Source organism: Schistocerca gregaria, chromosome 2 (genome assembly GCF_023897955.1).
Source record: "Schistocerca gregaria isolate iqSchGreg1 chromosome 2, iqSchGreg1.2, whole genome shotgun sequence".
NCBI classification, from domain to species: Eukaryota; Metazoa; Arthropoda; class Insecta; order Orthoptera; family Acrididae; genus Schistocerca; species Schistocerca gregaria.
The window spans coordinates 996,175,301-996,319,479 of NC_064921.1; positions in this window are offsets into that span (position 1 = coordinate 996,175,301).

Genomic DNA, 144,179 nt, shown 5'->3' on the forward strand with positions numbered 1-144,179 from the left:
GCTCTGCGTAATAATAATCTGGCGTTCTTTAAAGTCGCTTATCCACAAAGGATTTATCTAGTTGATGCCTATATCTTTTTTAGGGTGATCCACCATACGTATCTGCTCCGCCTACGTACTTTTGTTGTGGTGTCACCGCCAGACACCACACTTGCTAGGTGGTAGCCTTCAAATCGGCCGCGGTCCGTTAGTATACGTCGGGCCCGCGTGTTGCCACTATCAGTGAATTGCAGACCGAGCGCCGCCACACCGCAGGTCTAGTCTAGAGAGATTCCCTAGCACTCGCCCAGTTGTACAGGCGACTTATCTAGCGATGGTTCACTGTGTACTTACGTTCTAATTTGCAGAGGCGACAGTTTAGCATAGCCTTCAGCTACGTCATTTGCTACGACCTAGCAAGGCGCCATATTCTTCAGGAATGTATTTTGAACAGATAATATTGTGACTCATGGACAGTTAAGAGCGACATTCATCATTAATGGATTAAAGTTAAGTATCAAACGAATTACGTCCCCTTTCTGAATTCTAAATCCTTGTCATGTTCCAGACCTCACGTCAGTATAGTCCTTCCCTCCTCATGCCAGCCTGTGTGAGCTAAAACGCGTGCATTTCGGCCTCCATTCATAACACTGTGTTGGCTCTTCTGCCAACACAACATTTGTTACCGCGTAACTTGCCTGAAACGTCACTATGTCGCATCCAACGTCGCGGTAGGCAGTGGTCATAAGGTTTTGGCTTATCAGTGTATACACTCCGTTAGCCACACTGTAACATGCAGTGGACTATACTTCGTACTACTGTTGTCGATTTTCTTGTGCTACTCAATTCAAGTATCGAAGAAGAAAATAGTTACTATTATTTGTCTCTGTACGCACACTGAACCTTCTAAACTTACGTACGTCAGGAGGGTTTTTTAGCCACTGTAATTTAAAACATTCTCGTTTCTTATGCCATGTAATTTTTTCAGCTAATCGGGGAAACCTGAAGATACTGAAGAAGGTCTGAGCAGAGGAGCGAAACGTCCATTGTGTGAGCAGATATTTGAAGAGGAACATGACGCGGAAAAGCAACCCTGATGGTTTTGCCTTCGACATCAACGGCTGAAAAAGCCCGCGGAGGCGTCAGATGTAAAATGCGTCATCAGATGTAAAAGAGAGGTTCAACCGTGTGAATAAGTCAATACATATAATTAAAGAATTAACACCTACATCGATTTGTCAATAAGCTTCAATTTTCTATCGAGTGATTAACGTTTGTGTAATTTTATAATATTTGGAATCTTTCTTAGACGAGAGACAACACTCAGCACGTAAGAATCTACTGAAAGTCGTGTAAAACTGTTTCACGGTCCTTAATAGCCTCTAGACAGTTATCGTAAACCAGTTGTACATGAAAAATGTGAAATTTTTTATTATTGTACCTTTAATTAAGAAATAAGGCAAATAAATATTTGAATCCCTATGTCCGTAACCAGTAACATTGAGTGTTATAAAAACAAAGTGTGCAGCTGAATGGAAACCATAAAGCGGTACTGGCTCACATCGCACGATGAATTATTACCAACGCTTTAAGTCCACAAAACCCTTTACGACCTTGTTAGCAGACCGCATTGCGGAGCTCTGCAGGGCACAGAAAGTAGGTGTGAATAAAATGTAAGGCAGCGGAAAGGGACGGTTACTGTTTTGCAGGTTTTGCTGCAGACATTATACGAAGATGGGCCAGTACCGCTGTTATATTGAAGATGAATAACAGTGATTAATAGTGATAAGTCTGGAAAAGCAACCAAATTTGATGTCCATATTTAGACAATGTCCAAAGGCTTATTCAGTTCCTTGCATAAAAGACGACTTCCTCTTTTGTTATACATGTGCATTATGCAGGTATCAGATACACTTTATCACCTTCACCTTCTTACAGCCAGTCGCTTCTTCAATGGAGCCATCCCTTCTTTGGTAGTCTTGAATTTCTTTGTTCTTGGTTTATAACTGATTACTTTTTCAATTAAAATATCTTCCCCTACTCTCTTGATGTACTGTTACCATTTTATGCTTTCTTTCAGTATTTGAATATTAGGTTCCGCATATTAGAACAAGATTAGTCATTACTTTGTACAACTTTTTCATCGTATTCTTCCTTGTCTTGTCCCTCAATGTTCTGTGTTCAAAATGGTTGAAATGGCTCTGAGCACTATGTGACTTAACTTCTGAGGTCATCAGACGCCTAGAACTTATAACTAATTAAACCTAACTAACCTAAGGACATCACACACATCCATGCCCGAGCCAGGATTCGAACCTGCGACCGTAGCGGTCACTCGGTTCCAGACTGCAGCTCCTAGAACCGCACGGCCACTCCGGACGGCAATGTTCTGTGTATTGTGCCACAAATCCCCGTTTAGAACAAACACCTAAGCAACTGCAAAAAGCGCAGACGTCTCTTACATATACGAAGTGTGAAAGGACGAATCCGTAAAATTACAAATATCCTTAACTTCTGTTTGCAGAATCCTTGAACATATCCTCGGTTCGAATATCAAAGTTTTCTTGAAACTGGAAAACTTATGTTCACGAATCAGCAAGGTTTTAGAAAGCAAAACTCAGTCTGCCCGTTTCTCAGAAGGTATACTGCGAACTATGGATGAAGGGCAACAGGCTGGTTCAATATTTCAAGATTTCCGGAAAGCATTTGACACGGTGACTAATGGAAGGCTACTGACGCAGTATGAGCATATGGAATAAGTTCACAGATATGTGACGGGCTCGAAGACTTCTTAAGCAATTGAACCAAGTATGTTGCACTCGCCAGCGAGTGTTCATCAGAGACTAGCGTGCGTCGGGAGTGTCCCAGAGAAGTATGACAGAACCGCTGTTCTTTTATTTATACATTAATTATTTACGCGGGGAGGGATGGTCAGCAATCTGCGGTTGTTTGCTGATGATGCTGTACGATAAGGTGCTGAAGTTGAGTGACTATAGGAAGATACACGATTTCTAGTTGGTGAGATGTATGGCAGCTAGTTCTAAAAGTGGAAAAATGTGATTTAAAACAAACCTATAATGTTCGGATACTGAGTTTTTAGTGTACTGCCTGACACAGTTACGTCGTTGAAATATCTGGACACAATGTTGCAAATCGATATGAAATGGAACGGGCATATGAAGACTGCGGTACGGAAGATGAATCTTCGACTTCGATTTATTGGGAGAATTTTATAAAAGTGTTGTTCATCTGTAAAGAAGATCTCATATAGGATGCTGGTGCGACCTATTCTTGAATATTGCTCGTGTGTTTGGGATTTGTATCAGGTGGGATTGAAGGAGGACATCGAAGCAATTCAGAGGCGGGCTGTTAGACTTGTTACTGGTGGGGTCAAACAACCCGTAAATGTTACGCAGATGCTTCGTGAATTCAAATGGGAGTCCTTGGAAGGAAGAATACCATCATTTCGAGGAACTCTATTGAGAAAATTTATAGAATGATTCTACTGCAGCCAACATACAGAACAACGAAGATGAGATACGATAAATTAAGAGTCATCGGAGGCGTACAGACGGCCGTTTACCGTTAGTTCCGTTTGTGAGCGGAAAAGGGAAGAAAATGACAATACTCCGTTCACCATATGAATAAATATGATGCAAACAAATATAAACGCGATGGTTGGTCAGAAGCCGTAGCACACGTTCACTGTAGCTGTTACCCTCTTGGAAGTTGGTGTTACTTATCTAATACATACCTTTTTTTTACTAAGTTATGTTCAATGAAACATTAAGATGTGCTAATGTATTAACAGCCATCAACATTTCCCTTAATCATACTTTACTATGTTGTTTTTATTTCAAAAATCGTTCACAGTGACAGTCTACGTACTATTGCGCTCTGATTGTCGCGCTATTAGTATGCCGCAGTATGAAAATGGCTGTGGCTGCTTCACACTCCGTAATGATACATGCGTGTGGATCACAGTTAAAAAGGGCCGAGAAATAGGTTGTTCTTAATATTTTTCATAGATTTGCGGAAAAAATCGGTTTTGAAGTTTCTCGATGGACTGTGTCTGATACAGGTGAGATACTAAAACACATTGGACGCGTAGCGGAATCGGTAGTGCGTATGATGTCCGCACTGATACCCTGGTCCAGTTCATGGATCCCTTGTTCACGTCTCCTTGGTCTTTTTTTTCGTTCAACTTGAAATAGCTACGTCTCGTAATTGTAAAATTCATCATCATTTGCTGTTAATAATGCACGTCTTCATATTCCCAATTACATATTGCAAACGAATTTCCTGTTTTAAATTCAAATATAAATTCATAGCTAGAGATGTTGCTTAAATTAAGAAAACGTAAGAATTTAAGTTTTAGGACAAAAATGAAAGACCAAATACTCTGTATGTGGAGCATTGTCCGTTGACTTATAGTACAGATGTATTCTCACACGAACCAAAGCGATAAATTCGTAAAAACATGAAAACCAATCCTTTCACAGCATTGAGCACACCGCACAAATGCAGTATTTTTACATTAGTCACTGTACTATTACACCATGAACCCAACAGAACAGATCTGGTGAGAAGTTAAAGGATTTGGCCCGAGAAATAACAAGACTGTTAAGCTGTCATTCGTACTGGAACTAACGCACGCAGCTTTTTCACATGTCACTACCGAACGCTGGCGGGATATAGAACGGGACGTCATAAAAGAAGAGGAGAAAATGCGGCGACTAGGTGGATTCGTGTATTCTGCTCTTGATCGACTCGTTATCAACGTAGCAGATGACAGTTCCAGAACTGAAAGGTATTTCTCGGATTACGAGAAGGAAGAATGTAAGAGATTGCCAGACGACTGACTTTAATTAATACCTTCAGTGGCCTCATAATTCAAAAATACAGCGGAATCCCTGACATATGATTCTGCATCACACATACCTCGTTCAGACAAATTACCCGGTGTTTAAGTTACTAATTTTCCTCACTGTTTGTTGATAGAATATTACGTTAGCTGAAAAGAGAGCAATTTATGCTTTCCGACTGGTCACCTAGAAAGCGTGCGGTAGTGCTGGAGTTTTGCTGAATATTATTTCATTCCCTTTAAAGATTAAATGACATTCGAAGCTATACTGTTTCTCAACTGGTCTCTTTTTGAGTCTGAACTGCAACTGCTCACATCGTTGCAGGTTAGTTGGACCAGCCGGCTGACCTGTGCTCTTCAAGTTAAACGCGCCGGTATAACTGTTGTCCCACGTTTTCGTCCTGTCTATGTGCCTGAAACACAGCATAGAATGTATCCTTATGATCGTACTTAATTGTACTGGAGACAGCTTTGCTTCCACACCACGTGAAACGCAATACAACGAGATTCAAGCAAACACGGATAAAAACATTGTGTAACGTTTCCATCATGTTTATTTAATCATCTTTGGCTTGAAGGCCTTTTTTTCGTGTTTGCTTTAACAATACGTATGTTTTTGGATAGGGTGGCAAAACACAATTTTGTTTTCTAGACCCAAACAGGTTTCACTGCAGTTGCAACGTCTTCTGTGGGCATTTATTTCTCATCTGTTGAAGATAAATAATGTCCATTACTGTTTGTATACATGGAACTATTAGTTTTTAAATAAAATTACAAATATTTGAAAAACAAATTAATTATTAATTCATACCTTTTTACCCATTCTCCCATGAACCATGGACCTTGCCGTTGGTGGAGAGGCTTGCGTGCCTCAGTGATACAGATGGCCGTACTGTAGGTGCCACAACAACGGATGGGTATCTGTTGAGAGGCCAGACAAACGTGTGGTTCCTGAAGAGGGGCAGCAGCCTTTTCAGTAGTTGCAGGGGCAACAGTCTGGGTGATTGACTGCTCTGACCTTGTAACACTAACCAAAACGGCCTTGCTGTACTGGTACTGCGAGCGGCTGAAAGCAAGGGGAAACTACGGCCGTAATTTTTCCCGAGGGCATGCAGCTTTACTGTATGATTAAATGATGATAGCGTCCTCCTGGATAAAATATTCCGGAGGTAAAATAGTCCCCCATTCGGATCTCCGGGCGGGGACTACTCAGGAGGACGTCGTTATCAGGAGAAAGAAAACTGGCGTTCTACGGATCGGAGCGTGGAATGTCAGATCCCTTAATCGGGCAGGTAGGTTAGAAAATTTAAAAAGGGAAATGTTTAGGTTAAAGTTAGATATAGTGGGAATTAGTGAAGTTCGGTGGCTGGAGGAACAAGACTTTTGGTCATGTGAATACATGGTTATAAATACAAAATCAGATAGGGGTAATGCAGGAGTAGGTGTAATAATGAATAAAAAATAGGAGTGCGGGTAAGCTACTACAAAAAGAAGAGTGAAAATGCATTTTCAACTTCTCACGGCGTAATGAATAATACATTAAACTTCGTGCATGCAGCCGCGCAAATAAAATTTCCTCTACTGATATTTCGGCCATCTTCAGAGCGAGTCACCGCCGCCGATAAGACATCGATAAGCAAATCGAATGTCTGTACGCCTTCGCCACAGGCGGCGCATGTGTAAGAGTATGTCTTTGCCGCCGACCAGCATCTGTGACCCGCAGACCCACATGCGCAGTACCGCCGCGGTGGAGCACGTAAAGCCGCGCTTGGCACCTTGTCGGCAGTCTTGTGACTCGCTCTGAAGATGGCCGGACGAGACGCGGCCGAAATATCAGTAGAGGAAATTTTATTTGCGTGGCTGCATGCCCGAAATTGAATGGATTAGAATAGTGAAAGCATTATTGTGGCCAAGATAGACACGAAGCCCACGCCTACCACAGTAGTACAAGTTTATATGCCAACTAGCTCTGAAGATGACGAAGAAATTGAAGAAATGTATGAGGATATAAAAGAAATTATTCAAATAGTAAAGGCAGACAAAAATTTAATAGTCATGGGTGACTGGAATTCGGTAGTAGGAAAAGGAAGAGAAGGAAACGTAGTAGGTGATTATTGATTGGAGGGAAGAAATGAAAGAGGAAACCACTTGATAGAATTTTGCACTTCGTTCAAGAATCACAAAAGAAGGTTGTATACATGGAAAAACCCTGGAGATACTGACAGGTTTTAGATAGATTATATAATGGTAAGACAGAGATTTTGGAACCAGGTTTTAAGTTGTAAGACATTTCCAGGGGCAGATGTGGACTCTGGCCACAATCTATTGGTTATGAACTGTAGACTAAAACTGAAGAAACTGCAAAGAGGTGGGTAAACTAACTAAACCAGAGGTTGTACAGTGTTTCAGGGAGAGTATAATGGAAAAATTTACAGAAATGTGGGAAAGCTCTACAGTAGAACAAGAATGGGTGGCTTTGAGGGATGAAGTAGTGAAGGCAGCAGAGGATCAAGTAAGTAAAAAGACGAGGGCAGGTAGCAATCCTTGAGTAATAGAAGAAACATTGAATTTAATTGATGAAAAGAGAAAATATAAAAATGCAATAAATGAAGCAGGCAAAAAGGAAAACAAACGTCTCAAAAATGAGATCGACAGGAAGTGTAAAACTTCTAAGCAGGAATGGCTAGAGGATGTAGAGGCTTATCTCACAAGCGGTAAGATACATACTGCCTACAGGAAAATTATAGAGACCTTTGGAGAAAAGAGTACCACTTGTATGAGTATCAAGAGCTCAGATGAAAACCCAATTCTAACCAAAGAAGGGAAAGCAGAAAGGTGGAAGGAGTATATAGAGGGTCTATACAAGGGCGATGTACTTGAGGACAATATTGTGGAAATGGAAGAGGATGTAGATGAAGATGAAATGGGTGATTTGATACTGCTTGAAGAGTTTGACAGAGCACTAAAAGGCTGAGTCGAAACAAGGCCCCGGGAGTAGACAACATTCCATTAGAGCTACTGACGGCCTTGGGAGAGCCAATCATGACAAAACTCTACCATCTGGTGAGCAAGATGTATGAGACAGGCCAAATATCCTCAGACTTCAAGAAGAATAAAATAATTCCAATCCCAAAGAAGGCGGGTGTTGACAGATGTGAAAATTACCGACGTATCAGTTTAATAAGTCACAGCTGCAAAATACTAACGCGAATTCTTTAATGGCGAATGGAAAAACTGGTAGAAGTCGACATGTCAAGGGACATGAAAGGGAAGCAGTGGTTGGGAAGGGAGTGAGATAGGATTGTAGCCTTTCCCGATGTTATTCAATCTGTATATTGAGCAAGCAGTAATGTAAACAAAGGAAAAATTCGGAGTAGGTATTAATATCCATGAAGAAGAAATAAAAACTTTGAGGTTCGCCGATGAAATTGTAATTCTGTCAGAGACAGCAAAGGAATTGGAAGAGCAGTTGAACGGAATGGACAGTGTCTTGAATAGAGGATATAAGATGTACATCAACAAAAGCAAAACGAGGGTAATGGAGTGTAGTCGAATTAACTCGGGTGAGTTTGCGGGAATTAGATTAGGAAATGAGACACTTAAAGTAGTAAAGGTGTTTTGCTATTTGGGGAGCAAAATAACTGATGATGGTCGAAGTAGACAGGATATGAAACGCAGACTGGCAATGGCAAGGAAAGCGTTTCTGAAGAAGAGGAATTTGTAAACATCGAGTATAGAGTGAAGTGCCAGGACGTCGTTTCTGAAAGTATTTGTATGGAGTGTAGCCATGTATGAAAGCGAAACATGGACGATAAATAGTTTAGACAATAAGAGAATAGAAGATTTCGAAATGTGGTGTTACAGAAGAATGCGGAAGATTAGGTGGGTATATCACGTAACTAATGAGGAGGTATGGAATAGAATGGGGGAGAAGAGGAGTTTGTGGCACAACTTGACAAGAAGAAGGGACGAGTTGGTAGGTCATATTCTGGGGCATCAAGGTATCACAAATTTAGCATTGCAGGGCAGCGTGGAGGCTAAAAATCGTAGAGGGAGATCAAGAGATGAATACACTAAGCAGATTCAGAAGTATGTGGGTTCCAGTAAGTATGGGAGATGAAGAAGTTTGCAGAGGATAGAGTAGCATGGAGAGCTGCATCAAACCAGTCTCATGACTGAAGTCACATTAACAATAACAACAACAATAATAACAGAGTGATAGTATTCGGTAGATGGGGATTTGTCCAAAGTGAAGTAACAAAAGAACACGAGATTTTTAGGTTGCATCTGAAAGAATCACTTGCATCCAACGTCATCAATTATTTGATGTACAAATCTGAAACTCTGTCACCCCCAACAGTTTTCACCGTCTCTGGCTGCGTCTAGAGCCATGGAAGCTACTTCTTGGTTCAAATGGCTCTGAGCGCTATTGGACTTAACATCTGAGGTCATCAGTCCCCTCCACTTAGATCTACTTAAACCAAACTAACCTAAGAACATCACAAATATCAATGCCTGAGGCAGGATTCGAGTGTGCGACCGCAGCAGCAGCGCATCTCCGGACTGATGCGCCTAGAACCACTCGGCCACAGCGGCTGGCATATTTCTTGCTGTCTCAAAATGTGCCCTATCATCCTGTCCCCTCATTTCTTGTCGAATGACGCACAATACATGGGAATTCGTCCAATATTCAGGGTCTTTCTTAGTTTTTAAACAATGTTTACCTTCTACCTTGAGTAAACAGCTCTGATCAAAAATAAACGATATGTGAACGACTACGACCGGTGTATAAATCTAATAACAACCCTGAGGACATATGGCATTCCGAGCCACATTTCCATATCACCGTAAAAATGCAGTAGTCACAACCATATTACTGCGTTATGAGTTTAACCAGAAGTGTAAGAGATGACTCACAACAGTCTCTGTGTATAAGTATACAGTAATTTGTTAATGTTACATGTACGAACTAAGCTTTTATAACATTATTTCGAACTGATGGTGAGATGGTGACCCGTGATCGACACTAGTCATAGACTGAAAAAATAAATATCATATGGCAGTTTCTGTCTCTTTAAAGGTGTCATTGCTGGATAATTTCGGACATCTGAAGCATGACTGACAGAAGTATTTTCACAAACTTATATGTCGTGAACAGAAAACGGTAGCCAGGAATAAAAAAAGAACCAGAACCGTAAGGCACATGTTGTTGTACATCATGCTGATGTATTTATTTGTGTCTTTAGCATCGCGCTCCTACAGCACCTCTGCTTTCAATTTTTTTTTATTTCTGGCTCATGTCAAATGTTGAAGTGTTAAGCACCTGCTTTGCCAGCTGAGTAATTGCTAGATTTATTTACTTAAATGTGTTTATGCAAGTGTAGGTCAGCCAACTGCATGGTTATTAATTTCACTCCTTGTAGGCATTGTTGGTTTTTAAACTGGCCAAACACTAGGAAGTTTTAAGATTTGGTAATTTAATGAAGGTTCTCTATTTGCACCATTCAGGACGCAATATTTAACATCAGTAAAAAAATGTAATGCCACGCTGTTCTCTCATATCTCACTATCAGCCACTGCACACACTATACTCACATTGTTTCATAACACTTCACTCACTACACACACAAACACACTTATCCTGGTGATTTCTGGACCATTTTCTGTACCACAACGTCCTATTTTCTATCCTGAAAAACTGAGTCAGCCTCCCTCTATAATGAGTGAGATGTTCAAGATGTTGAGCTCGCAAGAGGAAGAGGTGTTGGTATTGTGCAATGCATAGTTTGTATGTTTTTCTAGAAAAGAAATAAAGAAGGAAAAAAAACATAGTGTGAAAGTATTATGTGGAATGCTGGATGTTTTATAATCCATTTTATTATATCTTTGTATTACATTTTTTTACCAAACCCCTACTCTGTTTTACCTAAGTAATCCGTCAGTGTATAAAATGTATTGCATAACAGGTATCTTTTAGCTGACGTTTTAAATAATTGTATTTTTGCAGCTTCTTTGATCTCTTTTCTTAATTCATTGTACAGCTTTATTCCTTGGCAGAAAATCCTGTTTTGAGTTTTGTGATTATTTTCCTTGGCAAATGCAACTTGAATCTAGCTCTTGGTACATGGTCATGGACAGAACTGTTTGTGCAGTAATTACCAATGTTATTTTTGTGTGTACAACTGACTGGTAAATGTATTCACACTGAGCAGTTCAAATCCCCATTGCTTTGATCAGATCTTTACAGTGAGCTCGACTACCATTTTTGGTTATGATTCTTATGGCTCTTTTCTGGAGTTTGAAAATAGTGTTCATAATTAGTGCATTTGTTCCCCAAAAAAGAATTCCATAGCTAATGATTGAGTGTACATATGAATAGTATCTAAATAAAAAACACTGCATGCTACACACTGACGATAGGATTCTAAGGACATGACATGCTGATGACATTCTACTTGCAAGTACCTTTGTGTGTTCACACCACTTCAACTGAGACTCAATATTCTTTCCCAGACATTTTGCATTTGTTACACAGTCTATAGAGGTGCCATCTACATTTAATTTAACATTGTAATTTTCCCTCTTCAAAATGAAATTCATGTCATTAGTTTTCTTTATGTTCAATATCACTTTATTGCTTATTGACAAATCGTAAACTTCCTTCAGAGCTTCATTTGCTTTCTCTGCAAGGAGTTCTCTTGTTTTCACAGTGACTATAATATTGCTGTCATCAGTGAAGAATATTTTTTCACTGTGACACTGCTGGGAAAGTCATTGATGTAAATCAGGAATAGTATTGGTCCTAATATGCTACCTTGTGGAGCCCCTATATTAATGTATTTTGGTTCTGATAAGTGTTTTACTAAACGTTTAGGTCTATTTGTTATCTCTATTCTTTGTACCCTGTCCGCTAGATATGATCGAAATGAGTCATTAGCTAGTCCTCTTATTCCTATTGCTTCTAATTTATTTAATAGAATCTTGTGGTCAGCTGTATCAAAGGCCTCAGAAAGGTCCAAAAATATGCCTGTGACACACTCATCTTTGTCAAGAGCATCAAGTCCAACCTTTGTGAGTTCTGGGATTGCTGACTCCGTATTTTTGCCACTTTGGAAACCAAACTATGATTAGCTTAAAAGATTGTATTTGTTCAAGTAATTCATTAATCTGGCTTTCATATTTGGTTCTATTATTTTTCAGAAGGGAGACAGCAGAGAAATAGGTCAGTAATTTTCTGTGTCTTCTGCATTACCTTTCTTAAGCAAAGGTACATCCTTTGCCTGTTTTAACTACTCTGGAAATGTCTTTGATGTGAAGGTTTCATTTATTATCCTTGCTAAGAGGCCTTGTATAATCTCTATTCATTATTTCAGCACACACATTCGAGCCTAATGACATTTAATTTTGTAGTTTTTGAACATTTTCATTGACTTTATTGTCTGTTGTTGAAAGTAACATCATTGTATTTAGTGCAACATTATTTACTGGTGTTACATTATTTGTTTTGGGGAAATTTTTGCTGTAACTTCTCTGCAATACTTGAAAGACTCTCATTTACGTAGTTTGTTAAGTGTTGTGAATCATTTATTACCTAATCCCTCCCTCCCTTCCGCCTTTGCAGTATGTTATTCAGGTTTTGTTTGCTTCACCCTGTTTCCTTTCTCATAACATCCCAGACTGCTTTGCTTTTATTCTCTGTATTATATATTATTTTGTCATTAAATGACTTTCTTGCAGCAATCAGCACCTTCCTGTAGATATTTTTGTATGTATGAAATAAAATTGGGAATTCTGGATCATTGAAACTCTTTTTCATATAACTGAGATATTTAATGTGTTTGGGAGGACTTCTCACTACCTCCTGTTATCCATTTGTTTTTGTGAGATGTTGATACAGAAATGCATACTTTTCGAAATGCCTTTTAAATGTTCAATTTAAATAATGTGGACAATTTAGAGAATTTCATATTCACATTGGTCTCTTTATACACTAAATCCCAGCTTTGTTTTGTTAGCCGGGGACGTCTGAGGTATGGGACAAGCACGCCCCCCATCACACTGGTAGCAAGAGCGTGGTTTTCTTTGGGGTGAAGAACTGAAAACTGTAGAGTATCATTCCTGTTACTACCTTTGTTTATAGTTTAACATTCTATTATTTTATCTTTCCTGTTTGGAAACAACTTCTGTTGTCTGGAAATTTAGGTTCCAGGTGCCTTCCGTTGTAGAGTTGTGGTCACCGTGGGGTATTTGCGGAAGGAACAACTAAAGTATGAGTGTCGCATCCGTGCATTGACCGAACATGAAGACCTTCCCAAACTATTGGATCGGCTTCTGGTGTCTGTGGGGGTGCTGGTACAGGTGAAGACGGAGCGAATGGGAGAGTTGAGGTTCGCCCTCGAATACTGCGCTGGTTCCCTCTGAGTTTCAGCAAACTCTTAAATTCCTAAAAACCATATTTCCATCCAGTGCCCAAGTGTATCGAATGTAGGCAAAAAATCCGCACTGGCTGAGGCAGGTTGAAGATATAGCGATGGTGGCCATTGATCTTCACCTGAGACCTGAGACTGGCCGTATTTATAACAGGGTGGTCAAGTCTCAGATTGATTTGAGTTGCTTAGAGTGGGATAGCGTTCAAGGGTTAGTGAGTCAGAAGTGACCGAACATCAGGAACTCTCTCTGTCACCCAAAACTGATGATACAGAGAAACCTCCCACCGGATTTACTCGATTCCCCAGTCCTTTTCTGAGTGTGTTGTGTGGTATAGAACGCCTCGCTGTTGACACGCAGCGGGCGTTAGTTTCTTTGTGATACTCCTTTAAACTAGAGGAGCAAGACTAGGTTTTCAAGATATCATGGGAAACCGTTTTCCAGCTGATCTGTCCTTTGTGTCTGCGGTCCTTTGCCGAAATGATAGGCGAGGATTTAGATACATAGGGGTCCTTAAAAGAATTGCGTCCGCAGGTTCTGAGTGAGCATTTGTCCGTTAGGGTATGAATATTTCTTCTGGTTTCAGAAGGTGGATGAGGATCTAGATCACAACATTCTTGAAGTACGTATGGCAACCGTGGCTTTTGACCTACCGCAGTCTATGAGGTGGTTAACACTATCTTGCAAGGTATTAAACCCGAGGATCGTTCCAGGGTTCTGTTTGCTGAGAGACCTGTAACCTATCGCGACTTAGATAGTCTGATTCACTCTTGTGGAGGGGTTAAGCAAGCCAACCAAAGGACAGTCTGCTTTTGCCAACCCCACTCCAGGAGCAGGTTCCGTTAATAAGGTGTACGCTATTAAAGATCGTTGCTACCTTTCTGATCGGCAGGGACATTTTGCCCATCATCGTGAGTCCGGTGGCAAGGAACGTCCTAACAGCTGATCCGAGAACTCGGCCCTCTTTGCTCAAGTTCAGATTACCCAAGTCAGTGTAATAAATTTAAGGCTGGGACAAACAATTCTTTCCCATTTGTTTGCCCTGCTGTTAATCATGAGCCTTTATGTGCTGTGTTGGATTTCTGTAGTAGTTTTTCGCTGCCGACTCGTCGGTGGTGTTCCAGATATCGGCACACTTTTAATCTCCCAAATTTAAAGCTGATAGTCATACCTTGTAAAAGCGTTAATGGTCAGGCTCTTTCCCTCAATAGCCCTGTACGCATTACTTGTCGGATTGCCGAGTTTTCTTACCCTATGGAAGTTTTGGTTGCGAAGGATCTCAGTACCGATCTTCTACTGGGATGCAATTTTGTTGGTCAAGCTTGGCTCATATTAGATTACGCCTGCCGTCGATTTTATTTTGGATTTCGCCCCGAAGTGAAGTTCCGTTTAGGGCAACATTCTAAGGGGGTGACGCCGTATAATAACTATACTTGTAGTTTGGACTTCGATGTAGCGCACCTGCCTCCCAGTCAAGTTCAAACCTTGGTAGTTTCTTTGCACAGTTTCCCTGAGGTGCTGACTGACAGATCCGGTTTTACCAACAGTAGAGATTATCGTATTTTGTTGTCTGATCAGATTTCGGTCAGATAGTCACTGTATCGGTCGTCCACATCTAAAATAAGTGTGCTGCCCGAGTTCGTTAACAAAATGCTCGTGGAGGGGATTACGCGCCGTTCACCTCGCCGTATACCTCGCCAGTATTTTTGGTCGCGAAGTAAAATGGAGTGGGATTCCGACCGGCTGTGGACTATCGTGCTGTTAATCAGAGTGTCATCTTGTAGCCCGGGCCCCTTCCCAATTTGCACGACTCTTTTTCTTTGTTTTAGAGTACTCGTTACTTTTCGGTTTTTGATTTGAATCAGGCCTACTACCAAATTCCATGTGCCGATTAGTTCAAATCGGCCACAGGTTTTTGCACCGATTGGAACCTATAAGAGTGTAACCAGGTACCTTTTGGCGCGTCAACTGGGGCAGTGGTTCTTCAGAAGTTGCTGTATCCCATGTTTGGTTACCTGAAGTTCATTTGTGTCTCTAACTATCTGGATGCATTCATCATTTGTCGTGCCACCCTTGACAGTCATTTGGGCATCGACGTCTTGTTATTGGGCTTCTGAGAGCATCATACAATCAAACCACCTAAGGTTGCCTTAGCTCAGTGAAAGATAGCCATTCTTGGACTTTTAGCTTCAGCGGAAGGGGTTAGGATTAACCCGTCAAGGACCAAGGTATTTATGGTTTCCTCTCTCCCAAAACCAATAAGGGCCGGGGTTGCTTTTTATCGGGATGAGAATTTTTTTCAGAAATTCGTCACCAAATTGGCAGGACTGGCTGATACCTTTGCCCTCTTGCGGAAGAAGGATGAACCCTTCGTCTGGACTGCCAGATAACAAGCCACCTTTGATTCCCTGAAAATCACATTGAGTAATACTCTGGTTCTGGCTCCGATTATAGTTCAGACCAATGCCTCTAACACTGGTGTTGCCACCGTGCTTTTTCAGCAACAACAAGGGGAGCAGAGGCCCTTAACTTATGCCTCTAGGTGTCTGTCTCCCAGCGAAGAGAAATACGCCGCTAAAGGGGTAGAAGCGCTAGTGGTTTTCTTTGCGTTGGAGAAATTCAAATCTTACTACGAACAGGAGTTGACCTTGGAAGCAGACCATCAGGCACTTTGTTGAGTTTTAGCCCATGTCCGTAAACAGGTCGTATAGCGCTATGGACAGTTGGTACTTCGGCATATCGGTTCAATGTGCGCCAGATCAGGGTCTCTGATAAAGTTGTTGCCGATACCTTGAGCCGTAGGAGTATGAGGAGGAGGATCGTCTCGTAAGTGAGAATGACGCGGGAGAGGTTTCCGTGAATGCACTACTTACTGGCATTGCCTCGTACAGCAACAGCGGGGTGATCGCAAACCTGGCGCCATTAGGGATCAGCTGAATTCCGGGCAAGCTGTTATCAATTATGAGCTGCAGAAGTACGTACTGTGCTGCACGGGTACATGGGATGAAGAAGTTAGGATTTGCCTACCCACTGTTATTGTTCTGGCTATATTCAAATATTTTCAGAGCACTGTGCCCAGGAAGCATTTGGGAGCGTACAGGACCATCTATAAAATCACCCGGCCCTCCTTGTTTAGAAATGTTTGGAAGATGGTTAACCATTACCAGTAATGTCAGATGGTAAAGCCCAATTCTGACAGGCTAAGGGGCTAACTCCAACCTACCTGGGCATAGATACTCATGAAGCGTCTTTTTATCGATTATGTCGGTCCCCTTCCGAGAACTCAAGGTGGATCAACTTACATATTAGTCGCCATTAATGGTTTTACCCAGTTCAGCTGGCTGTTGTCCAGCAGTGGCACTACGGCAGGTCAGAGTATTGAGCTTTTAGGTAGGATTTTCTCTTCGTTCGAGCCTTCTAAAGTCATTGTTGGCAAAAACACACCTTCTTAATTTCTAGAGAATTTCGGAACATTTGGCCGGCCAGTGGAGCCGAGTGGTTCAAGGCGCTTCAACCTGGACCCGCGCGACCGCTACGGTCGGAAGTTCGAATTCTGCCTCGGGCATGTATGTGTGTGACATCCTCAGATTAGTTAGGTTTAAGTAGTTCTAAGTTCTAGGGGACTGATGACCTGAGATGTTAAGTCCCATAGTGCACAGAGCCATTTGAACAATTTTCGGAACGTTTGCTTCTGTTCTGGATCCATGCAAGTCACCATCACCCTGTATTACCTTGAGCCTTCATTTGTAGTCGTAAATCGGTGCTTCCTCAGATTGTTCTTTCGTTAGATGTAAATGTCTTGTGACTAGGGACTCCCGTCGGGTAGACCATTCGCAAGGTGCAAGTCTTTCGATTTGACGCCACTTCGTCGACTTGCGCGTCGAGGGGGATGAAATCATGATAAGGACAATACCGAGTTCCTGAGCGGAGAAAATCTCCGACCCAGCCGGGAAACTAACCCGGGCCCTTACTATTGACATACTGTCGCGCTGACCACTCAGCTACAGGGGGAGAAGTTTCATTAGATGCAGAAAATGAAATTGGACGCACTTTTCGTTTCGCAGACAACGTTAAAGATAGGGCAACAACATATCTGCGTAATCATCCTTAGTATTTGTAAACCACTTCAGCTGTATTTAGTCCTTTATTTTTAGATCATTACCGGTTTCATGGCACTAAAAGCCACATCGCCAGGTGGACATCTATGTAGCAACAAATCCAGAAATCAGCCCTGACGCAGCTAGCAAAACTTACTGGCATTACCAATGAAACTATGTGTCAACTGTTAGTGCTATAGTTGCGGATTGTTTTCCAAAAAAAGGCTTTTGTACTTCTTATCCCAATATTTCTTGTTCTCGTTCACCACTTGCGAGTCCCACAGAAGTCCGCCGATCATTTGGATAAGTTGAATAAGCCTGCACATCATCAGCCCATGCGGGAGCCGTCTATGGAATAGTTGTTTACATTTTTTGCCTTCAGTAAGATACGGCATGCGGCCGCGCCCCCTGTTCGCTATTCCGTATAGGCCGCAGAAGCGGTAAGTGTGGTTTTTCAGGCTCTGCGTTTCCATCAACAGGTGTGTACTTAACGGGTTTAGTCCAGGTGGAACATACCTCCATTTTGTTACAACCACTGCTTGGTTTTTCATGCTAGCCGCAGATTAGCTCTTAATAGATTTTCATTTTATTTTCACTTTACCAATGAATCACTACGCTTAGACAATAATTTTTTTAGGACCCATCCGCCATACTGGATCGGAATCTAGCTCTTTTATTGAGTGACGTGCCGTATTTCAGTGGTACCGACAACTAATGTTGGGTACAGTGTTCCGAGCTTCCTAGCTCTAATGTTTCAGTTGTGTGAGTACAAATATTCTGATTTTCTCATGTAAACGTTTTTAACGGTTTTTTTTAAGTTTTAAAAATCTTAACATAATTTTACAAAATTATTTAGTGACACGAAAGGGGTAGCGATAAAAGAATAAAGGACTAAATACAGCTGAAGCGGTTTATTAAAACCCAAGATCTTTCATAAGCCCCTGGCTTACTTATTTATAGGATATTTTCATTTCCTTGCAATCAAATTATGACTTTAATTACTACTGTCTCAATATAGATATTATTATTTTTTTACTAAACAGACATTTTTCGTATTCAGTGTCAATGCTCATCAAACTTTCTTTCTCAAGAGCCAATGCTGACAATGTGGAGCGACACCTCAAGCCGTCTCTATAACGATCGCCTTAGTAACTGGCAACTTAAGTAAATTACTATGAGACCACAATGGCCAGGCAATAGTAAAGCACGTCAATTGCAACCTGAAATCTTACACTCTGAGGCTCAAACCATTTGGTACCTTACCTTACCCTGCTCAGTCTGGCTCTTACCACCACCAGGCACGAAACAAGCAAACCGCTTCTGCATCTCTTACGTTGACTTATCCTCTCAGTTCTCCATTGGTACTCATTTGGTCCATTCACGACCTCCCACTCAATGAAATTACTATTTAGGTAATCAAATATCAGTGGCGCAGTGCCAAGGCCAACATCCAAAGCACCCATAGGAGGATAGCGGCGCAGTGTAACCAGCGCCAGCCTCTGGTGGATGTGCAGCTTCGAGATGTTGTCTTCGATAGGAACTCTAACGCTACGGGTCCTTAAGATAAAGCTTCTGGTAAGCTGGCAAGCCGTTTTTTTGGTCCCTTCAGGATGATATTCCCACTCCCTTTGCTTGTTTGATTGATTTGGGAGGGTGGGGGAGGAGACCAAACAGAGAGGTCATTGGACCCATTGGATTAGGGAAGGATGGGGAAGCAAGTCAGCCGTGCCCTTTCAGAGGAAGCGTTTCGGCGTTGGCCTGGAGTGATTTAGGGAAATTACAGAAAACCTAAATATGGATGGTCGAACGCGGGTTTGAACCGTCGTCCTCTGGAATGCGAGTACAAGGTGCTAACCACTGCGCCAACTCACTCGGTCTCACTCCCGTCACGCTCAGACTTAGGGATGAGGAAAATGAGAGGCAGTGTGGGTTAGGTTTCTGCGGTTCTTTCGTCCCTTCCAACGCGGTTTTTGTACGATAGATAGGCCGAGCCACGAGCGTTAGCAGCACATCTTTGCTTGGGAGGGCGTGGTTCATGTGGAAACCAAAGACGTGAATACAATGACAGTGAAACCAGGAAGGCGAAACACGTCTCCGAATCCGAGAATTCGAACCTGGGGGCGAGGCAAGTAGTGTACCGGAAGTCGATGGTTAGCACGAATTCGGCACCTAACAACCACCGGCTTTGAGCGTAGCAGGCGCGTTCCTGGTCTACAGACCATTGTTACCTCGGTTATGGACGGCTCCAAATCTTTGGCCGTGTCGGGTACGTACCGAGGGAAGGAGCGTGGTGCGTGCTTCTGTGAGCGAGTAGAACTGGTTGTGGGTGGCGGACCACCTCTGTGCTGCGTATAGGCTCCAATCTAGCCTTCCTAGAGGGTTAGACTGAAATGTCTGGTGAGCTTCTGATTTAATTTATCGGATGCGAGTGAGCCGAGCATCGGCAGCAACCATAGCTGTAATTGCGATTTCCGGTACCTTTACGGTGACCGTTTAGTTCAGTACTTTTCTGGTTGTTTATTCGAGTTTCACTTAGGGTTCCATCAGACATCTGGTTATGATTCCACTTATGTTTCTAGGCAGAAATTATTTTTTTAATGCTCCAGTCTGAGTGCTACTCGCTAAGTTCAGTCTCAATTTCATATTTGGCTGCTGTAAGGCATCGGATTTGTGGCCGTGCGATTTGTATATTAAGGGGATTCATTTCATGTCCCTGCATGTACTGTTTCTGGAGCGCTCGATTTCATCAATTGTCTAATTGAGTGTTTACACTACGAAGTCTGAGAGTGTCTTTTTGTTTTGTTTCGTAAGGGTGGGCCTCTGTACCATAATATTAAGACTCTATCAGCCAGGACTTGAAAACACTGCTGCCCGCCACCAATTCCTCTCCTGTGCCAACCACTTCATCTCAACATTGCACTTACAACTTATGTTCTCAATTATTTGCTGGACGTATTCCCATCTCTGTCATCCTCTACAGTTTTGGCCCTCTAGAGCTCCCTCTAGTACCATGGAAATCATTCACTGATGTCTTACCAGATGTCCTACCATCCTATCCCTTCTCCTTTCTTAGCGTTTTGCACATATTCCTTTCCTCTCCGATTCTGTGCACAACCTCCGCATTCTTCACCTAATTTTGAACATTCGTCTGTAGCATCACATTCCAAATGCTTCGATTCCCTGCTGTTCCGGCTTTCCCACATTCCATGTTTCACTACCATACAATGCTGTCCTCCAAACGTACATTCTCAGAACTGTCGTCCTCAGGTTAAGAGCTGTGTTTGATATTAGTAGACTTCTCTTGGCCAGAAATGCCCTTTTGGCCAGTGCTACACTGCTTTTGATGTTCTACTTACTCCGTCCGTCATTGAATATTTTGCTGCCTAGGTACCAAACTTCCTTAATTTCATCTACTTCGTGACCATCAACCATGATGATAACTTTGTCGCTGTTCTCATTTCTCCTACTTCTCATTTCTTTCGTCTTTCTTCGATTTACTCTAAATCCATATTCGGTACTCATTATACTGTTACTTCCATTCAACAGATCACGTAATTCTTCTTCACTTTCACTCAGGAGAGTAATGTCATCAGAGAATCGTATCACTGATATCCTTTCCCCCTGAATTTTAATTGCGCTCCTCAACCTTCTTTATTTTTATCAACCGAAACGTCAGAACCGCCTTTCTGGGGTCTTTAGCTTCCCTAAAGCATAAACGATCGCCATTTAACACATCATAAATTTTCTTTCCGAGTCTTCTGTATATTATTCTTGTCAGCAACTTGGTTGCAGTAGCTGTTAAGCTGATTGTGCAATAACTCACGCATTTGTGAGCTCTTGCAGCGCCCGGAATTGTGTGGATGATATTTTACCGAAGTTAGCTCTTGCAGTCTTCGGAATTGAGTGGATGATAATTTCCGAAGTCAGATGGTACGTCGTCAGACTCATACATTCTGCACACAAACGTGAATAGTCGTTTGTGTATACCCCCCTCCCCCCCCCCACCAACCTATTTAGAAATTCTGATGGAATGTTATCCATCACTTGTGCCTTATTTGTTCTTAAGTTATCCAAACGTTTTTCAAATTATGATTCTAATATTGGATCTCCATCTCCTTTAAATCGACTCTTTCTTCTTCTATCACATTAGAGAAATTTTCCCCCTCATAGAGCCCTTCAGTGTACTTATTCCATCTATATGTTCTCTCCTCTGCATTTAACAGTGGTATTCCCGTTGCACTATTAATGTTACCACCCTAGCTTTTCATTTCACCGAACGGTCGTTTGACTGTTGTATACTCTCAGTCACTCCTTCGGGCAGTCATTTCTTCTTCGATTTCTTCACATTTTTCATGAAGCTATTTCGTCTAAGCTTTCTGAATTTTCTATTTATTTCATTCCTCAACGACTTGTATTTCTGTATACCTGAATTTCCATGAACATTTTTGTACTTCCTTCTTACAACGATCAACTGAAGCATTTCTTCTGTTACCCACATTTTCTTAGGATTTATATTCTTTATACCTATGTTTTTCTTTCCATCTTCTGTGATCGCCATTTTTGTAGATGTCCGTTCCTATTCAGGTGCACTGCCTACTGCGCTATTCCTTACTGCTGTATCTAGAGCTTTAGATAACTTCAAGCGTATCTCGTAATTCCTTAGCACTTCCGTATCTCACTTCTTTGCGTTTTGATTCATCTTGAGTAATCTCTTAAACTTCAGCCCACTATTCATCATTACTACATTATAATCTTAATTATATCTGCTCTGGGGTACGCCTTAAAATCCAGTATCTGATTTCAGAATCTCTGTCTGACCATGATGTAATCTAAGTGGAATCTTCCCGAATCCCCCGACCTTTTCCAAGTATACCACCTCGCTTTGTGATTCTTGAACAGACTGTTCGCTATTACTAGCAAACATTTATCACATATATCAGTTTGTCTTTCTCCTCTCTCAGTCCTTGTCTGAAGCCCATGTTCTCCTGCAACCTTTCCCTCTACTCCTTCTGCAACAAATGCATTCCAGTGCTCCATGAATATTATATTTTCATCTGCCTTTACGTACTGTTTTACCCGACAAAAATCCTTATCTCCTTACTCTGTCTCTTCATCTTCAGCGTGCGACGTCGGCGTGTATACGTGGACTATCGTTGTCGGTGTCGGTTTGCTGTCGATTCTGATAAGCACAACCCTGTCACTGAACTGTTCATAGTGGTTCACTCTCTGCCCTACGTTACTATTGATAACGACTCTTACTCCGTTATACCATTTTCTGCTGCAGCTGATATTACCATGTACTCACCTCTTCTTTCGATTTCACTTCACTGTCCCCTATTATAAAGGGTTTTTCAAAATGAATACAACAGCTTTAAGGCTTTGTAGCACATATTATAATCACCTTACAATTATAAATAATACACTAAATGAAGGAGAAACACAAACAGTTTTTGTTTCATTATTCAGTGTGAACACCGATCACACGTCCATTCTATAAGCGAGTTGTTCCGAAACGTTGATCAATGTGCCAAGAGTAACTGTTGCAATAACAGTGTTTCTGAAGTCGGATAGATCAGCTGGTATCGGAGGCACATACACATAATCGAGTCAGATTGTGTGTGAACGTGGAGGTCATGCGTAAAATGCTGTGTCAACCTGCCCCTTGCTTCCAATCCACCGGTCGGATACAGCGTCGCTTAACCTGTCGCGTCCTGAGTTACGCAAGTGAGTCGGCGCACAATCTTGCTCCCAAATAAAGATGTGTCATTCAGCTTCTTCCCGTTGAGGCACGGGCCATAGCCGTGGCACATGAAGATAAGAAACATCAGTTACAGTTGATTCACCGAAAAAGAAAGGCCCATAAACTCTGCGCGGAGATATTTCTTGGGGCTTATCGTGAAAGACTCGCACCCGTCCAACACGTTTTTCAGTCACTCTTTGTCATTCCATACTCTTCCCATGTCGCATAGGTATACAAACAAAACTGCTTCAGTTGCTCTTTCATTCTACGTTGAACGTCATAAATGCTACAACGCCTTAAAACCGGTATGTTCATTCTGAAACACCTTGTATTTAGAATAAGCCTTTGCATTCCCCTTTTCAGATTTTCTAGCTTCCTTGCCACGTTCAAGCTCCTGACTGTCTCACATGTGACTGTAATGTTATACCAGAGGTTATTCTCTGTCTGCCAACCGAATTTGTTTGCTTGTGGTTTAGTGCTCCGCTCAGAGTGGCGATTACTTGTTTACCCTCGCCCGCATGGCGCGAGTTTGGTACAATTTGTGGTTGGTAGTCGAACGTTCTGCTCGGTAACTGTATTTGGAAGTGTGTTTTCATTTTTTCGGCCTTACAAACTTCATTAGTTTGACTCCTTCAACTCACTGAAAAATTTTTTACTTATTTTTCTTGTTCGTGCGGCGGCGTTCGGTCTATAACAGACGCCTGGTCCAGTCCTTATACTGAATTCTGTATTTATGTGTTACTAGGGCTACCACTTGTGTTTCGTTTCCTGGGACTTGAGTAAAATCTGCCAGCCATTACACCTTCCCAAGACAGGGCTGTACAGCAGGTCGATGTGTTTATTTGTGTCTTAATCACTGCGCGCCTAATGAAAGTCTACTAATGTCAATTCTCGAAGTGTTAATCGCCCAATTTTCCACCTGAGTAATTGCTAGATTTATTCACTTAAATGTGTTTATGCAAGCGTTGATCGACTAACTGAATGGTTATTAATGTTCCACCTTGTGTGCAGTGTTTGTTTTTTAACTGGCCAAACGCTATGAGAATTAAGATCTGCTAATTTCGTGGAAGTTCTCACTGACTATTTATATCATACAGGACGAAATATTTAAGAAGTTTTGTCTGGCTGTTTCTCTTGCGTCCCTTGTGCTCCGCCGCTATGCGGTGGTATAATAGTTTTATTATACGGTACTTAAGTGTGGAGTATATTTCTCTTTTGAACTGTGAATCTCAAAGTATCCTTTGAGAAAGAAATTTTAGCTCTGTTGTTGTTCTACTACAGTTTTCTTTATTGTATTTAATCTGTCTGCTATTAATAAATCTGGTACAGTTTTATGATTGTAAATTATTATGTTCCTTAGAGGTGCTTTTCCAACAGATGTTTAATAAATCTAGCTTAGTGAGTTCTGTTAAAATAAAGATAAAGTTCACAACCCGAATGTCTCCCTTTGGTCCTGTCCTTCCTTCCGCAGTCTGACGCGGGTATTGCATGGCATACATCATATCTATGGATCGTGTGCCCAATTCGGATAATTTTTTCGTGGTGCGTTTTTAACACATTAGACCTAACAGATCCGTAATCGGATGATTTATATATGAGAGTTGGATTTTTTAATGAATGGGGAGTAGGGGGCAGGCGGTTACTGGTCTACCACGACTCGTGGAAATCCACTGATTGCTCTTCCAGTGACACTATGAAAACCAGACACCTCCACGACCTCTATCATGGATTGGCCCATTAGTAAGGCAACCGCCATGTATCTGCGACGAAGTGCACTGAAAACACGCGTCCATTTTGCACTCGACTGTCACGCCACACCCAACGTTCCATGACACTCTGAACCTGGGCATCCACCGAGACGATAGAGAATGTGCAACCCCTAAACAGAAACTAAATCTTAATCTATTCCTCATGCTTGTATGAGTGTGCACTAAGTACGAGCTAGAGACAACAATTATTCACTGATGTATAATTCTGCACAGCAGTTACCTTCAGAAATCATACAGATTTATCTGCAAGTACGATACGACACTACAGTGCCTGCGTTATTCTGACTTATGACGCAAAATTCTTTCAGACATGCATGCATGTCCGAAAGAACCTTGCATCGTAACTCGGACTTACACAGGTAGTATAATATTGTATTTATCCGCCGACACCGGGCAAGTGGCTTTCAAGTAAAATTTCTCATCTGTATGGGAATACAGGAGCGCCTGGACCCCAGCACGAATGCGCCCGGCGGATTTGTGTCGAGGTCCGGTGAATCGACCAGTTTGTGGATGGTTTTTAGGCGGTTTTCCATCCGCCACGGCGAATGCTGGTTGCTTCCCCTTATTCCGCCTCATTTACACTATGTCAGCGATTGCTGCGCAAACAAGTTCTCCACGTACGCGTACACCACCATTACTCCACCACGCAAAATGGTTCAAATGGCTCTGAGCACTATGCGACTTAACTTCTTAGGTCATCAGTCCCGTAGAACTTAGAACTACTTAAACGTAACTAACCTAAGGACAACACACATGCATGCCCGAGGCAGGATTCGAACCTGCGACTGTAGTGGTCAGGCGGTTCCAGACTGTTATCGCCTAGAACCGCTGGGCCACCCCGGCGGGCAACAACACAAACATAGGGGTTATACTCGTCTGGTGTGAGACGTTCCCTGGGGGGTCCACCGTGGGCCGAACCGCACAATAACCCTGGCTTCGGTGTGGGGCGGCGGAGGGGTGAAGTGGACTGCGGTAGTCGTCGTGGGGTTGTGGATCACTGCGGCTGCGGCGGGGACGGAGCCTCTCCGTCGTTTCTAGGTCCCAGGTTAACATACAATACGATGCAATACTAGGTAGTAGATGCATGGTTCACAAAATATGGAAGTGTGGGCCTCGGTGTGAGTCGTACGCGGACCGACAAATAGTAAGCTGACCATTCGCGATACGTGGGAAATCCTGGTTAGACTCCTGATCCGGCACGCATTTTCACTACCGTCATCCCATTCTACAGCTGATGGTTGCACACGTTCTAAATTGAGAATACGTTTAATGTGTACCATTTATTTGGTCTAAGTCTGTTTAGCGTACAAATGTAAATGCGGAAATCTTATTCACAGAAAGCGATTTAGTGCCGCACGTGTCGCACTGCGAGAGCGGGTTTTCGCGCGCAAGAACCGCGCGATGTCGCGCTTGTGCTCTTTGCGGTTGTGGAGCGCTCCGGCGAGAGTGCCGCGTTGTATGATTAATAGCCGAGGCGCTGGTGCGGTGTGTACGGCGGGAAAGAGAACAAAGGGCCGCGTAGCAGCGCCGTGAGGCGCGCCAGCTGCGACCGTTAAACTGTTTCTGAAGAAACCATTATTCAGCAGCCAGAAAGCGTCCTACAGCCGCAGGACAAGAGCACGGGCGCCTCTACTGCAGCTGCTGGTGTCAGCTGCGGAGGCGACATTGCTTTAAAAACGAGACTTCTGAGAAACTGGAGAGTGTTTTTCATCTATGGGCGACAACAGAAGTTTTTGTCACTTGCATGTAAATGGTAAGTTACACAGTCTGAAAACTGTAGTACGTCGGAAGCGCGTATATACACTGTCTGATCAAGATATCCGGAAACACCTATGTAATGCGGAATTCACGAGAGGTGGACCCGCCTGTACGAGAGGAGCCGAGGACTTGTGTTGTCGGTACAGAACTAACAACTGTTCACTGGCCAGTGAGGACAGCTCAGTGGTACCGAACGTATACTAGTCAGTGGATGTCACCCGAGTGACAAAACCTTCATCCACATTTCAACCCTTCTACAGGTGCTCCAGTTGACAATTAGTGATGTGATCCTTACCAGGTGGGATTGACGGAGGACATCGAAAGGGTGCAAAAGAGGGCAGCTCGTTTTGTATTATCACGTAATAAGGGAGAGAGTGCGGCAGATATGATATGCGAGTTGGGATGGAAGTCATTAAAGCAAAGACGTTTTTCGTCGCGGCGAGATGTTTTTACGAAATTTCAGTCACCAACTTTCTCTTCCGAATGCGAAAATATTTTGTTGAGCCAAACCTTCATATGTAGGAATGATCATCAAAATGAAATAAGAGAAATCAGAGCTCGAACGTAAAGGTTTAGGTGTTCGTTTTTCCCGCGCACTGTTCGGGAATGGAATGGTAGGGAGACAGTATGATTGTGGCTCGATGAACCCTCTGCCAAGCACTTAAATGTGAACTGCAGAGTAGTCATCTAGATGCAGATGTAGATGTAGATCGTGAAGCGGGATCTTGAAAGGACAACCACAGCTGGACCTAGGCCAGGAGTACCTCATCTATTGATGGACAGGATTCGCCGACGATTGCGGAATGTGTGATTGTAAAAAATCGCATATAATCAGCGGGAGGTATCACTCGTGAGTTCCAAAGAGCCATCAGCGCTCCAGCTAACACTACGACTGTGTGCAGAGAGTTAAAAGGAATGGGGTATAATGGTCGTACATCTCCTCATAAATCGTGAAAATAGCATCGCACATTTACCATAACGTGTACTTCCATGGGAGCCGATTGTGGGGGGAGGGGGGCAGGAGGAGGGAGCAGGGCAATACTTTATGTCCAGGAAAAAAAATTATTTCGTTGATTGATTTTACGAGCAAGATGCTTTTTAAATAGGTGCTAGATGTGTAAGTAGAGTCCAGAATCTAAAAATATGTTATAGCACAACCTTAGAATTAGAAACGCATTTTTTGTAACACGCACTACCAAGGGCGGCATACTTTATGACCACCACGAAAGATTTAAGAAAAGTGATAAAAATTTCGTTAAATGTCTCTGACTTTTATTTACAAAATACTTTTTAAATATATACTGATATGAAAGAGGACCTGAAAATATGAATATGACATCAACTGTGAAACGTCACATCCACTGATAAGACTTACATTTTTGTGTTAAATTCCACTGAAAAAATTGAAAACAATTGAGGAATCGGTCACAAGAAATAAACAGAAAAAAAGGAAATTAAAATCCTAAATACAAGTACATGTTTACGTTGCACTATTTTCAAAATGTCGTTATAATGTATCCTCTTCCCCCCCCCCCCCCCCCCTCCCACGATATTTCTGTAGTCACTACCAAGCGACAATTGAGCTGGTGTAAACAGCTATGCCACTGGACAGTGGATGATTGGAAACTACTGACGTGTAGTGATGAATCACACTGTGACTTGTGGCACTTCAGTGGGATGGTTGGGGTTTGGTGAATCTCTAGAGCACCGACGTTGAAGTACAGTACAGAAAGGAAGGAAGAGCAGAATTTTGCGTCCATTGCACAGTGTGGTCATTGGGAACTGAGAACAAGGTCAGATTACGAAACGATGGAGAACAAAATCGGGCGTGACCTTTTCAAAGACACCATCTCGGAATTTGCCAGTAGCGATTTTGGCAAATCACGGAAAATCTAAATTTAGATGGTCGGACAGGGATTTGAACTGTCCTACAGAATGTTATTCCAGTGTATTAACTACTGCATTACCCTCTTTGGCAGATACAGACGTGTGTCAGTATGGGGATGTTTTTCGTGCTTACGGAACAGCACCCAGTTGAACCCTGCATATCAATGCTGTGGCGTCCGTGGAAAACGGGCTAGAGGTGTGCGTGGCGGTAGCCTCACTGTTAATAATGGGTTTGCAACAGTTCGTGCTTATATGTCTGGGCTCACAAGCCCTGTTATCTGTCTTGTGGTAGCCTTATGATGTGCCACTACTGTCCTTGGAATATGATGACCCAGGCTGGCGTCTGTGCTATGTGGGAAAGATATTCATGTATGGAGATACATAAGGGGAAAGAAGAATGGACGGGTAGATGAGGGAGGAGGAGATAGATAGAGTGTGGGATAAGACATTTACAGGGAGGAGGGGGAAGGTGATGGTGAGAGATACGGGGAGGAGGAGAGGACGATCAGAGGGAGGGCGGAGGAGGAAAGAGATAGACATAGAGACAGGGAGGAAGGAGATTATAACTATATCCAGTATGAAACATCCTGGCAAATTAAAACTGTATTCTGGACCGAGACTCGAACTCGGGACCTTTGCCTTTCTCGGGCAAGTGCTCTACCATCTGAGATACCAAAGCACGACTCACGCCCAGTCCTCAAAGCTTTACTTCTGTCAGTACCTCGTCTTTTATCAGTGTGCACTCTGCTGAAGAGTCAAAATCTCATTCTGGAAACATCCCCCAGGCTGTGGCTAAGCCATGTCTCAGCAGACCATATGTACTTGGCACGCCAATGTCCGAGGGCTTATCCTTGGTCATTTCTGGTGCCTTTCTCCTCTTGCTACCTGCGACGGCCGTTCGCTGCAGTACAGGAAGCCAGGATCCGTTTACGTTAAGGCTTTCCACTTTCTTGTTGAAACTTTTCACGTGTTTTTGTATTTCTACAGCTTCTCTGAACAAGCGCGTGTGATAGTGCTTCTCTACAGCCAGAACTTCCGTGTCGGTGAATTTTATTACATTGTTGGTCTCACTCAGCGCGTGCTCTGCCACGGCCGATTTCTCCACATGCCCCAACCTGCAATGTCGCTTATGTTCTTTGATCCTGGTGTCGACTGATCGTCCATTCATTCCGTCATAAACTTTTCGGCATGTGCACGGTAAGCGGTATATCCTCGACATTGCAAGTGGGTCTCTTTTCATCCTTTGCCGATCTAAGACATTCTTTCATCTTCCTTGTCGGTTTGAAAATTGTCTTTACGCCGTATTTGTGCAATATACGGCCGATTCTGTCCGTCACTCTGGGAATGTATGGCAGAAAGGCCGTACTCGACATTTCTTTTCCTGATTTCTTACTTCTTCGAGTGTTTGGCTCTGTTACAGTTCTAATATAATTTGTGGAGTACCCATTGCTCCTCAGAACACTTTCCAGGTGTTACATTTCTCGTTAGAAGTGCTGCGGCTTACATATTCGTCCTGCTCGCGTTACGAACGTATTAATCCTACCTCTTTTCTGGCTCGGTTGGTGGTTTGGTAGTTTGTGCAGGTATCGGTCCGCGTGTGTCGGTTTTCGGTACAGGCTATGTCCCAGCTTTTCGCCGTCGCTTGTGACCAGCACGTCTATAAATGGTAGTATTTTGTCCTTTTCCACTTCCATGGTAGATTTTATGTTGGTGTGGAGGCTGTTCAAGTGTCTTAGGAAGTATTGCCCCGTGGCGGTATCACCGGAAATGACCGCGGAGAAGCCCTCGGACGTTGGCGCGCCAGGTACAGGTAGTCTGCGACCGTGAGCTCAGCTCCAGTTCACCACTGGAGGGTGAAGCTTTGACAATGCCAGTCACTCGCGCTGACGAGAGGTCAGTAAAATCATTAGATGAACGTCGGCTGAAGAACCCGATACAGAAGCCAGTAGGCAGTTTGTCAAAAAACTGGCCACGAAAGCTTGAACAATTTTGAATTATAATTTTTTTTCGGAAACAACCCAAATGCGACCTAATCGTCGCTCATAGGTGCTTTATTTCTCCAACTCATCCAGGGGAATAGCGGAAGAATACCAAAACGGTTATGTAAGCATTCAGGTACATACTTATAACTATTAATTTTACGCTATACGTAAGTATATGCACCACTTAGTATGTAAATTTGCTCAGTTTTCCACTGATGATGTCTTTGGGTTTCCGTTAAGTTAATCAGATTGCTTTGGTTGTATAATTGCTACTTTATTTTATTCTTAACAGCTAAACACAAATAAAATTAAATACATCTATACATTCAAATCTAAAACTCTTCATAGCTCTTTAGCCTACAGCCGTTCGAGCTTTGCACATAGCAGCTGTCAAGAACACTGTCCTATGTTGTGGATCTCCTCTAGCTGACTGATCTGTTAGAGTGTGTTAGTAGTAACGAATAAATATATTAAAACTTCATGCATGATGCGTCAGTTTTGCACATACCTTACTGTTATATTTTGAACTATGTGTTGTGCAATGATATATTTGTGTAGGTACATTAAGCGGCATTCGTGGATACTGATTGGAAAATGCGTTGTGAGTAGAGTTAGTAGCAAATAAGTAATTAATTTAAACGTCATGCAGAAAGTGGCAGTACCTCACACTCCTCAGTGTTTGTGACATCATATCTCCCGATCTATGAGTGAGACCATGATATAATTTTGTAAATATCTTTAGTAGTAAATGTGGATATTATCCGCTAAATTTATTGTGAATGTAGTTAGTTGCACAGAAGTAAGAAATTGAAACGTCATACACGATGCGACATTTTTTCAAGCATCTCATTGTTTCTTTCGGCATATATCAAGAACTGTGATACGTATATGCTTCTTACCTCCATAATTGTTTAACGAGTTATGTAGTAGGATTTACTGTGGGAACATTTGAAGAAGTATCGATATGGACAAAGAGGTTTTTGTAGAACTGATTTGTAAAGTAAGTAAATGGTAGAGGGAAAGTTTACTCAGGTATAAATAACAATAGTAAATAACTTTATGCTTAAACAAAACTTCAGCATATTAGATACTTACGTCGGTAAAAAGTGTAGTCGTTAGGTTTACTATTTTGCGATTGGTTATTGATGAAAAGCGCAGATTGACGCGGGAGAATGTTGTTTTGCTATTGGTTGTTGACTAAACTGACAAATGGTAAAGCAATATTCTTCGCGCGCCTTTCTCTGCTGCTAGAGAAGACTTAGAATATTCTAGGGAGAAGTGGGAGCCTAGCCATGAAACAGTTCGGACGTGTGTAGTAGTAGTTACGATGGAAACGATAAGTTGCCGGATCTAGCAGTGTTTCATACATTAAAAGTGCTGGAAAGTGACGGCATTATTATTCCGATGTGTGTGTAGAAATTCGGAATTTGTAAGTGTATTTTGAGATGAGAAAAGACATAAATTCCGCGTGGCGTATTGAGCAGGTCTGAGGCTAAAAAATGTGACTGCATTTGGTACCGACAGACTTAACATTTGGCGAGCATTATCAATCAAAAACAATCAGTATTTTTGTTGCTATTACGTTTTCTGGAAATGCAACACCATAAACTTGCTAACGTGAGTGAAAGGGATTGTGGGTGACTGTGTTAAACTAACACGGGCTTGGCAGTTATACTTGTTCACATAAGTTTCAGAATATATTAATTGAGGACAAAATTTCCAACCTTTAATTTCGTGTAAAAACTTTCTCCCGAAATGTCGATTAGTGACTTTAATTACAGCCTGGTTCACGTCGAAGTACAGTAGGTTTCGATCGGCTTCCCTACTGATGATATGGTGAGACAATGTTCACAGGTAGCTGCAGGTTCGTTGTAAAGGGACGAAAAGAACCGCGCCGCCGCAGATGGTATGACAATTGTGCGATCTTCATCAGCATGTCGTGGTTAGCACACCTCCTTAGCTGTGTAAACACACACGCTTCTGCGTATCCTGCGTACGGGTTTGCTTCCCCTATCATACAGAACGTGCACGTGTGGCTGTGTCTGCTTTTCATAGATAAAAAATTCACAGAAAACAACTGATGATGGTGCAACTTCAGTGAAACTTGTGTGGGTGAAGGAAGAAAACAATACGGTTGTTCAAGGTGCATCCCATCGGTATATAGTGCATGGGGGCTTAATTAAATAGAATGCAAATAATTTTAATTTTAGTAGCTAAGCAGATGCAGACAGCAACAAGTGACATCATCTCAGTAGAATCAGTTCCATCAGTGGCACCCAGTAATGTTGAGCAGGTGCAGACAACAACAAGTAACATTACTTCAGTAGAGCAGTTCCATCAGTGGCACCCAGCAATGTTGAGCAGGTGCAGACACCAACAAGTGACATCATCAGTAGTAGCAGTTCCAACAGTGGCACCCAGTAATGTTGAACAGGTGCAGGTAACAGTCCATAATACTCACTATCACTAATCAGACAGTTCATCAGAGTTCATCAGCAGAAAACATTTCCAAGTGGCACCCATCATTGTTGAACAAGTGCAGGTAACAGTCCATAACACTCACTATCACTAATCAGACAGTTCATCAGAGTTCATTAACAGAAATTAAACATTTCCAAGTGGCACCCATCAATGCTGAACTAGTGCAGGTAACAGTCCATAATATTCACTACCACTAATCAGACATTTCATCAGAGTTCATTAGCAAAAACTAAACATTTCCAAGTGGCACCCATCAATGTTGAACAAGTGCAGGTAACAGTCCATAATATTCATTACCGCTAATCAGACACTTCATCAGAGTTCATTAGCAGAAATTAAACATTTCCAAGTAGCACCCACCAATGTTAATACGTGTAAGCACGATCAACAGTTTGAATGCACACACAATTGCTTTTACAAAATTCATGTCAATGCTCTTACACTAAACATACAAATTATAACAACAACACAAATGAAATCAGATAATTGTCATATTAACTATTACAATACACAAATAACAGTAAACCTATAATATATACAGGTGTCAGTGCAAGCCACAATAAACAAGTAAAATAATATTTAGGAAGTAGGTCGGTACCATTTATTTGGGATTAGGAAAGGAAAACACACAAAACACACTCACTCAACTCTCATCCACATATTAAGTACTACTGTGTAATTGAATAGTGTTAACTGTGTAAATGCAATTCTGTCAAAGATTTGATGTCTGACATGTGTATCAAGTAGTTGTGGTACAGTGTATAACAGTCAATAATAGTTAGTCAACGTCATATCCATCATGTGAAGACCAATGTTTGCCAAGCCAACTTTTTCTGAACAACTGTCAGTGTGCCATGATATGTAAATACTTCCTTTCTCAAAAAAAAAGTATATACTGCTTATTGAGTTAACAAAGTGTGTGTGTGAGTGTGTGTGTGTGTAGACAATCTTCTAGTGTTCTAGTCTGCCATCTTCATCCTCCTTGTTCCATATAAACCAACAAAAAAATATGCTCCTCACTTACTTTACCTCTTATCCACCAAAACTCCAATAATCATCAGCATCACATAATCTTAATACCTCAATAATACCTCTTACGTCGATACATATAAACCTTATTAACAATATCATTTATCTTATCTCTTGTCCACCAATACTCCAATAATCATCAACTTCACACAATCTCAATACCTCAATAATACCTCCTCAATATGTCGATACATATAAACTTTATCATCAATATCATTTCACTTCCATAACAGCTCTTTCCCCTAGTCAGTCTCCTCGAACAAGTACAGATAAAATCCTAGTGCAAACTTCAGTTCATCATCCCATACAATCCGAAGACACAATGTCCACACACAACCTCTGTGTAATCCATCTGACCCAAACCTTCTACTCATTATGAATTATAAAATACATTTTGGTTACCTTGTCCATCATTAAATAAAAGAAATGAATACATGACCTCTAACAGCCTTTAGTTTGAATAACTTTCAGTAAATAAGTACGAGTACGGAGTGTGAATGATCGTAATAATTCACAGTGTGTACACCACTTCAAGAATCATGGAAAAACAGAAGTAAACATGTGGAGTATTTCTTGTGTCAAGTGTCACTTGCTATTTCCATTGCTCATGAAGAATACAGTGTAATAACCGTAAATGATCTAAACCTAGTGTTGGTATGTCATGTCGTTAGCTTGCTTCCAATTACCACAAATTTATACAGCTTCCATAAAACCTCCATCTCATGTGACTTCAATGAAGTTTCTTGTACCAATGTCATTCGAAGAATTATAGCAATTCATTTCCTTACCTTAAAATAAAAGGCACTGAGCGTAAGCAAAACATGCAATAGCGAGTAAATGTACCAGCAGAGAACAGAATGTTAACAATGGATCTAGCACAATCCCTATAACGAGGCTCTGCCAGGCGAACAATTTATAATTAATACCACAGTGTGGCCTAAACCCCATGTTCGTACACCGTACATCAGCATTTCTATATACCAAATTAAAGAATAGTTATGACAACGAAGCAGAAATGTGTAAATATGCAATCCATACGCAATGCAGCAAATATATATCTCACATAATAAACAGGTCATTAGCATCATATCAGCATAAGCAAATACATTTTCATATGTAATCTTAATAAGTAAACATGAAGGCGCAATCAGATAAATCATAAAGTATGACTTACATACATAACCATATCAGAAAGACTAATCAGATGACAATTATAATTTAGATAAATAAGCGCAGCAGGCACATAATAAAAAAAAAAATGTGACATCAGTGAAAAAGCAGTGCAGCCAAGCGATGCATGATATGCATAATTAACAACCCTGTTCATTAATCAAACATTGTCAAAATCAGTTAACACAAAGTATAAATCAAGTAATTGCGAGCAGCAAATCACGTCTAAAGTACGTACCTAAGTGGAAATATGTTACCTGAAAAATAAACTCAATTAATAGGTACCTTTTTAGTGTATTACTTTCTTCTTCGAAATTACATTCTTCTTGAAATTTTCTCGATAGCAAGTCCTCTTAACGTCGGACACACACAGAATTTACCTGAAGTTCTTAAATATTTTATACAACCGTATCCTGAAAAATACTGAACATTAATAACATAATTTATCAAGTCACTATAGCTTTATACTGAATTTAATCAGAGAAATTAGACTGTGTGTTTGTTTACGGCTGTCAGTGCATTCGCACTCAGCGCTAGATCAGCTGTAGGTACGCGTGACGAAGGAAGTAATTGTTTGCGGCAGACTTGACTGTTGCTTTGAGTATGTGCCGCCGCCGGAACACGGCGCGGTATCTTGTACTCTCCGTGTGTTTACGTATAACTGTTAGTTTCTCAAAAGTATGTCATTTCACAAAAATTTTAACGTTCGATATATGATGTATTCCCTTACAGCGCCGTGATTTAAGAGTTTCTACTTCGACAGTGTAATCATGAATAATTTTGCGAACTCTATATGGACCGTTATAAAGCAGAAAAAATTTGTGACACAAGCCTTTTCCTTTGTGAGACAAACGATGAGACTTAATTAACACCTTTTGACCAACTGACAAGGTTTTTAAACGACCAGGACGTTTAGCTGATTTCTCTCTTCTAGCAGCCGCAGATGCAATATTTTGTAGAGTCAGTGTGACAACTTCAGAATGCCGCAGTTTTCGTGAAGGCGGAAAGGAACGATTTCAGAAATACTATTTGTCGGTGCTTTATTTTTTAATATCAATATAGGCGGTAAAGAAGTTGAATCATTAGGGAGTTCATTACGAATGTTTTGAAAAATATGACAATAAAGCCGACACAATTTATTGATTTCCTTCATCCATCACTCTGAAGCGTTAGATTTAGGGTGAAAAAGTGGAATGAAAATCGGTTTAATCTTACGACGCCGTAGAGTATGAAGCCAAATTTTGGAGCGAAACTGTGATCCAGTATCTGATATAACCTTATCAACATGACCCACTTCTTTAAGAAAATGTTTGATGAAAGCATTAGATACTGAACGAGCTGTTGCTTTTCGTAAAGGTGTAAAACACACATATTTTGATGTCAATTCCACTGCTACCAAAACGTACGCAAAACCGTTAGTAGAACGAACCACTGGACCAAACAAATCGACTGCAGCCATGTCCTTTAATTTCGCTGGAATGATAGGAAACAACGGTGCTCTGTGAGAAATAGTTGGCGGCTTAGACTTTTGACATAATTTGCATTTGGCAAGAACAGATCGAATACGTTTTTCGATATTACTGAAGTAGCAATTTTCTCGTAATTTATGAAAGCATTTTCTGAGACCAAAGTGTGCATAACTGAAATGTGTATACCAAATCATTTTATGAACCCACTCATCAGGAATGCAAACTAATCAAACAGAGTTGTCGACCGATTTTCGTTTAAAAAGAACATCATTGCGAACTAAATAATACTGTCTAATCGCTACGCTTTCCTTTCTCTTCCACCTATCCTTAATGTCCTTCCAGATTGGATCCTTATTTTGCTCCTTAGCGATGTCCTGGAGCGAAGACGAAATAAAATTTTCGAACGCAACACCTTGAATATACATCAAACAATAATTGTTTTCTTTGCAGTCCTCCTCAGCACGTTGTTTCAAACCCATAGGTGCACGTGATAAAGCATCAGCAATAATATTTGAAGAACCCTGTATGTAAACAATACTAAAAACAAATACCTGTTGATACAGCGCCCATCGTGACAATCTTCCATGTGTTAATTTTGTTGACATAAGAAATTCCAGAGCTTGATGATCGGTATAAACCTTAGTATGTCTGCCATACAAAAAGATGCGAAATTTTGTGAACGCCCAAACAACAGCCAAGGCTTCAAGTTCCGTAATCGAATAATTCTTTTCTGGTTTAGAGAGAACACGACTTCCAAATGCAACAGTTTTCTGTACTACAACGCCGTTTTCTTCTATCTCTTGAAATAAGAGTGCACCTAGGCCTTTGTATGATGAGTCCGTCGCCAAACAAAAATCTTTAGATAAATCCGGATCTGAAAGAAGTGGAGCAGCAACTAAAGCATCACGAAGTTGTTCAAATTCTGATTGAGCTTCCTCATCCCAACAGCAATTAGAATTCTTTCCAGATAGTTCACATAAACGAAGTGTGGCCAAATTATCCAATGTAACAAAGCGTCTAAGAAAATTACGGACACCTAAGAAACTACGAACATCACGTTTTGTAGAAGGAACAGCATAATTACGATTAGCGTCTAGTTTTTCTGGATCAGGAAGAATACCTTCTGTATAAATAATATGACCAAGAAATTTCACCTGAGAACGACCAAATGCAGATTTTTTTAAGTTCACTGTAATGCCAACTCTTGCAAAAATACGTAATAATGAATCCAAAACTTTGTTGTGCCCACTCCAAAAACGTTTAGCAATAAGAATATCGTCAACATATGAAGTAATATTGTCACGAAGATAAATTGGTAAAATTTCGTTTAAACTACGAAGTCCAAACGGTAATTTCTGAAATTGGTAACAGTTACCAAAGGCTAAAAAGGCAGTGTATTTTCCACAATCAGGATGGAGTTCTATTTGCCAAAAACTTGCGCGCATATCAATCGTGGATAAAACTTTAATTCCATGGAAATGTTGAAGAAGTTCATCTAAATTTTGTGGACGGTCAGTTTCAGGAATGATGATATTATTTATCTGTCTGGAATCCAGAACCAAACGAATTGACCCATCCTTTTTAAAAACGACGTGTAATGGGCTGGTATAAGGACTGACTGTTGGTTCAATAATGCCTTCATCTAACTTGTATTGAAATTCACTCTTAACCTTATCTCTGTAAGCCAAAGGAATAGCGTACGTTTTCCCCCGAAATGTTGTGTGTTCTTTTACTTTAAATAAATATTGTAAGCCTTGTTTAGTTCCTGTGTGATGACTAAATACTGTAGCATGTGTAGTCAAAATCTGGTGCAGTTCTCTTGCAACGTCATCTGGCACTTTAGCTTTCTTAACCTTTTATTAATTAATTCATCACTATTAATTATATCATCCATCGCGTCTCTGTATCTATTGTCGTTATCATGAATGAACACATTGTCGTCATAATGCCCAGCGAAAACATCAGAAGTAAGAAACCTTAAACATTTTGTGTCTGATTCAAATTTTGTCAAACACTCGAAAAATTTCAAACATTTCGGCATTCCGGCAACAGTCAAGTTCACACTTCCTTCCTTAAAGTTTAAAATTGCCTTATGTGTGTTAAGAAACTCCATAGCTAATATAATTTGTGTACTGAGTAATGGAACAATAATAAAATTAACAGAAAATTCGTATCCTTGACAAATTAAATTTAAGTTGGTCTGTTGTTTTACTTCCACACTTTTTACAGAAATAGCTCCTCGAATTGTAGTTTTAGAAACAGGTAACACAGAACAAGCAATAGTTCTTACACATATACGAAAAACTGATTCACTAATGACATTCAATGGGCTCCCAGAATCTAAAAGTGCAGTGAACTTATTCTTCCCCACACATATTTCAATAACAGGATGTAAAAATGCGTCTACATTATTTTCCTTTTCGTCTAGAAAAATGTGTCTCATGTCTTCCAGGCGTACGTAGTGTGAAGTCGTAGTGTCATTACTTTCTGAACCGTCTATATTGCTGCCAGAAGCCGAAGCTACAAGTCATTGTCGATTGCTCGCGTCACGTCTTTGATTATTCTCGTCATTTCGCGGATCAGTTTCTACGATTTGCACTTGTCTCTCTGAATTTCTGTCAAGCGGAGGATGCCAATTAGGTCCCTCCTGTCTGTTAGATATAAATTCTTGGTTGTGTCTGTTATTAAAATTTCCATTTTCCTGTCAATCTGCATGACTGCTTCGTGTGTAATTTTGACTGTCACTTCTGAAATTATTGTTATATCTACTACCCTGGTTATTTCTGTAGTAAGAATTTCTATTATTGTATGAATAATTTCTGTCTTGGTGATACCGATTACTGTTTCCGTATGATTGATCATTCCGGTATGAATTTCCATTATTATAATTGTCTGTGTAATTTCTGTTAGACCGTCTGTTATTGTCATAAGGCTGGTATCTATTGCCCTGTCTGTTACGTCCGTCATTTTCAAAATTACCACTATAACGTCTGTTCCGATCACTATCCCCTTTCTCTGAAAATCAATTGTAATTACTGTTACTGAAAAAATTACAAGAAGTCCCGTCGTCGTTGTCATACTCAAGTTCTTGTAGCAACGTCTTAAAAGTCTCAACGTCGTCTTTACATCTTCCGGCTAATGCAATTTGTCTTATCCATTGTGGCAGCTTAGTTAAACAAATGCGTATTAATTCAGTTGGGCTATAAGGGTTGGAAAGGAACTGATTCTTTCGAATCATGTCTTCAAAGTATTCTGCCGGCGTGCGGAACTCAGACTGTTTAAAATTACGCTGCATAATAAGACTATGTTTGACTCTGTCTTGCGTATTTTCGGACCAATATGCCGATAGAAATGCATGATAAAAATCATTTACATTATTACAATATCTAATAAGTGCGCACATCCGCTTCGCCGGTGCGTTTTCAAAATATCCACACATAAATTCCAGTTTGTGACTTAGTGGCCAATTTGGTGGAAGTGCATACATAAATTGATCTAACCATGAACATGGATGTATGTCATTCTTAGAATTGCGAAAGACTTTAAATTTCCTAACAGTTAAAAAGTGTTTATAATCAAAGTTTTCGCCTCGTGGTGACAAAGACCTACCGCGTCTGTCCCAGTCCCAATGTCGACTATTGTCAAGTTCGCACGCCTGGCGCTCTCTTGCTGCTTCTCGTAAATAAAATAAATTATTTTCTTCAAATCCCTCTGCTATCTGTGATTTTACATTTCTTCTGCTGTCTTTTCCTACGATTTTGCCTTCAAGTTGTTTGACCTGCTTTCGTAATGTCTCAAATTCCCTTTTAACGCGTTCATTAAATTTTCCCTGATTTTCAACATTTTCATTTATGTTCTGGTACTCTTCGGTTTCTGCAAATGGCAATGGAGCTGTATCGTCTGAATCTCTGTCCCCATTTAAACTAAGACTTGTCAATTTATCTGAAATCTCCTCAACTCTTTACGATAAGTCACCTATTTGTTCTTTCTGTTTATTTACGTCTTCCGTAAGTGCCGCGACTCGGGTTTCAGTATTGACACAAGTAGTAGTTAACTGTACACATTGTTGTGTTAGGTTATTTATTCTTTCATTTGGTACAGATTCCTCGATTCTTTAAAATATTTCCTCCTTATCCTGTATACCCTCTATCCTTTTCCTTTTGTCTGATTTCTATTGAAATTAATCTACTATTTTGAGCATTAAAAATCGGTTGTACTTTTTCTCTAATTTCTTTCTTTAATTGATCTTTCATGTTATTAAAACATGTCCCTATTCGTGAATCTAACCGTGTTTCCATTGTTTCCATCTCGGTTTTAATTGTTCCTATTTGTGATCCCAAATTTAATATTGCACTCATCAACTGCTCCATATTAACTGGTTCGAAATTCATTTCGCCCCTAACATTTCCCGTAAAACTAACTTCCTTCGTCATAGCAGTAAAGCTGTCTGTGTTCGACACTATTCCAGAATCCTCTGTCATTAATCTCGTATTCTGAAAATTTTTTAATTGTGAAAAATTTTCAACTGGTTCCGGACTATATTCCCGACTTAATAAATTGTTTTCTTCTTCATTATTCATCATACTGTTCTCCTGTGTTAGCGAGTTCGCCATGTTAACAATTTCGTCATTCTCACTACTGATCATTTTTGGCCTTTTTCATCGATCGCGTAATCATTTACAAAACATACAAAACTCGACACTATACGAAAATTACATACAATATGATACTTTATCAGCAACAATAACATTCACACAAAATGCTTCCCGACCAACACGATTAATGAACAATTGAAATCCTGATAATTGCACAAAATTGTCAAACCCGTATACAAGACATCAAAAATTAAATTCTGCAAAAATTCCATTAGAAGAATGACAAGATAACTACAAATGTTCAGCTACCAAATCTACACATGCAATATAGACTACAATTACTAAACTACAAATTACTACAACAATCCTACTGTCTGCTATTTTTACTATCAAAAGAATTCCAAAGGACGATCCTGGTAGGGTTGTCATGTGCATGGGGGCTTAATTAAATAGAATGCAAATAATTTTAATTTTAGTAGCTGTTTGTTCGGTTACCCAGTCTCGTAACCGGATGGCCCAGACTAATATTAGTACGCAATCTGACTGCAGAGAATAACAACAAAGAATGAAAGGAAATTTCCGTTAACACAATTAATTAATTAAGTCCCCAGCAACTATAAAAGCTACGAAACAACAAAGTACAAATGTAACTGTTCTTTGTGTGGAAGTGTGATTCACCGTACACATCTGGCACGGTTCTACCTCAATAAGACAAGGTATTTTAAACACGATTTACACAGAAGTAATTTAAAAAAACTAGAAATACTATAATAACATATAGAAACCAGAATTACGGTCTAACACAAGAACACGAGCCAGATGCTTTGTTGACTGAACCTGCGAGCAAGAGGCATTGTTATTTACGAAATTTAAAATACAAAAATGCTTTAATTACCTCATATATATTGACGAAAAATGCACTCTGATCATTACAACATCCCCAATCGAATAGCATCTGGTGTCTTGCCCAACAAAACAACTGCGCATGACATGGTCACAATTAGTACTCTAACTACAGCTACCTCTGAACTACAACTGCCCACAGCAACTTCTCAGCTGCAACTGCCAGTGGAGGCGGCTGAATAATACCCTTTGGCGCAATCTCTGGCGCTGTGACTCAGTGTAGCCACCTTTCAACAAACGAGTTTTATGTAACTACTTTCAGCACTTATTAGTATCGTATGTTTTCTGCTTAATCCCAATAACAGTAGACTGCAATTTTGATTCAGTTTTACGATCTATTATTAGTATTTCAGTGTCTTGTGATGTGTTTGTGGGGTTATAGTTGCCTCCAGTACACCTCAGTGCCTCGTCTTTCGCGGGTATTCTCGTATTCAAGCTGTTGTCGCTTAAGTTGCTCTATTCTGTACGGTGGCTCATAGATATAGATCGTCTTTTAACTGCCGTGACACACATCGTTCAACCATAGCTTTAAAACATATATCTCCAATGTGGTCTGTAAGATTAAGAAAGCTCGACTGAGCTACCTCATTGTTGCCTAGTGAGGGTATTACGTCAAAGTGTCAATGAAACGGGTATAGGCATGCGTATTCAGATACAGAGGTAAGTAAACAGGCAGAATACGACCTTGCGATAGGGAACGCCTATATAAGACAAGTGTCTGCCAGGTTATCAAAATTAAATTGAGTTTGAACGTGGTGTTATAATCGGTGCACGAGCAATGGGACACAACGTATCCGAGATAGTGATGAGATGGGGATTTTCCCGTACGACCACTTCACTAGTGTACTGTCAATATCAGGAATCTGATAAGACACCAAATCTCAGAGATCGTTGTGACAGGGAAAAGATCCTGCAAGAACGACTGAAGAGAATCGTTCAACGTTACAGACTGCACCCGTTCAGCAATTTGCTGCAGATTTCAATGCTGGACTATCAACAAGTGTCAGCATGCGAACCATTCAACGAAACATCATCGATACGGGATGCGGGAGCCGAGGGCCCACTCATGTACCCTTGATGACTGCACGACACAAAGATTGACGCCTCGCCTGGGCCCGTCAGCACCGCCATTCGACTGTTGATGACGGGAAACATGTTGCCCGGTCGGAAGAGTCTCATTTCAAATTGTATCGAGCAGATGGCTGTATCGGGTATGAAGAAAACCACTCAAATCTATGGAACCTGCATGTCAGCAAGGGACTTTTCAAGCTGATGGAGGCTCTGGGATGACTGGGGCATGTGCAGCTGGAGTGATATGGGACTCCTGTCACGTCTAGATACGACAATGACAGGTGACACGTACATATGCATCCTGTCTGGTCATCTGCATCCATTCATGTCCACTGCGCATTTCCATGGACTTGGGCAATTCCAGAAGGAAAAGGCGACACCCGACAAGTCCACAACTGCTGCATAGTGGCCTCAGGTACACTCTTCTGAATTTGAACACATCTGATGGTCATCAAACTCCCCAGATATGAACATTACTGTGCATATCTGGGAAGCCTTGCAACTTGATTTTCAGAAAAGATGTCCATCCGCTGGTACTCTTAAGGATTTATGGACAGCTCCTGAGGATTAATGGTGTTAACTGCCTCCAGTACTACATCAGACATTAGTCAAGTCCATGCCACGTCATGTTGCGGCCCTTGTACGTGCTCGCGGGGGCCCTACACGATATTCGGCAGGTGTACCATTTTATTTGGCCCTTTCACCACTGTCACCATTTAATACTTCCAGAAACAGATCGTTATGGTGGTGTCAGGAATTGAGTCAATGCCAGCATATCGTTCTAGTGGACACTGATTTGTATTTCCCCATCCATGAGGTATGTAAACCTTTATCTTCAGATCTAGACTTGGATAGTCAATGACTACTGTTGATTTACGTGTAGAGCTAGAGGCCAATTCCATAGCCATTTCTTTCAAGCTGTTTTGCGTTAAGCGGTCTTGATCTGTTCCAGATACTATTAATGTGATCCAGTTATTGTAATTAAGGCGAATATTCGGTATGAATTGTTTCTGGAAATGCTGAAAAGTAGCCAGGGTGCTTTACACTCAAACAGCAGTGCAAAGTGTGCGTAATACGTTTTTTTTAATAAGGTCATAATTAATTGGATACTTGTAGTCTTAGTTTAGGGTACAAATGATAAGTACAGTTTACAACAGGCATGAAATTTAGTTTACATACTTGTGTGTCTTATACATAAATCAGCTGTTATAGTATTGCTGATTAAATCTGCAGATATGGTTTTACTAAATCTTTTGTAAATAATTCACGTAATTTTACTAGCGCAGTGTACTCTGGATGTTCTTGCCAAGCATATCTGTCGTGTTTTCCACATTATTTAATTACTTTAATAACACAAAATTACACGTAAGGTTTTGCATATGACGAAGGCGTGAATGAGTTGAAGTTTGAGTAATAAAATTCTTACTTATCTCGAATAATCCTTTATCTTACAAGTTTCAACTGCAGTGTGAGCTTCGCCGGATTCTCCGTTGCCTAAATTCGAAAAAGGTAATTGGTTTTTGATTTATGAACTTTCGTAAATTTGCATCACTCGAAACTGAATGTTCAAAAATGGTTCGATTGGCTCTAAACACTACAGGACTCAACATCTGAGGTCATCAGTTTCCTACACTTAGAACTACTTAAAACTAACTAACCTAAGGACATCACACACTTCCATGCCCAAGGCAGGAGTTTAAGCTGCGACCGCATCAGCAGCGCGGTTCCGGACTGAAGAGCCTACAACCGCTCAGCCACAGCGAAATTAAATGTTCCTTCGTTGTTTTGTGTATAAAGGTTGTTTATGAGTTGTTCTACATCAGAGACTAGATTATCCATACGCTTTGCTATAAATTGGTATTGGTTTTAATCATGATCTGGATTTTGGCTTTATCATTAAATGTTGTTATATTAAAAGAATTACTCCTCTTTTTACGTCAGTAAACTCACGTTGTCATTTCAGATATTGTTTCAGATTAATATTCAAGTTTCTAGTACTAACGATCTGAAGACAACTTTGGATGGGAAGCCTACAGACTTGCAAGAATTTAGCCCAACCACGTCTCAAGCAATGAGATATTCCTTATCGTGTCCAGTGGGTTATAAAATAAGTGCGAATGGCCCACCAACTACGGAACCGCGTCGGCACTTGCTCATAACTGGTTTTCACAACCTAAACCTAGCCCTAACAGCGAGGAAAAAGTGGCACAGATATTGCTGGTTTCTTGGGGAGGGGGTGGGGAGAGGGGGAGCAATGTCAGATATCTCTATGATAAAGCAGGAAGTGCACCTGTTATAAACCGAAGATGTCAAGTGACTGATGTTTAAGCTGTGTCTCAAGCATGCAACTGTTAAGCTCCACACCAGTTTCAGATTAATGTTCTATCTACATACTGGCTTCTTTACTTTCCCATTATATTCGCTAGGCCTTACACTCTTAATCTGGAAAACACTGGCTGGTGACTATACTCGCAGCTATGTGTCATGGTAGTATTCTAATAGTGTGCTTAAGTGGCGACTACCCAATAAAACTCCTGTTCTCACTGTTCCATGTAAGTTGAGAGAGAACTAGTTACTCTCTCACCTATTTTTCTCATACTAATAATTATTAAAGATATTATTACAACCTGACACACCTTGAACGAGACTCTATAAAGTTAAGAGCCTGAACAGACATTGATGGAGCTTGGTAGGGCGTTAAAAGCCTGAGATATTTATATGATTCTTAGCTTGTAGAAACGTCATGTTGAGTGTTGAAAGCAATTGATGGCGAGCCCATCCCTTAGTAAATCTTGCCAGACATGCCCACAGATGTACAGGGCAGACAGGGGAGCCTCTCACCAAGACAGATCTCCAGCAGAACAATGCCGTGATACCTGCCGTGGATCCAGCAGAAGTTTGGGCTGGGACGACGGTCTGAAGGAACGAGTCTACATAGTGGAGTCATAAACTGGGCATTGTGTGCAGAGTCATGCATAACAAACATTCAACTGTTTTCATGTTCGCCAATAGTGAAAATATGCCACTGAACCACTTCCCATGGCAGCCTCAGTTGTATAAGAAAAATCCGACATCTGAGAAAAGTTTGTAGAATCTTTATTACACCTCATAGCTGAGATAACAAGCTTCAAGGCACAGGCAATTTAGATGAAGATCTTTCAGATTGTATCTGTTAGCTTGTTGCTATGGAATGAGACAGGACTTCAGAAAAAATCATCTTTCCCCTCTGCAAAAACTTAAAAAAAGAACCAGTAACTGGCAGTTCTTTCTTTTTTTCTGAGATGCAGGTTTCTTTAATCTTGCCCTGGTTCGACATGAGTTGTGGAAGGGGTGATATAGAAACCTGTGACTGGCTCAAGATAGGGTGAAGGCGGTGTTGTTTGTGCACTTTACTGGAAAACGAGTTTTTTTCTGGAGATATGTGAAGCACTTCGGTGTGGGACTGTGGTCTGGAAAGGACTTCTGGCTGAAGCTGTGGCATGTGTGGTTGGTACTTGGGGCCTGTCCTGAGACTGACTTCACTTGCAAACAGATTGGGATGGGAACCTGTGGTGAAGTTCTTACTGTACTGACAGTGTGACTTCAAACATCTCGGACTACTCGTTTGCCAAGGGCATACTTATAAATTTTTTGTTTACCAGTATTGATGTTTGGTATCCTCCTGCGCTCTGTTGTATGAGTGAATCAAATGTCCTTGGTACCACCAGCGAATGGGTGTGTCACACACTGAAATGTACTGTGATTTCAGGGCTTTGGTAGAGAGTAAATTGCGATCTGTCTGGCTGTTCGCAAGACCGTGAGATTTTTGCATTTCTTTCGTGACCGCGATTGATTCACAGGTGCCGCCCTCACGTCTTACCTCCACCGCACACATCTCACCCGCAGCAAGTTACAGCACCACACGAAGCAAACAGGGTAAGGTACTGCCGCTCCAACATTGTCAGGGCGCACAGATCTCAATCGCCACTTGCTATCAGCTGCACCTATGTTGAGAAACTTCAGTAGATTTGATGATCAAAGTCTGCTCAGAATCATATCAATGTAAATTGCATTATCCACATTTTGAGGCCAGACTACGTGACTCCCTCCACTAGTTAAACGGTCTCTGGCACCTAGGATAATTGTCCAGTGCAGTCTTAAATCACCTGTTAGTTGCTTACGGTATTCATTCAATAACTTGTTTAGTGTAATTTATGTCTCTTTTGGGAAAATAAATGTTGTTAGTACACTAAATTTTGCCTACATTCTCAATCATTTAAATAGTCCCACCAGTGTTACCTTTCAAAGTACGCTAGTAAAACACAAAAAATTATGAGGAAGTCTCTTGAAACCAGACGAGTTTGTTCTAAACCACGTATTTAATATACCCTGAGTTCGTAGGAAACGCTCCTTCTTTGCCTAAAATTCATTCACAAAACATTAATATTCACACGTTTCCAGTACTCCACTCGAGTTAACCACTGATTGTCTACTTTAATCCGGCCGCCATAAAATATTCTTTGCCGTCTCATTTTGTACAAAATTAACGTGAATCAGCAATTCTTAATGTTTGTGTCTACTTTCTGCATTCCGATGTGTACTTACACGCCTGCGCTCGCCTGTCACTCGTTCGGCAGACTCCTTCAGAACAATTGCAGCGCGCCAAAACGGCACGTGCAAACCAGTCCTCACTCAGATGATGTCACCCAGATTATTGGGCATCTCCAACCAATCCAGGTGCTCCGGCCCGGCAGGAGGAGTGAGGGCAATTTTCGACATGTCCAAACTGGATCAATGTCTGTAACCGGTCGCAAGACAACAAAGTTAGGTGGAGTTTGTCGTGGGTCGTTTTCTACTACATGGTTCTGTAAAGTGAAGTTTTGAGCACCCATTTAGTTATAGCCAGATCCACCATGTAAATACTAATAAGTCAAAACACATTTCTATATTACAACATTTACTATGCAAACCCCACTCAGGGTAGAATATAAAAGAAATAGCAAAGATCGGAAATGCTTTCTCACTGTTTCCAATCCATTTCTGGGAGACATTCACATAAATAAAACTATTGTTGGACCGGGTGACCTGACACAACGTCAATACCCTCTGAACCTCATTCTCGGATCCTTCTAAAATATATTTATTTTCATGATACTCTCACCAGTTCTAGGCATAGGAAGTCACAAAAAAGAAGTATAAATATATGTTTTGTACCACAGGTCGACGGGGGGAGTGAAAACTGGGGGTGATAAAATTCAGTATGGCTGCTTAACATTTATTAATTTAAAATATAAAAATGGCAAAAAGAAACAAATTTAAACAGCTGTCTAACACAGCAATTAAACATTAGACAAATTACAGTGAATAGCTTGTTTCACTCCTGTGGAAGAATGTTCCTTTACTGGCTACAGACAGTCAGCACTGTAGTTTCCAATCATTTCAAAATGTCATACGCAACGGACACTATGATCAGCTGCAAAATAAATCACATTTGGAATTGACTAAAACAAAATGTTACATTTCATCAACTAAGTCTTCATACCTGTGACAGTGTGTTCTTCTATGGATATAATTAAAATAATTCATATCTAAGTAACATACTCCATGCTAAAAGCTGTAAGGAAAGACAGCACGCTAGTAAAATACTGTATAATACTTCATAAAATGAGTAGCATGTGCAGGACAACATGCCTTTAAACAACAAGGTTCTAGTTCAGAACTGAAAGTTTAACAGACATAAAGAAGAAAAAAATAACACTTCTGACACTCCACTCCTTTTCACGTTCGTCAGACATCAGCAAAAACACCCTGTGAGTGCGACAGCGCCACTAGAATAACTTTTTTGGGTTAGGAATAGCCCCTTATTCTATGACAGAGCACAATGGTGTTCAGCTGTAAAATTGGCTTATTCCTATAGTGTGGTTAAAGAAGCACTCGAGTTTACACAGATTGTGAAATGACAGTTTCAGGGCAGCTGTTTAGCGGAAATACCACTAAACACAACAGTATCACATTTGAATAGAAATTTCTCTACAAGATTTTTCTTACTTCTAGACAATGAGGTAGGCCAATATTACAACAAACCATCCGCCTCAGTGTCCAAGTTCGGTACTATTTAGCATGACAATCAAGTCTATGGATGATGGTTAGATTTTGCGACAAGATTAGCAAAAGAATTACTGAAGGTTGCTCGAGTTCACAGTGAACGCAAGCAAGTGATCCAGCAACTCTACGCATCTCCCAGTGGCATTTACCTTCAGTGAAATATGCTGTCTTTGTTAGGTTCTTTACGTTCTCTTGCTCCAACAGTTTCAAATGAAGAAGATTAGCTTTAATTTTATTGTCTTTAACTGGCGGTGTGGCTGCTCTCGCCCTCTGAAAATCCCATAAAAAGCTCATCAAAATATTTACTGATTTTATCAGCTGAAACTATGTTTCTCATTAGGCAAGGAAACATGCACTCCTCCCTAGTCTGGAAAATATGGCAGTATATAAGTATATAGATGGAGCGCCGTGTGTACTCCAATGCCCTCTCAGTTCTTGCAAGAACGATTAACTATGTGGCTGTTTCGTTTCTCCACTATTATAACTCAAAGACTCTTCAGCTAATTACTAGCCAAAGTGAACACAGTGTTCACATAAAAATTCTTCCTTTGCGTCGTATAGAGAATAATGAGGCCCGTTCTATCCTTGACACTGGTTCAGAGGAGAGTCCCCCAAGTTTTCGGTATTGTTAGAATATTGCTGCGCGGTGTGGGATCCTTACCAGGTGGGATTGACGGAGGACATCGAAAGGGTGCAAAAAAGGGCAGCTCGTTTTGTATTATCGCGTTATATGGGAGAGAGTGTGGCAGATATGATACACGAGTTGGGATGGAAGTCATTACAGCATAGACGTTTTTCGTCGCGGCGAGACCTTTTTACGAAATTTCAGTCACCAACTTTCTCTTCCGAATGCGAAAATATTTTGTTGAGCCCAGCCTACACAGGTAGGAATGATCATCAAAATAAAATAAGAGAAATCAGAGCTCGAACAGAAAGGTTTAGGTGTTCGTTTTTCCCGCTCGCTGTTCGGGAGTGGAATTGTAGAGAGATAGTATGATTGTGGTTCGATGAACCCTCTGCCAAGCACTTAAATGTGAATTGCAGAGTAGTCATGTAGATTGTGTCTTTCATTGCAAACTGTCCCCCACCTGTGTCCTTTCGTGCTTCACGTTGTAAGTAAGCTCTTTAAGTTTTTTTATTGGTAACGCCATGTAGCGCTCTGTATGAAGATCACTGGCTGTGCTGTGGGCAGTCTGTGGCTGGTTGGCATTGTTGTAATACCATCCATTGTAGCGTTGGGCAGATGGATGTGAACAGTGTGTAGCGTTGGGCAGTTGGAGGTGAGCCGCCAGCAGTGGTGGATGTGGGGAGACAGATGGCGGAGTTTTGAAATTTGTAAGAATGGATGTCATGAACTGATATATATTATGACTATTATGGTAAATACATTGTTTGTTCTCTATTAAAATCTTTCATTTGCTAACTATACCGATCAGTACTTAAGGACTTCCGTAGTTTGAATCTTTTATTTAGCTGGCAGTAGTGGTGCTCGCTGTATTGCAGTAGTTCGACTAACCAAGATTTTTGTGAGTTAAGTGATATGTGAAACGTATAGGATAATGTTAGTCTGGGCCATTCTTTTGTAGAGGATTTTGAAAGTCAGATTGCGTTGCGTTAAAAATATTGTGTGTCAGTTTAAGCACAGTTTTGTATAATTGTTATAAGGGGACGTTTCATATGTCGACCCTTAGCCGAGGATACCTCACTGGGATCTTCTGATTTTTTTCTTGTAGTTTGTGTAATTAGTGTAGATTTTGTTTATTGCTAGTGCGTAATTGTAGAGAGAATCTCCTTTGTAGTTATAGTCTTTCATTGTTGTACAGTAAAACAGTTGTGGCATGCATTAGATTTGCACCAAGTATTTCGCAGATGCGCTTACAAATTAACTACATATTATTTGCTATGTTAATATGTTCTCTTATTTTTGCTCTTCAAACTGTGTTATTCTGTGTTGTCGTGTGAAATAATGTGACAAAAATGGCGTGTGAAAAACGTAATACTAGGCTCCAAAGTAAACTGAGAAATGACAGTGAAGACGAAAGCAGTGTGTTAGCGCCACCATGTAATGAATTAACTAATGTTCAAAGTAGTAATTTGATAATAGTGTACAGGGAAATGGATCGGGTTGCAAATAATGGTGTAGGCAGAGAAACAATTAGTGAACAGGAAAGCATTAGCGATCGATCGGTCGGCAACAGCTCGCGTCAGGAATCCGAAATGACAGGACACAATCTTGCAAATACTGTAGATTCAGGTTTTGCGTCCTCACCGTTTTCTCAAATAAGTCAAGACACATTTTCTGCTTGTCAAAATGTGAATGTTTCTGGTGCAAATGCACTGCCGAAAAGCATAGAGGAACATATTCCAGACACTAATACATTATTATTGCAATTAATGCAACAAATGAAACAAAATCAGAGACAAACACAGCAAAAGCTTCAAAAGTTAGACACAATAGAACAACGCCAGAGACAAACACAGCAACAGTTAGACACAATGGAACAAAATCTTCGGAAGTTAGACACCACACTTGAACAAACACGTGAAGATTTAACTACTGAGTTACAAAAAATTGAATCGAAATGTCAAAAAATCTGTAATGACGTAAAAACAGAAATTTGTGAACATTTTCAACCTATTTTTTCGCGGAATGAAAATGCATTACAGAATCACGAAGCAGTCATAAAAGAACTGCAAACTATGGTTCGTGAAAATCACGACACCTTGCAAGCTAAAATGGACTCAGTTGCATCTACCGATTCGGTTACGCAACTTGCAAAAACTCAGGAAAACTTAAAGGACACAGCAGATTCGATTTCAACACAAATGGACACTCTGAAACTTGGTTCAGAAAAACACACTGAGGAAATGTGTTCACTATCGGAGAAAGTAGCTTAACTTTCGGATCAGTTCATTAACTTACCTACGAAGGTAGATGATGATCTGCATGACACAAGACCTGTAGCCTTCACTGACACTGAAGAGTATGAACAAATTAGAAAATTCAAACAAAATCAAAATCAAATCAATACACTGTACAAAAGAGAAATCCGGGAAGTACAAGAACAGTTGGCACAAGTAATACAAGAATTACATATTTCAGAGGACACTCGCGCTCCAACACGGAAAGAGGAACTTAGAAATACGGAAAAGCTACAAAATAATAACACAGGGATTTTCGGAAATCATTAATGAAATTGGCAAGGTGCGCCGAATTTTGAGAAGGAACCGCCAACACGACGTAACAATGACCGATATGCTACTCCCCGACACGATGATTTTGGCTATAAGCTGTTCATTACTGCACGTAAATTCAAAACATTTAAGAATGCTGGCAACGACATTCATCCACAAGCGTCCCTCAATCAATTCTCTCATTGTTTTCCTCCCAACGGGTCATTAGACCACAGATTAGAATTTATGTGAGGCTACTTGGAGAATGAACCAGCTGTAAGAATGCGATCGGTCATTCACGATTGTCACAGTGAAGGAGAATTTTATCATGCCTTCCTCTCAGCATATTGGTCTCAAGCTACACAACACCGAGTAAAACGTAGCATCATAATGATGAAACATTTCAAACAATCTGAATTTTCCAGTCTTGTGAAATATTTTGAAGACATGATGCACAAGAATCAGTACCTGTCAAGCCCATACAGCCCCTCAGAACTCATCCGCATTTGCTTAATCAAATTGCCTGAACATTTCCGACATATTATTTTAGCAGGACATTGCAAAGACGACATTGAAGCTTTTCAGGGACTCTTACAAGAATTAGAAATTGACACTGACAACAGCGGAATGCGAATACAGGAACACAACAAACGCAGGTCACATCTGTCACAATTCCGTGACGACAGAAACAATAACTGGACACGACAAGTCTATTCTCACAACACAAATCGTGACCAAAGCAGACACCACACGTATGACAACCATTGGCAGAGTAAAATTAATTACAGAGAACGATCGCATTTCCGTAGTAATGAATATGACAGAGACAATCAGAGAAACAGACAAAATGGGAGCCAACATAAATATTATCAAGTGAGACAGAACAATTTGAGACGCAACGGTCCACCACGCAGTTACGATTCCGGGAGAAATTCTCCACCACTTGACCGACTTGAAAGAAATTATGGAATCTACCGACATGACGACAGACGATATAATCGTAACGACAGACCTGAATTTCATCAGAACTGGCGGCATTCAAACAGAGCTGGGCACTCTCAACAAAGTGAATTTGTAGCAGTTAGGTCTCGTAATTCCAATAACGACGCGCGCCAACAAAGACACAGAAAATGACTCACACCGCAGGCAGTCACGTGCGCCGGCTGGCTCAGAGAAAAATAACATAGACGTTAACCTTGAGAAAAATTCCAGTATTCTTTACCGACGTATACTGCTCGATAATTGTGTTCAAGCTGAAACTCTGAGTACTATGAAGAGTAAAAGATTGTACCACATTTCAAATGTAAAACCGTTTATTGAAAGATAATCTGCTTTTTAACTTTGTCTTTGCCATAAAAGTTTTCACTTCACGCTACAAGAACAATTTGTCACACTGAGAAACTGTTACCATGTAACAATGTTTTGAAGTTAAATATCCAGTGTAGAACCTCGGGAACATTTTTAAACAGAAACTACGAATTCATTGTTATAGTGAACAGACGACACAGTGTTGTATTTGTACATTCTTGCTTGTTAGTTGCACTATTACGTAACGACTGTCAGGCTTACATACTTAGGACATATACTGGTACTGCTAACGAGATTTTAATGCAACATTTTGGTTTACTTGAAGATACATTCTGGATTTAAAGTACTTTCTGTGAGATACCAGATGACACAGTTGTTATTTTATGTTACAATTACACGATTTTATCATGACGCTACTAATGAGTGACACAATTTACAATGTTGCTTTTGCGGTGTATCTGTTTTATATCTGCACAGTTTTTCTGAATTATTCTGGAAAGTAAAACATCTTTTAGTAGTAACGTTTGTGGTATAGCTACAATGAGACAGCCTTTTCCTTAGCACAACACTGCATAACTTTGCTTTTGGAGGACGATAACTTCGACACTTCCGCAGAGATTATCTTACAACAAGACGCTCAGTTTAGCGCTACAGTACACGTATTTGAGTGATTAATTTTGTACTTAAAACATTTATTTTTAAAGATTTTTGATTTACAATGATATAAAGGTTTTCCCTGTTGCATTTCATTCCATTGCTGTAATCTGTAACACCTGAGGATATAATTACATAATTCCTCAGGGGGGTACACGCTTTCTTTGTGTACCATGTGTTTGGCAAACACAAGGAGCCCTAGCTAATATGGTATTTTCTTATAGAACTTTACACATCGGTACCATATTTCTCTAACACCTAAATTACACAGCTATCTGATCATCTAACTGGGGGAGACAAACATTTATTTTACTACATCAGTGACAGATGTTTATGTAATTACACAGTTGGATAACTTCACACTTATGAAACTGCATTTTGTCTGTACTTTGTGAACTGTTCATATTTTTCAGGACCATTGTGATACTATGAGGGCTTTGAATGACGTATTTGGTACGCGATCATGATTTTTAAAGTACGTTTGAGGTGGATGACACTTTTGACATGAGCAGAGAATTTTTTTTAGGCTTTTAAATTATTGGAGGAAGGTACGACGATCTTGAGAATTTGACTGAGGTGTTATGATGTTATTATTACAGTTGTATAATGCTGTTGCGGTATGTTTATGATCAATAAGCTGATGCTATATGAGTTATTTGATTATGCTACGTATCTGTTATGATGAAATATTGAAGAAGTGTCGACGAATAAGGTAAGGAATAATGAGTGGTGGTTAGGGACTCTGGTTTGTGAAAAAGGTTGTTGGAAACCAAGAATCGTACTTTAAGAGTTATGAAATGTATGTAAATGTGTGAATGTATTACAATGCCGACGAAAATGTTTTGGACACTGTTATATCAATAGGATTTTGTTTCTACAGATGAATAACGCAAATTCTTGACCTGTGACATTTTTTATATGAGATGTCACTGTAGTGCAAACTGGTGTCGTAAATATTTCGGTGAGAAAGTTAAGTGACCCAGCTGCGCGACAGTCGCCTCGGAAAAAGCCATTAGTGTGTGCCTTTCAGAGGGACAGGTGAAAAAAAGGCCATTATCCTCGCTATTGATATTTCTTTGTAGAAAGCGTCGTAAATACGACACACTCAAACTTGAAAACATATGATTATACTGTGGAGCTCTTAATTTATGATATTTACTAAAATATCTAATGAAACAATGAGAAACATTTCACGGCTATTGTCTTGCTAGTTGAAAGATTGTTTACTGCACTATGAAACGCCATATGGCTAGTGAATGACGTTTCACGCCTTGCTTAGTCTATTTTGTTTAATATCTAGTTTCTAGCACCATTGTAGCATTGGATAAAATAAAATTTTATAGATGTACTAATATAAATATTTTCAGTCTAAAGATCCAGTATATAATAATAATGTGATATACTTCCAAAAAACTGAGGGAGCACAAAAAGACATTTTTCACAGGAACTGCATCCATAATTTTCTTTTCAAGTAGTTGATAATTTATTTCATAGAATAAGTTTTTGTGGTGCGCCACTTTAATTATATAGACATTAAGATGTGAATATACATTTCCCTTATCTGTGTTGTTGTCTTTAGTGTACTATTTTTTCTGCTTGTGGGTTTGTCATGTTTAGGTATAAGTAATTACATTTATTGCTGCTTGCTATGCTAACTTGCATTTTTTTGTCATTGCTGTTTGTATTAATTGTTTTGTGCTGCTGCATTGCCTCGTCCCTTAGTTAAGCATCTGAGCTCAGTAGATTTAAGTTAGCTTAAGAGAGGGTAGACTGTATAAGAGTATGAGTTGCGATCAATTGGAAGGAATGCATTGAGAAGCTATAAGAAAATGGTTTGGCCAATAAAGTATTTTGAAAGAGGATACAAAAAAAGTAGAGTTTAGGGACAATAGGTTTAGGTAGAATTTTCTTGGAATAAATGATGAGGTAAGATGATGGAAAATTAATAATGAGGTAAGAAATATGTGAATATATAACTACAGAAAACATGATTGGATAGGATTTTTTTTGGCTGGAGCAAATGTTGAAATAAGAGGGACGATCAATGGAATGAAGTTTTGGGTTGCACTGCTGTACCAAATGTTACACTGAAAACAAACCCTGTCCTTTCCTTGTGTTATCCCACTATGTGTTTGTGAACCCGTGTGTATTTATGTTCTTCCTGTCTTTATATGTTTATCTGATAAGACTTATGTTGCAGAATTTTTCTAATACTCTGCTACATGAACTATGATGAGGAATACTGTTATCCTGAAATATAATTAGCATTAGTAATATGTTATTTACTTTGTAAAGATGTTAGACATCATTAATTCTGTTCTGTTTTAATGCTCATGTGTTTCAAAAGTTATTCTGATCTATATGTATGTACTTACGGCATAATTTTTGTAACACTGATGTGCACGTTTATTTCAGTTCTTTTGTAAAGCATGTTTTACAACAAAAGTTATCTGTATTATTGTGTTTTAATGATGTATTTTCTACCTTTTTTATTGTATTCTTATGTTATAAAATTGTAATTGACACCAGTTCACCAAATTAAGTAACTTGTAAGTTACATTTCACTGCACACGTTTCTGTTGGTCATAGTATATGGACAATATGTGAGAAGTAGGGACTGATAGTGTTTGCACGTGTGTTGACAATTCAACAAGGGACTGGTTAACAGCATTGCTGGTTCTATGAATAATTCCAAAACTATGTGAGTGCACAAGTGGTGGTTTATGGACTTGCTATATTCTCCGCAAGACTCTTCGATGGTGATTGTGCGCCTGCACAGTCGCAACAGATGGCTGTTGGCCATCTCTACAAGGACTGAAGTGGGTCTGCACCTTCGATTGCCCACCAATACCATTATTTCTACAAGGACTGCAGTGGATCTGCAGCTCTGGTGGCCCACCAATACCATAAACTCTACCAGGACTACAGTGGGTCTGCTCTGTCATATGACCTACCTACCAATAGTCTTCAACTTCGACTGACTATGCGGTGGGTTTGCTCTGTTGTGGCCCATTACCTGTCTGCATGTCAAGAGTCAGCACTGTCTTTCCGTTGGAAGGACAACACTACTTCTTCAAGACTGCTTAGAAATCCACTACTTCCAAGTGCAATTTCTTTTATTGCTCAGACTTTGAGAAAAACACTGCAATTTTACTGTGATGAACGATCAGGACTGTCTTTATCGACTGTGAGAAAATTTTAGCTTTTGACCAACATTGTATCAATAAGTGTGTACATTTGATATCTTTATTATTGTAATTATGAAAATTTTTTTCAAATCTGTATTTGCCACTGCGCAAAATAATTTGTAAAATACACTCCTGGAAATGGAAAAAAGAACACATTGACACCGGTGTGTCAGACCCACCATACTTGCTCCGGACACTGCGAGAGGGCTGTACAAGCAATGATCACACTCACGGCACAGCGTACACACCAGGAACCGCAGTGTTGGCCGTCGAATGGCGCTAGCTGCGCAGCATTTGTGCACCGCCGCCGTCAGTGTCAGCCAGTTTGCCGTGGCATACGGAGCTCCATCGCAGTCTTTAACACTGGTAGCATGCCGCGACAGCGTGGACGTGAACCGTATGTGCAGTTGACGGACTTTGAGCGAGGGCGTATAGTGGGCATGCGGGAGGCCGGGTGGACGTACCGCCGAATTGCTCAACACGTGGGTCGTGAGGTCTCCACAGTACATCGATGTTGTCGCCAGTGGTCGGCGGAAAGGGCACGTGCCCGTCGACCTGGGACCGGACTGCAGCGATGCACAGATGCACGCCAAGACCGTTGGATCCTACGCAGTGCCGTAGGGGACCGCACGGCCAATTCCCAGCAAATTAGCGGCACTGTTGCTCCTGGGGTATCGGCGAGGACCATTCGCAACCGTCTCCATGAAGCTGGGCTACGGTCCGGCACACCGTTAGACCGTCTTCCGCTCACTTCCCAACATCGTGTAGCCCGCCTCCAGTGGTGTCGCGACAGGCGTGAATGGAGGGACGAATGGAGACGTGTCGTCTTCAGCGATGAGAGTCGCTTCTGCCTTGGTGCCAATGATGGTCGTATGCGTGTTTGGCGCCGTGCAGGTGAGCGCCACAATCAGGACTGCATACGACCGAGGCACACAGGGCCAACACCTGGCATCATGGTGTGGGGAGCGATCTCCTACACTGGCCGTACACCTCTGGTGATCGTCGAGAGTACACTGAATAATGCACGGTACATCCAAACCGTCATCGAACCCATCGTTCTACCATTCCTAGACCGGCAAGGGAACTTGCTGTTCCAACAGGACAATGCACGTCCGCATGTATCCCGTGCCACCCAACGTGCTGTAGAAGGTGTAAGTCAACTACCCTGGCCAGCAAGATCTCCGGATCTGTCCCCCATTGAGCATGTTTGGGACTGGAGAAGCGTCGTCTTACGCGGTCTGCACGTCCAGCACGAACGCTGGTCCAACTGAGGCGCCAGGTGGAAATGGTATGGCACGCCGTTCCACAGGGCTACATCCAGCATCTCTACGATCGTCTCCATGGGAGAATAGCAGCCTGCATTGCTGTGAAAGGTGGATATACACTGTACTAGTGCCGACATTGTGTTGCCCGTGTCTATGTGCCTGTGGTTCTGTTAGTGTGATCATGTGATGTATCTGACCCCAGGAATGTGTCAATAAAGAGTACCCTTCCTGGGACAATGAATTCACGGTGTTCTTATTTCAATTTCCAGGAGTGTATTTTGTGGGGAGCATTGGGGGCTATGTAAGTAGGCTGTTTAGGTTTTGTTATTGGTAACGCCACGTAGCGCTCTGTATGAAGGTCACTCTCTGTGCTGTGGGCAGTCTGTGGCTGGTTGGCATTGATGTAATACTCTCCATTGTAGCGTTGGGCAGATGGATGTGAACAGCGCGTAGCGTTGCGCTGTTGGAGGTGGGCCGCCAGCAGTGGTGGATGTGGGGAGACGGATGGCGGAGTTTTGAAATTTGTAAGAATGGAGGTCAGGAACTGATATATATTATGACTATTAAGGTAAAAAACATTGTTTGTTCTCTATTAAAATCTTTCATTTGCTAACTATACCTATCAATAGTTAGTTCCTTCAGTAGTTTGAATCTTTTATTTAGCTGGCAGTATGGCGCTCGCTCCATTGCAGTAGTTCGAGTAACCAAGATTTTTGTGAGGTAAGTGATATTTGAAACGTATAGGTTAATGTTAGTCAGGGCCATTCTCTTGTAGGGATTTTTGAAAGTCAGATTGCATTGGGCTAAAAATATTGTTTTTCAGTCACCACAGTTTTGTATAATTGTTCTAAGGGAATGTTTCAACGTCATGGCTTTGTCACGCCAATGGGACTGTTCCTATCATCTTGTTGATACTACCCCTGCCAATCGCAAAGGGCCTACCTTTAAACAGCATCGAGATATCGTCACTTTTACTCCATCCTAGTTAATTTCAGGCAATCGGATATTTTGCGCCAACTACTGAAGCCTAAAATTTACGTGCGTACATACCGAGCATACCACAGGTATTTCAAATTAACACCTGCATTGCTGGTCTGTTTGTATCCATCTGGAAATTCCCCAATGCAGTTTTCTAAAGAATTTCCGCATCCCAAGCAGCGGTGGGCCACTACCTGCTACCCTTGATGTATCACCTGGCGTGTTCATTGTACCTCTCACTGTGGGCCACCAACTCTTGTCAGAAGCCTTCTATTTTATGTTGGCTGTGATGGCGTAACTCGCATCTGCCCCAAATGAAAACGTTTCTTCCAGCAGCTTTTTTTACCTTTTGCTCAATGACTTGCAGGATATGGGTTCAGTGTGCTAATACTTTTGAATTGAGTGTCATCGCTTTGCATAACATACTGTATATTTTGATTGGCAAATCTGCTCACTATCGCCGAAGCATGTCAGGTGACATATCAATCTACTTGTTAAGACATGTAAAATCTCATGCAAGGTGCGAAATTTCACATTCATTCAAGCTGTCATCTTACACACTACATAAAATGACTACCATGTGGAGCTCCATTTAACATTCAGATGCTGAAGGCAGTATCATACACCACATAACCCGCCAATATATTTAATAACAACAATGATTAATATTACACATCCTGACTCAGAGTTTGGGAATTGTTAAATGTTCTGCCAAAAGATCACATCTTAAAGGTACACCGTGTCCCAGTTATGCACCACATCCACTGCAGCAATAAAGTTCATCAGCACTGTGACTGTAATAATTATAATTAGGCTTCTGCATTTTTTTGGGTGCAGGTCAGGATGTTTTACCGTATTCTTTTGGGTCGAACTCAGGACAAAAGTCATTCGATATGACTTTTTTTTTCAGAAATAAAAATCACAACAAGAAAACTCTGAAATAATTTTAACATTTACCAAATGCTTAACAGTATCTTCTGAAAGCTTGCCTCTTTTTGCAGACAAAAACGTTCCCAACAATTGAAAAATTGTTTCAACTGGAACAGACGCCCTGGGTAAAGACACTGAAAACTCGACCACATTAGAAATATTCTAACATAGAACATCAGTCTTCTGAAACGTCTTGAACATTACTTTCTACTTCTTTTCGACAGTATCTGATACTTTTTCAGATCTTGAACTGCGACCTGCTCTTATGTTTTGATTTACCTAGTTAAACAATGTTCCTTCATCAAACAGTTCATGTGTGTTTACAGAATCTTTTACAATTCCATTAATGGCTTGTGTACTCAGTTCTAGATAATTTCATACAGTTTAAGTTCGTAAATTTATGCACTAAAACTTTCGAACTTCAGCAAGAGTGTTATTCTAGTCCCTGGCTTTTAAAAAAGGTCTATTTTGTTTGATGAAGCAGTAGCAATAATAGCACTCATATCTTAGCTGTTTTCACGTGGTCTTTATTATCATTCTTTTCTTTACGTACAACAGAAAATTCTCCCGTGCGTAGTGAGCAAACAAGACGATCCTTGTTATTGTCATTATACGATTTCAAAAATCTGTATAAAAACACACACTTACTTTTGCCCATTTCTAAACGATAAAACAGAAAACTAATAAGGATAAAATTATGAATACCGTGTAGATGAGATTCTTCATACACTAAAACATTACATACACGTTGCTCCTATTGTTACTAAATGACTCCCGGTCGGAGTGGTCTTGCGGTTCTAGGCGCTACAGTCTGGAGCCGAGTGACCGCTACGGTCGCAGGTTCGAATCCTGCTTCGGGCATGGATGTGTGTGATGTCCTTAGGTTAGTTAGGTTTAATTAGTTCTAAGTTCTAGGCGACTGATGACCTCAGAAGTTAAGTTCCATAGTTAAGTCGCATAGTGCTCAGAGCCATTTGCACCATTTAAACTAGATGACTGAGTGAAGAATGGTTATGGAACCGGTCGCCATGCACCTCCAAAGGCGCCAGCGTTTGCTGAAGCTCGGCTGGAAGAGGCACGGCCGGAAAAGAACATTTAAAAATCTTAAGTCGAACATGTAGGTCTACAAATAAAACAAAAATACTCGTCAGTCGTAAAATTCTCCAATTCAGGACGTGTTTTGCAGTTCAAGACATTGTCTTGGACAGTAGTAAGAGACCCAGGACTGTCCAGGCTAACCTCAAATGTGTGGAACCCTAACTATAACCAAGGTGTAATACCTTTGGCTGTGGTCCAATCTAGTTTACTTGCCTAAGCAAAAACACTAGGAGCTTAGCAACGAGCCCTCGTAGACTCTACCAATTACAGGTCCACAATCTATGGGAGTTGACCCTCCTCAAATACAATTTAGAATTAATGGATATGTAGTTAGTAAAAGTGAAATATTCGTATTCTATGTTTCGTTGACTAGAATGCATGTCCACAACACACTTCCTTCTGTAAAATCGTTCTCAGGCATATGCACCAAAGTTTCGTTGAGAAGTTTGATATGGAACTTCCACATTCGAATCCCAGGAAAGATGAACCAACTGTATATTGAAAGTGCCAACGTAAGTATTCAAACACAGAGGGCGGTACAACACGGAGTCCGAGATCACATGGGTTGCGTCAGTGACAGTGTGTCGTGAAGGACAATTTCGTAGTGGAATTGAGTTACCTGACAGCAGTTTCCAAGGCCATTTAAGTTTCTATTAGAGTGTATATTAATGTGATAGCAATCATACTCGATTTAATTCCTCTTTCCACAATCCTTTCTGCCAACCATAAAATGAACGTAATTTTTTACGAAAATTAGAAATCCTGCAAATTGACATGTATAATTTATCATATTAAGGGATTTTTTCTGCTGATTTCAAAACTTGTCTTATGCTTTACATGTCTGTAATATTTCCAAATTTGTGGGGAATTTAGTGTTACTGTTAATATTTTAGTAATTTTAATGGAGCTGATCCGTTTGGGTACAGTTGTATGAGTAGGAGGTCAACGTTTATCATCCATCAGTAGTTAAACGAATCTTACTTAGAAAATAATGGAATTATTATATTGTGATCTCGTCAACTGCCTCTGTCTACCTCATCATCTCTGAGTAGCACTTGGACTCAACGTTGTCAGCTATATTTGGATTTTTTTATTAAAAATGAATCTCCTCCAGATGTACTTAATATTTTATATTTATTTGAGTACTAGTTTCGACGTTGCATCAACCCCATCTTCAGGCGGTACAATTTGATGAAATCAATTGTGCATGGCTGAGTATTAGAACTCCGCAGTGAGACTAATACATGCTCCACATGGATCCCTTTCTTCAGTTTGTGACTATGGAGCTCTGAACCAGACAATGCAGCGCTTTAGGTATGAATGCCCATTGCATTCTTAACAAAGGAATTGGAGTGTCCTCATGAAAGCTGATAATATGTCTTTTATATGGATTAGTAAATTATGTAAGGTGGCAGATTATATGAATGTCAATTCCACGCCTTACTTGAGAGATTTTATACATCGTAACAGGAAGGTGAATATGTCACCTGACATACTTTGGCGAAAATGAGCAGATTTTCCTATTAAAATATACAGTATGGAATGCAAAGGGATGACACTCTGTCACGGTATTAACACACCAAACCTAAATTCTGCATGTCCATGAGCAAGAGAAGAAGAAAGCTGCTGAAGGAAACGTTTTAGTTTGGAGCACATGCAAGTTGCACCATCGGGGCCCGAGTACAACGGAATGCTCTTAAGATGACCCATGGCGAGGGACAACGAACGCGCTGGGTGACTCATCGAAGAGGGCAGGTAGCGGGCACATGGTGTGGTACAGAGAGAATCGTTAGAGAGCTACACTGGGGAATTTCCAGATGGACACAGACCAGTGACCCAATCGATCTCGTGATCTGCACGTGGTACGGCCATCATATAAGCATGTAACTTTTAGGCGTCTGAAGCGGGCACAAAATGTCCGATTGGCTGACATGAACTAGGAACACCCCGAAATTTCGACGCAGTTTGATGGTAGGCCCTTTGCGATTTGCAGAGATAGTTTCCAAATATGAAAGGAACATTCCTATTGGTTAGAAAAAGTCATGATGTAGAGCACGAAAGGACTGAGGTGGTGGACAGTTTTGCTATGAGAGGTGGTGGTGGTGGTTAGTGTTTAACGTCCCGTCGAGAACGAGGTCATTAGAGACGGAGCGCAAGCTCGGGTTAGGGAAGGATTGGGAAGGAAATCGGCAGTGCCCTTTCAAAGGAACCATCCCGGCATTTGCCTGAAACGATTTAGGAAAATCACAGGAAACCTAAATCAGGATGGCCGGAGACGGGATTGAACTGTCGTCCTCCCGAATGCGAGTCCAGTGTGCTAACCACTGCGCCACCTCGCTCGGTTTTGCTATGAGAGACACAAGACCAAACATTTCGAGGACTCTCCTCTGAACCAGCGTCAAGTGCAGAATAGGGCGCAAAGGAGGAATTTTGTGTGAACACTGCATTCACTTCGGCTGACATTCAGCTGGATATTAGCTTAGCGTTGTTGAGCTCCAACAGTAGGAAAACGAAACAGCCACTTAGTTAATTGTTCTTGCGAGAACTGAGAACGCATTGTCATATGCACCTTGGTCCATCCATGCACCTGAATATCGTCATATTTCAAGACTAGGGATGAGTGGATGTTTTCTCGCCGAACAAGAAACAAAGGACAGTTTCTGCTGATTAAGTAAGCAAAGGTTTTGATTACCTTTTATAGGACTTTCAGAGGACGAGAGCAGCAATGCAGCTGATAGATCATCGCAGCTAAGGTAAATACCGTCAGTAGAGGCGTAAACTTGGTTCACCAGCTTGCATCCACTGTGAACTAAAGCGACCTTGAGTAATTATTTGCACAGCTAGTCGCAAAAACTAACAGTTCTCTATAGACTTGATGGTCATCCTAAATCGTACTGAACTTAAAACTGGAATCGGAAGATTTGTTGTAATATTGGCCAACTTTACAATGTAGTGATAAGAATAATTTTGTAGAGAACCTTCTGGTTAAAAGTTGATGTTCTTGTATTCAGTATTATTTCGATTAAACAGGGCGTGATGCGTTATCTTGACAACTGTCCTAACTTTGTCATGTTCATTTGTGTAAATTCGTGTACCTCTTTGACAATAATCCTGAATTAAAAGCAATTAGTGTCCAGCTACACACCCTTATGCTCTGTCATAGAATAAGGGTGCACGCCTATTCCCAGTCATTTTCTCTATTTATGCTAACGCACTCACTGGGTATTTTTGCTGATGTCTGACGATAGAAAGAAGGAGTGAAGTGTCAGACTTATAAACTGACATCTAATTAGCTTTATATGTAATTCTGTGTTTTCATGTTTCTTTAAAATATAGTATTACTCATGCTATACACCTGTATTTTTAAACTTCTTGTGAGCCATATGAATAAATAAACAAAGAAAGAAACTATTACACAGTTCTCTGCTGCAGACACACGTCCTCAGAAAAGTCTTCGTCAAATTAGTGTCAATGTTTCATATCATTAGTCCTACTTTGGTCAGAAACACCATCTTTGCCTGTTGTCCTTCCAACATACGTCATAGATTATTTTGGTTCCAAGGTACCAGAATTCCTTCACTTCGTCTACTTTCTAGGTCCCAATTTTGGTGTTAACTTCAACGCTAGGCTCATTTCTGCTTTGGTTTACTCTCTATCCATATTCTGTACTCACTAGAATGTACCTTTCAACAAGTATGTAATTCTTTTTTACTTTCACTGAGGATAGCAGTCACCTGATCTTACAACTGGTATCCTTTCACTCTGAATTTTAAACCCACTCACGAATCTTTAATTTCTGGTTTCTCTCTCGGTTGTGTAGTTCGAACAACAGAGGCAACAGACTGCTTCGTTATTTAACGCCCTCTTCAATCATAACAATTCCACTTTTGTCTTCCGTTCTTGTTATGCCCACTGACTTTTCCTACGCCTCACACCCATACTTCTGTTGTTTTCGAACACCTTGCACGATCTTACATTGTCGGACGCTTTTTCTAACACGACAATTAGTATGAACGTGTCTATTTTTTTCTGAAGTCTTGATTTTATTATAGAGCGCAACTTTCGAACATCACACCTCGTGTCTTTACCTTTCCCAAGGACAAAACGTCATCTAAAAAAATCATCAGTTCATTAGTTGCCTACTCCATTTTGATGCATATTAATCTTGTCACTTCTACGTTGTATGCAGATGGTGGCTCTCGTCCACATACTGTACCCCAAACATTAAATTAGAAACCCTACAGTCCAACTAAGTCGTGTATCGACTCATGCTACACCTTGTGTTTAGATTGCATTGGTTTTCCATTTCTTTCCCTGACACGTTTGTTTGATATGTTGTCTGTCATTAAGTGCCTGCTTGGTTGTCTTTTCTCTCTGCTATCGATATCTGCGTTTTTGCTTCCGGGAAACTGCTATGGAGGAAGTGAGATCTTTGACCGGTTGTAACCTCGTGTGGTGGCGCGGAAGTAGGGCGTTGCGCGCAGAGTGTGTGGTGGGTACGGGAGGGCAGTGTGGGTCTCCAGCGCAAAGCAGGCGTGGTCGGTTGCACCGAGTCGACAAGTGATGTGTGTCGGATGTGTGTAACGAGCGGGTCGAGTTGACGGAAGAGCTCCCCGCGTGTTGGTTGTATACAGAATCGCCCCACGAGTAGTTGCTGTTCATTTCGCCTTTGTGGGACGTTAACAAGTTTCTTTAAATCCTCCGTTTCAACACTGGAGTTTAAAAGGAGAGACCTAACATGAAGGAGCGGTCACTACCCGTCAACGTTACAGAGAAAACGTGAACTCTGGTGACAGAGCGTGTTGTCGCGTGAGCGTGTCATGTTGGGTACGCTGGCGATGCGTGCGCGGTCGGATGTGTGGATCCTTGTCATCGGAGGTCGTGTACTGCCTGTTCGAGCATAATTGCAAGTTAAGTTCGTGGAAGGTCTAATCATTAGGTAATAATTTTGTGTAACCAGCGCCTCTTCTGTCTTGTGGCCTCCGGCGACCGGGTTTCCTGTCCCTGGCACCGGTGTAATTGAAGACAGTGATCTTCCCTCCTCCTCTCGTTACTGTCCGATGGGAGGTGTAGATTTGGCAGTTTAATTGTTTCGCTATTCTTTTGTGGGTTATGAGTAAATTCATTCTTCCTGATGGTTGATCATGTGGTCGCTCATTCAGGACTGTATAATGTAATGCTTCCTTGCACGAGGTTAGCTCTAATTCTGTCAGCAAGTTAAGCCATCTTATAACAAGTTTTCGCTGGCTAAAAGTCGGTGCAGTGACCAGCGTGAGAGTGGCAATTTGGTTTACGGGCGTATTAAAATTGGTCAGTATTCTGTATATCCTGAGCACCCCTGAGTGGGTGATTTGTGGCCGCCTTACACGGGTCCGTCATATCTGTTAAGTTCTAATGATATTCCAGGACACTTTTGTTTCAATTTTTTTTAAATTCCTCCAAGTTTGTAAATTCCTTTTATTGCCAATTAATCGTGTGTTTACTGAGACTTACCGAGCGAGGTGGCGCAGTGGTTAGACACTGGACTCGCATTCGGGAGGACGACGGTTCAATCCAGCGTCGGGCCATCCTGATTTAGGTTTTCCGTGATTTCCCTACATCGCTCCAGGCAAATGCCGTGGTGGTTCCTTTCAAAGGGCACGGCCGACTTTCTTCCCCGTCCTTCCCTAATCCGATGAGACCGATGACCTCTCTGTCTGGTCTCCTTCCCCGAAGCAACCAAGCAACTACTGAGACCTGTTTACTCTTTTTAATGGCGGTGTTGGTAGCTTCACTACCTCACCGTACCTTATTAAAAAAGTTCTGTATTTATTTAGTAGCCTGTTTACTAATGTTCTTTAAATTCTTTAAATTGTTGTATTGGTATACATTACTTTGACTGGAAAGCGGCGTGTTTTAAAAGGTAGTTTATTGCCGTACGGCTAGCTCCTGTGTTTTTATTAATTTTTTTAAACTGTTGTATTGCTATAAATTGCTTGATTGCCGTTAGTGGCGTGCTTAAAAGGCTGATTATTGCCGTACTGCTAGTTTCTGTAAGATACGAATAAAACATTTGTGAAAATCTCAAGTCGACAGTAAACTACTAGAAATTTGGCCCTGTTTCCCAACTTGTGGTGTTGCTTGTAGTAACCGTAACCACTGTGTGCAGATTCAAATGGCGACGATCCGAACACCTGGAACCTAACACGGCGGTGTTTCTTCGCCTTCTTATACAGACGGCAAACGTAGTTGGCGACAAGTTACCCACCATTCGCCTTGGAATGGACATAAGCCTGGGGGTTAGCATCGTCGTGTGACCTCCTCCTAGAAACCCGCAACTTTCCCGTCACTATATACACGCACGCACGTAGCTCCTCCACACACTCGCTACTTCTCACATACTACAGCCACCCACATCTCCACCGCTGACCTAGCTCCCGTCTCTCTTTTCCTCGCTTCCTACTCTTCTCTTGCCGTCCTACTCTTTTTCCAACTCGGGCGCGCAAGCGAGCCGTTAGCGGAATACATTATGCAGATGACCAGCGCCGGAGATAGGTGCGGCTCCTTGTGTACCCCGGCCGCGTGCTGCTCATGTAAATACATCACGCGGACGAGCTTCCGCCGTCCTGGGCCCGGCGAAGGAGGGGGAGGAGGGGGCGGAAACGAACGGCCCTCTCGCAGGGAAGGGCGGCCGATACAGAGCCCGAAATAAGAGAAACTGCCGAGCCGGCGACACGCCGACCGTCCCGCCCCGCCCCTTTGATATCAGCGACGGGAGAAACTGTTGGTCCGAACACTGTGCGCTGCGGGCGGCCAGAGGGGAGGCTAGCGAACCGAAAACGGGCCGGCGACTAGAGATTCTGTCGCCAAGAGGTGCCTTTCATGCGGTCACAGCAAGGAGAGATGAACACAAAGTTTGCCCTCTACAAAGTTGTCTTCAGTTTTTCGAAAAAAAAAAAAAAATACCACACTGCGTCACATGGTTTTAATCTTCAAGTTTTGAAGCTCCTCTCGAACAGTCTCGTCGAAAACAGTTTTTCTTTTTCTTGTCGGTAACATTAGTATGACGGGCATGTCAAACGAGGACCGAACACCTGCCACAACGGTACGGTGGAGTGGGTCTAATCAAGTTTAATCACCACACGTGTTAAGACATCTATTCCACCGGAGAGAGACGGCCGCTGTGGCCGAGCGGTTATAGGCGTTTCAGTCCGGAACCGCGCTGCTGCTACGGTCTCAAGTTCGAATCGTGCCTCGGACATGGATATGTGTGATGTCCTTAGGTTAGTTAGGTTTAAGTTCTTCTAAGTCTACGGGACTGATGACCTTAGATGTTAAGTCCCATAGTGCTCAGAGCCATTTGAACCACTGAAGAGACTAGACGATCAACTCCCGTTCCGTAGAACGTGATCTACCGTTGACGGATACATACCCGCACCCTACTGAAATAACCGTCCTCTCGCACGTCTTCCTTCAGATCACCAAATATGTGAAAATCACGCTCTGAGAGATTGGGGCTGTACGGAGTATGTTGCAGTGTTTCCCAACCAAGTTGCTGACGTGTAGCCTTCGTACGATTGTCAGAGGGGAGGCGAGCGTTATCGTGCAACAGGACGGCTGATTCCATCCGGCACCATTCCGGCAGCCCGAGGGCAAATGGCAAAGGCGACAATAGAAATCACGCATCTTCCCCGACAAAGAAATCCAAAGCTTTTCATCCAAGTCCAACAAGTGATCCGTAACGCCCAGGCTTCGTCCGCCCACCGTTGCGATTTGGGCGAGGATCGCAGGGGTTGGTTGGACGCGGCTGCCCGCGGCTAGAGAAGAGGGCGTCACGTGCCCCGAGGGGAGAGGGGGAGGGGACGAGTTGGCGTAACGGAATAATAGCAGTGGCGGAGCGTCTCTATCGGACGACGCTCCTCGGGGTCTTCCTTGTAGCGGAACTGGAATTGGGCACGAAGTAGACGCAGTCGCTTCCGGTGGGCTGTTTGCGCCTGTCCTGTGGATGGCGCAGTGCTTGCTACCCTCCTATACCTCTGCTGTTGCCGATTGGAGTAGGTGTCATATGGTGAGCTACCTTGCTACTGCAGATCTGGCCTTCAAGCGGGATCCTGCTCCCCGCTGTTAGTGGAGTTGACATCATTTTGCTCTGTCTAGTTTTGTTGCCGGTTTAGTGTCTCGTCCCGGCTTGCTGAATTGCTCTGGCAGCTGCCTGGTTTTTATCTGAAAGTTGTATTTGTATGATTTAAAATGTTTGACAGTGTTCCGATTTTTGGGACATCGAAGATTTGGTAGAAATGTGTCAGCCATTTCTGAGGGCTTTCTAAAAGCACGTACTCCTTTGATTGTGAGATCTCCGCAAAGTTAATTGAATCGATTCCCTACAAGTTCTAGCATAATTATATATGAACCTGGTATCTGTTCTCCTGTGCTGGATGCACACGCATTGCCCGAACTCTTACAGGACTCGGTAAGATTGTCTGCCGCGAGTAATGAAAGTAAAGGGCAGGGGCAATGGACATTAAGCTGGGAATGTGGGTCTCACGGGGGGCGCGCAAGGGATAAATCCCTGCAGTCGCAATGTCTTCTGTGCCCTCGGTGTCTGAGATGGATAGAGCGTCTGCCATGTAAGCAAGAGATCCAGGGTTCGATTTCCGGTCGGGGCACACATTTTCAATTGTCCCCGTGGATCTATATCAACACCTTTCGACTGTTTAGGGTCTTAATTTGATAATAATTTCATACAAATTTGACTTTAATATTTCAAAGTAAAAAGCTTTTGATAATGAATCAAGGTTCAGAGCCGTTTTTTAATATTAGTATTACTTGCAGCTGAAGTAAGATGAAAAGCACTGTCGTGAGAATACAGTACTAATTTTATATATGTTTACTATTTGGAATTTTGAAATTATGTCTATAGCTGAGGCCTCTCTGTTCGCTTAAAGTGCGTCTGAAACATATATTGCTAATTATATTTGGTGTGTAAGTTAACGATTGGAATTTGCCTACAGATACTCTGTACATGGCATTTTGTAAAGCTTGTGTCCAAACCTCAGTTGCTTAAATGGGAAATCATAGCTGCTGTGGTAACATCTGAATGTGAGACTCGTGCTAATATCATTTTCCCGTGTTTGAGATGAAGCTTTAGTTAGTCTACCTGTACTGTCTATGGCGTTTCGTCAGGTAACATGACGGAATTTGAGGCCTGCCGTGCTCAACAACTCTATAATCCATTCTGAATGCTTGTAAATTCCTTAACTAAGATGTTGCTAGTAAGTCTTGGCGACTGCAGTACATTTGAAGGAAGATTTAAGTGCTTTTAGCTAACTCGTTAAATAAATTGGACCTAAATACTTGTTGTTAAATTTTAATGATATCGAAGTTTGATTCCTGTTAATTTGCTGCTGTTGTATTAAAGTTATTTGTTTTGCTATTCTTTGGTTGTATCTTGTTGTTGTGTTAGCTATGATTAAGTTATGCTCTGTGCAAAATTCTACCAGACGGCTTCCTCTTTCATTTCTTACCCCCAATCCATATTCACCTACTATGTTTCCTTCTCTCCCTTTTCCTACTCTCGAATTCCAGTCACCCATGACTATTAAATTTTCGTCTCCCTTCACTGGCTGAATAATTTCTTTTATCTCATCATACATTTCATAAATTTCTTCATCATCTGCAAAGCTAGTTGGCATATAAACTTGTACTACTGTAGTAGGCATGGGCTTCGTGTCTAGCTTGGCCACAATAATCCGTTCACTATGCTGTTTGTAGTAGCTTATTTGCACTCCTTTTTTTTTTTATTCATTATTAAACCTACTCCTGCATTACCCCTATTTGATTTTGCATTTATAACCCTGTATTCACCTCACCTAAAGTCTTGTTCCTCCTGCCGCCAAACTTCACTAATTCACACTATATCTAACTTTAACCTATCGATTTCCCTTTTTAAATTTTCTAACCTATCTGCCCGATTAAGGGATCTGACATTCCACGCTCCGATCCGAAGAACACCAGTTCTTGGCTTTAAGTTTTTATGGCAGTGAGCCCGGAACATTTTGAAGGTATTGCTTTCTAAAACTGCAGTTGTGAATCAGAGCCTGTATGTGTTTCATGTTTTTTATAAATAAATAAACAATAATTCTGTGTATCTTCCAATCGGACTCAGTGCAGCCCGGTGCACAGCAATCCTTTTAGTGGGGTGAAGGTGACTTCTTTCTTCGACTGCAGGGGCACTCTGCTTGTCGATATCCTCTTGCGTGGAACCACAACGTGCAGAACTTTGCAGAAACTGAGACTCACAATAAAGTCAAAACGCCCAGGAATGCTGTGGGGTGGAATTGTCCTGCTGCAAGACAAGTTCAAAAATCTAACAAAATAATTTTTTTTACATGTGACATTTAATCATATTTCACATACTATTGGCTGCATTCTCTTACACTTTCCTGTAAGAGAGATTCTTCGATGAATTTTGTACAGCATACAAACCACACTAACAGCTGTATGAAACTCTAGAATTTATTTAATATATGAAAAACTCTTAAAGCTTTTAATAGATGTGGAAATATCTAAAGTTTCATGTACCTGTAAGTATGATTTGTATGCCGTGAAAAATTCATTGAAAAATCTCTCTTACTTATGAAGAAAAGTGTACCTATAACAACAAATGCAGGCAATAGTAGGTGAGAAATGATGAAAATTCACATGTAAAAAAAATTATTTTGTTATGTTTTTGAACTTCCACTGCTATGAGTGTGAATCCTGAATCCTTCCTGGCGATGCTGACAAAGTTTTATGAATTTAGTTGTAAAATAATAGAGGGTGGAAATTAAAATGTCCTTTGGTGCCTTTCCTGCTCCAAATCGGCCATTTTACGTTCTACCCCCCCCCCCCCCCCCCCCCGCCCCCCCCGACTATCTATTCTCTGGTTTGCTACAGTGGGAGTTGGTACACATCCTGTTGTACATAATAATTGAAGAACTTATTAAAATTTCTTGCTGTAATTTTAAAAGTAGTTTCGGGTGTCACTACTTTATTATGTCTGGTGTTGTGGTGTGGACTGAAGTAATATAATAGGTTTGTGTCCAGATTGGGACGATATCGATTGTAATGGTTGTTTAATGAATGTTTATAGCCATTATTTTTCCGATGACCATAATAATTGCCTTATGTAATCTGATAACACACCGGTACGGAAATTATCCATTGAGTCTGGTTTCCTGTGAAAGCAGTTCTGAGCAGTTCTGAGTAGTTCTGAGCGCTATGTTTTGCTGTATGATAGTGTAAAATTTCAGTACTGCTTCCATTGAGCCGATGAACTTGTTTGTTTTTATAAACTAATTGTATTCCTTTAAACTGTGAAATTTTGGCTGATTCTTAAAATCATTTTATCAATCGTAAATCCATTTTCTCATGTCTTTCTTAAAATAATTTATTAAGAAATTCTATTTGTTTAGCTGTAAAATTTTGGGCATATTACTGGCCAGATAATTTTTATTCCAAAGAATTACTTTATTTATCAATGTCTTAAGTTGTTATACTGCAATATTACTCATCCAGATCTTGCAACACGAGACTCAGAGGTTCAAAAGTAACAAAACATGAGAGGCGATTCGATTGAAACTTCAACTCTCATGAGTACTTCAGTCTTGAACGGCTTTCCCCGTTAGGAATTACTGTTCAATATGCTTTCGAATAATTGGTCCGACCACATCTGTAGTATCCATTTTAACAACTGCGCTCAATAACAACCAATCGTAACACTCGTTTATTAGTCCAGAGCTACTTAGTAAAGCTTTATCGCACCTCACAGACGTATTCGTTATTGGACCGACCGAGATGCAATAACAGTGACCACACAATGTCCCACATGTGGCGTAGTGCTAATGCTCCCATTAACCGTAACCACATTAGTGCCATATTCAGCACCAAAGAGAGGTTCAAAGATGGGGTCGTGAGAGTCATGACGCCCCCCCCCGCCTTGATTCTTTTTACTGGGTTGCGGGTAAAGACACACTGTAAAATTGTCTTTCAGCCAAATACGAAGTCTGTTGGTAGTGAAGTAAAGTGAGCGCCATTTTGGATTATTTAGGAGAGGGTTTCCATTTTCACAATGCGCACTACAACCAGGGGAAGCCTCCCTTGAACGTGGTTTGTAGCCGGGGTTGGGAAATGCTTCTTATGTAATTCATATATGACACATTCTAGACCAAAATATAGCAGCCAAGTATAAGATCTGCAGCGGATAGGCACTTGGTGCAGAGAGTGGCAACTGACCCTTAACATAGACAAATATAATGTATTGCGAATACATAGAAAGAAGGATCCTTTATTGTATGATTATATGATATCGGAACAAACACTGGTAGCAGTTACTTCTGTAAAATATCTGTGAGTATGCGTGCGGAACGATCATATAAAATTAATTGTTGGTAAGGCGGGTACCAGGTTGAGATTCATTGGGAGAGTCCTTAGAAAATGTAGTCCATCAACAAAGGAGGTGGCTTACAAAACACTCGTTCAACCTATACTTGAGTATTGCTCATCAGAGTGGGATCCGTACCAGATCTGGTTAACGGAGGAGATAGAGAAGATCCAAAGAAGAGCGGCGCGTTTCGTCACATGATTATTTGGTGAGCGTGATAGCGTTACGGAGATGTTTAACAAACTCAAGTGGCAAACTCTGCAAGTGAGGCACTGTGCATTGCGGTGTAGCTTGCTCGCCAGGTTTCGAGAGGGTGCGTTTCTGGATGACGTACCGAATATATTGCCTCCCCCTACTTATACCTCCCGAGGAGATCACGAATGTAAAATTAGAGAGATTAGAGCGCGCACGGAGGCTTTCAGACAGTCGTTCTTCCCGCGAACCATACGAGACTGGAACAGGAAAGAGAGGTAATGACAGTGGCACGTAAAGTGCCCTCCGCCACACACCGTTGGGTGGCTTGCGGAGTATAAATGTAGATGTAGATGAAGTGAAACTGTGTTTCTTTATGTGTATACAGATTGATATTGAACCCAATTTCGATTGACGTGGAGGACTAGGTACTTATTGTCGAGGATAAACTGAATGAAATCTCATTACTTCTTTCACAGTTCCAAATTATGAAAAATTCAAGCTCTCCAGGAACGCCAGCGCCCAACATCTGCTGGATGACGGAGAGATGGAACGGGCCCTCTCGGTTCTGCTGGCGAGATTCTGAATAGTGGTCGAATCTCAGGGAAGCATCCTGCAGGACCGGCTGGTGAGACTTGATCCTCACCGAAACTGCAACACGCTGCGGCTGGACCCCTGAAACTATTACCTCAGTCACTACTTTCGCCCTGCAAGTGTCTTAGCACAGACTACATATCTGGCGCCAAGTTCCTTTAACATAAGCATTCGGGTTAAAAGATCAGTAAACATAAATGTTATTCAGCCTACCGTCTTTTTAAAATAGAACGAGTATGCCCCTTGTAACTTTCTTTAATAATGATATAATAAACTTTACGATTGCGTTGAATCAAGTCTGATCTTTGGAATGTATACAGAAGTCGAATTGTCTTGTTGCGTGTTGTTACTTTCAAGCGGTGTGCTTCTTCTGTGTTATTGTTAGAAGAACTTGACACGAACCGATTGGGCAATGCAACTCCCAATACCAATAACGAAATACATTCACTGCAAAACACATTTAGCCCCTTAGGCACTGAATGATCTGGCCCTGTTGAAAACTGGTAACTTTGGTCCTTGTGCACATAACAAATAAATTAAATTACATTACCTCTAGAGCAGCAATCGCGGAACGCAATATATTCTGGTCTCTCATATAAAATTGTAAATTCTAGCTACAGACTCAGCACTGTGCAGTGCTCGCCATAATACTTGAAATGCACATGAAATTAATTTGGCTGGTAAACAAGAACATTTAAGAAAATCCCACTTCTTTGAAAAATATGTGACCTGTATTGTGAGGCGGTACTGATTGTGGTGCATTACTAACACTCAGGTTTTTTTCAGCAAACATATCTTGCAAGTTAAGTTTGTCTTTTCAAAAACATCTGAAAATTGAAGGCACATTACTCATAAATGATTCATAAACAATGAGATTTAAACAGCAAGTACTATCTAACTTCATTGATACAACTTAAATGCTTATCATCACGTTACACATAGCTATGTTAACAAATCTTAAAAGCATTACAAAAATGAAATATCTAACTAGCCTTTTTGTCAGAACCGTTTACGCACATTCAGGGGTTACTCAGCAGTTACAAATTATCAGCCAACTCATCTATACTAACGCGCTGGCGAAAACAGAAATCATAATTTTTTAACATGTTTACCTTGTTTGCATGAAGACTTCTGCTTCTATGTTCAACAATATTAACAAACCTACATTAATTTAACTCTTTGTGGCTTCACACAGCACACCGCAGACACTGCCCACTCCATCGTCTTTCCCTCACAGACAGATACCTACAACTGTGCGCCAAGCGCTCTCTTACACCAACACCAGCAGTATCTTTGGCTCTACTGTTCCGCAGTCAGCGATCCGCTTTATCGAGCCTATCAGAGACATTCATCGTTTATAATATTCAAGTTTCATTTTAATTTATTAATATTCTTATCTTATTCTTGTTCCACATTCAAGTGTGCCCCAGCCTACTCCTTTTACATTTAAAGCCTATGGTGTGCGATGACAGCGCCAGGAGCGCAACAACTTAACACTACTATATGTTTCTGTATCACAGACAACTTAAATACCAGAGGTCAATTTTGTCAATCAAACAACTTAAAAGGTAATAGAAACAGAGCTAAACCTGTAGTAGCAAAACTCTTAAAACGTAATATAATGCTGACGAAGTTCATAATTACTGCGGTGAAATACATATAATCTATTGCCACACGGAACACCGGCTGCCCAGTACGCCCACAGAACCACAAAATCAACTACACGTGCCACTGAACGTAACTATAACTATACGTAGACATGCAAGCAAGAGCAAACGCCTGACAGACATCAGCACAAGTGACACCTAGGGCGCTGTGCATTACGAGTCAACTAAGACAGCGTTACCGTAGCCAGATCAGTGCTTGAGGTCAAGCATCCTTAATTAAAATAACTAACTACTGTTGTGCAGCATTTTACTATTCTACACAAGCGGAGCATCCTACTTCACACAAATGTGCTCCGTAATAACTACAGCCACAAAAGACGCAAAAACAACATTATAAAAAGTAAACACAACGAAACCAATCCTAGTTACAGACAATGCAACTTATCTCACAACGCCGTCCACTGTTGGGAACAGACTGATCATGCGGCATCACACCAGAGGGACGCGTCAGTGCTCCACACCACAAGTTTCTCCATTTCGGAGACCATACGAAGGCGGTAACCAACGAGTTCTTCCCTTTTTGATAACTACGATAACAACAACAAGACAGAGAAAAATCGACCCGTACCACACTCTTGAGAGGTAACTCAGTAACAGCCATTTCCGTCACTTTACGAAACGACTGGGTTGTTGTGTGATGTCCTTAGATTAGTTAGGTTTAAGTAGTTCTAAGTTCTAGGGGACTGATGACTATAGATGTTAAGTCCCATAGTGCTCAGAGCCATTCGGGCCATTCACTTTACGAAGGCAGGTACGTGTCATAGCACTCCTTTGCAAATAATAAACAAACAACGAACGTTTCTGTGGCACTTAGATTAATCCACAACGGCAGCACCAAACAACTTCCTGGTGGCGGTGTGCTATATCGGTGTTCTTTTCTTATAACTTGAAATAAACATTTTTGTGTTGTCGTTCATCACTTTAAGGCACCGTTAACCATCTTGCCGACAAAGGTGAAGCTACATACAACAGAGAGTGACTGACCACTGAATAACCATAAACTGCGAGCAACAACGTAGCGACTCTACATACAACGACGTGCTTAGTAACACCAGATCACAGAGCTTGTCACCAGACTACAGCCGAGGTATCGAAACCCACAACCCTGGCCAACACCAGTCCTGCTTCGTTGCCATAGAGCCGCTGTCCCACACTGTGCTAGTAAACACAGGCGGTCAAGAACTCAGAGTCGACCCAAGCGTATACCACACCTCGCGGACGGCGTATCGCCACCGCGTCGCAACGCACGCGTATAGGATGTCAAACACTCCGTGGAACACAGAGGAGCTACGCAGGGTGGCGCGCTGGCCAGGGGAGAACACCAACCGCCACAATATGATCTAGATTTCCAAAAAAATTGTTACAGTGGTATTTCTATTTACGTACTGGCGCAGTAAACTTGAAGAATCACATTATATGTTCTTTTACCCTTCCAGAAAGTTAAGTAAAGCGTATCCCTTCACTGTTTTAATTTTTATTTGCGAAACGCTGCCTAAATGTTAATTTTCTGGACCTACAAACCTTTAGTATAGTAGCTGTGTGTACATATAGTTGCGAGTTGACGTAATTTTCGTTAACTTATTTCCTCGTTATTCTGTAGCCCTACTTTAATTGACTTGCTCTCACTAAAGTATTACTTTTACCGTGAGTGAAAAATGCCTAACTTGCTGAGCAATTCTTGGCTCCAGGCCTTTGTGTGATGGATGCAGCAACTTTTTTCTATTGAAGTTACGACAGTGGCGTGGGAACCCCGGAAGTTAATCATACACACCAGTAGTTCTGTAGGACACGTCTTATACGATGATAGTAGAACAGAAGGGGAAAATTGCTACTCTTGAGGATGAACTTGAACAGGCGAGGAAAGATTTTGACAGGTTAACGAGGGAGAAGGGTACAGAGAGGTGGGAAGTCGCAACAGGTAGCAGAAGGAAGAGGCTTAGAACTTCGTCAGACAGCTTTGTGTTGAATGTAAAAAATAAGTTTGACTTGTCGTTCAGTTAGAAACTGATGAGCTTAGGGCAGAGGTAGGTGCAGAAAGGGCACAACAAACTTCCAGTAGAGAACTGAGTAAGAATATAGGCAATTCAAAAAATAGAAAGGAAGTTTCCCTGTTATGTGGTTCTAATGCCAGAGGTGTAGGCCAACTGGGTGACGTGACAGAGGATTTAGGATCACCCTGTAAAAGCCTTACCAAGGAAGATACCGTGGTTGTGGGTGGGCCGGGCAACAGTGCTGGCAGAGATCCTGGATGGCTAAGATTTTGGTTCATGGGCCATACCCAAGCACGGGTGTCAAAGTGCCTAGCCTCAATTCACATTTCTCCCACCGCCACGCCCCAGTGTCTGACCGCAACGAGGGGGAAGAGGGGAAAGCAGCAAACATATCGAATTTAAATGGCAGCACAGTCGTACTGCGTATGAGGTGGTTTTTATTTCACATTTCTCAGTAATACGGATAACAAAAAAAAAATAGTTTTCAGTGTCAATTAATTATTTTTGGCGCACTGAAGATGTAAGATAATTTTTATGTGGTACAAACAGTCGGCATGACTGACTTAGACGTTTTCACAGGGTTTCTCACTCAAGTTTGGCACATAATCGTGATTTATTTCATTTAATAATGGAAAATATGTCGACCGAAATATTGCAGCACTTTTGCAGCCTCATTATGGAGACGTGGAAAATCCACCTGATAAAAGCAATCTGCATGTCATGGATACGTTTAACGTAAAAGTATTTGTAACTGAAAAAACTGGAAAAACTTGCAGGTCAGTCAGTTACATATGCTTCTGCACAGAGCTGCCTTCAGCTGAAACTGCAAACGATTTCGAAAACAGCTCCAAAACAGATGTAAGATTGACAATGTCCTCGAAACATTTATAAGACTTTCGTTATTCTTGTAAGACCACAACGAATTCTGCATGCCTCGCACTGTACTTAACGCCGCTGAACTTAGGAAACTGGATTGTCTTTGTCAGAATGTGTCCCTTCTACGACGCGAATTTCTTCTTAAATGCACCGCCATCAAATCAGAAAGAAGTTATTTTGAAATGTCTTACTGTGTGCCGTGTGCCGTAAAGTCCGCTTAAAATCGAAAGTCTGTAGTCCAATCCTGATATTCTAATTTTCGTTCCTTCACTCCCTTTCCCTTCATAAAATCAACAATATAGAAATTTAAATCGAAAACTCGTGCCATGCATGCCCCTTGACCTAACCAACGCACTTTGCAGCAATACATGAAGTATCCATACTCTTCGCTCATTTCCATTGAAGCCTGTCGCAACTCAAAATGGAAAAATGGGTGCGACTTCAGGCATTTTTCTATTTCTTCAAATACTTCATGCCTGTACATTTAGCACAAGGTGCTTCTTGACGAGAAGAACAGTAAATCACTTCTGTCGATCGTTGTAATTTTTTGCTTTATTATTGTCATCTAAAAGATTAATTTCTTTCCGCGTGGAACTATAATGCCGTTTCGTGGAAAATAAGCAGTAACCAAAGCTTATACGAATTAAGAATTTTCATCCCTCTCTTCTGTCTTTCCCATCATGTTAAAGGGTAGCGTCTTTGATTCATAATCAAAACGTCTTCAGTCCAGGGTTCGATCCACGCCACTGCCTACATTTTGATAAATAGTCAGCATTGGCGGCCGAAGACTTCCGGCATAAGAAGTGAGCCTCATTCTGTCAACGGCCTTGTCAAAGAGGCCGGAGGATCGGATAGACGTTCAGGGCACTCTCTTGTCCTAGGGGTGGGAAATTGCCACTAAAGGCGGAAGAATTAGCAATGATCAACGACATGAGGATGCAGAAGGCAATGGAAACCACTGCATTAAAGACACGTAACGTGTATCCACAGGACATGTCGCCTGTAATTGAAGAAGTCTCATGATGATCTCTTCATTGGCAAAAGATTCCGGAATACTCCCCCATTCGGATCTCCGGGAGGGGACTGCCCAGGGGGAGGTTACCATGAGAAAAAGATTGGATAATCAACGAAAGGGTAACGTTCTACAAGTCGGGGCGTGGAGTGTGAGAAGCTTGAACGTGGTAGGGAAACTAGAAAATCTGAAAAGGGAAATGCAAAGGCTCAATTTAGATATAGTAGGGGTCAGTGAAGTGAAGTGGAAGGAAGACAAGGATTTCTGGTCAGATGAGTATCGAGTAATATCAACAGCAGCAGAAAATTGTATAACAGGTGTAGGATTAGTTATGAATAGGAAGGTAGGGCAGAGGGTGTGTTACTGTGAACAGTTCAGTGACCAGGTTGTTCTAATCAGAATCGACAGCAGACCAACACCGACAACGATAGTTCAGGTATACATGCCGACGTCGCAAGCTAAAGATGAACAGATAGCGAAAGTGTGTGAGGATATTGAAAGCGTAATGCAGTATGTAAAGGGGGACGAAAATCTAATAGTCATGGGCGACTGGAATGCAGTTGTAGGGGAGGGAGTAGAAGAAAAGGTTACAGGAGAATATGGGCTAGGGACAAGGAATGAAAGAAGAGAAAGACTAATTGAGTTCTGCAACAAGTCTCAGCTAGTAATAGCGAATACCCGGTTCAAGAATCACAAGAGGAGGAGGTATACGTGGAAAAGGCCGGGAGATACGAGAAGATTGCAATTACATTACATCATGGTCAGACAGAGATTCCGAAATCAGATACTGTATTGTAAGGCGTACCCAGGAGCAGATATAGACTCAGATCACAATATAGTAGTGATGAAGAGTAGGCTGAAGTTCAAGACATTAGTCAGGAAGAATCAATACGCAAAGAAGTGGGATACGGAAGTACTAAGGAATGACGAGATACGTTTGAAGTTCTCTAACGCTATAGATACAGCAATAAGGAATAGCGCAGTAGGCATTACAGTTGAAGAGGAATGGACATCTCTAAAAAGGGTCATCACAGAAGTTGGGAAGGAAAACATAGGTACAAAGAAGGTAGCTGCGAAGACACATGGGTAACAGAAGAAATACTTCAGTTGATTGCTGAAAGGAGGAAGTACAAACATGTTCCGGAAAAATCAGGAATGCAGAAATACAAGTCGCTGAGGAATGGAATAAATAGGAAGTGCAGGGAAGCTAAGACGAAATGGCTGCAGGAAAAATGTGAAGACATCGAAAAAGATATGATTGTCGGAAGGATAGACTCAGCATACAGGAATCTCAAAACAACCTTTGGTGACATTAAAAGCAACGGTGGTAACATTAAGAGTGCAACGGGAATTCCACTGTTAAACGCAGAGGAGAGAGCAGACAGGTGGAAAGAATACATTGAAAGCCTCTATGAGGGTGAAGATTTGTCTGATGTGATAGAAGAAGAAACAGGAGTCGATTTAGAAGAGATAGGGGATCCAGTATTAGAATCGGAATTTTGGTGGACTTACGGTCAAATAAGGCAGAAGGGATAGATAACATTCCATCAGAATTTCTAAAACCATTAGGGGAAGTGGCAACAAAACGACTATTCACGTTGGTGTGTAGAATATATGAATCTGGCGACATACCATCTGACTTTCGGAAAAGCATCATACACACAATTCCGAAGACGGCAAGAGCTGACAAGTGCGAGAATTAACGCACAATCAGCTTAACAGCTCATGCATCGCAGCTGCTTACAAGAATAATATACAGAAGAATGGAAAAGAAAATTGAGAATGCGCTAGGTGACGATCAGTTTGGCTTTAGGAAAAGTAAAGGCACGAGAGAGGCAATTCTGACGTTACGGCTAATAATGGAAGCAAGGCTCAAGAAAAATCAAGACAGGATCATAGGGTTTGTCGATCTGGAAAAAGCGTTCGACAGTATAAATTGGTGCAAGCTGTGCGAGATTCTGAAAAAAGTAGGGGTAAACTATAGGGAGAGACGGGTCATATACAATATCTACAACGACCAAGAGGGAATAATAAAAATGGACGATCACGAACGAAGTGCTCGTATTAAGAAGGGTGTAAGACAAGGCTGTAGCCTTTCGCCCCTACTCTTCAATCTGTACATCGAGGATGCAATGATGGAAATAAAAGAAAGGTTCAGAAGTGGAATTAAAATACAAGGTGAAAGGATATCAATGATACGATTCGCTGATGACATTGCTATCCTGAGTGAAAGTGAAGAAGAATTAAATGATCTGCTGAACGGAATGAACAGTCTAATGAGTACACAGTATGGTTTGAGAATAAATAGTAGAAATGGGAACAGCGAGAAACTTAACATCAGGATTGATGGTCACGAAGTCAACGAAGTTAAGGAATTCTGCTACCTAGGCAGTAAAATAACCAATGACGGACGGAGCAAGGAGGACATGAAAAGCAGACTCGCTATGGCAAAAAAGGCATTTGTGGCCAAGAGAAGTCTACTAATATCAAATACCGGCCTTAATTTGAGGAAGAAATTTCTGAGGATGTACGTCTGGAGTACAGCATTGTATGGTAGTGCAACATGGACTGTGGGAAACCGGAACAGAAGAGAATAGAAGCATTTGAGATGTGGTGCTATAGACGAATGTTAAAAATTAGGTGGACTGATAAGATAAGGAATGAGGAGGTTCTACGCAGAATCGGAGAGGAAAGGGATATGTGGAAAACACTGATAAGGAGAAGGGACAGGATGATAGGACATCTGCTAAGACTTGAGGGAATGACTTCCATGGTACTAGAGGGAGCTGTAGTGGGCAAAAACTGTAGAGGAAGACAGAGATTGGAATACGTCAAGCAAATAATTGAGGACGTAGGTTGCAAGGGCTACTCTGAGATGAAGAGGTTAGCACAGGAAAGGAATTCGTGGCGGGCCGCATCATACCAGTCAGTAGACTGACGACAAAAAAAAAATTTAAAAAAATCGCTAAATAGATTCTTTTTGTGTGAACAGCCAATGAACCCGTGAACGTGGCGAAGGACGAACTATGGTGACGCCACGATTCTGCCTAATCCATAGAGTTGTGCCGACCGCAGGATGCCACACCACAGTGCTAAATGAACTGTCGCGCTGTTCCGAGTACCTCCGAGAAGAGCCGAGCTAAGCCGATTGACAGGCCGGGTCTCGGCCCGCTCGTGGCTTGCACAGGCTGCATGCGAGGAGTTTGGCACGCCTTGGCCGGTTGTGATGCACATGGTGACCTAGTGAAGACTGCGTGAACTTCGAGACATGTGGAGTTTGTGTCTGTTCTGAGACGCAATCATAGAATTTGAACTCTCCTGTCAGTAAATTGAGTTGGAAGAGCTGTTTGTGTCAGGAGCGGGGTCACGTATTGCTGTGGTTCTTGCTGAGTCTCTCGGAATTTGGAATTACACTAGGCACAGCCAACACCTCAACAGGAAAGGTAAGGATAAACTGGCTCGGCTAATAGCAGGAAATTTAGGGGAGGGGGGGGGGGGGTAGGGAGAGGCACTGCCACTAGTGGTAAACTACTGCGGGTTATGCACATTGGAGCAGCACCTTTTTTTTAGTTTAAGTAGGACAGAAAGAAGTCAAGTTCTACGAGAGGTCAGGAATGAAACGAAATTTTAGTTTCAGAAAGAAATTAAACAGCTGGTATATTGTTTCAATAAACACAGCTGTTGCTTAAAATTTTTTGCCAATAAGCAAAAATTTTACTGGCACCCAGTTTTGTCAGTCACTGTGAACTGGCAGTTACCCTTGGAAAAAATACTGCAAATAACAAAAAAAAGACAATATGGGTATAGCGAAGGAAGAGATTGGTAGAACCAGAGATGAAGAGGACCGCATAGCAGTATGAGTAAATAATACACAGGTAACAGGTGTGTGCATTGTTACTGAATTTTCCAATAGACACTTCGTAGTTGTTACTGAAAGGATGAAGTTTTCAGGTTCAGTAGATGCTGCCGTGGAATATCTCAGACCAGTCGCTACAAATAACTGTAATAATATGAGTACGACCCTCACAAGACCAGAAGAAGTAACGTACATTATAAAATCCTTAAAAACAAAAATTTCTAGTGCCTATGATAATATATCAACGAAGTTCATTAACCAGTGTGCCTCTGAGTTTAGTGACATTTTTAGTTAGTTGTGTCACCAGTCTTTTATCATTGCAACATTTCATGAATACACGAAGTGGTTGAAATATGTTGAACTTACGCCTTTGTATAAGAAAGGAGATAAAGAAATACTATAAAGCTTCTATCCAATTTCACTTTTGCTTGCACTCTCAAAAATTTTAGAAAAGATAATATACAGTCGTCTTCTTAACCATATGACCATAAATAAATTATTATCCAAGTAACAATTCGGTTTTATAGAGGGGTATGATATTGAGAAGGGTATCTAAACTTACAGTGAGAATGCACTCAATTCATTAAACAATAAATTAGGGGCCACTGGTATGTTTTTCGATCTGTCAAATGCTCAGATGGCAAACATACACTGGAAGGTAAGCGATTAAAAAAAGGTCGTTGGGTTAGGAAACGACGAAACGTCAAAGGTTGCGTGCGAAAGTCGAGACACTTACAGCGTTAGATCGAATCCAAAATACTGTCCTTGGAAAGTCAATGAAGTCCAGGACGATCACGGGCCGCTGCACGAAACCAAGGAGTCAAAAGTTCACAGCCGTAGGGAACGTGAGAGGTAGTTTGAATTTAATCTGTCGAAGCAGTAACCGAAAGTGAACTCTGGGGAATAATAAAGAAGAAGGGCGCGCCTCATACTGGAGGTCAAGGGATTCATCAAAACAGGGGGCATTGGATGGGTGACCGGCCATGAAAGACGAGGCTTGAGAATCCACTGAGGAGGACATCACGCCAGTCTGAGACTGCTAGTTCGACAAGTTCTGCATAGAGATTCTCAACCGGGGTAATGGATAATGCACCAGTGGGCAAACGTATTCCTCGATGGTCGATTGTGTTATGACGGCGTAAGATGGATGGAAATGCAAATGAATAAACTTAGCCCCGAACGGCCAAGGGATCGGTGTAAACGGAGGTTAGTGGTTCGAACTGTTCCCCAGGAAAAACCGCTAAGGACATATAGGACACTGAGGGACCAGGTACAGGGTGTGGCCAGGTAGGACATGTGAGTGGTCCAAGAAAGTTGGCTATGAAGCATGAGCCCAAGGAATTTCGTAGTTTCGACGAACGGAAGAGCAACAGGCCCAAGATGTAAAGACGGTGGAAGATACCAACTGCGCTGCCAGAAATTCATGCAAAGCTAAAGCCAAAGGCATTGTCGATGCTCCACGACTAGAGACGATCGAGACATCACTGAAGACGTCGCTCAAGGACATAAGTCCGTGGAAAACTGCAATACACCGCAAAGCCGTCGATGAACAGGGACTCGGAGATGCCCGGCGGAGACACTCCATAACACGGTTAATAACTATAGCAAAGAGGACGACGCTCTGGACGAAGCTTGAGTCACCCATTCTCCTGGATGAAGGTTTCCGAAGAGTCCGAATCCACTCGTACCTTTAAAATTTGATCTTAAAAATTCCCAAGGGAAATGCGGCAGTCGGCCTCGGAATACTCACGTGTATAGAGTACGGAGGATATCTGTCCTCCAGCAAGTGTCGTAGGCATTCTCCAAATAAAAGAAAATAAAAGAAAAAGGAAGCAAGGCCACGGTTTGGTACTTCCGCAGAAAACCGTTCATAGCAAAAAAAAAAAAAAAATGGTTTAAATGGCTCTGAGCACTATGGGACTTAACATCTCCGGATCTCTTACCAATTGAAAACGTCTGGTCAGTGGTGGCCGAGCAATTGGCTCGTCATAATACGCCAGTCACTACTCTTGATGAACTGTGGTACCGTTTTGAAGCTGCATGGGCAGTTGTACCTGTACACTCCATCCAAGCTCTGTTTGACTCAATGCCCAGGCGTATCAAGGCCGTTATTACGGCCAGAGGTGGTTGTTCGGGGTACTGATTTTGTCAGGATCTATGCACCCAAACTGCGTGAAAGTGTAATCACATGTCAGTTCTAGTATCATATATTTGTTCAATGAATACCCATTTGTCATCTGCATTTCTTCTTGGTGTGGCAATTTTAATGGACAGTAGTGTACAAATTGGACAATGTAACATTAAATAAAAGATTCTAATGCCACATGGCGAAACCAAAATTTTCGTAGATATTACCTCTGATCTCTAAAGGCAATACAACACTGATCACAAAATTTTAATTAGAACAACAACTCAAATGCAATAAAATCTGTTTACTATCAATGTACACTCAAACCCCATAGCCTCTACGATGCGCACTGTAGCACAAAACATTTTTTTTCCCTTTTAAACTCTTTGCATCATAAACCTCTCTACATGTTATACATAAGATACCCAACGAATTATGAGAAATAATTAAGCAAAGATGTTATAATTAATTAGGTATGTAAATCTTTTCCTTTCAAAATAAATTTAAAAAAAAAAAACAGACAAATCAACTCTTAAGCTCAGCGGTTACAGCCGTTAAAAATATATATAATACATTTCTTTTGATTTCGCCGTGGTCATGCGCTGTTGTGCACCGTGCTGTCCTGTAGGATCACATGCGGCACGGGAAAGATTTCCCACGATGTACAAAACGTTAACACGGCGTAGCCAACTTACACGAATTGCATACTGGGATTATACGTCGCAAATCCTTAAACGGACGAGGGACTAGATGCGATACTACTGAACACTTCGACTATACCGCACAGCACCAAACAGCAGTACGGTGGGGTAGACAACAGATAAATCTACAACTGTTGCAAGGCAACCTCAGCAAAGACAGTAAGGAAATATTTGGTGCTTTAAACACTTGGGAGGGTCACACCGAACCACAGAATGATGTTCCAAGCTAAATTGTGAAAGTACTATCGGTGATTTCGCCACGACAAGTAAACTGTGAAGTACCATATGAAATGTGAGCTGCAGTTAACACGATTCATAAACATCCGACTGGAAAGCTCCACAGTCATTACTAAAACACTTAACAGTAGTACCTCCAAAGTTCACTCGTGGACACTATCAGAGTGTCAAATTGCTCGTTATAACTGTGCATCACAGAGTTCAACACGCCTGGGGGCCGATTTAGCTTTCTTAATAAGACAAGCAATGATTCGGTCCCCCATTTGGATCCATGTTCAATCCAAAACAGTCATTTACTTTAAAGCAGCCAAATAAATGACAATGCCGATATCAACGCTCTCCTTCCAAGCAGCGCTACAGCTGGAAACTGCACTACCGAAGCAAAGCTTACACCACCCACAAGTCTGAAATACACTCCACCAATGTACTAGTTTTTAGAATTCTTATGTTCATCTCATACACCAAACCTGTCGTAATTCCTCGTCGGAATCCAAGGGGAGAACCAAGGAACCACTTCTCAGCCCTTCAATGACCACACGATGAGATCAATCGAGATAACACCGGCCCTCCACACTAGGATCTTAGAGCCCACAGCGCTCCGTCCCCAACCGGCTGCTTCCGCGGGGCCCTCCGACCAAGTGGCCTTGGCCTCCGACCCGACTTCGCTCTTCACGCACAGTCCAGAGCCAACTCCCAGCAACCCCCTTCTTCCTCTGCGGCGCCCGGGAAGCCATCTCGCCAAAGATATGTGGCGACCAGAGACTCCAATCCGATCTCGATACTGACATCGCGGAGAGTTCTGAGAAGGCGCGTGATTTCAAAAACAGAACAAAAAATTAAATAGCGAGCCGTACCGGCTCAGGAGGAAGTCGGGGTGATAGTGGTTGGAGCTCGAAAGTTCCGCAAAATAGGGCCAAAGGTGTTGGATACAGCAATACGATGCACAATGACATCATATGCTAATCAGGCCGGAAATCAGGGAATGAACTTTGGTACCAGATAGCCGACGGCGGTTGCTCTGCATGGCATAAGAGGAAGTGAAACTGTGAAAAGAACTAGTAAGGGAAATACAGCAGGCCATTTTGATATACTGAAGAATGCAACGACTTTGTGCACGCAACTACTTATAACGAATACAGCTCGACATCATAAGATGAGGGTTAGAAACGTGGAGAACACGTCTTGGAGAGCAAATCGCGTCACGGCACGCCTCAGACCAATAGGGGATGGGGTCTAGTGCGCTCAAGAAGGAGTGCGGTGTATGGAACATTCTGCGGAGTTACGGATAACGTTCGTAAGGTATACCACCTGGTCATTGTGCATTGTGACTGTCAGGGAAGTGTAAAGCCTACAGTCAGCCTTAGCAACCTACCAGTTGGGTTTACATCGGATAGGAGTCAGCAAACTGATAGCGAACGGGAAATGGTAGCTTGAGTACTTGTCAGAGAGAATAGGCCATTCGAGATGAGGCGCAAGCTGGGCAGTGCAGAACGAGGGGTCCAAATGGGAAGAGGTGGGCCTAGAGTCTGAAAGGAACTTGCATGACCGTCTGTTAGATGAGGTTGAGTTGACTGAGAAAGTCAGCCAAGAGGGAACCTCCCTAACAGGTTCTATAAAAGCCCCAAAGGGGATGGTGGGTGTTAAAGTCGCTGAACAGCAAAAAGATGTGAGGAAGCTGACCAATAAGCTGGAGTAATTCTACCCTGGTGATAACTAATTACGAAGTGATGTAGACTTTACAAAGACAAAAGGTGAAAAGATGAAGAAAAGTACGGACTGCAACTGCATCTGGGTGTTCAATGAGCTGGTGTGGGTATGGACGTCATCTCGAATGAGCAACATGACTTCCCCCACAAGGTGAAATGACGTCCACGAGGAGAAGGTCAATGTGGATCGGAAGGAAACACGAGAGGCAGAAAACAGCTGGACGGTGCAGTTCCAAGAATAACCGTAATTCCTCCTTGTTGGATCTAATTCCAGAACATTCCATTGGAGATGTCTCATAATGGGGAATGGGGAGGAGGGAAAAAACGAAGAGCAGTCGCCTCGGCGGCTGGGGAGGGCCAGCCTTCGAAGACTCACTGTTACAGGTCGCAGAGACTGGAGGATCTTGTTCCGTGAGGCGTCCACATTCTTCCTCTATCGGTCTGCAGACTGCAGAACAGAAAAACGGTAGATGGTGCACACTAACGAAATGGGGATCTGACGGGAGAGTATATCGTGCAGCGGCACCTTTGAAGAGGCTCTATAAGTCAGGAAAAGAGAAGGCCGTTTTCCTTTGTCCGATTTCTTCGAGCCTTTACGGTTGGCAGGCGAAGACTCAGATATTTGTTGGGTTGAGGAACGCAAAAAGTCTTCACAGTAGTTTCCTCTTGTCCTTACTGGCCTGCTGGCTGTGTAGCAGGTGATTTCACTGCCGTGGGTGAAGACTTTAGGCTTGTCGTGCAGTTGTAGAAGAAGGGAACGGGGATGCTACTGTGATTTCAATGCTGCAGTACTGAATTGTAGATCGCAAGTCTGTATGGCCATGTCCATCATGGAGAGAGGCATAGCAAGTATGGTACCTTAAGTACAGGTGGTAAAATGCAGGGATTTTGACTATCCAACAACTTTCGAGCGACAGTGTAGAGTACTCCTTCACATGTACCTCCTGGGAGGCTCTCTAATCGTGATACACGGGACACTCCGGGTTGATACAGTGGGGAGAAGGAGCATCTCTTCTACAAGCAAAAGATTTGGCCGTGTTTTCACAGGACACGCAAGTGAGGTTGTAACGTTCACACTGGTGGCAACGTATCGAGTTTAGAATGTACTTTTTTGCCTGCCTTAATCTTCGACGGAAGCACTATTCGATCAAATGTGAGAAAAAAAAGAGTCTTTAGGCATTAAGTTTGCTCAACCATTTCATTACCCAATGGACTGCACTGATGCCCTGCTCAGAGAGATAACTTTAGATTTCCCCTCGGTCAGATAATTAAGCAGCTGAGTGATACAACACCATAGGAAGAATTCAGCGAGCAACTGACCTCAACACGAATGGTAGAGCCGCGGAGGAGCTACGGTGGCAGCGTCTCCGATGACGCGTTCAACTGGGGGGGGAGGGGGGGGGGGACGTGGGGAGATGGGGCCCACCCGCTATAGATAACTCTTCACATCTCATATCACACCCCCGAACTCCAGGCAGAAGGACCAATTGACAAGTGGGATGGTGACAGCGCCCACGGGCCTGGCTTGTATCAGACTGTATGTGCGAACACCAAACTGTCTATGTGGGCCGGGAATTACCGATTACCCACTCACCTGTTCCGTGTCAAACGCGTAGGCCGGCCTTCAGGAGCGCATGGGAGGAAGAAGATACAAAGAGAGACCTCAAACGCCGAAGCGGAGAAAGGGGAGCAGATGGAGAAGAAAGACAGTAGGAAAAAACTGACGAGGGGGTGTTCCGATGCCCCACTACTGAAACTTGAGGGTCGGCCGTTGTGGCCGAGTGGTTCTAGGCGCTTCAGTCTGGAACCGCGCGACCGCTACGGTCGCCGATTCGGCGCTCAGTCCGGAACCACGCGACTGCTGCGGTTGCAGGTTCGAATCCTGCTTTGGGCATGGATGTGTATGATGTCCTTAGGTTAGTTAGGTTTAACTAGTTCTAAGTTCTAGGGGACTGATGACCATAGATGTTAAGTCCGATAGTGCTCAGAGCCATTTGAACCTTTTTTTTTTTGTTAAGTCCCATAGTGATCAGTGCCATTTGAACCATTTTTAAACTGGAGAATGCATTCGCAAAAATACCCAAGATATGCTCTCCAAGGAAGGCTAAAAATAATAGCAGGGGCGTAGGCATGCAGCACAGAAAGGGAAGAGTTGCTGGAAATTCCGGGGCACTATCATAGCCAAGCACGAACTCACCAATGAGTGGTGAGCTCGCTGAGGGTGTGGACCAATTTGTGCCATATATAGCTGTGTTACTAAACGAATCTCTTTTGTTGGGTGACGTGCAAGAATCGGGAAAATCTTGAATATCATCATAGTAAAAAAAAGATGAAAACATAGACCCAAGACAACAAAAATCTTACAGCCCGATTTGTTTGGTAAATGCTGTAACCACATTACAAGCAAAGTTTATGGGCCGCCGTTTGAAGGATGACAGACAAGTAGTAGGCACCAACCCACTGCAGAATGGTTTCAGGAAAGGAAAATCCACAAGGATCCGATAAATGACGTAACGAATATTGTGAACACCTCAGACGACGTATTACAGGATAATGATTGATATAGCTGTAGTGTTTGATCATTTGTGGTAACATGCCCTTTTTAAAAGACTGGAATGGACTATTCTAGGTGTCCCTATAAAAGCCTATGAGAGTACTTCACAGACAGCCAGTTGCAGTTACAGTGTTCTGGAAAGATAATTGTGAAAGACATCATCAAAGGCTGTCCACAGCGCTCTCTTTGTGATCCATAGTTCTGGGATGTTTGTATAGAGCCATTAATGCACCAGCTTCAAACACTAGAGGCTGCATCACCCACGCAGACGATTTGATAATTATAGTATCGGCTAACACAAGGGCTAAATTAGAGGAACCAGTAGGGCCGTTGTTGAAAGTCTAAGCAGGTGCTGCGTGGAAAACAACTGATATCAGTGCACAAAACGTTTTAAATGTTACTAAAAGGAACGTAATCAAGAATATTAAATCCAAAAATGAGAATAAATTAACAACCTGTGGAAAGGAGAGAAGTGCAGAGGTATCTTGGAATTAACATTTATTAAAAGCAAAACTGAATGGTAAGGACAACATAGGCAACGGTGAGCACAGAGAAGCGTGAACCTGTGCCTGACTGGTGTTCAAATGGTTCAGATGGCTATTAGCACTATGAGACTTAGCTTCGGAGGTCATCAGTCCCCTAGAACTTAGAACTACTGAATCCTAAGTAGCCTAAGGACATCACACACTTCCACGCCCGAGGCAGGATTCGAACCTGCGACCGTAACGGTCGCGCGATTCCAGACAGAAAGGGCATAGAACCGGTCGCGGCCACTCCGGCCGGCCCTGATTGGCGTATATATTACAACTTCTACTCAGATGCTGCTCGTGATATTAGGATTGCCACCTCTAGGTCCAGCAGTAAGAAAGAGATGGGCATAAAACATGCTTAAAAATAGCAAATATGACAAGATAAGGGAGATATGGATGGAAGAGCCGCACCGAATAAAGAAATTTGGATAGGAAGGAGTACCTAAGATAAAAGGAGGAACAAGAGTGGCATACTTCCTTCCGATCAAGGAATCTGTACACTTCCTGTTGCGACATGGTTCATATTCCAGATACTTACAAAATGGGGAGAAATCGACACCCCAATCACATTGTCTGAGAATGTGCTATTAGAGAAAATGTTACAGACCGAGTCAGAAACGCATTTGGAAGTCCGGCAGTCGGAAAGATAATAAGGAATGAGGAACAGTGGCATAAGCTGCAGTCACTGAGAGCTGTAGTATCAGCTTATGAATTGGAAGAAAACAAGGCTGAGAGACGACCAAGAACATCGCGATAACGAGACGCACCACGGCGGAACAACCATCTGGAAGCCATGAGGAGACGAGCATCGGACAGGATCAGGAAGGACCTCCTGAGACCCTGGCAACCAACTCCCAATCTCTTGAGTGCCACAGTAGTGCAGCCCCTGTGAATACTGGGTTGCGTCTCAGTGCGCCGGGCGTTAACCACTCACATAAATGAGAAGTCCAGCTTCGTTCTACATCTACATCTACATCTACATGACTACTCTGCAATTCACATTTAAGTGCTTGGCAGAGGGTTCATCGAACCACAATCATACTATCTCTCTACTATTCCACTCCCGAACAGCGAGCGGGAAAAACGAACACCTAAACCTTTCTGTTCGAGCTCTGATTTCTCTTATTTTATTTTGATGATCATTCCTACCTATGTAGGTTGGGCTCAACAAAATATTTTCGCATTCGCAAGAGAAAGTTGGTGACTGAAATTTCGTAAAAAGGTCTCGCCGCGACGAAAAACGTCTATGCTGTAATGACTTCCATCCCAACTCGTGTATCATATCTGCCACACTCTCTCCCCTATAACGCGATAATACAAAACGAGCTGCCCTTCTTTGCACCCTCTCGATGTCCTCCGTCAATCCCACCTGGTAAGGATCCCACACCACGCAGCAGTATTCTAACAGAGGACGAACGAGTGTAGTGTAAGCTGTCTCTTTAGTGGACTTGTTGCATCTTCTAAGTGTCCTGCCAATGAAACGCAACCTTTGGCTCGCCTTCCCGACAATATTATCTATGTGGTCCTTCCAACTGAAGTTGTTCGTAATTTTAACACCCAGGTACTTAGTTGAATTGACAGCCTTGAGAATTGTACTATTTATCGAGTAATCGAATTCCAACGGAATTCTTTTGGAACTCATGTGGATTATCTCACACTTTTCGTTATTTAGCGTCAACTGCCACCTGACACACCATACAGCAATCTTTTCTAAATCGCTTTGCAGCTGATACTGGTCTTCGGATGACCTTACTAGACGGTAAATTACAGCATCATCTGCGAACAACCTAAGAGAACTGCTCAGATTGTCACCCAGGTCATTTATATAGATCAGGAACAGTAGAGGTCCCAGGACGCTTCCCTGGGGAACACCTGATATCACTTCAGTTTTACTCGATGATTTGCCGTCTATTACTACGAACTGCGACCTTCCTGACAGGAAATCACGAATCCAGTCGCACAACTGAGACGATACCCCATAGCTCCGCAGCTTGATTAGAAGTCGCTTGTGAGGAACGGTGTCAAAAACTTTCCGGAAATCTAGAAATACGGAATCAACTTGAGATCCCCTGTCGATAGCGGCCATTACTTCGTGCGAATAAAGAGCTAGCTGCGTTGCACAAGAGCGATGTTTTCTGAAGCCATGCTGATTACGTGTCAATAGATCGTTCCCTTCGAGGTGATTCATAATGTTTGAATACAGTATATGCTCCAAAACCCTACTGCAAACCGACGTCAATGATATAGGTCTGTAGTTAAATGGATTACTCCTACTACCCTTCTTGAACACTGGTGCGACCTGCGCAATTTTCCAATCTGTAGGTACAGATCTATCGGTGAGCGAGCGGTTGTATATGAGTGCTAAGTAGGGAGCTATAGTATCAGCGTAATCTGAAAGGAACCTAATCGGTATACAATCTGGACCTGAAGACCTGCCCGTATCAAGCGATTTGAGTTGCTTCGCAACCCCTAAGGTATTTACTTCTAAGAAACTCATGCTAGCAGCTGTTCGTGTTTCAAATTCTGGAATACTCCATTCGTCTTCCTTGGTGAAGGAATTTCGGAAAACTGCGTTCAATAACTCCGCTTTAGCGGCACAGTCGTCGATAACAGTACCATCGGCACTGCGCAGCGAAGGTATTGACTGCGTCTTGCCGCTTGTGTACTTTACATACGACCAGAATTTCTTCGGATTTTCTACCAAATTTCGAGACAATGTTTTGTTGTGGAACCTATTAAAGGCATCTCGCATCGAAGTACGTGCCAAATTTCGCGCGTCTGTAAATTTTAGCCCATCTTCAGGATTTCGCGTTCTTCTGAACTTCGCATGCTTTTTCCGTTGCCTCTGCAACAGCGTTCGGACCATTTTTGTGTACCACGGGGGATCCGTTCCATCTCTTACCAATTTATGAGGTATGAATATCTCAATTGCTGTTGCTACTATATCTTTGAATTTGAGCCACATCTCGTCTACATTCGCATAGTCAGTTCGGAAGGAATGGAAATTGTCTTTTAGGAAGGCTTCTAGTGGCACTTTATCCGCTTTTTTAAATAAAATTATTTTGCGTTTGTTTCTGATGGATTTGGAAGAAATGGTATTGAGCCTAGCTACAATGACCTTGTGATCACTAATCCCTGTATCAGTCATGATGCTCTCTATCAGCTCTGGATTGTTTGTGGCCAACTCTCTCTTCCGAATGCGAAAATATTTTGTTGAGCCCAACCTACATAGGTAGGAATGATCATCAAAATAAAATAAGTGAAGGTTTAGGTGTTCGTTTTTCGCGCGCGCTGTTCGCGAGTGGAATGGTAGAAAGATAGTATGATTGTGGTTCGATGAACCCTCTTCCAAGCACTTAAATGTGAATTGCAGAGTAATCATGTAGATGAAGATGTAGAATATACGCGCCGCTCTGCCTGGCCGCGCCCGAGTTGAAGACGAGTCGTCCTCCGAACGCTACAGCAGAGACTTACGATCTGTATTGCTTTGCTCGCATTGGAATTGTCTATGCTGAAACACACTGATTATTTGCATGTGGCCATTTGCTTGCGACACACCTTTGTCAATACGCAAAGTTGAGTATTGTCATTTATCTTACCGTAATAAACTTCATTAAGGCGATTTGTTTGAATTGTTGCCTAGCGATCGGAGAAAGCAGGTTTCATATGTACCCTATATTAGACGAGTGGGCACAACACCACAGGCTTTACTCAATTTCGAAGGAAGTTATATAAACAGATCCTCACAATTTAACAAACACCCAACAAGGTCTAATGTTGAATAGGAAATCGGCAATGTGTATATGTTACTGAGAACAGCATAGTGAATGCACCAAGGTAACCAAGCCAAAAACAAACCCAACACTATATGGAGTAAATTTTTATGTGCACAATGACTGTAGAAATGACAAAGAGCTTAGAAGAATATACCTAGAAATTAAATCAGTAATTCATACAATATTTAGAGAGATAGGAATTTCATTGTGATGTGAAACACGAGGTTTATTGCAGGAAAAATATTGAAGGAAAAATAGTTGTTGAATGTGGAGTAGAGGAATGGAATGAAGGGCATGCAGCGTTGTTAAATTTTTGCAAAGAACACAATTTAATCAGCACTAAAACATGGTTTAAGAATCAGGAAAGAAGTGTGCGTGTAAAGGACCTGGCGATATCGGAAAGTTTTAGACGGCTATCTTAATATTATGACTTTTTTAATAATAAAGAATTTTATAATGAAACATTCCTTATTTTCTTTGCTATAGCCTGTATCCCGTATTGTGCTCATGGTCGGCTGCATTAAGTACGGATTTGGCATGGTTAATTTTAAGGGGTGGCCGGATGTCCTTCCTGCCGCCACCCTGTACCCCCTGGGACGTAATTAGTGTACCCCAGCTGTCTGTGTCTAGTGTAAATCGTTAAATAGTGTGAATGTGTTTAAGATGTCTGCGAGTCGTGTAACTGAGGCGGGACGTGGGGACCAGCCAGGTATTCACCTAGTAGTATGTGGAAAACCGCCGAAAAACCAGATCCAGGCTGGTCGGCACACCGGCCATCTTCGTTAATCCGCCGGTCGGATTCGATCCGCGGCCGGCGCGCCTACCCGAGTCTGGGAAGCAGCGCGTTAGCGCTCTCGGCTATTCTGGCAAGTCAATTTTGTAATGAGACTGTAGACTGTAACAAAATGTGCAAGGGCAGCTGTGGACTCTGCCCATAAAGGATTGGTTAGGAACTGCAGATTAAAACTGAAGAAGCTACAGAATGGCAGGAAACTAAGGCGATCGTACATGCATAGAATAAAAGCACCGGTCGTTCTTGGTAGCTTTGAAGGTGCATTACACGGCGAATGACTCAATCTGAGGAAAGGAATAAAACAGTAGACGAACTTAAGCAGGCAAAAGGGAATATGTAGGTCAAAAATACTAAACTGACAGAAAATTCAAAGCAGGAACGCGTATGGGAGAAATGCTAAGCTCTGGAAGCAAGCAAGATTACCCATACATAAAGAAGTCAAAAGTGTATAAATTAGAGATACATTTGCCCTTGTAATGTACGATATTCCCTCCGTATAACTGAGATTCATGGCAGACGCAACCAGAAAAGAACTTTTACATCTAGTATGAATGGTAATATTCATATTACTAAGAGGGAAATACTGCCACAGTAGAATATGATTGAACCATCACATTAATAATAAATGTCTGCAAAATACAGGGAAGAATTTTTACAGAAGAATGGCAAATACTGACAGAATGAAACTTTGGTGAAGATCAGTTTGGATCCAGAGAAATGCGTTAACGCGCGAGGCAGTACCGATTGTACGACTTACCTTAGAAGTTAGGATAACGAAAGTCAAGTCTATGTTTATAGCATTTGTAGAGACAGAGGAAGAATTTTTAAGAGCTCACTGAAAAACAGTGCAGATAAAATCAGGAAATGAAAAGTTACGTACAACTCCTACAGAATCCAGGGCGCAGATTTAGGTGTCGAAGACATAAATAACAGACACCAGAGTAGAAAGGAGGGAGTGAGAGGGTTGCTTATCCAGAAAGTTATTTAATTAAGAACGTTGAAAAAGCTACGAAGCAAAGAAATGAGAAATTCGGAAAAGGAAATAAAGGTCAGCGGAAGTATTAAGACTCTGAAGCTATCGGACGTCATTGCAATTCCGTCAGAGGCTGCAAAGGACTAGCAAGAGCAATTAAACGCAATGGAGAGTGTGTTGTAAGGAGGCCATAAAATGAATCTCAACAAAAGTGAAACAAGGTAAATTTAATGTAGTTTAATTACATCAGACAATTCCGAAGAAATTACATTTAGAAAACAGGCACTAAAGCTAGTAGATGACTTTTGTTATTTGGGTAGCAGAGTGAAGACAAAATAAAATGCAGACTGGCGATAGAAAGAAAATTATTTCCGAAGCAGGTTATTAACTGGATGCAGATTGCAGTGGATATATAGAGATGAGTAGACTTGCACGTGACATAATATTTATTTATTTACTCGCTATTTTCCTGTAGTGTGTTTTCTACTCGTATATAAAACGAGAGATCGAATGTTGCACATGAATTGGCTTGAATATGGCACACAATATTTTAACATAGTTTGAGATGTGTTAGTAATATCTGAACATTAAGCTGTATAACGGAAAAATCTACACAGTACGTCTACATAAAAAGAATAATAATAATAACTAAAAGAAAGATCTACATTCGACCATTTGGCCATATGGCGCACAGATACAGTGTTGTCTGTTCATCCGAAATCCAGAGAGCACACTCTCTCTATTATACTGCAATACTGACGATCACAGATTTTGTAATTTATAATTATAGACTACGTTACTATGCATACAGCACTACACTACACAAAAATACACTACACTACTGCGGTTGGTCAGGAGTTCACTACACTCAGCTGGCGGCTACACGGGTAGCGGTGGCTGTGTGGCGTGGACTGGGCGGTTTTTTAGGTTAGAAGGCCTCGGGAAAGTACGGGGTGGGCTGCAATCTCAAAGGGTGCATGGTTAATACAGGACGTGCTTGGATCAAGGAACAGTCGGAATTGTAGTTGTAAATTGTTGTAGTTGTGCAGGGAAATTCCCTGAGCTTCAAGCGCTAATAGAAAGCACAGAAGCTGAAATCGTTATAGGTACAGAAAGCTGGCTGAAGCCTGAAACAAGTTCTGCAGAAATTTTTACGAAGTTTCAGACGGTGTTCAGGAAAGATAGATTAGGCAGAATTGGTGGTGGAGTGTTTTTGTCTGTCAGTAGTGGTTTACCTTGTAGTGAAGTAGAAGTAGATACTCCGTGCGAATTGGTATGGGTGGAGGTTATATTTAACAGCCGAACTAAGTTCATAATTGGCTCCTTCTTCCGACCCCCAGACTCCGATGATATAATTGCGGAACAGTTCAGAGAAAATTTGAGTCTCGTAACAAATAAATACCCCATTCATACAGTTATAGTTGGTGGGGACTTCAACCTTCCCTCGATATGTTGGCAAAAATACTTGTTCATAACCGGTGGTAGGCAGAAAACATCTTCAGAGATTGTCCTAAATGCTTTCTCCGGAAATTATTTCGAGCAGTTAGTCCACGAACCCACGCGAATTGTAAATGGTTGCGAAAACATACTTGACCTCTTAGCCACAAACAATCCAGAGCTGATAGAGAGCATCATGACTGATACAGGGATTAGTGACCACAAGGTCGTTGTAGCTAGGCTCAATACCGTTTCTTCCAAATCCATCAGAAACAAACGCAAAACAATTTTATTTTAAAAAGCGGATAAAGTGTCACTGGAAGCCTTCCTAAGAGACAATCTCCATTCCTTCCGAACTGACTATGCAAATTTAGACGAGATGTGGCTCAAATTCAAAGATATAGTAGCAACAGCAATTAAGAGATTCATACCTCATAAATTGGTAAGAGATGGAACGGATCCTCCGTGGCACACAACACAGATCCGAACGCTGTTGCAGAGGCAACGGAAAAAGCATGCAAAGTTCAGAAGAACGCGAAATCCCGAAGATTGGCTAAAATTTACAGACGCGCGAAATTTGGCACGGACTTCAATGCGAGATGCCTTTAATGGGTTCCACAACGAAACATTGTCTCGAAATTTGGTAGAAAATCCGAAGAAATTCTGGTCGTATGTAAAGTACACAAGCGGCAAGACGCTGTCAATACCTTCGCTGCGCAGTGCCGATGGTACTGTTATCGACGACTGTGCCGCTAAAGCGGAGTTATTGAACGCAGCGGCACCCGAAACCCCACCACCCTATAGCGCAAGTCAATGAATATGCAGCCAACACGGTCGCAAAACCGTCTGAGCCTCTGATTCAGACCCTCCACCCGGCTCTGCACCAAAGGTCCGCAGTCGGTTCTGTCGACGATGCTGCAGATGGTGAGCTCTGCCTTCATCTCGTAAGCAAGACCGGCATCCTTCACTAAATCAGATAGCCGCTGGAATCCAGAGAGATTTTCCTCAGATCCAAAGCGACACACGTCATTAGTGCCGACATGTGCCACCACCTGCAGCTGGCTGCACCCTGTGCTCTTCATGGCATCCGAAAGGACCCTTTCCACATCAGGAATGACTCCTTCCGGAATGCACACGGAGTGCACACTGGATTTCTTCCCCTCCTTAGCCGCCATATCCCTAAGGGGCCCCATTACGCGCCTAACATTGGAGCTCCCAACTACCAGTAAGCCCACCCTCTGCGATTGCCCGGACCTTGAAGGCTGAGAATGATCCTCTGAAACAGGGCAGGCAGCTGCATCTGGCTCAGCCAGAGACAGTGCCTGAAACCTGTTTGTCAGACGCACCGGGAAGGCTTTCTGATCAGCCTCCGGGGACGTCTTTCGCTGCCTTGGAACGACCTCCCAATCAACCATAGGCGAGGGCTCGGCCCCACAGCCGGCAGCAACCGGGACAACCACAGCGGCACAGCGGCAGACCGGTCTGAGGACAGACGGGACGAGGTTGACATCCCCGTGATACCCAAGTCCGGCTCCCCACAGTGGTGCCCTTTGGCAACAGCCTCAAGCTGCGCGACCGAAGTCAGCGCCGCTTGCAGCTGTGAGCGAAGGGATGCCAACTCAGCTCTCATCCGAACACAGCAATCGCAGTCCCTGTCCATTCTAATCTATGTTGAATAACAGTTACTGCAACTCGAGTCTGTGCCTAGATAACGCAAGCGATACACGCAAAGAATGTATTAACTAACCTTTACAAATGCCTAACGACTGGGCTACAATCTGCCTGAATTTACGATTACAGTAACTAAAACTGGAAATTACACCTCCTATACGAAACTCACACGCAATTTAAGTAAGAATCTACGAAGTAAACACTAAAGCGCGATGCCACAACTCTCAAATACTGAAATACTCCCGAAATTTATGAATTAAACAATGCAAGTACCAAAAATACGCAAAGAAATTAAGTATTAAACTATATAACAAATAAGTAAGCTAAGGGTATACGACTTGCTGCTGCAGCTGCTTATCCAACGGCGGCAGGGAACACACCCTCTTGGCCTAGATGCCTCTCCTGTCTCTGTGTCGTCCTAGAGGGCGGTCTGTCAGCGTACTATTGGTTGGCGTCGTCTCAAAGCCCCCTCTACTCTTCCGTTCTTGATCGCCGTGCCGGAGTTTAACGTTACGCCGGAACAATGCCCAAATTGACAAAATTGATTCCGACTGTTCTCACTTATCGCTCTACGGATACCCATACTGCCTAACACACCTGAATATTCTGTTTCACTTAGTATTTCCTAGACAAGCAGTACGGAAACTCCGATTTATGCTACCATCTATGAATCTGTTATATTTCATCGAAATCACTTCACAAAGTCACCACACCTCAAAATAAGTAGATAAAGTGTCAAGGTCTCTAAGCTCTCGAAGTGAATTACCTTACCTGATCGAAAAGTTGTTCGTTGTGAGCACCAACCGCGAGCAGATTTTTTTTAAGTGAAAAAACGGACTTGGAACGGGTACAAGAATATTTGGTTGAAATACTTCCACGTAGGAATTGGGCTAGGCATCAAGCTTGCTCTCCTCTACTATCTGATGAAACTAATGCTACATTTCCGAATGGTGCGAGTTTGAAACGAATATATAAGATTATGCAGTAACTTTGTAATAATTTTTGTACTTCAGAATTTCATAAAAAGATCTTACACAGATCAACTAGTTAATGTAAAAACACCTGCTGCAGTCAGCATAGTCATACAGAGATCGATCGCTTAATACCGTTTTGGAAATAGTAAAAAATGGTTCAAATGGCTATGAGCAATATGAGACTTAACGTCTGAGGTCATCAGTACCCTAGAACTTAGAACTACTTAAACCTAACTAACCTAAGGATACTATATACATCCAGGCCCGAGGCAGGATTCGAACTTGCGACCGTAGCGGTCGCGCGGTTCCGGACTGAAGTGCCTAGAACCGCTTGGCCAAAAAGTTCTCCTGGAAATAGTATGAGAAGTACAAGATCTATTCTGTGAATCAAGTACCGGTTGACTGCAGCCGAACACGCGGTAAATTCAGTTCATATAGAAAGTAAGATCCTTGCACATTCATCGTAGCCGTTAGTGCATCCGATACACATTCGACAAGAGGTACTAAGCAACCGCAATGTTCCAATGCAACATGCCAAGTCGTACAGAAAACGTGTCCATTACCTCCTGTCACTGAGCGAACAAACAGAGAGAAGCTGTACATGCTTGTTATTCTCATGTTCTCAATATACACTCAAGCATTAATCCCCTCCCACCCCCACCCCCCTCCCCCTTCCAGTCTATCTTATTGTAGCGACGTTCGTTACCGCTTCATACTAACGGCGCGCCATCTGTCCACAGCAGTTCAAAACCTGAATACCTCTAACTATTGTCTCACCGTAACACACAACTACTAGCGACCGCATTGTCTCCCTGCTCAGAACCACTACAAACTCGATCCAGTTAACTGCCACACCCCAACCACTACTTCCCTGTTTCGAAAACTAGCCTGCTCAAGTACGGCGATCACGCCTCTGCTTTCCATTGGCTGAACCAAAGTTGCTCAGGCCACGGGCAATGACTTAAGTGTACCGGATGTAACAGACAAAGCGGGGAAATCGCTGTATGTGCTTCCGATACAAAAGTATAAGTGCGTGCCAATAATCTCTCATCAGTAAATGGAAGATATGAAAGACAGTTAATTAAAGCAGCCCTCTTTCAACCTCCTTCTGCATGATCCATATTTGATTTTGTGTTGAGAATCCTTTACTCATCTAACCTCAAGTCTTGTTCTTTCTGCCTCTACACATAATTAATTTCGACTATATCTAACTTCAATCCATCCCTCTATAAATTCCTATTACATTCAAACCAGTGGAACATTTTTTTTTCCTAGATGACAACATTCTCTTGAGTAGTTTCCACACGGAGGTACGAAGGAGGGACATTTTCAATTAGAAATATTTTATGGTGTCGCCATTAAGCCATATAACAGAGCTTCCCGTGCTCGGAAAACATTATGACCACTGTTTCCCCTTGGTGTCCGCCATTCACAGGGCCAATATAGCGAGACCATGTTGGCTAATGTTACAAGGCCAGCTCAGTCAAATATCCAGACTCTTGCCCTCATAACTTCTGCAAATGGTGTTGCCCTTATGCTGGTCTGGCCTCTCGACATGAAGCTCCTACTCCTCCGAGGAGGTTACACCAACGCCACAGCTATCTGTATCGCAGAGGCACACAAATATTTCCATCACATCAAAGTAAACATTTACTATCTAGTCAGGGTATCCGTCGTCGTATTGGTACATGCGGTAAACCATATAGCAGAGCTTCATGTACTGGGAAAATATTATGGCCTCAATTTCCCCTTACAACTTTTTCAATAACTGAGGGAGCATATTTGTTGAAAATACTGATTCTTGTGCCTATTTAGAGTCACAACAATGGAAAAATGAGCAATGATGATTGGATTTTCAGCTCGCTAGTAGTGTTTGTTACGAAAACAGAACTGCTCAAGGTTTGTAAACTGCCCCCAACCAACAAAAAGATCCACTAGTTCTTGCAGATTACCCTCGTCTGCGCTAGCGTTCTCGCTTCCCACTTCCGGGTTCCCGGGTTCGATTTCCGGCGGGGTCAGGGATTTTCTCTGCCTCGTGATGGCTGGTTGTTGTGTGATGTCCTTAAGTTATTTAGGTTTAAGTAGTTCTAAGTTCTAGGGGACGGATGACCATAGATGTTAAGTCCCATAGTGCTCAGAGCCATTTTTGAACCTTTGTCTGACGCTGCTTCTCTGACCCCTATCGCCATCTTCTTTTATCTTGACTTTCCTCAGTCTCCTACATGTTGAGCCGGAAGCGATGTCCATGCGGTTCTAGGCGCTTCAGTCCGGAACCGCGTGACTGCTACGGTCGCAGGTTCGAATTCTGCACGCGCATGTGTTTGTGATGTGCTTAGGTTAATTAGGTTTAAGTGGTTCTAAGTTCTAGGGGACTTCAGACCTCAGATGTTAAGTCCCATACTGCTCAGAGCCAAGCCTACATGTTGACCATTTACTGGAGAGATATTTATCCAACAGAACAGTTCATGTTGGGAGAGATCCCTCACGGAATGGAGTCACTGTAAAAAAAAACTTCTGAACTACTATATAATAGGTATAAAACAAAGCACGGCGCCATGGATCGAGATAAGCTGAATGAAACGCGTTTGGTAGTTAAGGAAAAGTTCGTGACGCTTTCAATGACTACCGCAGCAGATTACTGTCAAAAGATTGTTCAACAAACATAAAGAAAATCTTGTCGTATGTAATGGCTGTGAAGCTAGTGTCCAGTCACTCACAGACAAGACAGGAATTGAAATTTAGAGTAGCAAAGCCGAATCAGAAATGCATAACTCTGTTTTCAAATGCTTGACATCCATTTGTTGTAGAAACTTACAACGTATTCTGAGTTGAAATATAACGAGCTATCTCGGAGACGAAGACCACCATGGATTTCGAAAGCTGATCATGGGAAATCCAACTCGCATTTTCCTCACATGGCTTTCCTAGCAGCCATGGCTGAAGGCAGTCAAGCAGAAGCAGCATTTCTCGGTTTGCGCAAAGCATTTGACACAGTACGTCATCTATGCTTATCATCAAAACCATGGTATTAGGCGAAATTTGTGACTGGACTGAGGATTTCTTTGTAGAGAGGAAGCAGCATGTTATCATGGATGGAGAGTCATCGACAAACGAAGAATTACCTTTGTGTGTATCGCAGGGAAGTGTTTTGGGTTGCTGTTTATGTTGTATCACAATGACCTAAGACTTACATACAGTGCAGTACAGCCTGAACGAAGCTGCACAAATATTCAGTCAGACCTTGATCACATTTCGTACTGGTGCAACGGATGACAAAGTGCTTCAAATGATCATAAATGTAAAACTGTCCTTTTCACAAAGCGTAAACACATAATATACTGTGAATATAATATCACTGAGTCACAATGGGTAAAACATAAAAATACCTGTGCGTAACATTTAGCAGTGACATGAAATGGGACGCTTGCATAGGGTCACTCGTGAGTAAAGCAGGTAGCAGAGTTCGATTCTCTCGTAGAATACGAGGAAAATGCAGTCACTCTACAAAGGAGACTGCTTTGAAATCACTCGTGCGGCACATCTTAGAATATTGCTCCAGCGTGTGGGACATTGCACGTATACAGAGAGGTGCAGTACAAAAGGTCACAGGGTGGGTGATCAACGTCAGAGTGTCACAGAGTGTTTAAAGAACTGAACTGCAGACTCGAAGACTTTATTACGATCCTCTACATATCACTCCCATAGGAATCGGAGGACAAAATTTGATTAAATTATAGCATGCATAGAGGGATTTTAAAAAATCATCCTTCATGCACCCCATACGTGAAAGTAACTGGATAAAGACCTAATAACTGGTAAAGTGGGACGAATCATCTGCCATGCACTTCACAGTGGTTCGCAGACGATAGATGCGGATGTGAAATGTTCAGGGCCTAGCTTCCATTGTCTCCACCACATCATCTTGACAGTTGAGTCCCGGGCGACCCGTTTTCTTTCGCTGAGATGGTGTCCATCGTAGTGTCTTCATCGTAGTATCCCATTTGGCATCATGTCCACATTCATCACATTCATATGGCCAAACTAGATCAGCTATTTTTGTTGCATGTGGTCATAAATATCCCTATTCATTTTCATCCTTCGTCGGATTCCGTCATTTTTTTATTCTATCCGTCCCATAAAGCATGAGTTTCATCTTAAGTAACTTATTGCACCGACAGGCAGTTTTTCTTTTTTTGTTGTTGTTGCTATCTTTTTGTTCTACAGAGCAAAGTTCATTGCCCTTGTTGCAGCTTTGCAGCTTATCCTTCGTTAATCCTACCATTGGCTTCATCATTCCTTGTGAACTGTTCTCCATCTACCTCCAAATTATTTGCTTATCCGTTCCGACGACAAAGTACTCACACTTTCAGCCCAGAGTTATTATGTTCCCCTTTAAGCCCAGTTCATCTTCTACTTCAACTTAATCATCATCTTCATCTAGTCATCTGCAAAATAAAGGCTAAATATCTTTCTGTTCTCTACTGTCACCCCCATAACTTTGTACTTTTCATGCCAAGTCAACATGATTGCTTCTAAGTACTATATAACATAACGCCATGTAGCCTGCATCAGTAAAATTGTAAAATGTTTAGAAATGCCTTTCGTAAAGCTACAGGATAAAAAGTTATAATCTCCACATTGGAAAAATGCTGATATTATTTTTGTGTTTAATCTTGTGCTAGCTGAATAATGTAGTGAAAATAACTGTGTCATTTAAATAAAGCTTTTTTTTAAAGTAAATTACAATAATTAGAATTTTATAAGCTTTAGCCTCAGCTATTCCTTTGAATTAGGTTCAAGCCAAAGTTACTGAAACAGCATCAACTCCGTGTAGCTGTATTAAGACCGTGTTGAAATGTATAAATGGATTTTGCACTATATACTGACCGATCGTTCACACTTCCACACAAGCCTGAGCTATTACAATTACTGAAGCCGCCACTATATTCAAAAATAACTTCAGTTTAAAGAGGGAGACAGGTTACTCTATTTGAATAAAAGTCAAGACTTGTTTTATTCCTGTGTTATTGAGATAAAACACTTCATACTCACATCAAGGTGCGACACCAAGTAGAGAGAGTATCAGAATAGAATACTGAATTAAGAATCATCGTCTTAGATCCATGATATTAAAAAGCTTAATTATAAACACGTTGTTGTTGTTGTGGTCTTCAGTCCTGAGACTGGTTTGATGCATCTCTCCATGCTAATCTATCCTGCGCACGCTCCTTCATCTCCCAGTACCTACTGCAACCTACATCCTTCTGAATCTGCTTAGTGTATTCATCTCTTGGTCCCCCTCTACGATTTTTACCCTCCACGCTAGCCTCCAATGCTAAATTTGTGATCCCTCGATGCCTCAGGACATGTCCTAGCAACCTATCCCTTCTTCTACTCTAGTTGTGCCACAAACTTCTCTTCTCCCCAATCGTATTCAATACTTTCTCATTAATTATGTAGTCAACCCATCATTCTTCTGTAGCACCACATTTCGAAAGCTTCTGTCATCTTTTTGTCCAAACGATTTATCGTCCATGTTTCACTTCGATACATGGCTACACTCCATACAAATACTTTTAGAAATGACTTCCTGACACTTAAATCTATACTCGATGTTAACAAGTTTCTCTTCTTCAGTAACGCTTTCCTTGCCATTGCCAGTCTACATTTTATATCCTCTCTACTTCGACCATCATCAGTTACTTTGCTCCCCAAATAGCAAAACTCCTTTACTACTTTAAGTGTCTCATTCCCTAATCTAATTCCCTCAGTATTACCTGACTTAATTCGAATACATTCCATTATCCTCGTTTTTCTTTTGTTGATGTTGATCTTATATCCTCCTTTCAAGACGCTGTCCATTCCATTCAACTGCTCTTCCAAGTCCTTTGCTGTCTCTGACAGAATTACAATGTCATCAGCAAACCTCGAAGTTTTTATTTCTTCTCCATGGATCTTAATACCTACTCCGAAGTTTCCTTTTGTTTCCTTTACTGCTAGCTCAATACACAGATTGAATAACATCGGGGATAGGTTGCAACCCTGTCTCATTCCCTTCCCAACCAGTGCTTCCCTTTCACGCCCCTTGATTCTAATAAATGCCATCCGGTTTCTGTACAAATTGTAAACAGCCTTTCCCTCCCCATATTTTACCCCTGCCACCTTCAGAATTTGAAAGAGAGTATTCCAGTCAACACCGTCAAAAGCTTTCTCTAAGTCCACAAATGCTAGAAACGTAGGTTTGCCTTTCCTTATTCTGTCTTCTAAGACAAGTCGTAGGGTCAGTATTGCCTCACGTGTTCCAGCATTTGTACGGAATCCAAACTGATCTTCGCCGAAGTCGGCTTCTACCAGTTTTTCCATTGGTCTGTAAAGAATTGGTGTTAGTATTTTGCAGCCGTGACGTATTAAACTGATAGTTCGGTAATTTCACATCTGTCAACGCCTCCTTTCTTTGGGATTTGAATTTTTATTTTCTTCTTGAAGTCTGAGGGTATTCCACCTGTCTCACAGATCTTACTCACCAGATGGTAGAGTTTTGTCAGGGCTGGCTCTCGCAAGGCCACGTGTAGTGTCTAACCGATACTATCATGACCGCAGGAGAGGCGCTGCAGCCGATGTGCTGTTAGCAAAGACATTCTGCTGTCGTAACTATTAACACCAAATTTCGCAGCAATGTAATGAAGGGTACATTCGTAGTACGTTCCGCATTGATTCCTGAGGTTGTATCCCGCAGTGTTCCATGTCTGTTCGCACTGACTACGCGGACGCCGGTGCTCTTGGTCGTTAATTGGACACAGCGTTATAATTGTTAGAGGTAATGCCTAGACTTTGATATTCTAGGCACAGACTTGACACTGTGGATCTCGGAATATTGAATTACCTAAAGATTTCTGAAATGGAATGTCCCACGCGTTTAGCACCGACTAACATTCTAAATTCAAAATCTGTTTATTTCCTGCATGCTGCCATAATCACGTCGGGCACCTTTTCACGAGGCTCACCTGATTTCAAATGTCATCTGCGCCAATGCAGTGCCCTCTTATATACTGTGTACACGATACTTCCACTATCTGTATAAGTGCATATCGCTATCCTTCGATTTTTCCCACCTCAGTGCATTGCTGCAGACACAATGATAGTGCAGCTGCGTCTTTGATATAGCGTTCATTAATGGTCCTGTTACCTTTCGCCGACGAGCACATCGTATTAGTATCGTTTCTATCGCTGATGTACCACCCAGCAAAACAACAAACGAACTCTGAAGGCAAAACATTTTCGTTTTCGTACCGCATACGATCGTTTCTTGGTTGTTTTCCCACAGAGTAGCGGAGGGTCCACGTGCCGCATTGTCATCCATGAAAGTTCTACCGTCGTTTCGGAACATGAAGTCCCTGAATGGTTGCAAATGGTCTCCAAGTACCAGCTAGACCAGAGGACCCAATCCATTTCATGTAAACACAGCCCGCACCACTATGAAGCCATCGAACACAGTGATCACCCGTCCAAGGACACCAATGAAGATGATCTATTCAGATGGGTAAAAAATTCGAGCGTTGAATATGTTTGAAGAGCAACGTAACGCAGCCATATCACTCAGAATACTGAAAGTTGCGTGTTAAACGGCACCATCATTTCGTTAATATTTTTGCTTTCTTTAACAAGCCAACTAATATTTGCTAATATTTTGCAAGGACAATTTGCAAGCCATGTCGATATGCAGCATATGTTCTTTGATTTGTGCCTCAGCAAGACAAAAATGCGTGAATTCCTAAGCCACCAAACTGCTGAGGTCATCGGTCCCTAACTTACACACTACTAAAACAAACTTAAACTAACTTATGCTAAGAACATATATATATATATATATATATATATATATATATATATATATATATATATATATATTATTATTAGTCGTAAAGCTCCCATTTGGAAGACGCTAAGTAAAGCTGGTTCACTTTCCGTTCTTCTTGGTCTTCTGGTTCTTTTTATTTGCCCACCAGTTTTTCATTGTTTGCGAAAATTTAGTTCTTCTTTCTTCGCTCCATTTTGTTCCGGTTCCAGGTGCTTTTGTCTCTGGTTTAACCTCCCACTTTTCAACTTTTATTCTAAAATTGTTCCTTGCAGCTATTTCTTCTTTAGTAATTTTTGCTAATTCCAAATCTTTTTTAACTTTTTAGATCCATTCTCCTCCATTAACAAGAGAATCTACGTATTTTACAATTCTTTTCGTTAATCTGTGTTCAGGAAGTCTCATTATGTGGCCATAGAATTTAAGGCGTCTTTTCCTCATGTCTATCTCTGTGTTAGAATATTCTTCAATTTTTGATGTTTTCTGTAATCTATATCCATTCTCGGTCCATCTTGGTCATACAATTTTTCTAATTATTTTTCTTTCTTCTTTCTTTAGATTTTCTAGATCAGTTTTCCTGTTTAGTGCCAAGGTTTCGCTGGCATATAACATTGATGGTTTAATGACTGTATTGTAATGCCTAATTTTTGCATTTAAAGATAAACATTTTTTATTATAGAGGTTTTGCACTAATCCTAAACCTTACGAGTTTCTTGTATTCTTTCTTGTTGTGCAAATTTTTCCGAGATAATTTCTCCAAGATATTTGAAGTATGGTACTCTGTTGATTTCTCCGTATTTTGTTTGTCATTTGGAAATTTCTAAATTTGTTGTTGTAAACAATGTCTTTTCAAATGATATCTGTAGGCCGACTTTTTCTGCACATTCTTTTAGAATTTCTACCTGTTTTATACCCATCTCACTAGAATCTGCCATTATTGCGAGATCGTCTGCAAAGGCTAAGTAGGGGATTCTTAGGTTATGTTTCTTGGTTCCTAATGAAATTGGTTTCCAGCACTTTTCTTCTTCAAGTTTCTTCTCCCATTCTTAGATGACTCTACCAGAACTACATTGAACAACAAAGGCGACAACCCATCACCCTGTCTAACCCCAGTTTTTATTTCAAATGGTCTTGAAAGTTTTCCCATAAATTTCACTTTGGATTTTGTATTTGTTAACGTCTGTTGAATGATTTTCTGTATTTTCCGATCCAATCCTTTTTCCTCAAGAATCCTAAATAGTGTGGGTCTGTGGATTGAGTCATATGCCTTCTTGAAGTCGACAAAGACATACACTGTAGGCTTGCCTCGCATCTTCCTTATCCTTGTGATTAATTTTAGGTTTAAAATTTGCTCTGGGCATGATCTGTTTGGCCTGAACCCAGCTTAGAAATCTGAGATTTTGGGTTATAGCATTTCTTGTGCTCTTTCAAGAATACAAGCCGATAAAATCTTATATGTGACAGGAAGTAGAGAAATTCCTCTGTAATTATTTACATCATGTTTATCCCCTTTTTTGTGTAATGGATGTATTAAGGCACACTTCCAATCTTCTGGGATTCCTTCGGTGACCCATATATTTTGAATAATTCCTACTGGCTCCTTTCTTGAATTAGGCCCTAGATTTTTGAGAAATTCAGCTACAATTCCATCCTCCCTGGAGGCTTTGTTATTTTTTAGTTTCTTTATGTGTTTGATAATTTCTTCTTCTGTTGGCGGCGAGGAATCTTTTTGCTGCGGGGCTTTGGTGTTGGATATTGGGAGGGTTTCTGTTGGTTCTGGACAGTTTAGCAGTTTTTCAAAATATTCGGCTAATACTTCACAGTTTTCTTCATCGCTTAGTGCTAAATTCCCATCTGGTTTTCGGAAGCAAACATTTTGAGGGTTATAACCTTTAATTTGGTTTGCGAAAGTTTTGTAGAATCCATGTGTATTATAGTTTTTAAAATCTGTGTCTATTGATTCTAATTGTTGGATTACATATTTTCTCTTCACTTGTCTGATAATTTTGTTCGAAAGCTTTCGTGTTTCTAGAAAGTTCTGGTGATTCCCCTCATTCTTATTTGAGCTATATTTCTCGAAGGCTTTTTTGCGTAATTCAACGGCATTTTCACATTTTATATTCCACCACGGAGGTTTGGGTTTCTTCTGTAACGGTATTTTTTCTTTGGCTATTTCTGTAATTTTTGTCTTGAATTTTTCACAGTTGTTTGCAGGAGAATTTTCCCATGTTTCTATTGTTTCTGATTCTGTTAGTTTCTGTTGATTAAATTTTGGTACTACTGGTGGTGTTTGCGGTGTTTTTCGTCTTGGAGTGAATTGTACTCGAACCCTGGTGAGGTAGTGATCTGAGTCGATATTTGTGCCTTTCTGAACTTGGATATCTCTGATCTCTTTTTGGAAGTCATAAGAGATGGCTACATGGTCGATCTGAAATTCTCCAAGTTGGTTTATAGGGGATCTTCAGGTTTTTTGTTTGCTTGGTTTCCTGTTGAAGGAGGTTGAGCTGATTTTCATGTTGAACTGTTGGCAGAGTTTTATTAGTCTCATACCATTTTTGTTGGTCAATCTGTGTGCTGGATATAAGCCAACAGTCTTCCTAAATTTTTTTTCTTTGACGTCGTTTCTTGGTATTTTAGAGATTTCAAGTTCTAATCGTTCCCAGAATTTGTCTACAGCTTCTCGGTTCTTCTTATTTTCAATGTTGCACGGATCATGGACATTAATTAGGGTGTAGTTTTTATTCTTATTTTTAAACCTACGAAGCATTAGTCTGTTGTTAATGGTTCTTACAGACTTTATAGATTTAACGGCGGATTTTTCAACAATAAAGGCCATACCAAGCATGTTCGCCCCTCTACCAATTTTCCTATTAGTTCCACTTTTGAAGATTCTGAAGCCATTGAATCAGTGGTTTGATCATCGGGGAACCTTGTCTCTTGTACTGCTAGGATTTGGATTTTCAGTTTCTTTAATTCTTCTGTTACAATATGTAATTTTCCTGGTTGTATCAGTGTCTGTATGTTTATTGTTCCAATGTAATTTTTCTTCTTGTTTTTGTTTTTGGGAGGTTTTCCAGAGTGCTCCGACTCACTCATATATCGTGTAGGCCCGGTCTCCCCAGAATCCGAATGACCGGTTGCCACCTTTTTACTAGGTGGGTGGATTTTACCACCTGGGGTAATTTTGTTATTACATACACGAACCATGATTTTACTTGTAATTCATAGTTGGTCTGGCATATATATATATATATATATATATATATATATATATATATATATATATATATATATATATATATATGCCCGAGAGAGAACTCGCAGCCGGCCGCGAACCGCGCGACTGCTACGGTCGCAGGTTCGAATCCTGCCTCGGCCATTGACGTGTGTGATGTCCGTAGGTTAGTTAGGTTTAAGTATTTTTTAGTTCTAGGGGAATGATCACCACAGATGTTAAGTCCTATAGTGCTCAGAGCCATTTGAACCATTTGAGAACTCGAACCTCTGGCGGGAGGGGCCGCGCGATCCATTACATGGCGCCATAAATCGCGTTGCTACTCCACGCGGCTCAGTCAGACACTAAACAAGCCAGATAGCTGGACGGTGCCTGGGAATAGTTCGAATCACACTGTTCTTTGGAGGCGAGAGTGAAGTAAATACACTTCCGTGCGACATCACCAGAGTACGTTCGATTTATCCGAGAAGGTTGCTAGTAAGCAAGGTGTTCAGGTTTATTTACGACCGTTGTATTTGTATCACATGCTTATTTCTCGTTAATTCCACGCGGTAAACTTACAATGATTTGCACAGATGCACAGAATAGCTGTTGGTTAGGAATCTGTTTTTACGAAATTTTAGAGCCTTTGCGTTTCTGGCAACTTCAAGCTGGTAACGGAATCGTGTCTGGGTATTATAGTCTCAAGCATTGTGGATTCAATTTCATCATTCACTGCTGCAATTTAAGTCACTGATGGTTACACCGGTTGTCATGCACTTAAATATGAATTTGTTCGATAAATCAATTAGTCGATTTATTTTCCACGTTTATATTGAAAGCCAAATGGTTCGTAACATTTGGTTATTTGTCTGGAAGACAATATAGATTTCAATATAAAATTGGAGAAACTAACAACAGCTTAACAGTACATTAATTTCTTATGAAGAGTGTTGCGCAGAATCAATCATAATTTCAAAATAATAATAGCAGTCGTAAATATGACACTTGGAACAAAGAGAGCCACTGTCCATAATTTAACCTAATTGTTGTAAACTATTCAGGCATTATTTGACCGGCTACTCTGTGAATTAAAGGTGCTGGCAGACAATAAAAGTTATAAAAACAAATTGAAATCAGATTTACACTGACATTCCTTTAACTCCATGGTCGATTTTCTGAGTTTATAATGTGTATCTGGTTATGCTTCATTTATCTATTTTGTTGTGAATTAATGTCGTGGTGATGGAGGATACCTGGTGATCGTTTGATGGTGTTACAAACCTTCAGCGATGATAAAGAAGGGCACAAGTACCAATTTGAGGTAAGCGAAACGACAAGGTCGAAAGTTACAAATGTATGTGGCAGGGAGCCTGTTCTATTGCAAACTCTTTGCTTTCCACTTTTTGCCAGGAGGTAGCATGGACCAAAACAAAAAAAGAAATGTTTAGTAATAAAGGGCTATGAGAGTGCATACTTCAAGAGCTATAATCTTCTATATCTTATTACTGTGAACCGCATATTCTCTTCTTAGCTAGAGGCCATACCTCATACTTATAGCTATGTTTACTAGGAAATAATTTCTTGTTTTGATCCTTACTACTCCTTCCAAAATGTGGAAAGCAAGGAGCTTGCAGTGGTAGAGATCCACTGTCATCAAAACGATCTTCGCTTGTATCTCTCGTCTCGGTCGTTACCGGACCGTCGTCCCTTATCTCAAATTGATATATTTACTCTTCTCCATGATCCCCGAAAGTCTGTGTCACCCTGTATAGAATGTCTCCTCTCTTAACGTTCTAAGCTGACAGTATCACATCACGACGAGCGTTAGCGACGTCATTTGTTTTAATATTTGACAACAGTGGCGAATAATGGATTTTATATTACTTGATGCCATTGATTTTATATTGCCCTGTATGCTTTTGTACATATTTTGTGATAACTGATGACGGTTTGTTTATTGAAACTGGTTGTACTAAAGGGAAAATTTTATCAGTATATCTTCGAGGCAAAATGTATAATTCCTTAAGTTGTTCAGCTAATGTAATTACAATTTTCACTTGAACTTATTAAAATTATTCAAAGTGGAATTTGAATATATCAACTTCAAGGAAAAGCTTTCGGGTTTGAAAATCATTCACCACCAGCTACAAATATAGGTAGTCAGGAGCATCCATAAACTTCCAAAGCTGGTGTGAAAAAGTCAGTAACACTTTTTAGTATAGGATACTGAGCCTTATAGTGGTTTTGATCCGGAATAATGGAAGTCGAGATCATAAATTAATCATTTAGTTCCTTTCGATTTATGTAACATTCATCATCATCACTTAACACAGTCTCAAGAGCCAAGCATGCTGTAGTATTCTGTTATTATGTGACTGTAGATCACGACTATGGTACAGAAAACTGATGCTCTTAGTCCGACTGTCCATAAGCACAAATCCGTATTTCAGAGATCAGATAGCAATACCGACAATAGGTGGAAAATGTTTCTCTTAAAGGAATATTCTTTTCACCTTCATTAACACTTTCATAGTAAGATAGCTATGTAACTTGGGTCTTTACTCTCCAGGGACGAGCTACCTTTTCTGTTTCAAAGTGAAATTCAGATTCGTCATAAAGCTCTTTTCCATCCATTTTCATAGTGTCGAAACCCTCTTCTGGTGTCAGCCTTTTAAAAAAACTGCCACACCTCCATTTGTACGCGTAGTACTCTTTGGAGAATTTTAATGACGTAGGTCAAGCCACTGTCCATCAGCGGCGGATACAGAAAAACATCAAGGAGGGGGCGCTAAATATGTCTTGAGCTACCTTTACTTTTACCGTAATAAGAAAATTGTCAAGTCTAATGCAAAGCTTAAGAAGGTTTTACTTAAACTGATTATACACATGTACCAGACAATGCCATCTTATGATATAAAAAATGTACAATTTTGGTTCTCTTCCTTAAACGATGAATTCTATCCGCTTATGCGTAACCGGTATATAAGAAAAGGAATTACTAGTGATTTTGGAAAAATTTGACTCTTCAAGAATAATATAGCATTTACATCGCTCCCCAACGACTGAAACAATGTTAAACACATATTTAATATGTGTTTGTATGTTAATGTAAAATATAACATATATTTATATGTTAATACGTGTTTATACCTCCCCCCATGAACCATGGACCTTGCCGTTTGTGGGGAGGCTTGCGTGCTTCAACGGTACAGATAGCCGTACCGTAGGTGCAACCACAACGGAGGGGTATCTGTTGAGAGGCCAGACAAACGTGTGGTTCCTGAAGAGGGGCAGCAGCCTTTTCAGTAGTTGCAGGGGCAACAGTCTGGATGATTGACTGATCTGGCCTTCTAACACTAACCAAAACGGCCTTGCTGTTGTGGTAAAAGAAAATGGCGTCCTCTTGGGTAAAATATTCCGGAGGTAAAATAGTCCCCCATTCGGATCTCCGGGCGGGGACTACTCAAGAGGACGTCGTTATCATGAGAAAGAAAAGTGGCATTCTACGGATCGGAGCGTGGAATGTCAGATCCCTTAATCGGGCAGGTGGGTTAGAAAATTTAAAAAGGGAAATGGATAGGTTAAAGTTAGATATAGTGGGAATTAGTGAAGTTCGGTGGCAGGAGAAACAAGACTTTTGGTCACGTGAATACAGGGTTGTAATACCAAATCAAATAGGGGTAATGCAGGAGTAGTTTTAATAATGAATCAAAAATAGGAGTCCGGGTAAGCTATTACAAACAACATAGTGAACGTATTATAGAGCCCAGACGGATACGAAGCCCACACCTACTACAGTAGTAAAAGTTTATATGCCAGCTAGCTCTGCAGATGACGAAGAAATTGAAGAAATGTCTGATTAAATAAAAGAAATTATTCAGATAGCGAAGGGGGACGAAAATTTAATAGTCATGGGTGACTGGAATTCGGTAGTAGGAAAATGGAGAGAAGGAAACGTAGTAGGTGAATATGGATTGGGGCTAAGAAATGAAAGAGGAAGCCGTCTAGTAGAATTTTGCACAGAGCATAACTTAATCATAGCTAACACTTGGTTCAAGAATCATAAAAGAAGGTTGTATACATGGAAGAACCCTGGACATACTAAAAGGTATCAGATAGATTATATAATGGTAAGACAGAGATTTAGGAACCAGGTTTTAAGTTGTAAGACATTTCCAGGGGCAGATGTGGACTCTGACCACAATCTATTGGTTATGACCTGTAGATTAAAACTGAAGAAACTGCAAAAATGGGGGAAATTAAGGAGATGGGACCTGGATAAACTGAAAGAACCAGAGGTTGTACAGAGTTTCAAAGAGAGCATAAGGGAACAATTGACAGGAATAGGGGAAAGAAATACAGTAGAAGAAGAATGGGTAGCTCTGAGGGATGTAGTAGTGAAGGCAGCAGAGGATAAAGTAGGTACAAAGACGAGGGCTGCTAGAAATCCTTGGGTAACAGAAGAAATAAAGAATTTAATTGATGAAAGGAGAAATTATAAAAATGCATTAAATGAAGCAGGTAAAAAGGAATACAAACGTCTCAAAAATGAGATCGGTCGGAAGTGCAAAATGGTTAAGCAGGGATGGCTAGAGGACAAATGTAAGGATGTAGAGGCTTATTTCACTAGGGGTAAGATAGATACAGCCTATAGGAAAGTTAAAGAGACCTTTGGAGAAAAGAAAGCCACTTGTATGAATATCAAGAGCTCAGACGGAAACCCAGTTCTAAGCAAAGAGGGGAAAGCAGAAAGGTGGAAGGAGTATATAGAGGGTCTATACAAGGGCGATGTACTTGTGAACAATAGAATGGAAATGGAAGACGATGTAGACGAAGATGAAATGAGCGATACGATACTGCGTGAAGAGTTTGACAGAGCGCTGAAAGACCTGAGTCGAAACAAGGCCCCGGGAGTAGACAACATTCCATTTGAACCATTGACGGCCTTGGGAGAACCAGTCCTGACAAAACTCTACCATCTGGTGAGAAAGATGTATGAGACAGGAGAAATACCCTCAGACTTCAAGAAGAATTTAATAATTCCAATCCCAAAGAAAGCAGGTGTTGACATGTGTGAAAATTACCGAACTATCAGTTTAACAAGTTACAGCTGTAAAACATTCACGCGAATTATTTACAGACGAATGGAAAAACTGGTAGAAGCCGACCTCGGGGAAGATCAGTTTGGATTCCGTAGATATGTTGGAACACGTGAGGCAATACTGACATTACGACTTATCTTATAAGAAAGATTAAGGAAAGGCAAACCTACTTTTCTAGCATTTGTAGACTTAGAGAAAGCTTTTGACAATGTTGACTGGAATACTCTCTTTCAAATTCTAAAGGTGGCAAGGGTAAAATGCAGGGAGCGAAAGGCTATTTACAATTTGTACAGAAACCAGATGGCAGTTATCAGAGTCGAGGGACATGAAAGCGAAGCAGTGGTTGGGAAGGGAGTGTGACAGGGTTGTAGCCTCTGCCCGATGTTATTCAATCTGTATATTGAGCAGGCAGTAAAGGAAACAAAAGAAAACTTCGGAGTAGGTATTAAGTCTATGGAGAAGAAATAAAACCTTCCAGGTTCGCCGACGACATTGTAACTGTGTCAGAGACAGCAAAGGTCCTGGAAGAGCACTTGAACGGAATGGACAGTGTCTTGAAAGGAGGATATAAGATGAACATCAACAAAAGCAAAACGAAGATATGGGAATGTGGTAGAATTAAATCGGACAGAGCGAGGTGGCGCAGTGGAGAGCACACTGGACTCGCATTCGTGAGGCCGACGGGTCAATCCCGTGTCCAGCCATCCTGATTTAAGATTTCCGTGATTTTTCTAAATCGCTTCAGGCAAATGCCGGGATGGTTCCTTTGAAAGGAACGGCCGACTTCCTTCCCCATCCTTCCCTAATCCGATGGGACCGATGACCTAGCAGTTTGGTCTCCTCCCCCCAGATAAACCAACCAACCAACCAATGAAATCGGGTGATGCTTATGGAATTAGATTCGGAAATGAGACAGTTAGCTATTTTGGGGACGAAAATAACTGATGATGGTCGAAGTAGATACTATATAATATGTAGACTTGCAATGACAATGGAAGTGTCTCTGAAGAAAGGTAATTTGTTTACATGGAGTATAGATTTAAGTATCAGGAAGTCGTTTCTGAAAGTATTTGTATGGAGTGTAGCCATGTATTGAAGTAAAATGTGGACGATAAATAGTTGAGACAAGAAGAGAATAGAAGGTTTCGAAATGTGGTGCTACAAAACATACTGAAGATGGGTAGATCAGGTAACTAACGAGGAAGTACTGAATAGAATTGGGGAGAAAAAGCATTTGTGGCACAACTTGACTAGAAGAAGGGATCTGCTGGTAGGACACATTCTGTGGCATCAAGGGATCACAAATTTAGTGTTGGAGTGCAGCGTGGAGAGTAAAAATCGTAGAGGGAGACCAAGTGATGAATACACTAAGCAGATTCGGAAGGCTGTAGGCTGCCGAACGTACTGGGAGATGAATAAGCTCGCACAAGATAGAGTAGCACAGAAAGGGGCATAAAACCAGTCTCTGGACTGAAGACCACAACAACAAGTTCCATTCATGGCAACCAGTGTTTTTCAGTACTGTTTTACGTAAACGTATAAACATAATAACATTTACTAAATACATCAAATTCTAAAACTACATTGACTACAAGAAAGACAGCATATTTTTGTCATAAAAAATTAATTTCAGTAAAATCACCTTTAATTTTTTAAAATTGTCTTTCGTACTTGTAGTGCAATACTACCTGAACCACTGTAGATACTACCGATTTTGAACACAATAAGTGATCGGATGTCAAGTGTAAACTTAACTTGATTTCAGTTATTTTCATTGTTTCTTTCACTTGTGACTTTCTCTGAATTTATGCTGTAACGGTAGGACCTTGCTGATGGTAAGACTGGTTTCAATGAAGTATCTGTAGACGAGTTTGTTCTTTGACGAAACACGTCAAAATGTTCCGTAAAGATACTATGACAATGGCATCGCTATAATAAGGCTACAAAATATTGTCTGAATTTTAGTTTGGGATTCGTTCGTTGTGGTTCAGAGTAGTGCTCATTATATGATCCAGTATTAGCACCAGGCTCTTCTTGATTAGTATACAACTTGAACAAATTTGGGCCACACAGCATTCTTCATTATTTCCAAAACCGTCTTGCAACGATATGCTTTGCCCACAGACTTGCTCTCCAGCTTATAATTTGCCTGGCCACATATTACAACAATATTTGCGACGCAATACACTCTGGCATTTGGCGACCACACACCTACATATGCTCCACACCACAGATGTTCTCTGCCTTCACATCTACGACTGCGCACAGTCGCGCCAACTATGTTATTGTACACGAAAAATATTCCCTGTGCTTCATACAACAAAAACTTCCTTACATGGCGAACGTGTTTCTAAAATGATTCGACATAGACAATTCTAACTTTTCCTATCAACTTAACAGTATATTTTCATAAACACTAATTCTGTCCAGATGCATTAACGCATATATTTACGACCAATGGTTATAAACTCGTGAAATGAAGTACATGGAAAGTACGTCAGGTACTTCGTTGTAGTGTTGTAGGCTCTTCCTTCACTTGACTTCTCAGACACCCTGCATGACTGTCTCCATGAAAGATCCCGTGCTCTTTTACCATAGCGTGTGGTATACGACAGCGGCAGGAAAGCAATAGATCCGACGTTTGTCGCAGATGTGGCCATAGCAGTGTAGGAGGGGTTAAGCGGTGATGCTCAAAGATGCAGTGTATGGGAATTGGCCGAACGTTGGACATGCCTGTCAGCACGTTCCATAAAATCCCACCAAACATCCAGCATTGTCATCCATGCCAAATTACCCACATTCTCGAGGCTTCCTTCTGACATGAGAGGAAGGCAAACGTTCGCTGTGGAATTGCTTGCTCGCATGGAAGTGAACAGTGAATCGCTATGGAACATTCTGTGGACAGACGAAGCCCGCTTTCGTCCGCAAGAGCATGTCAGCACGCAAAAATGCAGAATATGGGCGACGGGAAATGTCATCCAGGTGCCATTTCATTCTGCAAAGGTGAGTGTGTGGTGCGACATGACGGCATTGTTTACCGGCACGCTCTGAATATCATCACAATCCTAACAATCTTTTCGGAATTTAAAACTTGATAGTAGTGGAATTAACATAAATGAAAATGCAAAATTGGTTTTAAACATTTGTTTCACTAAAAGGTACTAATGAATCTAATCATACTACTGATATTCTAAAGCGATAATTATGGGGCTTTCCATTTAAGGAAAGAGATTGCCGAGTGGTTTTTATACACAGAACATCCACATTTTGAACACTTATCAGGGTATCTTCTATCCACAGATCTTTCTCAAAATGGGCACAGTCCTCGTTTTTTCGTCTATAGTGCTGGTAAAAATACTGGGGGACTAATTTTGTTTAGTGTGCTGCCAATCTTTTGGGTTCCTATTTCTATGAGGAATGTCTGCTTCATTTACTGCGATGCAGTCATATTATAAATGCATTTAGTCCTCTAGTAGCAATCATGTTATACAATAATATCATTCGACAACTTCTGCTCGTTTTCTTTGTAGTGTACGATCTGACCACTTTGTCCACTGTATCTACTCTTGCCTTCCTTTTATTATAATCCAGAATCTGTAGTGACTTTCATTCTTTATGATCTCCCACTTCCTTCCTTAAATCCGTTTTGCTGAGTAAAGTTACAGCTTTGCCCCTTTTTGGAGAATACTAAACAGTTGTTGCGCACTCTCGGAACCCAGAGCTGGGTGATTCTTTTACTCGACCTTTGGTCTACATCTACATCTACATGGATACTCTGCAAATCAAATTTAAGTTACTGGCAGACGGTTTTTTCGAACCACTTTGACAATTCTCTATTATTATACTCTCGTATAGCGCGCGGGAAGAATGAACACCTATATCTTTCCGTACCAGCTCTAATTTCCCTTATTTTATCGTGTTGATCGTTCCTCCCTATGTAGCTCGGTATCAACAAAAAAATTTTGCATTGGGAGGAGAAAGTTGATGATTGGAATTTCGTGCGAAGATTCCGTCGCAACGAAAAACGCCTTTCTTTTAATGACTTCCTGCCCAAATCCTGTATCATTTCTGTGACACTCTCTCCCATATTTCACCGTAATACAAAATGTGCTGCCTATCTTTGAACTTTTTCGATGTACTCCGTCAGTCCTATCTGGTAAGGATCCTACATCACGCAGCAGTATTCTAAAAGAGGATGGACAAGTGTTGTGTAGGCAGTCTCCTTAGTAGACCTGTTATATTTTGTAAGTCTGCTGCCAATAAAACCCAGTCTTTGGTTAGCCTTCGCCACAACATTGTCTTTGTATTCCTTCCACTTTAAGTTGTTCGTATTTGTAATATCTAGGTATTTAGTTGAATTTATGGGTTTTACATTAGACTGATTTATCGATTAAGTAAAGTTTAACGAGTTCCTTTTAGCACTCATGTGGATGACCTCACTTTTCGTTATTTACGGTCAACTGCCACTTTTAGCACCATTCACATATTTTTTTATAAATCGTTTTGTAGATTGTTTTGATCTTCTGATGACTTTATTAGTCGATAAACGACAGCGTCATATGCAAAGAACCGATGACGGCTGCTCAGATTATCTCCCAAATCGTTTATGTATATAAGGAACAGCAAAGGGCCTATAACACTACCTTGGGGAACACCAGGAATCACTTCTCTTTTACTCCAGGATTTTCCATCAGTTACTATGAACTGTGACCTCTCTGATAGGAAATCACATATCCAGTCACATAACTCAGACAATGTTCCATAAGCACGCAATTTCACTACTAGCCGCTTGTGTGGTAGAGTGTCAAAAGCCTTCCGGAAATCCAGATATACGGAATCGATCTGAAATCCGTTGTCAGTAGCACTCAATACTCAACACTTCATGTGAATAAAGAGCTAAGTGAAAGCTAAGTGAGAGCTGAGTGAAAGCTTCTGTAGCTCTCATTTGTTTCTTCTAATGGTTTCTAAAAGTGAGAGATTAGTGCTCTCGCCAAAATAAGGCTTCTGAAAAAAAGTGTCAGCTGCTACATTTCTGCAACTGTTTTCTAAGCCTTTCACAATATTTAAAGTAACTCTCTTGCTTTGACCAACTTCACGAGATTCGTTTTATTGTCAACCAGTGTATACCTGTAGACAGAGAACGTAAAACGTCGCACAGTCAGAGACAGCTCATAGCTTCAGCCCTATTTTCCTGATTTTGAAGGAACGTACTGAGGAAAAGGAAAACTATCATGAAATGTCACAAATTATTCATCAGTTGCTATATTTCTGTGAGGAATATAAGTGTCTTAAATGTCTTTATCCGCATTTCAAACATTTTTCTGATGGAGTCTAGCTTGTCAGTAGCACGATTTCGACGCCTCACATACACTGGTCAAATTGGAAGTATCTTGAAATTTAGATAAAACTATTCATAACAATTGCTTCTCTAAAATGGGTCTACTATCCTCTTTATTCCACATATGTGTAATTGCTTCAGTATTGGCCTCGTAAGCACCAGCTACGATCAGACACTGATAAAGCGCTTCATTTTAGCGGCATCTGATGGTGTCCATCTGCTGCAGTAAATAAGACTTCCCTCTTTGGTAATCCACTTTCGGCCGGCCGGGGTGGCCGAGTGGTTCTAGGCGCTACAGTCTGGAACCGCGCGACCGCTACGGTCGCAGGTTCGAATCCTGCCTCGGGCATGGATGTGTGTGACGTCCTTAGGTTAGTTAGGTTTAAGTAGTTCTAAGTTCTAGGGGACTGATGACCTCAGCAGTTAAGTCCCATAGTGCTCAGAGCCATTTGAACCAATCCACTTTCGCATTTCAACAAGTATGTTGTTCCTAAGAAATAAAAACCTCTACATTTTTTACCGCAAATTTTGTGCGGCCTGGCTTTTCTCGGATTATGTTACACCTTTTCTCTTCCACAAATTCATCCCTAATCGTGTGATGGTGCCACACTTATTGTTTGTTTCTTGACCTAGACCAAAGAGATAAAAAGTATATATCGTGGCAATAGTTGCTACCACATATATCTATTAATTTAAAATACAGTATTTGCCTATAGAAGTCAAGAAGTGCATGTCAGTTCCTTTATAGGGTGATCGTTTGCATTGCCCAAATATTCTTTCGAACTTCCTTCTAATTCTTGAATATTCTCTTCTAAGACTATTTCGACATCACTAGATGCTACCACATATATCTATTAATTTAAAATACAGTAAGTATTTGCCTATAGAAGTCAAGAAGTGCATGTCAGTTCCTTTATAGGGTGATCGTTTGCATTGCCCAAATATTCTTTCGAACTTCCTTCCGATTCTTGAATATTCTCTTCTAAGACTATTTCGACATCACTATATGAGACATCAGAATCAGTATCACAGACACTATTTAATTCTCCAGAGAGAGGATTATCTTGCAGTATTATTTCGAGCACATGTTGCGTAAATGTGATGAGCCATTTTTTCAGCTAAATGCGACAGACGCAGGCTAATCTCCACAATCATGTAACTAATAACTGATGGCACATGAAGCCCTGTCAACAATCGCAATTTGCAACAATATTTCTAAGAATGTAATAAAACAAATACAGTAATAATTACAGGTTGTAAAAGAACAACAATATATCATAAAATCCGAAGACAGAAGTGGCGTTGAATATGATCCCAGCAGTTTCCAGTGGTTCTATCATGGGTTTCTGCAAAACTGAATACTCTCAGAAAGGTTTTTAATTCAATATGAAGCTATTATTCAATTCAGGAAAGTTTGGTTTCACATAATTTTGAGGAATTTTGAACAAGGTTTATTTTAGAAAGAAAATCCGCTCTGGGGACACCATAGATTAACGGTATTAGGAGGGTTAAATTCTTCCACATGTTCACCGTACCCTCCCACCATTACTTGCTTGTAATTAATTAGCAGTTTCATGTAGCAGTACAGAATGGTCTCGCCTGGGCTGTATGCTAAATCTACAACTCAATTTTTTCTCTTCCTTGCTTCAAGGAACCTTACAGGGCTCTACTAAATCCTGGAACATTATCATTTCATGTTTTATCCATTCCCGCATCTCGCGCAATCAATAATTCATGAGGAAAGTGTATCTAAATTCTGTGCTTGAGGTACAAGTGACAGCTCTCCTTCGCCTTTTCCACTGTTACCCCTTCGATGTGTGCTCAGACGAATTCTAGTCTGCTCTAGAGGCCATGTTGGCAATGATAGACCATACCTAACAATCTATGTTATGAGGAGAAGTGTGTTTTCAGTATCGTTACAATTCTGAAACATTAAAACTGAAATAAAATCCAAAAAGTTGAATGGTTCTCCTCCTATTACACATGACCTAACCTCAGTTTCCGATTGTGCTCTTATATGTTATCAGGACTTACCATCAACATTCCCTTTATTGCTATATCCAGTACTATATTCGTTTCCACCGTGGGAATTACACGTGCCCAGTTGTTGACAATATGTTTGTCACTTGACTTTGCTTCCCAGCCTAACGCTAGCAGTATTTTCTTTTTATATCTGTTGTAATTCCTATCTGACTCCTACTTCCATATCTTTTGCTGCTCACTGAACCTTTAATGTTTAGTATGAAATGCAAGAAAAGAGTGTACTTCCTGGGTTTCTGCCACAGATTGTGGGTTGGTACCATCTGGCCGCACACCCTTTTACGTATTTCTTCTTCTTTTATTTCAGTTATTAATCTGTAATTTTTGAGGTATGTTTTAACTTTTTTTTTGTTCTTCATTATTCCCAACTGGCTCCTGCGTCTTATCAACACATTTCTCGACATTTTCCTACTGCGCGTTAAGTTCTGTTTGATCCTGGCGCGAACCTGAAAGTTGTTCTTGCCCCTGTTGGATGTTTTCAACCCTATGGGCTAATTTTTGCATCTCATTAGAAGACTCCTTCAATATTTTCCTTGTTTTATCAGTTGTTCTTCCACCATTTTCCTTGTGCGTATGTCACCGCTTGGCCTAATATCATTCAAGCCTTTTCAGCTTCGACTTTATTTCCTTCCTTACTTCATCTCTCCATTTGTTTAGCTTCTCTGCCCCCTGCTCTGTTTCTGCATCAGTTTTCTTTAAAAATACTAAAATTTCAAAATTTTGTATACAATATCAGTGCACCTGGTTGACAAAGATTCATAGAACTATTTCTCTTATTTCTTCAAATGGGAAAGTTTAGCCTATCGCTATCCTCTACATCATAATTTGTAATTGTTACAATGACTTCGACATGTTGTAAAGCAAACATATCTTATTCGTCATTATTATCACAACTCGATTCCTTTAATTCATCATCTACTTGTATGCTGTCGGTCCAATAACTTTATTAAGGCTAAGTTCGGACTTGAATGTTAAGTAGGAAAGGCCACTTGCCAACACAACGGTCAACAAAGTAAAAATATCATCACCACTAAAATCTCACATAACGAATCACGCAAAAAATCCCATCTATATAAAGCATAATCTTTCCAAATTTTCAATTCTGATATCATGGCGCTGATAACCAGTCAGATGTGGGACAGAACCAATGAAAACAAACAAGAAAGCTGAAAATTCATACGTTACTAACTAGCGCTTGAAATAGTTCAATAGGCTACTGCACTTCTAAATGTTCACAGCAATTGAATCTTTAAAACAAAAAGGAGGTTAAATTTCTGACCGTGTCCTAAAATTTTCAATTTTATTTCGATTCTGGAAGGGTCCACCAGTTTACGCAAAAGTGTTTGTGTAAGTGAATATAAGTAGAGCACAACTGATCGCGATACAGGCACATCCTGTAATTTCAAAGCTAGAATAAACGTTTGCAACAGAGTAGTTAACACTAAGAAAGAGTGTGGACCTAGAAGTGAAACTTATGGTGGGGAATTCGAGTTTTATCATTGAAAAATATCAAATGTGGTAAGGGAAGTAATAACCACTTGAAACAAAGGCATGATTTCCGTGAACCCTTTAGTTTGTTACAAAAAGCATTACAAGGGACAAGTATTTTAATAAATCATGAAATCACGAAAATTGCAAGCCTAGAATATAAACTATAAGAATCAGAAAAGTGAACTGTTGGATGCTGATGTTCCCCAGTGGGGATCAGAATTCGTTAGTATTCATGTATCTGCTGTAGTTTTGCCCTGAAAATGGCAAGGTGTGCTAACGTCGAAATATCGACGGTTGTCGAAAACGTCACCCAGGTGCATTCCCGTAAGTTATTTGAATATCATATGTTTGACTTAGTGAAATTTATGTCGACCTACATTCTTACAAATCAAATACAAATTTTTGTGTGTCGGCACTACAGGAAAACCGGAAAAGAAGTAAATCGGAGCGATTGAGATGTTGTGTTACGGAAGTACGTCAAAAATTTGATGAATGATGAGACAGGGAAGCAGATCGTTTCCGCAGAATCAGCAAGGCAACGAATATCTTGAAACCAATGAAAAGATAAAAAAAGTAGGAGCCTAGTTACATCAGGTATAACCTTCATGGTACTAGAGAGAGAGCTACAAAGGATAACAGCCGTATGAGAAGACAGATATTAGACTACATCCAACAAATAAATGAGGACGTAGGATGTAAGTGCTACCTTGAAATGAAGCATTTGGCACATGAGAGGAATTCGTTTCTGACAGCATCCAGAGGACTGATCGTCCGAGGAAAAGAAAAAGAACGCCCTCATTCCAAATAATTTCGATAGAAATTACATAATCGGTCTACGGAAAGTGTAATTAATTAAGGAATCCATAAACATTTCGGACACTGTATTATTTCGGGTGTTTAACTAAAGCTCTCTTTGCCAATAGAAGAAAATTGTCAACAGCGATGCACGAATCCGACTTACTACAAGGGCCAGCGAAATAAAAACTGGACAGGTGGAAAAAAGTAAGTAAACTGTTAACTATGTAAAATGTAACCGCCACTATGACTTTCCGGTCAGTGGCCTCATGGAAAAATGTTTGCAGTTGCCTAAGGAACCAGACATGGACTTGCTCTTCCGAAAGTATTCGATATCCAAGAACGTGTTTCTTCAAGCCTCCTAAAACACGGTAGTCGCACTGGAAGAGATCGGACTGAATGGAGGACATACAAGAGCTTCCCATCGACACATCTGTAGCGTAGTCGAACCAATCTGCCAACAAAATGTCCTCCCATATGTTGCCAAGGTTGTTTCGATTATGCTACAAAAGTTTCTCTGGGAAGCTGTGGGGCGGCGGGTGGAAATTATTTGTACATTTATATATGGATGTGGAATGTCTTTCCCAACGATGCACCATATGTGGGGCGGCGTATGGAAATTTGTTGTTATTAAAATGAAATGTTCCTATGATTTATTTAATGCTGTTGTTTGCCGTTCTCAACACTGGCTCTCTAACTACAATATTGGCAACCAGAAAGTGATTAGCAAAACGTGAAGCCTGTAATCAGAATTCCTAGTGCCCACTTCATCTGAGAAATACACTTATAGCTACACCTTATAGCTCTGAGGAATTAGGAGATTGTCTGGGATTCATAATCAAAAACCATTCACTCTAAAAGGTTCACTATATTCTGAAAGTCACAGACCAAAAAAAAAAAAAAAAAAACCACACAATCCAACTACCAGAGCAGTTCACAGTCTAATGCGCTGATGCAACTATAACTGTTCCAATTAAATGTTTAAGTGAATGCTCGGCATAATTTGATGATAATGTTCATCAAACGCCACGCTAAATAATGGTAGAATGTCTGTCCCGCAGCGGCACGTGAAAATACGTCATACGCAAACTGAATATAGATAATTAAAGTCATCCCAGAATTAACACTTCACTGAAAATGATTTCATGGTTACGCGTATCCCGAGTAACTTATTACGGCATCCGAGGCTGTTTATAGCAATGATACCGACGCGACGCGACTCCCGGCACACATGGTGCGCTGATCAACGTCTGGAGAGATCTGGGGCCTTATTTTCCTCGCGCAGCGTTCTTATATATATAAAGCCGCGGTGCGGACGGCTAAGGGAACGCTTGATTAAATTCGCTGTCCCGACTAGCCGCTGGACCAGTATTGCACCACTTTAAGTTATTAAATAAATCATTGCTTCCTTTGCTGATGGCCAATGAAGCTCTCGATTTAAATGTGCAATCAGCACACAGGTAAGTAATCATAATAAAAGTCTGGCGTGGCTAAGTCCAATATTTTGGGAGAGAGAATTAATTTAATTACACTACACGCAGTAGACGAGCACTGAACTTGCCCTTTGGAGATACGCTATCGCTATAGTTTTATAGTTATTCAGTTGAAACTTCTCCCATCTTTATGATTGTAGCGGATCTCCATTCTACTTAAATTTAAACATCCTAGCTTTTTTTATTCACCTACTTAATCCATCTTGCTTCCTTAATTTTTAAGACAAAATCCAGAAAATTATGAATTTCAACTAAAATTTTCATTTGTGTTACCCAGAATACTGTTTCTATTAAATTATTATGCAAACGGAATCTAAATATGAATTTTTAAGTTTCTAGCTCTTTTCTGTTGCGACAATGATTTTTACAGAAAAACGTCCAAATTACGAAAATGGTTAAAGTTATTGAACTGATATTCAACACATAATGATATAGTGTTACTCCTGACAAGCTAGAAACGTTTCAGGTTATTTATTTGATTTTAAAGTATTGCGCAACATTTATGACGTCAGAGCTAGTTACAGCGGACTTGTGGTACACAATGGAAAGACCGCTGTGAATTTTATACGGCGTGAGTAGGCTGCTTCCCTACAAAGCCCATACAAATCTTCCATTTACATTCCCGATCTCTCCCCATGCAATTTCCATATTTTTGGACTCCTGAAGGAAGGCATTAGTGGCCGTCGGTTTACTTCGAAGAGGTGCACGCCGAGTACAATCGTGTTTTGGTAGGCGACCGCAAACATTTTTGATGTAGGAACTGACCGTCTGGTCTCACAGTGGGACAAATGGATTAAAGTTACGTTTATTACTTTTGAAATCATAAACAGTTTACTTTCTTTTCCCCATGTGTCCAATTTTCATTTGTTTACCTTATATTAAGAAAATATCTTGTGGCTGAGGACTTTCTAAGGGACCCTTAATGTTAATATCGTTTGAAGAAGTAATTCAAAAATATTTCAAATTTTATATGTTCTTTCACAGAACATCAGAAAGTACTTCCTATTTAAAATGCAGATGCTCGTTTCAAAATTATGTTTCCCTTGGAACGTGTCTATGTGAGTAGTTATTTCTTGAAATTGAAATGAGTGGCATCCTTTGCTAAACCTTCCTGATAACTGTGCGTCAGTCAGCGAACCTTGTCGCAGCTGTCACGTATGTGAGCTGTCTAAAGAGATAGCGGCCGACAGCAGGCTATCGGCCGCATGGATCCCTCACATGATGGAGCACAGATACAACACCGTCCAGGAGATAAAAGGATTCGAAGCGTATTACTAGTCGGACACAGTATTTTCTCTCGATATGGAGTTTCGCAGTTGCTGTGGCAGATGACCAAGCTTATTTTCCTCTTCTCAGGTCTATACTCCATAGGTATGAAACAGCTACTCCATAGCATCATAGCTACTTCATAGCGTCATAGCATTCCATGAAACACAATTTATTCTGATATTTTTTTAAGTTTTTCTTTCCTTTTGCAATAGGACCACAGTGAAATCACAACTGGTAAACTTTTTCAATACGTAAATGATGCGACTGATAAGCATTATCTGTTGGGGATTAAGTCATGGCGTGTGCAGAATACTTTCAGTCATAATGTATCTTTAGTAGGCTTTTTTAAAACTCATTTTGAAGAAAGGAAACAATGCACTGTTGGCTGCTTGTGACTTTCCCAGGGCATTAACGGGTATATGAAATCAAAAAGTAGAAAAAAAATGAAAAATGAAACGCATTTTAACCACAGCTGTTTTTATTTTAACCTTAATGTCTACCAGTTTCGGTTCGGTCGTGAACCATCTCCACTCGATATCACATTGCACACATTCTACGCTATATTACACACACACACACACACACACACACACACACACACACACACACACACACTGTCAGCTGACGTAGAACTATGTCCCGCATTAAGAAGCTGAAGAGCACCTCATCAAAATGAATGAGATGTAGAGATTAAGTAATTGGAAAGAGGGTAGTTTTACTTACTTTACTTTGTGTTCTGCTTTACGGCAGGTCTTGTCATGGGGCGAGCCCCGTCAGAGACGTCCACCTCATGAGCGTCTAGGGAAGAGATGCCAAGTGGTGGGTTCCCGCTGTCTTCAACTGATTATGATGAAATTATAATGAGGACAACACAACACCCAGTCGCTGAACAGAGAAAATCTCCGACCCAGCCGGGGATCGAACCCGGGCTCCTTGGCGTGACATTCCGCCTCGCTGATCAATAAGCATTCGGGGCGGACGGGGTAGAGTTTTCCATCACCCAACTTGGGATAGTATTTTACAGTAAGATTGTTTGCCTATTACAATTTGCAGTAGAAAAACATTTCATTATTAGCTAATGTTAATTTTTTACCATTCCCTGTTCTGTGTTACTTAAATAATCGTTGACTTTGTCATATGAATACTTATACAGCTTTAACTGACTTGTTTTAAATATTTCGAGTAGGGTTGCCCCAACCGTATTCGGAACTTCAGTGCGTCTCACTCTTATATGGTGGTCCTGGGTTAGATTCCCGGTCGCCGCGCGGGATTCGCCGAGCGGTCTCGGGCCCTACAGTCAGGGACTGTGCGGCTCGTCCCGGCGGAGGTTCGAGTCCTCCCTCGGGCATGGGTGTGTGTGTGTTAGTTCTTAGGATAATTTAGGTTAAATAGTGTGTAAGTTTAGGGGCTGATGACCATAGCAGTTACACTTCACACGCATTTGAACGCCAGGGACTTTTGCTTGGTGGAAGGACTTGAACGAGATGCCTTTACCAACTTGAAGCAAACTGGATAGCTACTTGAAGGAGAAAATGCGGCTTCAAGGTCAGGGAAGTCTGTAAGGCCCAGGAGAGCGGCGTGTTGACCCCGTGACCCTAGGTGCCGCATCCGAATGATGCCACGTTCGAGAGGGGGATACGGCGACCGGTCAACATCACGTTGTTTTCATGACCTGACCGTGGAATTTAGTTTCAATTGCCCCTTCTATTGCACTGGCTAATGATTCAGTTTTACCCCCTCCCCCCCCCCCCCCATGTAGGAAGTGTTGTTTTTTGCCTTTTATATGCTTACAAGTAGTAAACGAAGGTTTAATTCGGTCATGAACATGCATGCCTCTTGAGCCTTGGTGGATCATTTCACCATCAATAACTTAAGCTGGTGTGTCACCAAGGGGCGTGGATTACTTCCTTGTGCGATCACGGCTGCCTCGTTTCGTCTTCGAAAGGGGCGCTGGAGTCGCATCTGCGGAGGGAGAAGCCTTCGAAGAGCGCGGCGCAGGCAGCTGACGGGTGCTTTCGCACAGCGTTGAGTACTTCGTAGCAGCACTGCTTGGAGCAACGGACACGCGGTGCGATTCGTCACGACGTCTTTTCCCGGACTCCAGGACTGGGCAGAGGGAAAACGTGGAGTTCGCTTATGATATGCAGCTCCGTGCACCGATTTCCCGTTCAGCAAGCTGTTTGAACAGATGTCCTTGTTTATGTTCATTGACTCGTCAAGCAACCCTCGTTATTTGGCTTTGTGATTTTAGGAATAGTATATGGCCCTGACTGCTCCGTGTGATTTTCAATTAACTTGTCTTAATCTGCTTGTCAGCGTTCTCTCTCAAAAGATTTTCCATGGCTAATTTTGTCACGGTTCTGTAATGTCCCCAGTTGTCATGTATAGCGACGTCAGGGGCCTACGCTTTATCTACTATTTTTTTATCATGTTTGTTTTAAAATTCTTGTGCAAGAAAGCAAGCTATTTTTAAGTTTCAATATTTGTTTTCACGATGTTTTAGAATCTGGCGTGCTCTGGTATCACTATTTTCCAGCACTTTTAAGCATATTGTGGCCGGCCGCTGTTGCCGAGGAGTTCTAGGCGTTTCAGTCCGTAACAGCGCTGCTTTACGTTCGCAGGTTCTAATCCTTCCTCGGCCATGGATGTGTGTGATGTCCTTAGGTTAGTTAGGATTAAGTAGTTCTAAGTTTAGGGGACTGATGACCTCAGATGTTAACTCCCAAAGTGCTTAAAGCCATTTGAACCATTTGAAGCACGTTTTGAGCTCCAGTTAACGGTAAGATCCAAGTGAGTTGTTTATTATATACCTTTCTGGAATAAATTGCGGCTTCCTTTCTATAGGTCTCTGTTAGCGAAGCTCATTTGCTAGAGCGTACCAACTTATTGTAAAAGCTCTATAGGTGCAACTATGGTTAAACCATAGCTTTACTTGTAGTACAGTCCGTTTACGTGCGGCCGCGTACAGGGCTCTCGAGCATTTCCTAGCGCGCCTTGCTCTTTGCTTGCAGTCGCGCGTCCTGGCTGTCTGTGCTAGAGCTGAGTATCTTACGTTATCTGATTTCCATTGTAAACGAAATTTTGCTGTCGGCCAAGAGACCTTTGATTAACTGCCTTCGCTCAAGAAGTTTCCCCTTCGCAACTTAGTACTCAATGTATCGCTGTTCTAAGGTTATTGTAAATCTTTCGGTGTAAACCTTTATTGTGGGGACTGCCTAATGTTTTGTAGAACTATTTTTATTCGCAGTTTTGTTTAAAATTGTTTAATTTCAAAATTTTAATAAAGCCAATGTTGCTATTGGCCTTGTTAATTTATCATCATTGTAATTCAATGGCTGTCTCGTTCACCATTTTGAGCCCCTTCATGTTCGTAGTGTCAAATCAACTTCAATTTTCTCAACTATTTTTCAAAGGGGACCTATTGCCTATTGTTATGTATTGTTGTCTAGTATAAATACTGATAGTTAAAGGGTAATTCATGATTTCACCGCCGTTGATAATTGTTGATGCACTTCTCGATTCAGGTAATAGATTAACATAGGAGCTCAAATGAAACGGTTATTATCCCCATGTGTTAAATAGACCTTATCAGAGACCTCAGTAACCATCTTTCGTTATTATATTTATGGCGGTTTTCAGTAGTTTGAAGGCTGGTTACGTGCTTTGTCCATCAGACTCCCAAAAATGGTAACTATAAGAAACATAAAAAATGCCTAACATATTTGTTTGCTCATCGGATGAATTCACTACATATTCAGTCACATTAACTAACATTCTGAGCAATCGACTTGAGGTAAACCTTAGGGAAAAGGTCTTCTTTTTCTAGAAAGTTCACGTTTACTCTACACAGGATGGCCGACTAAGCTGTTCATTTCCAATATTTCAGAAACACTACAGCTGACATGCTGATCGCGAGAGAAATCAGCAATTGTTGAAATTCAAATAAATTTTATATCGTTTATTTTTCTGTCTCTGTTGTACCTTTCTGTACGATGCGACTATTACGAACACATTTGAGCTTCCTCAGATTTACGCTACAAGCACTCCATGACTACACTACTGGCCATTAAAATTGCTACACCAACAAGGAATGCAGATGATAAACGGGTATTCGTTGGACAAATATATTATACTAGAACTGACATGTGATTACATTTTCAGGCAACTTGGGTGCATAGATCCTGAGAAATCAGTACCCAGAACAACCATCTCTGGCATTAATAACGGCCTTGATACGCCTGGGCATTGAGTCAAACAGAGCTTGGATGGCGTATACAGGTGCAGCTGCCCATGCAGCTTCAACACGATACCACAGTTCATCAAGAGTAGTGACTGGCGAATTGTGACGATCCAATTAATTACTCGGCCACCATTGACCAGACGTTTTCAATTGGTGAGAGATCTGTATCCAGAAAGGGCCGTACAGGACCTGAAACAAGGGGTCGTGCATTATCTTGCTGAAATGTAGGGTTTCGCAGTGATCGAATGAAGGGTAGATCCACGTGTCGTAACACATCTGAAATGTAACGTCCCCTGCTCAAAGGGCCGTCACTGCGAACAAGAGGTGACCGAGATATGTAACCAATGGCACCCCATACCATCACGCCGGGTGATACGCCAGTATGGCGATGACGAATACACGCTTCCAATGCTCGTTCACCGCGATGTCGCCAAACACGGATGCGACCATCACGATGCTGTAAACATAACCTGGATTCATCCGAAAAAATGACATTTTGCCATTCGTGCACCCAGATTCATCGTTGAGTACACCATCGTGGGCGCTCCTGTCTGTGATGCAGCGTCAAGGGTAACTGCAGACATGGTCTCCGAGCTGATTGTCCATGCTGCTGCAAACGTCGTCGAAATGTTCGTGCAGATGGTTGTTGTCTTGCAAACGTCCCCATCTCTTGACTCAGGGATAGAGATATGGCAGCACAATTGTTAGAGCCATGCGGGCAAGATGCCTGTCATCTCGACTGCTAGTGATACGATGGCGTTGGGATCCAGCACGGCGTTCAGTATTACCCTCCTGAACCCACCGATTCCATATTTTGCTAACAGTCATTGGATCTCGACCAACGCGAGCAGCAATGTCGCGATACGATAGACCGCAATTGCGATAGGTTATAATCTGACCTTTATCAAAGTGTGATGGTACGCATTCCTCCTCCCTACACGAGGCATCACAACAACGTTTCACCAGTCAATGCCGGTCAGCTACTGTTTGTATATTAGAAATCGGTTGGAAACTTTCCTCATGTCAACACGTTGTAGGTGTCGCCACCGGCTCCACCCTTGTATGAATGCTCTGAAAAGCTAATCATTTGCATATCACAGCATCTTCTTCCTGTCGGTTAAATTTCGCGTTCGTAGCACGTCATCTTCGTGGTGTAGCAATTTTAATGGCCAGTAGTGTAGGATTGTAGTTTCAGATGCTGTGAGAGGAGAACCTCTGTTCAGAACGACGCCAAATTTGAACAGCATATTGTTGACGCTTGGGGAAACGTCATGAAACAAAAAAATAATATACGATAATTTAACCAACAAATGGCGCTCTAATCGTCAGAATACGCACACCAACATATGTGAGACACACGGATGGTTACGTCCGAGACGCCCAACATCTACGTGAAGGATTGCGCAATGCTGGCAAAGTTCTTTTACAAGAATGTTGTCTGTGCACCAGTAGCCCTGTGGAAGTAACGGTCACTCACGGGCATGAAAAAAAAAGCATTGGTACGATGTCTACCAAGGGCCTGGAGAAAACTATTACAAAATCCTAAAGACTGGTTCTTTTGAAGTGTATTGTGGCAACGTCTATCGGAGATGTGGCCACAACATTACAGGAGGGGTTGCGGATGTGAGGGCTTTTGTTGTCTGTGCAGGCTGCAAATTAAAATTGACCTAAAGCGGAATGGCGTCAGCTTGATGTCCCTTCACTCGGCAACGTAGATACTTACAAGATGATGTAAAAGCATCTAATATCTACAATTACTGAGGCTGCGCAACTCTAGTAACGAAAGAAAGATCTGTAGAGAAACTGTCATTCACTTTTATAGGGCATTAAGAAAATAAATTAGCTTCTGGAAAATAATTTCCGAAATTTCCACACAAAAATGTTTATTTTGTCCTTGTAGCCAAAGAAACAGTACTATTCAGTCCACATTTAAACTGTTGGCTATTTTCTTCCACTTCATAATTCATACACACATTTCATACACACAGCAGCCAGAAATCGAGCCAGACCTAACCTGAATTAAAAAACGTTTTCATAGTTATCAACTTGACCACTAATTTGAGTTATTACATTCGGTCCTTTCTAAAAAAAGAAATTCCTCACCAACAGTGCTCAGTGGTTGAATACTGAAACATGCCACGTGGGCACTATAAAGGCCAATATTTCATACGCGAATATCTGTCCAACACATTTAGTCAAAATCTCTGAAATTTCGCCAAGCAGTCCTCAACTGTAACTGCTATCGACTTAGCTCACCAGTATCTCAAAAAAATGTGAAAATGTGTGTGAAATCTTATGGGACTTAACCGCTATGGTCATCAGTCCCTAAGCTTACACACTACTTAACCTAAATTATCGTAAGGACAAACACACACACACCCATACCAGAGGGAGGACTCGAACCTCCACCGGAACCAGCCGCACAGTCCATGACTGCAGCGCCTCAGACCACTCGGCGAATCCCGCGCGGCAGTATCTCAAACATTAATAACTTCTTCATCTTACACATTATTTTGACTGGCACTAGTAACATGACCTTCCGCGCTCAAAGCTAATGAGCGACGTCCTTCTTGCAGCCTCACTCCCATTACAACTATCAGGTAACAACCGGAAACCGTCTCAATTCTGATTGGCTGATCATGCTATCAATCGTAATGCTCCCTCATGATCATACTTGCACCAAAATTGGCCTGCACCAATCCTTATACACAGGCGCATTTGCGTCAATCTGACATGCAAATATTAATAAACGAAAACGAGAAGGCAATAGTTCTAAAAATTTAATTTAATAATTTTACTCTAGCTGACTTTCTGGCTGCTCTGTTACAATAGAAATCATAATCACACAACACATCATCAGCAAATTGGGTATATTCCCTAGAATCATTTTCCCACGACAGGCTTCTGTAACTCTTGCAGGTTACTTAAGACGGTATATAATGCAACATTTAAATCTGACGAATGTCCCATGTACACACTCTCATTTACTCACATTTACTCACATTTATTCCCACAACAATATTAGACACAAATAATAATTTTTTCTGATTTTTACATTATGAAAACGGAAAATAATTAAAGTTTTAATATGAAAATCTCAATTAATTAATTCTGTACATTGAGAGTTCTGTTTATGTTTTCCAATTATACTAAAGACAAAATATTATATTTCCTAACTGAATTTATTCCCTAAGTGTTACTTTTTTACTTTTTTAGCAATTTTTTTATTTTCGAAACTGTGATAGTTAAAATGTTGAAATTTTATATAATCATCTACTGAATAACAAAACGTATTGTACCGATTTTGAAAATGATTGAATAATATATAATATTATTTTTTTAGGTGGTGATTGTACAAGTCCCAAGGCAGGCATGACAGATGCACGTGTATCTTCAAGTTAGGTCGGCAGTTGTCAGCCCCCGAAGTTACATGTATCAAGCTATCTTAAAACAAACGTTCGCTCGGAATAATTTGCGACGTTACAGGGAGAGCGGTGGTGTGCAAATATGCAGTACACGAGGAATTGTTCTAACGGCGGCCATGTCGGCGAGAATGGAGCAGAAAAGCCTACGAAACACGTTGCATTACTATCCACACAAAATCACCAATCCTCAGGGGTTTCTTCCTGCTGACCTGGCAACAAAACCAACGTTCCGCCCGGCATTTCTTGCTTGCACTGAAGTTGACAATGAATGGCCATGGAAGACTGTGGAGAGACGAAATCGATTGCCATCTCCAAGCAAGTGTCGGTGTGAAGAATTTCAGGATATGGGCAACGGAAAATAAGCACACACATCAAACGGTACCATTCCATTGTGCAAAGGTGAGTGTGTGGTGCCGGTTGATGGCATCGCTTATCGTAGGGACGTATTTTTTCGAGGAAATGAGTCCTGCTGGTCCTGTTACCTGTACCGCCACTGGTCAACGCTGTGGAAGTCTTTTGCACACCAACGTCATTCCAACTCTTCAACAGCGTGAATGTGAAGCCAGTATCATTTTTAGGCAAGATGGCGCTCCTCTGCGCATTGCACAAACACAGAAGTGGCTACTCCAGAGGCATTTTGGAAATTCTGGAAGTATCAGCTGTCATTTTCCTACACCGTGGTCGTCCAGTTCACCTGACCTTAATCCCTGTGACTTCTGACTGTAGGGTTATCTGCAAGATGTTGAGTTCAGTGCTCCAGTTACGAACGTAGACGAATTGCAGGTACGCACTGCGAAACTCGTTTTGAACATGATCCCCGAGACAGTGCGATCTTTTGTGGAACACGCAGTTTGTCGATTTTATCTTGCGGCATAAAACTGTAGGCAGCATATTGAACATGTCTCGCACCAGTCTCACGACAGATAGAAACCGTTGTCATTTTGTTTTCTATGCTTCTTTTGGCCCCAGGACAATTAAAAACCAGATTCATTTTGCTTTTCATACATATTTTTGCCTGAGGGTAATTAAAAACCAATTTTGCCCATCCAACGTGGTACAACTTCGCCATTGTGGATGGGCTTACCTAACTAAAAGTGCCTCAGCTGTTGATTACGGAACTTGTGCAGTCATTTATACTTAACAATATGGATTGTATGACGTGGAACTCAAACCATAGAGGTCGTATTGTGATTCGTCTGTCGTTTTTAACAGACCACATTTATGTTAAGACGCTTTCAGCGCCATCTATCGGTAAATATTTCGTTACTTTCTTCTTGTTCGATGACATTTCCCTCGGTGTCAGTAACATGCTGTTCAAAAATTTAACGTCATTCTGAGCAGTTGTTCTCTTTCTCCAGAGTTTTGAAACTGTAACGTTGATTAAGGATAACCTACATGTAGGTTCATGAGATTTACGTCGAGTCCACGTAGAAACTGTACGTCGGAATAATGTAATGTGTAGTCCCTTTGTGGACACTAGGTTGCTTAGGCAACTACATAGATCTAAAGATAATAGACTAAACTAGTCACACTGTGCAAAAAATGTGCAACTGAGACAGAAAAGTAAACAAATTTTGTTTAATTTCATGAACAATTTGAGAAATCTCTATTCTGCTTTCAGGAAGATGAACTGTAAGCTAGTACTATGAAATGTACAACGTCTTGTCATAGCTGTATAATTTACCGAGGTATAGGTCTCACCTTCCTCTTCATCAACAGAAGGAAGGTAAACTAAGCTGCTGCTTTCGTAGAACTCAAGCAAACAAATTCAATAGTTTTTCACTCTGCGAAATTTGATAAGTAGTTTCCGGGAAACTATACAATTATTAGATATCTTATGCTTAAATTTGTCGGGCGTGGTCGCACTTGGATGTATGACCATCCAGGCTGCCATGCACTGCTGCCATTTTCCGGGGTGCACTCAGCCTCGTGATGCCAATTGGGGAGCTACTCGACCGAATAGTAGCGGCTCCGGTCAAAGAAAACCATCATAACGACCGGGAGAGCGGTGTGCTGACCACACGCCCCTCTTATCTGCATCCTCAACTGAGGATGACACGGCGGTAGGTTGGTCCGATGGGCCACTTGTGGCCTGAAGACAGAGTTCTGTGCGTAAATATGATGTATAAATTCATGAAAACTGGGATCATATACTCGCCCTTTTCATTTGTACCTACAGGTCTGTTATTTACACACCCTGTGCATATCCTAGGCGCTTGTGGGATCCAAGTTATCCAAAGCACAAGTGCCCATGGAAAAGAAATATTATTTGTAGAAAATTTACGAAGTGCTCAGAGATCAAACTACGGACTTGAGAAAGATGATAAGTACATTACATTCAGGATTCAAGCATAACAGTAGTGAATAACCACAGCCTTTGTATTTCTTATTCTTGAAAGTGAAAATCACAGTCAATTTCCTTTACAGTAAACAGGTGCGAATACATACCTGATACGCTGATTACAACTCAAAATATAGGAAGTACCTGATTATTCTCGTTGCTCACGCTCTCGGTACCTGTAGTTACGCGACTCATGTGTCACTGTCATTTCAAGTTTTTGATTTTTGACGATAAGTAGAAATAGTACGAGACGCAGCTATACAGAGTAACATCTATATTGGAAGAGTGAAATTTTAATACATCCAACAAAGAACTGACGATGTAAGGTGCAACTGAAATGAAGTTTTCAGGAGCCTGAAGAACTTAAAAAAACCACAAATGTGTAAATAATACTTTACTGGTCACAGTTTTATTCTCACTGGTCCAGGAAGATTTTTAAAATTTCTTCCGGTAACGATTCATGGCTCTATATGATATTTCAGTTTATTTGGAGAGATGCATACGGGGTCTGAAGATGGCATAGTGAAATGATAAAACTGACAGCCTTCGAAATGAAATAAAATAAAATAACATCTTAAGCTACACGGCTGTTGGTGAATTTCGTTGACACTGAAAATTAGATAATTAACTTTTCGAGTCCGGACAAGGACGTTTGAAGTGAGTGCTTCCAAAACACTGTAGCCTTAAAGGTTTTGTCGTTGCATGGAAGTAGATTTTCCACCGTGCAAACAAACTCCATCATTCGGCCCATGAGTAAATGTGGAGTCGTCTGTCTTTTTCCACATTCACGCTGGTCATCTTCGGAATAGTCCAACTTCATCACGTTTACTTTGCATTTTGCGGCTCTTGTTCCGAAACTATTCAGTGCTCTCCATCTACTACACTGTACCTTGTGGGATTTTCTCCTTGGGGCGAAGGTTCTGTGCTTTGCAGAGAGCCCGTCCATAAACGTATGCTAAGAGTGTCTGATAGGCCTTCTAGCTGTACTCTCTGTTGGGTAAAGCTCATCCTTGAGCTTTTAAGATGAGTTGGCACTCAAAAAATTTTGTACATGGCTGCACGTTCAAAGAGCGTGAATAGTTACAATTAAAACAAGGCAGCCCTCGGTCACTAATTTTTAACGAATCAACCGGGCCTCAACAATGCTAGGAGTGTCTTCCTCAGAATTTACCCAAAAGAATGGTCTATAACATGGTCACAGAATTGTGACTAAAAACGTATGATACAAATTATAAGTACGGAATTATCGTGAAAGACTGCCAGTACTTATATGTCATTTATAAAATAATAAATATGCCAAAAGGGCATTAGTCACAAAGATATTTAAAATAAAAAAACTGTGATGGCGAGCCACTAATGGCTTCACAACCTGCACTACGCAAGTAACGAGCAGCCCCTAGTGGCTCGCCATCACAGTTCTTTCATCTTAAATGAGTTGGCACTCTTTGGCGGTTTTTGTAAAGCCCGAGGGTTGGTTTGCTGCTTTTACCTCTGTGTTTCTCTGGTTACGTCGAGTCGGATATGTGATGGTGCTATGACCGCAAGTGGGTAAATTTTGTGCACAGGTGTGGGCCTTAGGCATTCCGAGGCAGTCGTGCAATGTCGTGTAAAGTGACGTCTACGTGTTCGATGCTGCATTTGTAGTTAATTTAGGTCTATGTTACCGACCTTCAGAGCCTGAGTGCAAAACACACTGAAGCGCCGAAAAAGCTGGTGTAGGTGTGCGTATTCAAATACAGGGATATGTAAAGAGGAAGAATACGGCGCTGGGATCGGCAACGCCTATGTAAAACAAGTGTTCAAGCCGGTAGAGGCTCTGGGGTGATGTGGGGCGTGTGCAGTTGGATTGACATGCGGCCCCTGATATGTTTAGATACGACTCTGACAGGTGACACGTACGTAAGCATTCTGTCCGATTACCTGCATCCATTTATGTCCAGTGTGCATGCCAACGGATTTGGGCAACTCCAACAGGACAATGCGACACCTCACACATACAGAAATACTACAGCGTGGCTCCACGAACACAGTTCTAAGTTCAATCACCTCCGCTGGCTGCCAGACTCTCCAGACATGAACTTTATTGAGCATACCCGGGATGCCTTGCAAAGTGCTGTCCAGAAGAGATCTCCACCCCCTCGTACGCATACGGATTTATGAACAGCCCTACAGGATTCATGGTGCCAATTCCCTCCAGCACTACTTCAGACATTAGTCGAGTCCTTGCCACGTCGTGTTGCGGCAATTGTTCGTACTCGCGGGGGCCCTACACGATATTAGCCACGTGCACTAGTTTCCTTAGTTCTTCGGTGTATTTGTGTAAGGAACGTTTCTATTCTGGCCCTAAGGACGATAAACAAACTTGAATTGATTACCCCTCACTAAATATTGTTGTCCGTTTTTCACCGCTCATGTTGGCCGAGCGGTTCTAGGCGCTTCAGTCCGGAACCGCGCGACTGCTAAAGTCGCAAGTTCCAATCCTGCCTCGGGCATGGATGTTTGTGATGTCCTTAGGTCAGTTAGGTTTAAGTAGTTCTAAGTTCTAGGGGACTGATGATCTCAGATGTTAAGTCCCATAGTACTCAGAGCCATTTGAACCATTTGCCCGTTTTTCGAAAAAAATACAAAAATTAATTAAACACTAATCACGGACAACCTACAAATGGCTCTGAACACTATGGGACTCAACTGCTGTGGTCATCAGTCCCCTAGAACTTAGAACTAATTAGACCTAACTAACCTAAGGACATCACACTCATCCATGCCCGAGGCAGGGTTCGAACCTGCAGCAGCGCGGCTCCAGACTGGAGCGCCTAGAACCGCACGACCACCACGGCCGGCGGACAACCTACAGAAAGCATTTGCGCACCTATAATATTCCAGACGATGCAGACAACTGAGTGGACAGACACGCTGCAGTTCTACGAGCAGTGATGGTTGGCACTTTTTAATGATATTCACTGAGTCCCTAAAAGCATCACATCAAAGCAATATTTGGCAGTAAGTACGAAATCTGAGGAAATCCTGTGACCCGTTGGTCATACGCTTCCCTTGTTAGAAATCCTGCTTTTCTTAGTGCATCACAGCCAAGTTCTTGTAAACACTAGGTGCTACGTCTACTTTCAGCCGGGAGAAAAATTAATTAATATTATATTCCGGTGTCCTGCGGCGCGGCTGACAGACGTCGCATGCGGCCGGCTTTTGTCCCGCTGGCGGCGCGCTCACTCAGCGCGGCGCGCCTTGTTTACACTGGGAGACAGGCGGGCACAGAGCCAGACGTCCCGGGCGCTGCGAGGAAGAATAATAACGTCGGCAGCTGCGGCTGCTGCTGGAACGAGCGCGAATCTAATTTGACAGCGGCGGGCTCTGCGAGTGGCATCCCAGCTCCGCGCCGCCACTAGTTCTGCGCGCCGCCGCGAGAGGACCCAGCCGTCGCGGTGCACAGTGGTCGACCGACCTCTGTGTCGGCCGCGCTTTGTCAACAGCGACACCTCGGCAGGCACGAAGCGCACCGTGATTACAGAGGGCAGCGTCGGCGAGGTCAAAGCCGGGCGTGTCACCTCCACGACCGTCAGAAAACAGCTCCCTCTGTACGTGTGGGACCG